Source organism: Seriola aureovittata, chromosome 7, assembly GCF_021018895.1.
Source record: "Seriola aureovittata isolate HTS-2021-v1 ecotype China chromosome 7, ASM2101889v1, whole genome shotgun sequence".
Lineage (NCBI taxonomy): Eukaryota > Metazoa > Chordata > Actinopteri > Carangiformes > Carangidae > Seriola > Seriola aureovittata.
The window spans coordinates 8629178-8773356 of NC_079370.1; the positions used below are offsets into that span (position 1 = coordinate 8629178).

The 144179-nt window shown below is 39.7% G+C and overlaps 1 protein-coding gene across 1 annotated transcript; it reads right to left on the bottom strand.

Annotated features, from left to right (window-relative positions):
* Positions 1 to 22995: 22995 nt before the first annotated feature.
* Positions 22996 to 117742, bottom strand: grik3 (glutamate ionotropic receptor kainate type subunit 3). Its single transcript, XM_056380477.1, has 16 exons — positions 116388 to 117742; positions 67199 to 67372; positions 66745 to 67002; positions 66435 to 66616; positions 63343 to 63396; positions 59852 to 60022; positions 57904 to 58047; positions 53977 to 54084; positions 51676 to 51789; positions 47582 to 47785; positions 41404 to 41627; positions 37125 to 37243; positions 30873 to 31090; positions 27714 to 27939; positions 27195 to 27445; positions 22996 to 26449 (listed from the first exon to the last, which is right to left on the bottom strand). Exons 1-16 carry the CDS (start codon positions 116500 to 116502, stop codon positions 26084 to 26086), a joined length of 2928 nt encoding a protein of 975 aa, XP_056236452.1. The 5' UTR covers positions 116503 to 117742; the 3' UTR covers positions 22996 to 26083.
* Positions 117743 to 144179: the final 26437 nt, after the last annotated feature.

The following is a 144179-nucleotide window of genomic DNA, read 5'->3' on the forward strand; positions in this document are numbered from 1 at the left end:
TGGCATCCTTGAATAGGTTTCCCTTAATGAGGCTGATAGAATGACCATTCATCCACAGGGGGCTCTTGATGTGCCACAGTTCAAATGTTAATCACCCAAGCTACTTTGGCAAATTGAGAGAGCTCCATTCACTGCTTGCTCTGTGAGTGTGTTCTCTCTAAAAGCCAGGCTTATGTGTCTTCTCTCATCTCTTGATGTGGGACTAGACACAGGGAGTCCCCACTGACCCTGTTTTACAGTCCTCAGCTTACCTCCCCCTCATTTTTTCTATGTTAACGGACAGAGTGGTGGCACCCTCATCCGCTGTGGTGCTGCTCTTGTGGATGGCGGTGTGGCCGGCTGACAAGGTCCCATCCGGACTCCCTCCATCATCATGTCAGCGTTCAGTGGGAGTTCAGTTTCCTGAACAAAAGGGTCTTGTTTACACTTACAACTCAGCTAACCCCCCTGGTCCGGGTGTTTACAACCCCCTTCGCTGAATCTGGACGGCCAAACAATCTATTCACAATGTTGACACTATGGAAAATGTATAAAAACAAAAAAATATTCAATAATGAAACTGATCAGATAAAACTTTACATTTAAAACAAACAAATGACTAAGACAAGAAAAGTTACAAAAACATTATTATGATGTATATATATATATTTATATATATATATATATATATAATACATATAATGATAATATTGGATTATCACAAAGCCGTAATCTTTGGTTTTTAAAGACTAAACTCTTCATAAGTGCCCATCTCTGTGTGGCCTTTTCTTTGTGTAACACTTTATGTAATAAACACTGGTCAGGGAAATTTCCACTATTCATCTGTAGGCCCAAAAGTCAGTAGTAACTAACTACAAGTGAAATACATTGTTAACTCATACACCAACTTACCAGGACAGAAGTCAAACCAATATCAGCCAACCTTATTCTGCTGTACTGCTTGCCTATCCACATACTTGCCTCCCTCCACCGAATCTCCTCAAAAGCACAAGCCTACTTGTTTAATCCATAGAGGTTACGTTCCTTTATAGATTGCCCTGTTTACCTTCAGCAAACAAAACTGGCCTTGGTCATATGTTAGCCCAGGAGGAGCCTCCCAGGTCATGGTTATGGATTTTGCCCCAGTGAGAGCAGAACAATCTATATTTATATTGCACTTCAACAGCATGGAGTCCAAATGATCCAACGCTGGCCAGCTCAGAGGTTCAGTGAAGTCTGGGTACTCCATCACCGAGTGCACAACCTGCTCATACAGATCCACACGATTACACTCTAGTAGTTTATGACTACAACTCATTGCCGGGCTGTGTTTAAACCCTCAGTGGTCCTAATGGCCGGCAGCAGTGCACCTCCCTTGAAACAGGTGATGAATTACAGCAAGTGTTACATTTCCGACTGGGGATCCGGTAGTAAATGGGCTCCTTTCTTGTCTGAGGCATTTTTGTGACACCAAATTTAGTCAGATATCAGGGGGACACTTGTTGTTGAGGATGATACAATATCTCCTGTATAAACACGCGTAGCTGGATTGATATTCTTCACAGAACACACCGGTGAATGCTTTCTGCTCTTGTCATGTTACTCTGTTATGACGAGGCCCCTTCGCAGCAGCTCCGTGAGGCAGGAGGGGGATCGCGGCATCTGTCTCTGACAGTGATGAAACAACCGTTTAACGCAAGGCGACAACCAACACGTGTAGAATCATCACTTTCTCAAGGTGTGGAAGTGGCACTGTCATATTCTTAATCATAATATTCATCCCAGCTCCGAGGCCAGATTAAACACCCCATTACACTGTCTCTCATTAAAGTGCAGGCAGACACCTTCATCGGTAGAACCCATTGTGCGGTGTGGTGGAATATTTCTACATGTAGTTCACTTCTATGCAGTATGACTCTAAATGTATTAAATAATTCTCTATCATTGACAGAAGTGTCTACCTTTCTCTTCAGTTTCCTGTTTTACAGCCAACGGTTTAGGCTTATGATATGTCTCACACTTTTTACCCTCAACGGTCGCCATCTTGGCTACGTAGCCGAAGGGGAGGGACAGTGTATTTTCAGACTTCCATACCTCATGAAACATGGGGGTACACACAAGAAAGTAAAGCGTTAATTTTCAATTCAAGTGAGCAAAGCGGTCCGTGGGTATTTTGGCAGGCGACAATCACGGTCACATGTTGACATTGACATGTCGGTGAGTGCGTGACGGCAATGTTAGATTTGGGACAACACTACCCTGTCAATACTGGGTACGCAGTGTGCTAGATGTGAGTCTGCTTTTTCGTTTGAAGACCAGTAGACAGTTTTACATGTGTGCAGTCGCTCTGTCCATTTTTGTCTTTGACATACACACTTTTGTTCATTATTCATTTTCTCATATAACCTGCCTAAAGCAGTACTTATGAATGTCTCAGAATTAAAATTAATGATATATATTTAAGATTTCTATAAGAGGGACTTTTAAAATGTTACAAGATAATAAGTGACTCAGTTTTAAGAGTTTTGTGCAGATAATAAAATGATGCGTCATGACAGAGCCATAGCAGAGCTCAAACATTAACCCATCCTCAACATGTATTTGTCAGTGTCTTGATACCTGACAGTTAGATATAAAAATAACTGAATGTCATTAACAAAAACAATTTCTAATGCTGTTCAATTCAAACGATAACCATTAGCTTCAAATTTGCCCCCGTCAGTTCATCTGATGTCTGACACTGCTGCCAGTGTAGCAGCTAGGTGACGACGTGTGGTGTTACGAAAGCAACAGCAACACAGCACCGACTTAACCTATTGCTACCCATGCAGCGTTAACCTGGGTGGGCATTATCCAGTTTAATTCATTTTGTATGTTGCGTTAATTCCTACTACTAGTTGACCGAAATATGCCACTGCTCTGCTCACGCCGAATGTAAACATGGAACCTCTGATTAGTTTTGCCCATTCACAACTTCAATAAAGTTGAACTACCGGAAACTTGAGCATGTCTAAAAGTAGTTGGCAGCAAACACTTACCATGAATATTTTCAGGATTCACTGATAGTTAGTAAGTTGCTGCTGAATATCTGGTTTTAAATGAACACCTGTTTTGACAGAAAGGTTACTGACATATTCGACTACACTGATTTGACTTAGAGATATTACTCTCCACAAAACTGAAGCCAGCGCTCTAAATGTAAACATGGTTAGACCTTGGGAAACAACTAAGATTTATTGCCTGACAGAATGTGTCTTCTTAACACAGCCTCAGATATACAAGTGTCAAAAGGCAGGACAGATAACAGGCTTTAATCACTGCTGTTTACACTACATCCCACCTCACTGGGAATGTTATACTGTTGACATAACAGAGGAGGTTATCAACTAAATAATAAGAGTTCCTTCAGTAGTTCGTGTGGGTGGAATTGCCATGAATATCCATGCTGCTCATGTTCAGGTTGAAACAAGCCGGAAGCGATAATGCTGCAGAGGAACAGTCAAGAGAATATGAAAAAAAAAACCTTTTGATTAATGGTTTGCATATTGGTTATAACAAAATACATGTCTTCCCAAGAAGAGTGAATGGAAAAAATCTGCATTGAAGCTACTATAGTAATACTCTCCCACGCAATCCTGATATCTCAAGCCTAAATATCAAAATGAATTGATGTCTAGCAATTTGTGTCAACACTTTCAGTTTAGAGAGTATACTTCAGCTGTTGACTCATATTAAGACAGTTATGTTAAAATATCGTAAATATTATTGTTAAATATAGAAACTGTGTGTAATAGTGTAATATATTTCTTACCCCAGGTATGAAAGGAAGAATTTTAATCCCAAACCAACCCTTCAGGCAGTAGTGGTTCCTTGGTAATTTATTACATCATATTTTTTAGACTGTTTTTTTTCCCCCCTCCAACACATTAATCTGTATGCGGTAGTCTGAGAACACAGTGTCTCTGATTGCAGCTACGGAGATAATTTCCTGCCACTGCAAATACGCTTGTATGTGTCCATCAACAACGCTGTTGCTGCTGCATCCAGGAAAACACATGTCCATTTAAAAAGAGGAAAAAAAAAAACGAACAAAAACTAGAGGTATGCTCTGTGCCGTTAATTCCTGTCCTTGAGTTCTTGTTTTAACAGATACATCCAGAACTAAGTTACTGGCAGTTCATGTCACAGCTTAAGCTTTCAGGAAATGTGTACATTTAATGTTTCAGTGTCAAATAACACAACTGGAAAGTTTGTTGGAATATACTAAATGACACTGTTAGCAGATAGGGCAGAAAGAAAAAAAACAAACAGATTATAGATTAAAAAAAATGAGGTTTTCTTGCTGACATTTAGACAGACAAGTTTTAGCACTGTCCTCCACATCCCGGATCATTTCAGGAAATGAGAACACAAGCAATATGAGGGCAATATCCAACAAACACTCAGGAACAGGATCGAAAGATTTTTATTCACCAAAAACGTCTTGACTGACTCAGTCAAACTTGTTTGCTTCTTTGCCTGCTACAACTGCTCACAGACTGTTGTTTTTAACAGATTTCCACTGAAGATACCCAGGTTTATTGAAATGGGGAGGATAAATTAAAACAAATTTTCATCTGGATTTTATGTTGGCACATATCCAAAAGTCTTCAGTTTCAAGATTTAAAGTAAACAAGGTCTGCTTTTAATAAAAACAGCTAAAATAGAAGTTGGATAACCAACTGGAGCCCTATGATCGGGTTCTGGTCCAACAATAGGTAGCTTAAGTATGACTTGTTAGGATGCTCAGAACTAATGATGACATGCCTACCTTTTAATGGCCATTTACAATCATGTGTAATCAGGGGAAACAGGCAAGCTGTGACCATGGTAACAACAACTCTCTGACAGGGTAACACAAACTCACTGTTTCAGCTGACATGAACTGTGTTAACCCGGGGTCAGATATAAAAAAACAGAATTATTGTTCGAGTAAATTCCTGACTACACAAAGAATATCTTCATGATTTATATGGCCATAATTTCAAATTAAATAATGTCATTGTTGTACTCCTATGTTTTATAGCTAAGTGGAACATGTTTTCTTTTGAGGGAGTCAGTTTCACTAAACAGTAGGTAAAGCATGAATGCTGGAGAAGTGGAGGGGAAAATAAAGCAGCTTTCCCAAAGTTTTTACCTTGCCCCTCGGGCGCTGAAACTTTTAAGGCAAATCTGCCAGTGGGAGGAGAGGGAGGCTATGCTCTTCATGCTAGAGCTCACCTGGGAGACTGACAAGACCTTGCTTTATGGGTCTGCAATTCCCTTCATGTACAACATTTGAGTTAATAGAAGTCTTCATCCCTGACCAACCTCATCAGGAGCTTACTGCCAAGGAAATTATGGGGCTAAAAATGGCCGCATGGCAGCAGCAGGGTAACTGGGAGGGAGGGGGAGGGCTGCTGAGGCAGGACAAGGGAATATCATTACAAGGTTAGATGAGATACGGATATCACAAAATAATAATCAGAGCTGAGTTCACGCACACAGAGTGTAGCAGGGGCGAGACTTGCAAGATTTGCACATTGTAGTGTAGTACAATGCACAAGTTGTAGCACCAGTGACATTACAACCCTCTCTCCTAGAAATGATATTTTTACACATTTGCCACAGCAAATAGGTTTGCTTTCTGTCAATATAATAAGGGGTGTATTTTACCATGTTACAAAATGTTGATACTGACTGTATCAGCAAAAGGTATTTGATTTATTTTCCTACAAAGTTTTCCTTCCTTGAAATACAATATCCACTCATAGCAACTAAAACAAGATCAGGTATGTTATGGTCATATTGTGGCACTCAAATGATTTAGTAAAGGCTGGGGAAAGATCCAAGGTCTTAGTTAAATAACAACTTGAAGCATGAAACACAATGTTTTTACTTTATCAACACTTACACTCTTAACCAAACCTTAAAGTGCTTTTGCTGCATAGATCTCACCGCCCTGTGAATTTGGCATGGTACATAAATGTAGCGCTTCCATCAGTAGAAGAATGTTGCCAGGTTACATAATTGAGAAATCAAAAAACATAAACATAATTTCCAGGAGATAGGGTTGGACATGAGCTATGTGTCAACCTTCATACCTGTGTTGATCAGTCACGTAAAATCTCTTGATTTAAGCTTCTGTGGGAGGTAGTTTGTACAGAGCACAACAAACCTCTGAGCAGATAAACTATGTAAGATATACAGTACAAAAGGGGAATGGATTGCAGTGATCTAAGAACCAAATAAAAGCTCCAGTCCTCTTTTTTTTGTGTGGTGACTGTGAAGTGACTGCCTAAATGAGCTTTTGGATTGATGCATTATGGGAAGGACAAGGGTAGTGCCAAAACCATGCTGTCAGTGCCACTTACGAGGGGAAAAGCTCCAGATTAACATATGGTGTATTCAATCTTGCTAAGCCTTGTGGGGGGTGGGCCCGGCAATGAGCGATACAGTGAGGAGTTCCATTAAGGGCCGGCTGCTTGTATTTGCACTTTATTATTGCAAATAGATGCTCTCCCCGTCTTTTCCATTGTTTCATGAGTGCTCAATTTCTTCACTGATGTCCCTTTGACAAAGCGCTGGTTGGGCTCGGCAATTTTGATCTTTGCTTATATTTGCTTCCAATTTTTTGTTGAGTGGAAAGTTTGTACAACAATTGATCAAGTTGTCTGTGGAGAGTGGTCGAGTACACTGCACTGCTAGACAAATATATATGTTTGTCTAACATATGGTAATGTTAAGTCCTGGAATCAATCACTCAGGATTGCAGAGTACTACTGTAACTAAAATCAGGAACTCCTTTCACTGGCCTGGACAGATTCATTCTTTTTGTCTCTCACTCGCTGTTTATTGGTTTTTCCAAACAGTTTTGAACCCAGGGACTTTTGCCAAGTGTTTTGATGTATGACACAGCCATTCACCCAGATTACAGACCACACACTCTGCCAAGTTAATGTCTCAACCCTTGCTAAAGATTGGTTAAAAGAGAAAGTAAACCTCCTCACAATCATTCTGACCTGCAAGGAGAGAAATCTGTCATAAGCACTGGACAAATTGGGGTCATGTGTTATATTTTCTGGCAGTTTATCCACCCCAGTAGATAGCTTAAAAAAAAAAAAAAAAAGTATTTTAATTCTCCTCATGTTGAAGCAGTTCCTCCGTAGAGCCAGCTGCAATGTGTCAGTGCCTTTATAAATGACACCTACCACGTTGTTGAGAAAATAAAAAGTGATAACCTTCAACTATTTCAACAGCTGTTGTTCTCCAGCAGACAGACCGTCACAGTAATATGCCAGGACACAGCCAAAAGGTGTTTTCTGGAGACCTTGTCAGGTGATCGTTTGATTGACAATGAAAACACGGTCTGCCTGTGTCACAGCTCTCCATGGGAGGAAGGAAAAAGAGTGAATATAATCAGAGTGAGAGGAAAACAAAACATCCTCTGTGCCCGATTTGTAAAATATTTGTAGTGACATCCAAAACACTCGGCACACATGTACAGTGAGGACGGTGCTGGCTGTAAGCGCTGTCATTTTTAGCTACTCAGGGAATCAGCTTGGCAGGCCTGACATGTTGCCATTCCTCAAGATGTATAACACGCGCTCCAGCCAAATGAAATGTTCCCTCGAAATTGAGGTCATTTCTATTCAAATATTTGTTTTCCTGGCGATCCAACAGGAGGGAAAAGACATTACAAGAATAGCTGCGATGACAATGGAAATATTCTGCCTAATCATAACATTGTCAGACAGCAACCAGTGAAGAGAAATCTTTTTTTGTTTATCAAATTCTGTACATGATTACATGGGAAAATGAAGTATAAACAGACGCATGCCAGAGTTTTATTTACATTTAATGGCATGCATATTAAACTAGACATCTGTGGACAGGCCAGACTTTATAGCTTTAATCCAAAACTACTGACAGATGAAGGCTTGCTTGTTCTCAGCCTATAGCTCAGAGTTTCTGTAGGAAATCTTTGCACATGAATGAAAAGCCCTGTGATTTGGAGGATTTGTAATGCAACATAATTTGGCTGAGCATCAGCCTTAATATTTTACTTGCTTAATCAAACTGCAAGAAAGGGTAATGCACACTACTAATTGGATTGTGTCATTTAATTCAATAATGAACAAGAGGGGAAAAATAAACAAATGAGCTATCCTACTCATTTATGCAATTAATTCCAAATCATATTGTTAGTGTCAGTACATGGAGAAGGGGTTATATTAAAAGCTTGCACTTAAAATGTCTGAGACTGCACAGTGCATAGTGTGAAGAAGCATAATTCTGTTTGAATACTTTCAGTTGCTCGTACAGCTTCTCAGAGAGGTGGTGCAGCTGTGCCGGGGTTTCCCCACTCTTATCCATCAACTGTAGGTTGTATCATTCTGCAGTTTGCATCCAGATCAAGCCAATCAAGTGTTTCTCTGGGGCAGACGAGATGATTAGCTAGAAACTGACTCAAAATATCAAACACTTCCTCAATATCAACATTTGATCAACTGAAGATCTGATATGGTGAAAGTTCGGCACAGTAGCTTTTAGCATTTATCGTCAGTGACACAACTGTAAAACAGAAGTTGTAGATGTAACGTTACAGTAGCACAGCTGAGTTTGAGTACCGTAAAAAAAAACATGGCTTGGGACGTCATTTGATGTAATTCTGATGAAATAAAATTCGATTTTATTATACTTTAAGTCAGGCGGCATAGTTCGTTAAGTCGGAAGTTTTCACAAGATCACACACATTATTTATCAGCGGTGACTTCACACTGTTATTGTGGATTTTTATTCAGATTAGGGAGCAACGTACCTCATCCTGATCCATCTTGGCAGTGGGACATATAGCTGTCAGGCGTCTGCTGCCTGAAACTGACAAGAAGGAAACGGGATGTGGGTAGCCGGAGGCGTCTTGCTTGGGGAGACTCTGGACATATGGTTGTTGTGATGCAGAGACTTGTTATTCTGTAGTAAAGGAGTCCCACAGGACCAGTTAAGTAGTAATGACAGTATGGAATGAATTGATGAGTCATATTTCCGCAGGTGCTGCATTGAAGTCCCACGCGTGATTTGTGTGGCCTTTTTTAAATTGATATCAAAGAGCATCATTCCTTTTATAAAAAAAAAAAAAAAAAAAAAGATATTTGTTGTTGTATTTCCGACATGGCGAGGGCTTGCAGCATTGGTTGGAGTTGTTATGGAGTTAGAGGCTAGTGCTTACCTTCCCAAGGCTAATAAGACTCTGATCACATTTAGTACATCCTGATTTGGCAGGTCAACAAGCGTGTAAAAACCAGTGTTCTCATTAGAGCACGGAACATTGATTAAGATTAAAATTAAAATGCGCAACGGCACAGTAAGGCCCAAGGACCATGCATAAGAACATCAGCAAGGTTTAATGCACCACAGCTCGCGTTTATGCCATGAAATTTTAAGTTTTGCTTTGCCAGTTCTTAACAAGTGGTATTTCAAGTTTTTGATGCTTAAATAGCGTCACAAAAATAGAACAGTTTCTACACTTGCACTGTACATCACATGACATATAATGGTGAACTGCGATCCATCATGCTAAAGCCATAAAACCATTTAGCCGAATCTTCATGTATTATTTCAAAAGTAGGAGATGATGGAGAGGATGGGTCTCTTTCTTCAGACTTATCCAGACCGGACATGTAGGGCCAGCTGAGTGCTGCGGAGAGGTGAGCAGCTTCTCGACTGTCTTGGGTCCACAGATTATGATCAGCCTGCATCAAGCAGCTCCCAACAGATATCAGCACATTATCTCAGGTTTAGTACAGCCCCTTAATCACACCAGGCACAGAAATCCATTAGTCTCTGTCACTTTCTCCCCATCTCAGGAAGCTAGATCCCAATCTGCCATTTGAATGTTATGGTCTCTCTCTTTCCATTTCCTCCCTCACTATTTTTTTTATTTTTTATTTCCATCTCCCAAGACCTTTCCAAACACAACCTTACCATTACCTTTTCTGCATTTGTTGCATACTATGCATTTCCATTTGTGTCTGGGCAGCTATCTCCCTGTATATCATCTCATGATTCACGATCAGCTTCACCCCCCCAAACATACATTTTCCCTTCATGCCCGAATCAACATGATGTGTGGCATACAAGACAATCTTACAGTTGGAAAATTGACACCCTTCCAAGTGTCATGGCTTACACATGTTCAGTTGTGCTCTATGTATATTCCCAGAAACTGACATGACCTTACAGTAAAATTTTATCAAGTGTGATTGACTTAATTTTCTTTTTGTCCTTTTATGGACAAAGGAGAAATAATGCATCAATTGTAAATATGGTTTCAATGAATATATGAATATACTGTTTACATATGTAAATACAGTGTACAAATGACACAAAAACATTTAAATATCGATCTTTTAAAAAAAAAAAAAAAAAAACATGTGGACACAACCAATATTTTTTGTTTATGCCTCTGTGCAGACTATTTTTGCTTATAGAAAAATCAATAGAGCTTGAGTTATCAAATCCAGCGTGTGTTGGAAGAGAGTGCCAAAGGGGAGAGCAAGCGGCAGCAAAATCGATCCTGAGATATTGCCTTATTTAACAGGTGCCATAAATAGCAGCATTATGATGTTAACTATTGCTGAAGTTACAGAGAGGACAAGGAGAGGTCAGACTGCATGTTACACTAGCTTTTACCTACTCAAATGTGTCCCATGTCTCATCCACGTATACAGTGTCCTCTCACTGCTGCAGCCAGGTGTATTCTTAAAATACTGCAGTGCCCCCTGCATTATACTGCTACCAAATGTACTTATCAGATTTCATCAGCAAAACAGGGATCCTGCTTCACTTTATGATAAGGTAATCAGTAATCCAAGCCTTGCTGAAAGAGCCTATGACTGTTAACACACGTGCACATATGAATGCACAGGCTAAATAAAGGAGACATTTATGACAAGATAGTGAAAATGAATCAATAAGGACAATTAAGGGAACACAAGCAGTTTACAGAAATCAGTCCATCAATAAGGCAATACATCATTTTGAAGAGGACTGGCAGGGCTAAGTAGATTCCATTAGGTAAATAAATGTATAATCACGATGATTAATTGACAGACGAGGTACATTAATACAAGAAAACCATTACAATAAAAGTGAGAGAATGGAGGTGAGAAGTGTCTAAATGCTCAAAAGAAATGGACATTGTTTAACGGCACAATAGCAGATATATGTGTTGCATGAATGTGCTTTAAGAGAAGACTGCATGCATTTATTTTAAAATCCAGTTTCATTCATTAACTCCACTTTGGTTTTATATTAGCATTGTGGCGAGGCTGCTGTCAGCAGCTGCTTTTCTTATAATTAGCCAGGTCCTCCATTTCTACTGCGTGGCCATGCTCCAGCAGCATCTGCTGAACCTGTACCGCCACCCTTAGTGTGAATGACTGCAAGAGAGCCTCAGATATAACCTCTTCTTAATCCTTCCGCCACCTCCCTACTTCCCCCTGCATATGAGACATTCTTGGCACAACTACAGAGAAAAAAGGGGCTTATCAGAAATTTTATTCATATTGCCCAACGTGAGAGCAAGGCCCACTCATCATTCGAGGATGAATCTTGTTCCTCGAGTCTGATCTTAAAAGTAACAGGATTAAAACGGGCAACTAAACCCATGTGTAGTAACGTCTGTAGTGTGCATTTCAAACTAATGCGAACTAGAGTTGGTTTGCATTCGCTGTATGGTAAATGCAAACTGAATCAATAATATTTACTACAGAGAGTAATTTCAGTGTTTCCCAGAGGATGGAGTTGTAGCAGCAGAGGTGAAGCACACTCACTTGAATATGTGACATTAATTGATTGATTGACAGCTTTAATATGTAGCATTAATCTCTCTGTGAGAAAATCTGTCAGTTGCGTGGAGATTGACAGCTTTTGCACGTCATAGTGGCCCTCTCGCATAGCAAAGCCCGCCTCCAGGAAGAAGAAAACAATTGGTGCATGTGGAGCACATACTATCTTTGTGTCATGATGGATCTTCCAAATGTTGTTCATTTCACAGATATGTGTTTCTTTGCATATTGCACTCAATTGAGTGCATTTTCTGTAACGTGAACTGTGCAATGCTCACATGAAGTAACGGGACTGTTTTCTTTTTGGGCGAATGATAATTCTGAATCTGTGATCAGCGTTGCTTGCTCCATTGTTGATGTCTACCTGGTGTTTGTTTCTCGTTTATATGCATTACTCACAGGTTAGTGAATCGACCTGGATATGAAGCGTCTGTAGTGCAAAATAATGCTCGTTTTAAAGGAGATAAGATGGATCATTCTCCTCCTCTCCTTTCCATTCCTCTCCTTACGCTCAAAAAAAATCAGCAGTGGTGGTCATTTTTCAGTAACGCCGCTTTTAGCTGCATATAGGGGGAACATTGAGGTTCATATCTCTATAATTTTACTGAAACAATTACTACTGTAAGCGCTCCAGTTAATTACTACAACTGCTCTCTGTTTTGTTACCCAAGATGAAACTCCTACAGTGCTATTCCTGTAAACTGATGATTCAGCCAGTAGTATATATTTGGTGTTTTCGTTGCCAGAGGTGCATGGAACACCTGTGGCACTGTTAGAAACTTGGTGGGAGTTATCAGTGGGTGTGATAGGAACTAACATTAGTCATGGCAAATCGAATATCTCCTCTCTTTTAGTTTAAAAGCACTGCACTCCCTGCCATGGTGCACTGACAGCTCTATAATGGATAGTAGATAGGAGCAGAGACCTGCTTGTGTATAGATGAAACTTCTTATCAAAGAAGTTGCAGAGTTGCAAGGTGCAAATACAGTATATGGTACCACACAACTAATCTGGGACACGTAAGACATAATGCCAGTGGCAGGTGTGGTCCACATTTGACTTGAAAATGCATCTCTGGAGAAAGTAAAGTACATCTCTAAGCACCTCAAAGAGCGCCATTACCATTAGGATTACACAGCTAAGTTCATTTTACACTGTTTATTTATCACACAGCTACTTTACATCCATTTGACCTTATAGGACTAGACAGTTTGATATTGCACAATTTCAAGTCTACTTTGACTGGGAGGAATGGGCAGAATTACATATACTTTTTACGAACAATTCATTGAACCCAGTTAACTAGAAAAATCAACCATGAGTGTCCTATCTGAGATGATAATGTACGCCTCCAAATGTTTACTTGTCAAAACCTTTTAAAGATTAAAATACAAACAGAAATGTCTCACAGGCCTTTCTCCCACTGCTTGTAAGTAAATATGTCCAGACCTCCAGACAAATCTAAAAATCCTACAGCCTCTAAGCACATGTACTCCTGGCAAGTGTATGAATTGCACTGGGTGTTGTCTGACTGTAAGTGCAACCTAGACATTCATAAAACTTGAACAGTATTCCCCAGAAAGGCTTCTCTAAGTAGGCTGGCAGATATTTTGTTACTGTCAAGCAGAGTTGCACCTGTTTTGAGTCTTAGTGTTGCTTCATCCAAGCAACAATGAACTGTGGGCTAAATCCATAACAGAGGAAGAGAGAAAGAGAGGGAGAGATTGCTGTTTTTCCTCTGACAGCTACAGAGGCATAAAGAGAGTCCTTAGGTTGCTGGTGCCATGCTGCAAATGTCACACAAATAGATGAGCTCATGGTGTCTCCAACAGAGAGACGGAGAGAGAAGATAGAAGGAGGGGTCAACCATGCAACGATGATGAAAACCAATACTGCAGAAAACCAATACAGGCTAAAGCTTGACACTGACATGTTTCAGGGTAGGAAATTGAAGACTGAAGAAGTCATTCATCCACATTTTGCTGCCAATATCAAAACCAAAACGTCACAATTGTCTTTCTAAGCTTGCAGCGAGACACCAGAAACCAAACTGCTCTTAGGCTGGTAGACTGATGAATAATGGCAAAGGTTGTGGACTGGCCCTCATTCGTTTCTCTTCTGGTCTAATGTTATTTCAGATTCCGTGAACCACATTTTCAAAATTCCACTTAGCACATTAATTTTTTTTCAACATAATGCACAATACCTGAGATCTCCTAAATGTATTTTCATCAGAATGGCAGAATCCAATGGCTGAGTTTGGGAATATGTGTGTGGCTCTGTTGTTGAAAACAATGAAGAGTCTTGTAATCTTTTGTGCTTTTATTTTTTGAAATTCAGATGCCTGTGGGTGGCACTACAGTTTGTTTACTTGTTTCTGATTGGCCCAAAGTAGATGCACCCTTTTGTAAAGGATGACATGTTTACCATGTCTTTGTTTTGTGTGGTTCATTCTAGCAAAAGTATCACAGTGGACTAAGTGACAGTCCCTGAGGGATTTACTCATAGCTTTCTCATTCACTGTCACTCCTTTCACATTTTAAATCTGCTTTCTTTCCACCCATTAATGGTTGATAGTCGAGCATGGCTGCATGTTCCATAGAATACCTCTCATTATTTTGGAGCTGTTTGTTCAGTTACAGCAGAGTCACTGGTGGCTCGAGCCAACAGATGAGGTCTCTCTCTCTGAGCAGCTGTTGCAGGTTATTGATGACCTCATTAGAATGCTGCCTGCGGCACGATGGCTGACTTTGAAGGACTTCCCATATGCAATGGCACAAACTGCCAACGAAGCCCGTGCCACTCGTTTCATGCCAAACGGCATTTCCTAACGGTCTTTTAGTCTGAGAAGTGAAAAGGAAAAAGAACTGGAATGCAGTGTGGGGGTCCCAAGTCCTCACTCAAAACTGGAGACTCTTTATTGCAGAGTTTGACTTGAGTGCTTGGACAAATTCCAGTAAGCAGCTTTCTAGGTCCGGCTCCTGACACACATTAATTCAGATCCCCTTCGATTAGCAAATCAGCAATACCCACAAAAATGACTGTTTCATCTAATTGTACCCAGAGTTATAGATAACACATTATATCTCCGAATTCAGTGGTGTGAATAGACTCATAAATTGAATTACTCAGTTATTCCATGTCGACAAAAAAAGGTAATACACTGTCCCATCTATGCTCGGTTACAGGTGCTGCCTCTTTATCTTTTATATCTGAGACACTAGCTTGCATTAACAAAGCCTCATTGAGCTATAATGCTCTGTAATTAAATATGACTTTACATTTGGCCTTACTCATAAACACAGGCAATAAGGAGCCGGAAAAATAAAGAACAGTAGGGGACATAAATTGTTATTTTCAGTGGCTTCACATGAACATCTTTGTAGCTTTGTTTGGATATTAAAACCAGTCTAGCACAACGGAAGTCGTCCGCCATAAATACTGAAAGTACAGCACAAGTTTTAATCACGCACTTTACAGCTACAGTGTGTGGCTTCGTTTTGAGCTGCATATTTATTGTGTAGCATAAGGCGATGTTAGTTAACTGTCTGAAACAAGGGAAACCCTGCCAAGATCCTATACAGAGGCCAGATCCGAAAAACTTAAAATCAACACTGAATGGATGTGCATCAGAATAGCATTTAAAAGACAGCCAATTAACAGTGAACAAATTGTTTCATTATCATGCAGATAATTTTATGACAACATACCATTAAAAAAGAATTTGATTTGTCTAAATAACTGGAGAAAGAGTTGTAATACAATGTGAGATATAAAACAAAAATAAAACAGATGCAAAATTAGCTGTAAAATTCACAGTAGATATTAGGTTTTAGTGGTTTCATTGTAGAGGTCCAGAACAGCTGTTCTTTAACCACCACATATTGGGTTAAACAAAGCACCCAGCCATCACTTGAAATCCCACGCAAGGTGCCAAGAGAGGTGTATGCCAAGTTCCCTCCAACTGTCACTTCCTTATTTTAATATTAATGAGCTGTTTACGGTACACAAATCCATGCCACCACCTCTCAAATTGTCACATAGTTTTGAACAGGAGTTTTTTTTTTTGGCTTGGCGATCGTCCGTTTTCCTTCAATGTTTCCATGGGATGAGCGACAGAGGGAGGAAGGTGACAAGGCGGTTTTGGACTCCATCTGCACACTGCTCAAATTGGCCTTCACAGCCCATAAAGTTTCCCTCAGCTAGTCAGACACCCTCTAGGACCTTCCCTGTGGACAAGCCTTATAATGTCCTCTTATAGAAGAGAGACATGAGAAAGAAGAGAGTCTGTCTGGCCTCCATCACAAGGGATTTATAATGTTTTACCAAGGAGGCAAAGAGAGCTTTTGCAAAAGACACACTTGAATGTAGCTTGTGGAATAATTACTTCCTCTCTGCACTAGTAAAGCAAAATTGGCCTCACCCTCTTGTAGTAAAAGAAAGTCTCCATAATAAAGTCATTATAATGAATATGCCAAGGTAGGATGGCTGCTGGGAGCCAATTTTTGAAATGTACTTTTAGCCCATAAGTGAAAAGCCTGTGCAGAGAAGCCAGAACAAACCCAGCCATCCGTAATGGTCAGGGATAATTCAAACCATGAATGGTAAATATTGCCTCTGTACTGTCTTGATGTTTTTTTCATAAGCACTCTATGCATGTTGTAAGCAAATTTTAGCGAGGTTTACATGAAAGAATATTGCTGCATGCATTGGCAACCTCCCAAGATGAAGGATGGAAATGAAGGGATGGAGTCTGATAGAGAATAGCAAATTATCTGCTGGTGAACTTCATGCCCCTCTGGAACTGAATGGAATCTGGTCCTGGGCCAACATCAAACAGCCTTGCTGTAGGCTGCAGGCAACCTTGGGATAAAACACTGACAGTTTCTCCTCAGGTAGAAACAAGCAAAGAGGTTTGGATTTCCTGTTTGATGATGAGAAAGACCTGCTTTACACAGCAGATCCAAACATAAAAAAACCAAAAAAAAAAACAATACAGTGTGGCAATTTTATTAGGTAATCGGAGCCAAGGCAATTTAGGTTAATCAAACTGTTAAGTTGTATATGTAAAACATATTTGTATTTAGCAGACTGCAGATTCACCAGAAGAGAGAGCTGACCAGCCATTGGTAGACTAGTTCACATGTTAATCTATGCCACTTACAGGAAAGGAATGCAATATCAGCAGCCACAGTTAATCCTACCGATGTAAATATTGAGATGGTACATCTCACAGGAAAAAAAAAAAGTAATAGCTGCTGCATTTCTGACTGGAATACCTCCTTCAAGCAACAAGTGTTACACAATTAGGTGAAGTTTAGTAGCAATTGCTTTGCATTGACAATGATTCAAAGCTGTTCCTGTTTCATCTAGAACAGACTGAATTATTCAATGCATGTACTCATCAAGAGGCAAGAGGCTTCCAAGGGAATCTCTGTCTTTGTTGACAGGATAATATCTAGCATTTTCTTAAGTACATTCATGATGCTACTGTTTCAACCAACTCATCTCAAAGGTACCCTGCTGGTCTGCGATCCATTGTTTGGGCTGATGGTTAGTCCTGTTGCAGCTGAAAACACAGCAATCTCTGGATGTGTGGGGGACCTATAATCTGGTTGAAAATCCCATCAAATCTGCACCCTTTAAAAAAATCCCAGTTACTTATTGGTGACATTTCAGCAAAACTGAAAATGAATGTTATGGGTTATGAAGGCTGTTGGAATCCCTGTCTGCTTTTTAACTTGGTGAGAAATGCTGTTGTTTTATAACTATTCTTTGTGTAATTGCTTTTATTAAATTTCATGCCTTCCACTACAAAAAAATGAAGCAATTATGTAATGCCTTTATTTACAATGCTACATAAATATCAATACTCTTAAGTGTAAATGTAGATTTTATGTCTTGCATTGTAACCATCTTCCATGTTTGCCTGGCATTAGCTGTGATTGGGATTTTTAATATAGTTTCTGCATACCACTTAAAATATCCATTTGCAAAAGCAAGTTAGAGATACACATATAAGCGACAATATTTAGGAAGAGTATGCCATTAAAATGATAAACTATTGATATGTAATGGTGGAATTAAAACATTCCACTATCAGTACAGCACCACCACCAACACCACTGCTACTACAACAATCAGAGGGAGTCATATTGTATATTGCATATATCAACATGGGGCATTGCTCCATCATACTGTACCATTATAGCTAAAACTACTTTTCTGTTTAACCTAGCAATGTTAAGGTTCATTGAGCTGTGTATTAATGAAATGCCCTCTGTGCATTGCTGTTGCACCATGATATTCCTAGTGTACTTGTTGCCCATCTTGTCAGCTTGACTGAGTCTTATAATTTTCTGACACCTCTTATGAACCCTTGCCCTCAGTGCTGCAGTTGACTGCATGTGTTTTGTCTGCTGCGTAATTCTTGCTGAGGCTTAAGATACTGGCAATAAACAATCGTTCCTTTTTCAAAGTCAACAGCATGTAGGTATTGCATTATGTGCAGCACGTGTGTGAGCTTTACAGTATGCGCAGTCTTCATTTACATGTGACTCACTCCCTAGAGGAGTGAGTGATTTACGTAAATGAACTGAAGGTGAACCTAATAGAGTGGCCACTGAGTGCACAACGTGATATTAAACTGCAAAAGCACAGTCCCTTCTTGACAAACACTACTCTGCATTAAATGTTCAAGAGTGTTATTTTATGTGCACTGGAGAAAATTGCCTTTCATCCAGTTTTATATTTATATTCATGAAAAGCCTCTATTCTAGTCATTATCAGGGTCAAAGACAGAGAACAGAAAGAGCAAGTCACTAAGGCATTTCATGGGCAATGTCTCTATCAGGCTATTTCACCTTAAGTCAAATGGATAATTCAACATGATGGTGGGAAGATAAAACTCTGATACTGGTGGTGTCAGTGATTTGCAATGAAAGAGATGGGGTCTGGAATAAACAATGGTTTTCTCTCATTCCTACATTCTGCCATATGGTGTCTCCCTGTACAAACACGATACATGTAATGCCAAGCTCATTATGGAACGGAGAATATGCATGAGTATTCCCACTGTGGTACCACTTCATTAGAGCAGTACGGTGTGCTGTAATTACACACTCATTAACTGTTCATCCTTTTTAATGTTATTGGGATGGACAGTGCTATCGACCCTCTATTAGTCTTGTAATCCAGCTCTGGCACATTGCCCACATATGAAAGTGAAAATGTATCAGTGTCAATATAGTTTCGACGTTTGACTTGGATCACTTATATACATGTGATGAGTCTCTGGTTTTCCCTTTTGGCATTTGGGCAAAGTTAATTTTGATTGTGTGTGAATGACACGAGTCCATGAGCTGTAATTTAAATATAAATGTTACCTTGCTGAGGAGTTGGACATGTGCAGCTTGTTGCCCGCAGCTCTTCATCACACAGCTCTATATGACTGCTCCCTGGTGAAAATGAACAATGATATGCTTTCGAAAAAGCAGAGAAAATGGCTGTTGTCTTACTTTGTAGATGCTTTTTAGTAGGGTCGGGCATATGACGATGTCTACAGTGAAAGATGACGATGAACGATGACAATGACAATGAGGGAGGTGTGTTCTTAACAGACTGCAGTTTAAATGAAATTCAATAAAGAATTATCCACAACATGATCACACACATTTAGCCATTTTCAGTACTTAAAAAAAAAAGCTCAGAAATGACGCTATACAGTCAAATCGTTTGTTCTGTCTTCAGCTATTCAAAAGTATCCATCTTTACAGATTTTATGACTTTGAGCCGGAATTTAAATCGAAATGAACCGAGTGGCCGCCCTGTTGCATCCTCTGATCTGAACACTACATGCTGATTCGCAGAACGAATTTATCGGATTGTGTTCAAGAACAGCACTCGCGTTTGATGTTTTCTGATGTAAATTGTGAACTCGCAATGCTTTGACAACCAACAATATCGGCTATTTTGTTTGGTGGGTCACTATCAGCCATTGGCGACGGACAATCGTCCAGTCCCTACATTTCAGGTGACAGTCTAACTAGCACTAAGTTCAATGACAAATACATTGTGTTTCCTGTGATTGCTTCACAATAAAAGCCACCCCATTTGCCTCATTTTTGCCAGTTATAGCTTTTAATTTGAAGCAGTAAGAAATGGTTGGTTTGCATTAGCTCTGATGCAGCATTAGAAGAGTAACTAATATTTGAATACAGTGCAGGATTGGCGGACTACACCACTAACATTCAAAATTACTATATATAGAGAGTTAATTACAGAATGTAAATGAATTGGCTGTTGCTGACAACGCAGACTACACACTGTATCAAAATGAGGGTTTTATTTCATAAGTTCACTTGGCATGCCCCAGTTTTTAATACCCTCTGTTCTTTTATTTGAAGGTGATATCTACCTTCATTCCTCCAGAACAATTTTTATTTAGCTGCATCTTTTACAGCTACATATCCTGCGCTTCCTGGAGGGAATTCAGTTTTCTGGGATGATGACATTGCCTATAATAAGGTTCAGTGCACACTGGCCCTCCTATCAAGCCAATCCTCTGGTGCAGCTTCAGCGAAGATGGGCCTCTCACCCAGTGGGTCCACAGAGATGGGCATGGCACAGGTCGGGCATTCATTCACCCCCAAATGGGTCGATGATGCACAGCCATCGGGCTCCAGCACATCACCCTGGAGTGTCAAGCAGAACATCACCCACCGACGGCCCTGTCAAGGTCATCAAAGAGAGCACTGGTCTGGATATGTGCCATCAGAGTGAGAAAATCCACCACGAGCGTGCATGAGCAACAGACCGAGGCAGCCTCCATAATGGCACAGACGCTTGAGGTCAGCTTTAGGTTGTACTTTGCCCATGCAGCACCTTATTTATAGTACATACGATACAGTACAGTGAAATATGTAAGAATAAATCTGAGGACATGAGAATGAATCTGTAACGCCACTGCAAAATCCTAATGTCATTCATTGCCTCAGCTATTCACAACATGAGGAACACTACATAAAACCACTCTGGATAAATAGTTTATGGTTCTACATTAGGCTGCCGCCCATTAACACTAAATCAAACATAGACTTTCAATCATAAAAAAAAGAAAAATTTCCCTTTTCTTAAAAGCCACTCTAACATAATTGACCACCACCACATACAACTGCCTTTGAATAGAATCATTCATAATTCTTTTCATTAAAATCCATTTAGCAACTGTAGTTTATTTTCAGAAAGCCTAATTTCTTAAAAGTCTATATTCAGTGACCTACTTCTAGAGATTGTTATCTATGTTTTTTCCCCGCCGGTCCATTTCAGAGTTTTCAGGCCGAACATATAGCTAATCTTTAAAAACGTGAACAAAGTAGCTGGTGGTGTTGTATCAGTCTTCCAAATTCTGTTTTATGTTCGCTGAGTTTTCGCATAGATCTCTTGAGTTCTCTCTTTCTACTATAGTTTCACTCATTATTTGTTCTTCATTTTATTTCTATCGCATCTAATTCCTGCATTGTCTTCCATTTCTCATGTCGTATTACCAACTGTTCCTCTTTCTTCACTTTGTCATTAGCCCATTGTTCTCCCATCACTCTCTGCATAGCTCTCAAATTGTTGTAGGTAGTACCGTCAAATCATTCCCTTGCTGTCTTTGGCTTTTTCCTATTCTCACCCCATTTTTTTTCATTTCTCCCTACTGCCCCTGTTCCCTTTCACCTCTCATGTCCTTTCACATCTTTCTCTCCTCATCTGGCTGGCTCCCATCCTTCCTCTGTCTGCCTCTCTCTCTCTTTTACATACTCCTGATGCGCTCCTGCTGGCCCCGGTCTGTCCGAAGGGATTAATTGATAGTGAGAGATAATAAATCTTCCCATTAGGCGCAAGGCCCCTGCCCATCGCTCATTATGCACCCGTTGCTCAACGCCATGGCCTGGGGTTTCCCTTGCTTTTTTAACACACGCGTCTGCCATCGCGACGGCAGCAAGGTTAATCTCTCCCTGTCGCAGTCGATTGGCTACCTCACGTCACGACGCGTACACGTTCATGCATGAACACTGTTTTGAAGCTTGTGTTTTTTCCGACCCACTCTCTAGATTTGCAGTGCTCTGTGTTTTACATGAGAGACCTGAGCAGCTTCACCATGCAGCAACTGTTGCACGTGAGCGCAGCCTATACTGCTTTGTATTTATGGATTTCAAAGAAAGAACCAGTATAAAAATTCTCACCCAGCAAAATGTACTTTTTCTCGTTTCTTTTTTTAGTAATGTGATGATGGATGAAAAAAAAGAAAAAAAAAATCCATTCCCTGGGTATGGTACTGAATCATTTGCTCTAACTTGAAACCCTTTTGAGAGATCTTCAAAGGTTCATCTTTTTGTGCTTTTCAACACACAGATCTCCTATGTGCATTATCCAGTTACTGACCTGTATCTTGCTGCCGATATAGGCAGCTACTTTCCGATCTATCTAATACATCTAATGGTGAACTGTATATCTTTCTCTGTTTTGCTTTGTTTCACCTGAATAATAACTGTGACAAAATACACTGTGGATATTAATCATTATTGTTATAGAAAGCTTTTTGCCAAGTCTTGGTTTATGTTGTTTACCATGTGTCCTTGTAGTTGATTGCAGTCACAAACGTTCACCTGGACGTACTGAACTGTAATACTAGAATCTTCAAACTGCGGGCATCCATGTTTAGGATCAGAAAGACTTGTTTGACCCAGAACAGTCTGTCTCTCTGTAAACTGGTGGGATATTTTCCTAGACACGAATAGGTGAAAAACTCTGCAAATTGTTTTGGGGAGAGATAGTAATTTGGAAATATAGAATATCCAGTGAATCTAATAATATTGCTGATTAAGAATTCTTTTAAGTTAACATGTACGATGCATTAGTTCTCGTATTTGACATCTGGTACAATAGCCGATAGACAATCTGTTAATAATCATGGCACATATTGATGTAGTAATGTTACTGGCCATTTGGAGATCAGCATAAAAGATGGGTTTTACGATTCAGCCAGTGCTAATAATTAACTTAATGTAAACTGTTTAAATGGTAATACTTAACCTCACTTCATTAACAGGTGTAGCATGGCGACACAACACCAATCAACCCATAGCTCAAGAGGAGATATGAATAGTTTGTATTTTTTATTTAAAACTTCATATAACCCATACAGCAAACTGTACAATTGAATTATTCACAGTGTGTTAAAAAGAAAATAATTCAGTAGCTTTTCTATAACATTTTGTTGAATTGAATCCCCATGTTTTACTGAGATGCCAGTTATTCTAATGTTCTATTAACACATACAGTTACTAGGAAAAGAAAATCTTTTTTTTTCCTTTTTTTTTTACAAAACCTTACAAAAACTATATTCATAGAAATTCTGCATGTCCACAAAGAAAACCCTGGTTGGCACCAACATATTTATCGTATTGTTTGAGAGGTTTTCTGCCAAATGATAGAAGCTGTGCAACTGAAAAGAAAGGTGTCCATAAAAGGCATACCGTCATGACTGCTGGAAAATCAAAACTCACACACTGCTAAATGAACACAGGTTATGTAGCTTACATTTTGCATTACTTTTCTCTCACATTTCATACAATTTTGTGTAAAATGACATTATTATTCACATTAATTTATAAAAAGATATATATATTCAGTAACCAAACTGACTGAATCAGCCAAATCAGAAACCCTGTTGTAATTCCAACTAATTTTGATTATGACGTTTTCAATTCTTTTCACATATTACAGAAGTGAAATACAAGCAAACTTGAGTCTTAGAATCACCTGCATGAAAAGCTACAGTACACATGAGGGTAACAGTAATACAGTATAACCACGTATCAGCTGCGGCCATACTTTAGACCAGGTCCTAATTGGATTTTCAAGAGGAGTAAAGGTCCAGTTACATAAGATAAAACCCTACTCTAAGGGAGTGTCCCCTAAATTCTCAGGGAAGTTTAACATTTCCATTTCATGTTCACCTTGTAGAAATATATTAGCCATCATAAAAGAGGATTTACATACATTTTTCCCATCTGGATGACAGTAATCCAATACACCATAATATAATGTGTTTTCATTAAATAAATAAACAGAGTTTTGGGGCTGTGGTACTTGGGTAAAGTGAGGAATTAGGTTAAAGTGACCTCTCTAATGAAATAAATATCATCTATAACATATTTGACTGTGAACAGAATTCATTTATAACAGTATAAATTTAGCAAAATACATTTTCTCCTGCTGATCTTATCTACATACTCTACTTTGCAGAAGGGAATCGATAAACGATTATACAGTGAATCTCTACCAAACCAATGCTAAGTTTTACAGATTGGAGTTTCCTTGAATCATAGATAGTTAAGATTTTTTTTTTTTTTTTTTTGTCTCGACATATCGACAACGTAAACCTCACAGAGGTTTGCTGTTTGTTCAGCTCCCAGGTGACAGCAGCTCACAGACTCCTCGAATCTTCATACAGCATGACACTTGTTGAAGATGTACACTTACTTGATAGGCATTAACAGGAACACACAAAATCATCATCTGTCTTCTGTCTATTCACCATCTACTCACCACATTCTTTCAGCACGTTCACAAACTACAAGTATGGAATTACTCTGTTCACATCAGGTAGTGAAAAAAGAAAAAAAGTCTGAGATAACTTTGAACATGTTTTCTTATTTAAAACCAACTCCTTGGCCAGTTTTCATAAAAACTCATAATGCAAAAACAACCGGTTTCCTGCCAAAAGCCTCTAGATCAAGTGAAAAATTAAGTAATTGTTGAAAAATGTGTTCAGAAGTACTCGGGACATTCAGTGGTGCTGTAGCCACACAAGCGCAAAGAGCAGCACGCAGTTTGATAAATATGTCACAATTAAATGCACTGAAAAATGCACTTTAGTTTTAAGGTCACAGTCTTACCTTTGTGCCTCCGTGCCTTTACTTGTTTTTTTTCTTTTATTGAGCCAATATATAAACACGAATACCCAATCTAATGCCATCCATTCCGTTGTATACCCTGCTACCATTTAATTGACGCAATGTTTGAAAAGTGAGATTAGACTTCATGTGATAATTCAACATTTCAGTAATTATGCTTTTTGAAATTACAGAGGACCAAATTAATGTTTTTAATGTAGGCACTGGATCAGGAAGTTCATCTGTTAGCCTTCTTTACTATATATTTTTAGCATTGTTTTTTTTTTTTTTTTTTTTACATTACAGTGTTGATAGTAATATTTTGAGGGGCGGTGTTTTGCAACACCAACAAACACAGTACTGTGACTGTGCAAACTACGATTATCCTGCTACATATTACCCTGCATGGTTGGTAAGATCCCTTTGTAGTCACATTTAAACAACTCCAATTTACTTTGCACTGAACATGAAATGACTGGCTCACCCTGGTCTGTATATCGTTCTGTTGAATGATCATGTCTTTGGCAATTTAAATGATTAGAACTATATCATATACAAAGTCATTTTTGAAATAAAATGTACTTCTAGTCAAATAAATCTAATCCCACAAACACTGTGATCCAATAGTCCATGGCAGAATCTCTTGTTTTTTAATATGGATGTCTCCCCGTTGCAACTTTGTTTTGCATCAATGATTATTTGCTTGTGTGCCACCGTATAGATAATTACACATCATAACTTCGTCAAACTTGAATTTACTGCTGAACAGTTGTGGCTCTCTAATGGTTTCCACCAGTAACAGAGTATTCTTACAGGTTATTGTAGATGCCCCTGTGAACCGTGCTTTCCAAAGATCCGCTCTCATATCCTGCAGCTCACGACTCAAAGGGAACCATTAAGCCTAGACAACATGTTTGAGGTAACATTATTTTCTGCTGTCAAAGGCCATTCAGGAGTTTGTGTAAATCAACAGGATAAAGGTAAGAACTTGGTATCATAATTTTCATGTGTGGCAAAACTGATTTCCAATGAAAACTGCTCTTTCTTGTCTTCTTGTATATCTGTCATTTATTGCCATTCTCATCAAAGCCTTTCGTCCTACTTCAGTCCAATAAAATTCTCAGTCTTTTCACTGATTGAGGATTCCTCGAATGGTGTGTATTTTCTTGTGTTTTTGTGTTGCGCACGTAAACATCAGACTTCAAACTGATTATTTGGGTGTACCGTTTTCCCAGAACCTCCCCCGAATATTTCTTTTCCCTCTTGTGGTTAGGATTACAGTGGTGAATGTTGTCATACCTGTGTGGCTGATGCTGCCATTTTGAGTTGCCCATGTTTTGTTAGTGTCCCTATGTCACTGTGGTTAATGGTGTATCTGGTGATCCCATCTATGCCATTGTCTCTAGTCTCTGGCACTGCCCCTGACACGTTGCTCATGAGGTTCTTGGCCTGGGGGGAACACATTGTCATGGGAAGACAGGAGTCATCCCAGTGCTGCAGCTCATGTTGTCCTTTCCTGGGAGTCGTCGGTCGTTGTAGGCGTGCATGTTGATCACTGCATCCGTCTTCACCATGACTGGAGGCTGAGGCTTGTGTTTCACCCGCCTCTCGCAGGTGAACGACAGTCTGATCTCGTCCACCATGGCACTGCACAAAGACCTCTGGGCGAAAAGGGAGGATGCGGGGAGGGGAGCAAGAAGGAGAAGAGGGGAAAGGGACGGGGGGTAAATGCCTTAGCTTTAAATTGTTCTGACAGCAGAGAGTGTCGACAGTCTAAAGAGAGCAAAATGCATTTAGAACATTACATTCACGTTGTGTTAATGCCAGTGTCTGTGTGTGCACGTGCGCTCCGTGGCTGTCAGCAATGTCAAATCGCAGCACCACCACATGTAGCCTGCACACAGTTCATTATTGCTGCTGTGTCAGAAAGAGTGAACAAGTATGGTGCATGAGCATGCATGCAACTACTCATTTAGCATGAGTCAAATTAGTGATTTACAGCAGTAAAGAGTGCATGCTATTCTGACATCTCCAATGACTAATAATGGATTAATTCTCTATGCTCCAATTTGCAATTATGCCTGTTAAAATAAGTAAATGTTGTAGTGTTATGGCCAAGTACTCCTAGGGATTAGCTAAAGGCATGCAAATCCTTTTATAACATGTTTGAACTAAAAGCCATGAATAGAGCACAGCTTTGGTTTAGAGGCTATGTGGTAAGTATCATAACAAAATGGGCACGGTTTGGAACTTCTTTGCTAAAATCAAGGGTGAAGTAAACTGAAATCCAAGCGGAGTGTAATTAAATTAATTTGAGATTAATTTTCCATCCATCCAAACCACAGATTAAAGATCGCATTAAGATAGTATTTGCATTCTGTATGTGATTTATGGGGACACATACCTGTTCGCGCTCTGCAGTCTTCCTAAGCTTGTAGATGAATTCAGCAATCGCCACAAAAACAGACAGCACTAGGCCAGATGCCAGCACAATGAATATACCACCCAGGTTCTGGATACCCATGGGGCCTGTCTCCCGACGCTCTTCATCCAAGCAGCTGCTCCCACTCCACCACTTCTCCTTCAACATGTGTAGGCGCCCATCCTCCAAGATGCTTAGGATTGCTATGGTGATTTTGTCCCTGTACGGGGAGCCTGGAAGCAACATAAGGCCTGTTTTACTTTGGAAGAAACACCAGCTGGGTTCTGTGATAATAAGGTTCATAAACACGTTGTGGCATTCAGTCTGACTAGTAGCTCAAAAAACATCTTGTCCTGCTGCGTCTAAAAAGCAATCCTTCACACTCATCCTTCAAAAGGCAACACATAACTTATAAAGAAGGCTTGATTTTTCTTTTTTCCTTTTTTTTTTTATTACTTCAGATGTTCTCAAATGTATTCGCAGGTCGTTTGCAGGTCTTACCGAGGGGAGTGCCGATGCCATAGCCTTTGCTGTCGATGAGCCCTCCCACCTGCGTCAGATTACAGTTCCTCCTAGTGATGTAATCGATAGTGGTGGACTCCATAATGAGGGCATAGTCTGACTTCAGCACCCTCTGAATCCCGTCTTCGATAGACTTCACCAGTGATGTGCTTGGCTTGCTGCTCATAAAGGCCCACATCTTCTCAAAAGTAGAAACCTTAGATTTCTGTAAGAGATGGAAAGAAAAAAATGCACCTTTGAACCTCATTTGAACAATCTCCTTTGCTGGATGTGAGGAAAAAAGTAGTTGAAATATATACAATGCTTTTACCATTGAGAAAGGGTTGGGCATAAACAAAATAACCTTCAAACTTTACAACCCAAAGTGCTGAACCTGGGAGTACTGCTAACCATCAAATCTCGCTCGTCACGCAGATGAATGGCTGAATAACTTTGCACCTATGGGGATTCTTTTTAAAGCCTGATTACAAATAGTCAAAGATGACAGATTTGCACCAATTGACAGCATTCACGAATGTGTTCAGAATCTATAGGCAGTGACCAAATAGATTTGTGTGATTACTCCTACAGATCTCCATCGTCACAGGATTAAAGGAGAGTAAATTGAAGCTTTGTGCACATCTATCCTCATAAGTGCTACTGAAGCTGCAATAATAGAATGCCTCTCCATTAGTCTTGCATCAGGCTATGTGGTATTTCATGCAATTTTATAGGGGTTCACATTTATGCCATGTCTAATCCTAGATAATTACTGTCTAAAGACTATAAGCCATTTCAAATTGTGAAAGATGCTATTATAAGAAGCCCTCTATTATATGTAACTCCAGTGGAAGCGCAGTGTTGGTTACCTTAAAACTGTGATATGATAGTCTGATATTAAAACTTAAAAGCACCAATTAGGATGTACTGCAAGTGTTGGCAAGATTCACATAGCACAATTCAAGAGCAGACATCACAAAGTGCTTCATGATAAAAGAATAATAATAAAAAAAAACAAAAAACAAACATAAACATAAGACCAAAACCGACCGAACAAATTAAACAAAAGCAAATTTAAACAAATGGGTCTACAACTAGCTACAACCTCAGAAGTAGCTGAAGTCAAAAAGTGACTTCACAGTGATGTGTGATTCCAAAAGAATAAAATAAAGAATGCTTCCCTATAGATCCCTTCTCTCTGCGAAGAGTGCAAAATGGCATGCAACCACATCCAGCAATTTCTTTCAACCTTCCAGCAGTAGGTGAAAACTTTGGAGGCAGTTGACTTGCTTACATGTGCCCTTCGGTGCTCTTGATATAATATGCAATTTAACAAAACAATAGCTCCTCATAAGAGCGCTCTCAGGTGACACGACAACCTCATGGCCAGCAGTGGCTACAAACCTCTGATTATGTTTCTAATGCAACGTGTTTGTTTCAACCGTTTCATTACGCCGCTGACATGCTGACTCGAACAGCAGGCCTATCTCGCCAGGCATCCCTAATACATTTGCTTGCTGGTGAAAATGCATGCATCTAGTAGAAGTTTGCATTATACTGTATGAGTCTTTTGGGCTCACAATGCATATTTAGAGTTGCATATGTCTGGAGACAACTACAATATAGTGGTCTTTGACTGAAAGAGCAACTTAATCCATTTATACTTCGTTTTGATCTTGGTCCTATTCTAAGTTATCTTCCTTTTCCCACTGTAGGTCGCCCGATTGAGCTGTTACCGGCCAGTATAAGCAATAAAATGAAAGTTACATACTGCATGTAACTACGGTTCTATGAATTCTAGGTGAATCTGTAGGCATTAAATTTCTGAAATTGGCTTCCATGTGTCAGGGGAGGGAGTGGTGGACCATTTAGTATGTCACCGTAACACAAGTTTAGGGCCAAATCCATCCAGCTACATACATCTGAAAAGCCTTTATCTACTCCCCGGTCTCCTCGGTATTTATCATGCTTCTCTGCCTCATTGAGTCGACATCATTAGGCCTTTTTGTAAGAGCAGGGGGGGCAGAGGGCACTTGAGCCTTGCAGCTCTGATGAGGTAATTAGACACCTGTGTCTCCTTCTATTTACGACGCGACAATCACAACTACAATTTATCGAAGTACACAGAACGATCTAAAATAACTTCCTTTTACATCGCTGATCAAAGGAACTGAAGGTTGATTTCTTTTCCATGGGTCAACGAGTTGAGTTGGATCCAGGCGCACTATTTATCATTACACCGCATTTAATATTCATGCAATGCAATTAGTAACTAAATCCTTTTTTTTTTCTTTTTTTTTTTTTTTTAATAAACACAATTCCAAGACACCGCTATTGTTTTAAATGCACATGATATCAGCAAAAATCCTGAGCCCAGTTACATAATCAAAGCTGGGGGATCTAGTTTATACACCATTCAGCAAACTCAACAATGAAGCATACAGTATTTATGAGCTCAACTATAAATTTTGTTGGCATAAAAACTAGGGCAGACAGATGCCCGGGAAGAATCCATTTTTTTCCCTATTGAAAGTCATAAACTTATGGACTATCTTCAATAAAAATGTGCAGTGTTTTCATTTTCCTACTCGGAGAAACTGTAACTCTGTTACATGTGTTATTCTGCACCAGCAGCAGCAGCAGCAGCAGCAGCATCTAAAGCAAAACCCAAAATAATAAAATAAAGTCAAAGACCCTGTAGGCAAGCGCTGAAACTTTGGAATAAAAAAATCATTATGGAGGAACACATCAAACAGTGTGGAGAAGTGGAGAAGCTGAAGAATTTGCTTTTGCTGTGGGAATTAAGATCTAACTGGAAATATATATATAAAATCTCTTTTGTGGAATGGTATTGATTTTTTTTTCTTTGGAAACATGGGCCTACTATATAGTTTCAGATTCAACACCTTCCACATTTCTGAACACAAATTTTACAGCATTATTATTTCTGTATGTATAATCCGCATGAGCCAGATACAGTATGACTATTTTCACATTGTGAAAAAAAAAAATTATCAATTTCACTAGCAATATTATGGTTGATACATTGTTTTATATCTGTGTAATATCTTCAGTAATTAGGTTATATTAAATATGAAACCTGAGAATAGATAAAAAGCTTGGCTGAATCATGACTGGTGACTATTGTTTGGACTGTACCTTGAAGAAGGACATGGTTGCGCCGTCTTTGACCACACCGTACTCAATCTTTGTCTGCTTGGCGATGTCATCAGCTGAGTCCACAGGCGAGTCCATTCTCTCCACAGTGAGAAAAGCTGCTAAATTGGCTGTGTAGGATGATATAATGATGAGCGTGAAGAACCACCAGATCCCACCGATGATCCTGGTCGACAGGGCTTTGGGCATCAGTTCTGAGCCTGTAGGCAACGCAAAGTGAGAGAGTATTAAGCAGATACAACTTACCTGCCAACACTGTTACTGAATTCAACAAATGCAGAAACATGATCACTTGCATTTTTGTTAATTAGCCTCCAAATGTTTCTGGCAGTGCCATTGGTGTTGATCAAGGTGCTTTCGGCGAGGAAACAGAAAATGAAGCCAGTTTGGCAGGTTAGCCAAACTCTAAGCTAAGAATTCAGAATGGGCAGATCAGACCTGCTAAACTGTGTTTTGCCCACGGTTCTAAATCAGGTGTGAAAGCCTTTCCCAGTTCATGTAAAGTTTTACAGTTTACATCAACAACTGTCACTGTGTAGTCCCTCGCACTCCACAAGTTTGTTGCGGATGACTATGATTTTTGACATAGTCAAATGACAACAGGATTTTTGCACTTTCGTTGTTGTTGTGGAGTTAAGTGTTACCGTCATGATTTGTTTAGGTTTAGGCTCAAAAACAACTTTGTTTGGTTAAGAAAATGATTGTGGTTGTCTCGTAATTGAAAATACAATATGCATCAAGAACCTTTCCTGAGTGAATAAAAAGTTGTTCAAGTCCAGTTTACGTATGTTGCATTTTAGGGCTGTGCAATTAATCAAATTTTATTTTTGATTACGATTGGCTTCCAAGAATTATGAAAACAATTGTGCCGCATTCTGTTTCACAACAAATTTCATTCCCCCTACAAAATCCATCTGACATTATCAGCCCCACTCGGTACTGAAGAAATTAGGAAAGTAGATTTAATGTTTGTTATTGCAATGTAAAGGTTCTCTTGCACAGTCAGAAACTCAGTTTCTGATTAAGAAATTCGTCAATGATGCGTTTTCGCTGTTCCCTGCGCAGAAGATCATCTCTTTCTGACCTGTGTGTGAGGGGCGGGACAGCGCTGTCACACATGCTGGAGCACCGTGCAACACACACACACACACACACATACACACACACACACACACACACACACACACACACACACACACACACACACACACACACACACACACACACTGAGACCCTGCTCTTAGTGTCTGGCGGAGAAAACATCACACATACGGACTTATAGCTCATCTGTCATTGGTCCAGGTGTGTTTTGTATGCTGAAGGCTGGAGCCCACACACAGAGTTAACTAAATGACCGTATATGAACATATGATGAAAAGTAATTGTTATCCAGTTGATTGTTCTGGATGTGTTCTTAAATTTAATCTCAAAGGGACGGAGCATCATCTGAACTGTCGTTTAGAAATTCAGTTTCAGGTCGGTGGAGGGTGGGTGTATCCCACGCTCAGTTAGCTTTAGCTTATATCGTGTATAACCAGAATAACTACATAGGCACAACACTTTTTGTTTTGAAATCGTTTATTTATTTATTTATGTTTTCTAAAGTCAATGAGTATATTGATCAAAATAATAAAGATATATATATTTTTTTTTTTATGTGTTAGGTTTACAGTTGCGTTCTCTTTACAGATCTGTGAAAATGAATTTCCCCTTGAACTAAACTAAGTAATCATGATTATGATTTTTGCCATAATCGAGCAGCCCTACTGCATTTGTCATTATCACTTTAACATGGAAGATACTGTAGCATTCCCATACTTTTTCAGCGTCCTCTCTCACAGCTGAGTTGTACTCTTCAATTAAGCAACTGCTCAGGACTGTAATTACACTTAACAGCTTTCTGTTGATAAAGGACTGTCGGCATTAAGTTAGCAATTTAGGTTTATCTATTGAGGATTAATAGCAGTTGATCCTCCTCCATTACTGAATCTTTTTTCTGAAATTAGTTTTACTGAACTGGTTGCCATACAAGTACACAGTTATAAAAACAGCATTACTGTAGGATGTGATATGTCAGATCAAATATAAGTGGGCAAAATCAACAAATTACATTGCAGCGTCTCTGTTAATGGAACTCATTACACTGACTCATAGACACTGCGATGTAATTTGTTGAATTTGCTCAGAGTTTTGAGTTCTGTTTTTGACATGTCACACGTAGCTGAAACAACTTTAATTCACACAGTTATCCTCCCATGTTTCTACCGTGTCATCCCACCAGATTTGCTAGATGTACACAATTGTGTATTTTGCAAACAAATCAACACAGCCTGTATAAATAAATGGAAAAAGAAAAATCAAGATAGAGTGCCAAGCCAGAGTGACAATGCATCAGCCTTGACTTTGAGTGGTCCTCTGCTGAGTAATACTATGTTTACAATGGCTCACTGACTGGTGTTAAAGTTACTTTATATCTCATCTCTGACAACCTTTAAAATACCCTTGTGCTTTTGCACTCTGTTACTTTAGTGAGAAGATTTATGAGGGCAATTCAGAAGAGTAACAAGCCCACAGAAGGGGGGCAGAGTGGTCAGCTCTTTAACCTCTTCTACCAAATTTGATTGTATTTGTCCTTTGTGGTTTGACATGGACTACATTGTTACAAACAAGGGAAGACAGTAGCATCCCTTAATTCACTATGACTCCAGAGAGGGAAGATCCAGATGCATTCTGTGGTTGCACTAAAAATGAAGTGAAGCAATGGGTAACTCAATTGAATTCCACACTATAAAGCGCTGTTGTCAGCAGGGAGCAGTATATGGTGCTGCATCAGAACACTAATAAATACAAAAAGCATATCAGTCATACGGTGCCAGGGAAATAAAACGGTGTCAATATGCCATACATTTCCTTGAAGAAGGTCTCGTGTCTTGTAAACCAAGGAAATATAAATATTCTTTCAGTGAAGATGATATTGATGCTGTTTCAGTAACCCAAACATCACATCTATCTCACAGACTGCTGCACTGCTCATTCACATGAATGCTGTAAATAATTCCGTATGATTATACATTCTATTTCAAAACAAGTGCAAATATCCTTGTGGGGTTTGTCTTGGCTAATAGAATTTGTTCATTTGTGACCACGTTCAGGAATTTGGAATGAAAAATAACAAAGCCCTATGGTGTGTTATGGTGTGTCACTGAACAAGAAGAAGAAAAAAAGACCTGCAAAAGGAGAAAGAGAAAAAACAGAAAGAGTCAGGCTAGTTTTTAAGCTAGCTTCAGCTCTATATTTAGCATTATCTGACAGATATTAGAGTGGTTAATTTAATTATCTTACTCTCAGAAAGAAAGTGGATGAATAAACACAATTCCTGAAAGATTAAGGGAATTAAGGGATTACATAGACACAACATCATACTTGTTGGAGAGGAAAAAAAGCTATGAGGTAGTTAATATTAGCTACATAAACTAATGCAGCATAGTAAACATTAGCTCAACACAGCTCTTTTCTTCTAACATTTTACAAGAATGAAACGGTAAGGAACATATGTCGGAAGATATGTCGGAAGATAGCTCATAGATAAAAGAAGATTCTTTCAGTTGAGGTCTGTGCTGTTGCATTTTAACTGCTTTTAGATTTATATTCTCATGTAGTCTTAGATCAAGGTGAATACGGAGTTTTGAGTCGTTCTATTCCCATTTGATGTTTGAACAGTTTTCTGTAATGTATAAATATTTTTAGTTGAGCAGCACTCGGGGAAGCCGTCTGTTAATTTCTTGAGTGTGAGTATAGTCATAACATCTGTGAATACTATAGCATGTGTAGTTAACGTAGTGGCGACACTGTCTGTAGCCGCTAATAACTCCATAGCACACCACATGTCTTAAGAGGAGATCATAAAGAAGTCACTGACATGGAAATTTTCCTCTGAATAAATGAACAGACTGTTTTGCATGTAATGATGCTTTTTCAATTGTTAGTCTGGGTAGAAGAAAAACTGTTCTCTGTGGATCCTGTAGTATATCGTGCTAAACATGATGCCCTGGTTTTCTGGAGTGTTTCTCCCCATTAGCAACGCCTCACCTTAACATGAGAGGACCGGGCTTTCCCGTGAGGACGATTACCTGCACTTAGCACCCTCTCTATGGAGTCATCGCAGAACAACGCTCCCCTTCAGAGCTGGGGGCTTTTACTAGTTATTAATTGCGTTTAAGAAGTGACACTTGTGAATGGAAATTTTCATTCCATTGCAAGTAAATCTTGATCTGAATCTCAACAAAGGGCAAAGTCACAACTCCAGTTTCTTAACCACAGACAAAATGCCACCACAAATGAGATATTATATGAAGACCCAAATACAGAATAAGATATTTTAGGCTTAAAATTATGGATAGAAAATGAGAGGAATAATATTATAGAGAATGAGAGGATTGGGAATAAATCAACTCATAAATCAAACATACTTGCAAAAATTATTTTATATGGGGAAACCAATTTATGGGAATGATCAGACATATGTTTGTTGTGAGCCTAAGCCTACTGAGACCCCCAGGAATGCATTTGAAGTACACAAAGTGTTTGCTTTTGCACCTCCTCATATTTTGTGTTCTTTGTGTTGTCTATGACACCTCCCTCCCACAGACAAGCTGGCAGATTTTTTTTGGATCCCCTCAAACACATCCATTTGCATTTTAAACATGTCAAGGAAATGGCTTCCGTCTCAGCTGCTGTCACTGTGCTTGGCAGACAAGCAAGGGATGTCTGTTTATGTGACACAGACAAAATATACCTCGCTGCAGATACCGCCGTGCAGCATGTGTTGCAAGGTACTGTTGGACAAATGGGTGACACAGAAAGCAAGAATCGGTTGTTCAATGTCCAATATCATAATTTTTTAAATTTAAAAATCATTCAGAAAGAGTTATGCTACATGAAAAAAATATGCATCATATGTTGATTTTTCATAACACAGATAAATCTGCAAAGGAAGACACATGAGCCTCATTAACTTGGATATCCCAGTGTGATTTTTTTATTTTTTTTTTATTTTTATTTTTTTTTTATTCAGGGAACTATGAATAAGAGCTGATTTGCAGCAGCTGCCTCACTGAACTACTGGAGATACAGCAGCTCCAGCACTGACAGACAACACAGAGCCACAGTACAAATCATAATAGAGAATTCTCCCCTGTTTAGTTTAATAATATAGGCTACTAACTAGCTCATTTCATTCTGATTCTCTCTCTCCTCTCCCTCCCTCCCGGCATGCTGCTGCTACACTCGTAGCCCTCTGCCTGCACTGGCAAATTGGCAGAGCTGCTATGCAGTTTCACAAGAGTGCTGCCGAGCTTCTGTGCTTAATGAATTGCTGAATGTGTTTGCTATCCTTACGGGCACAGATCCACTCCTGAGTCTCACTGAGCCTCCTTGATTTGTCTTGTTACATTGAGGTTAAACATTTTATTACTTGGGTCTTTTTCCTCCACAGTTGACTTCATTAGGTTATTTCTGGGCCTTCATTTGCTTACCTATCCCTTTAAGGGACACCTAGCAAGTGAAAACCTATTTGTATCCCTGTGGTTTTTCATTCAAAAGGTAGAATTAAATTTGCAGTGGGAAGTAATACAAGTAGGGTTCTTCTGCTGAAAGAAGAAAGTGCTGCTTTTATTCTGATGCGATTAATGTATGCATATATTTAATAAATCAAACATATCAAACCGCATGGAAGTGACATAATTGGAAGGCTACTTTTTGGGCTATTTTCAGTGAGACATATGGCTTCTCTATAGTGCAGTTCGTACAGCACTGAAAACATCACACCAGCCAGTTGTAGCATGGCTGACAGCTGGCATTTGTCAGACATGTACCCCGAGTTACCCTTTTCGTCCCAACACTCAGAAAGCTCTTGAGCAGGGCCAGCGACTGCGTTATGGGCAAATAAATGCAGCAGTGTTTTCCATCCTTACCTGCCAATCTCTGACAAGTGTCTGGCACCTACTCTTCCCTTTTTGAACAGCAGGCAGGTGACAACAGCCTTCCTTTGTCATGTAAGACTGAGCTCCGCAGTTGTTCTTGACAGGTAAATGTCTTATAAAACAGTCACAGAATGGAAATCATGGAGCTTGTCAGTTAAAGAGGCGGAAAGTGGAAGCTAGCAGTGCACAGGAAAAGAGGGTTGGCATGACGGTATTGTTTTTGACAAGGAAGGGGATGTGTGCGCCACCATACCTTGTTGCATTAAGGAACCGACTCCAAACCAGAAGCTGTTGAGGAGGGTGAAGTTGTTCTCCACCACATCTGATCCAGGGTTACAAGGATGGGCGTCGTACCATTCGTATGGACTGAACCTGGGAATGAAACGGGAAGTCTGAAAGCTGTTTTTAAACTTATGAGATCTGAGAAAATGCAAGAATGATCCTGTCTTTACCCCTTTCGGAGCGCCGTTCCTTCCTTAAGAAGAATCTCAAAAACTGAATCACATTAACTTGAGAGCTATTCTGAGAGTTACAGCTATTTTAGACTTTCACCTTTGGTTTAGAGTGACAAAACTATTGATGACTGCATTAGGACAACAGCTCTACAAAGCAGTACTTAAAGCAGCACTGATTGATTTTTTTTTTGGGGCCGCTTGCCACTGTAGAACAAGCTATAAACACAATCTTGACTTATTATTACCTTATACTGTCAAGTAGATATGGTGAACATGTTAGCAGACAGTTGCTTATTTACAGATACAGCAGACACAGAGCAACGTTATAGCAATAAACATTAAAGCTGCGGGAATTAAAACCAAAAACAATGAGCTGAGAACTGAGCCCATCCATAAATTTCCAGGTCTTTATAAGCAGAATTCTTTTGATGGTTTTATAAATGTAAAAAATATCTTCTATGAAATGTCAAATCAAAACATTTTTAAATCCAATGGAGCTCTTTTTAGGTCTTACCTTTAGAAATCCCCTCAACTATTTCTAATATACTTTGTAGTTAAAGGTGACCAACGATCCACAAAAATATTTTTCACAGGGTATAAAATGTCACGTTTGAGAATGTGAGGACTCCTCTTAAAGTCACATGAAACCTTAAAGCAAGCATTTTTCCATGTCTCTGCCATTTAGTTTGACACCTGCTGAAAATTCACTCACACCTTTATTATTGCACAAGTCATTTTCAGAGGCAGATGCTGAGATAAAACACGCTAAATGTCACTACTTTCCCTCTTTTAAAATTTATTCATATAACGTGAAAAATCTTTTTCTGGCTCTTTGTTCTGAGCGTTCTGCATAGTAGAATTATATCCCTTAGTCTCCAGATACTATCTCCTCGAAATGTGGCATATCTGTTACTTTGATGAGAGATTTAGTCGAAAGTGCTAATGACAGAAGAAAAACCCTTTTTCTTCCAAAAACAGATAACTAAAATGGTCCACAACGCTGGAACCCACTATCGTGAATCCCTGAGTACGTATTCTCAGTTCTGATGGGCTATAGTGAGAAAAATATAGAAAGATTTAATTGACTGAAATTTATATTGTTCAAGAGATAGATACACTTGAGTCTAATTACGGTATATGCTGGAGAAATATTTGGTAATGTAGTCTATTTTAATCAGACATTCAACAGGACTGGTGGTTAATCATGAATCAGCTTCATAATGGAGTCTTTTCCAGCCATCATTTTACTAATTCTCATCTTAGTTAAGCAATTAGACATTTGAACTAATGAACAGTAAGTGGGTGTTTTTGACTAATGTTGGTCTGTCTAAGTGCTGTTCCTTGTGCATTAAAATGTCAGATGCACCCACTAGTGTTTCCATCTCCTAAGATTCCCATCAGAGAGGCCTTGGGCAGCTGCTGTACAAATGTGCTCCCTGCCATTTCAATTAATCCCCCTCCCCCAGTCTCCTTTTTGTTTTACTTTAATATTAAATTGAAAGTCATTGTCAGATAACATGGTAGTGTGATAGTTAAGAGGCACGTATAGTATGATTACTTTACACACATTCAAACCGCACATGACCTGGACATAAACATGGCAGAAATGAATAAAGAGGAATGTCTTCTTTTCACTATTTTGAGTGCAGTCTCTACACAAAGGATGTTACAGTGCTGATTCAATACAGCTGGTTCTCTGCTAATTTCTAAAAAGGTTGTGCTGGCAAGCAGAGCCATACGATTCAGACTGTGTGCTGTACAACCCTATACAAAACTGTCAGCTAAACAACACTATTAACTGTCAGCCAAGAGTACAGCCTACACAGAGGAGGTGATCTGGAGACCGCTTGGCATTCAGACATTACATAAAGCAAAAGCGCCATGTTTGCATTTACAAGCATTATATTGAATTTGCACACTCCAGTCCAATCATGCAAAATGCACTTTGCACTAATGTTTCAGTGCTGCCAGTCATTAAATTAAATTTATTTTCAAACCCTAATAACACTGCAATTTTTCTAGTTTACAGAAAGACTCGGTCATGCAGTGAGCTACAAATAAATTTGACAACATATGCATTATAGAAACACAAACAGTTGCCACAAACTGATTCAGAGTATTTGAACATTTAACCCATATTCTCCTTTATTCTTTCAAAATTAAAAGTTATACAATCTTAATTTATCTGAACAGCACAGTTCTTTCAGTTTCAAATATTAAGGCTGGAAATATTGAGCGTTTTTTTTTTTTTATAATCAATGAACAAAAAGACAAAACTCAACAGAACTTTAATCCGCCTCTCAATCATTTTCAACTTCCCCCGGCCTGTCTGTGGCTTTGCAGTGCTAATCCCCTTGGTTCCTAGTGAAGATGGAAATCTTTCAAAACAGGTATCAGTTATTTAAAAAGGCTAAAGATTTTCCTACATCAACTGCACAGTGTAGCTTTAGGCAAATGTTATCAACAAGAATGCAGTTGTTGTTACTAAATGATAAACTGCAGTGCATTGTAATGTAAGAACATGTCACATATCAAGAGCAGTGTGGCTCATTCATGTGTTTTTGGACAACAATGGAGCTCAATGGCACAGATTGGTATTTTTCGTGGGATTTTTGACTGTGGGAATAGTCCAGACTATTATCAGTATTACCCTTTTAAACTCTCTACATCATTACAATAAAACATATTTATCAGCTCATTCAATACATGGGTGAAACCATAATTCTTACCCCTGACAAAACCTATGGAAAAAAAGACCTACTTGTTTTGTACCTACTGTCTATGGGCATGGACAGACATCTGAAATGATAAGTATATACAGTCAGAGACTTCCTTCATTATACACCTAGCGGAGTGTAAATGCCTATCCTGTTCTATTAATCTGTATTCAGAAGCTTATTGTTATCTTTCAATTTTATTAGATGTATTTCTCCAAATTTTGAATAATGAATTGAATGAGAGGCAAAATCCTCTTAGATCATACTTGGTTGTACGGCACAGGTGGCTACAACCAAATAAAAGGCAGCAGTGTTTTTCAAAGGCATATATAAGTATCATAGTACATTTTATTTGTCTACTGCTGTGTAATAATACAGTATGTGCCTTTGACCAAAAATAAATAAAAGGTGCCTTGCAACATAATCATAGACGTTTGAAAGAACAAGCCAAAGTATTTATTGCCTGATATTGTAGGCAATGCCTTGACATCTCTGTCCAGCATTTGAAATGACCTACTTGTGCTGAAGTAGCCCTCTCATTGTTCACTGCTGTTTGTTTTTGTGCTCACATGATGCAGATTTTGTGCTGCAGCTTTTCAGCTACCTAGGCTGGCCTCCAAAAAGACTGATGCAACAATTTAAGATGATTTTGTGCTTATGTGAAGCCACTCCAGAATTTGTTTGGTCTCACAACAACAAATGAGGATAGAGGAGTGCAGCTGTTTGCTCTCAAGCCCCCAGAACTCCTTTCAACGCCCGCTTTTCTAGAACTTCCTCAAGCACCACTTTGCATGAGAAGCAGCAGGAAATACTAATAATGATACTAACAGGATATTCATCACATTCATCACCAAAAGAAATTACAAGTGAGGTGCTTTTCATTCAATCAAACAGATAATCTCCATCTATAATAACTTCATGACTATAAATAGACTCATCTTTTGAAATTTCACATGAGGTGTGTATATTTTATTCTTTTTGTACTACTGAATATTCTGATTAGATAAGGTTTCCTCTTTTTGCCTCAGCAAGTTTTTCTTCTTTTTAAATGATCTTTTAAAGGTTCATCATGCTGCAGAGCCATTTCAAGACATTGCACAGGACACAAATTTAACTATGAAACTCAACTGGAGTTTTTTTTTTTTGTATTCCACCTCCCACTGCTGGGCTGTAGACGGCCCATGCAGACATAACTGCCTTGATCACTACCCAGCAGCTAACAAAGTACGAGAAACTGGCTGGGGTACTCAAATTTCAGTCTGCTGTGATAACAGAGTAAATTACTATGTCTATTGAAACACCCCATGGAGAAAAGTGTGAAGGACTGTTAGGACAATTTGAATGTAACTTGTGCACTTACCTGGCAATAACAAAAAGGACACAGCTAACACCTAAGTAGGCCAGGAGGATGTAGACCCAGATGTCGGGAGTCATTGGGTTCAGGAAGGAGAAGAAGCCGTTGTTGGTGGCATTAGGTTTGCGATACAGGATGCTGATGCCCATGCTCATGAAGGGCTTGGAGAAGTCAATGAACTTTTCACGCATGTAGGTAATGGTGAGAGGAGCCACTGCCAGGTCTGCTCTCTGTGGAGGAAAAACCAAAACATTCAGGGAATAGTCATTTTCTCTGATTTTTGTTTTCATATTTGCAATGACTGTTATAGCCAAGTTAACAGCGCAGGTGTTGAGGTGTAAATGTCTGTTGGTCAGTCAGTAACCACTTTGGTCCAGAGCTAAATATTTCAACAACATTAGAATGCATTGCCATTGAATGGCACATTGAATGGAATTTTTTTTTGATATAGGTTAAATATGTAATAAATGAGGAATTGTTGTGTTACAGAGAAGCCCTGACCTACAAATCATATTTTCCAGAAATAATGGAACGTGTTTTTCTGGTACATGACATCATCATTTTTATATTTTTTTTTCCAGTGAAAATGAAATGCAAAAATTACCATTCCAACAGAAATTGTGACTTATATCGCAATCGCAATATATATTTATATGCAATATACAATATAGCATATCTTTCTTTTTTCTTTTTTTGTCCTAGTACAAACATTCATGGTGCCCAAAACATGAATCCTGACACCATGATATTTATAGGTTTGAGTAAAATATCTCCACAACTATTAGATGGATTACCATAACTTTACTTGGATTAGCATTTAGCTCAAAACGATGCTGTGCTTAAGTACAGTCTCACAAGACTGTCATGTTATATTTTATTGATACTGTGAAATATGCAGTAGGAAGATATCTAATTATATATGTCTGTCACATTCCTTTTAAAATTGATAATAAAAATAGAGTATAAATAGTAAACGTGAAACGTGAATCTGTCTCTTCAATGATGCCTTTTGGAATAAGGTTATACATCGTTCCAATGTATCACATGCAGCTCCATCTATAAAGCCATTTTCTAGTGTCACTAGAATGACATAACGACACCATATAGCATTATACAATGGATATGGCCAAGCATGACAGATAAGTTTCAGTCACCTATTATATGCGTATGACTGCATATTCAGAATGTTTCCATTTATATCGGCAGCCCGCACAACTCCCCTGCACCATGTCTGGACAGGAGGTTAATGAAACCAGCTGCTTGGTTCACGCTCGGATTCCTCCTTCTTCCAAGAAACAAGACAGCTCACAAAGGGAGGCTTTCTTTTACTTCCTACATACTGAGTGCAGGGAGAGGAACAGGACTTCAGCCTGCATTTTTACCAAATTATATGAGACTGCATGTTTGTTTGGGTATTTCATGCAAAACCGTGAGACCTAACCTTACAGCAGTAGAATCCAGAAACACATACAATCATAATGAGATAAAAAGCAGTCATGTCCTCCGCTCCTCTTACGAACGGATGTATTCTGTCATTTTGTTTGTTTTAACATCTTAAAACATCTTTTTTTCTTTACTTACTTTCCAGGCCCTAAGGCTGTTCTTAACACGAGTTTACCTTTCCCTGTGGCTTAGACAGCTCTTCCCACAGATTTACATGATAAGTTCCACACAGCAGTAAACAAAGGTCAGAAAAAAAACATTTGCACTTTACTTGTGCCACTGTGGATTATGTGCTCCTGCGGTCAGCACCGTGGTCGCTAAATGCACGGTGGCCTCTGGAGAGATGGAAAGATGGGAAAACCGGTGCGTCCTGCTGTGCATCTGCTGTCTCTCTTAAACTATTCAAATTTGTACATCACATACTGCTCCCTCTGTTCTCTGCTGCCAACTGCAGCTTTGAACCAACCTGCCACTCAGCCGGAAGATCAACCAGCATGCGATTCCAGACATCCCCACGGTGGGCTAATATACATGCTGCATGTCCTTGTTCTGCTTTCGCCCAGACACACAAAGTGGGCACAAGCAAGATAACCTGATAGTGCCCTGCTGCGTGCCACATGGCTTGGCGTTATCTGGGTTTGCAGATGGTGGGCTTAGTGGTGTTCTCCCTCGCTCCGGACCTCCTCACCTGACGACAGCCTGGAGGGTTCATGAAGTTGCAACTAACATGATCCACACATTTTCAACCCACTGACTGTACACTGAACAAACTTAACAGTGTCAGTATTTTCAGCTGTTCTTATAGTTATTTTAATAAAAACATTAAAGCCAGTGGAGGATATCATTATTATTGTTATTATTATCATTATCATACTGCTGAAAAACAAGACTTTCTGGACTCAACAAACATTTACACACCCTGCTTTTACATTCTTTATGCATCTAAGTGGATGCGGTCACCAGTCTGATACTAGAATTATACAGCACTTACATATTGCGCCGTTGTGTTGCTCATTTTTCTTTTAGAACAGATAGAGGTGCTTCTGTGAAATGTGTTGTAATTGCAGAAACACACTTTGCTGAACTACGCAATGGTTACTTCAGATAACAGACAGCAATTTTTTGCTATTGGGATGCTGAGGGAATGTTAAAAGGTCTGATTGGGTAGTTGTACATGCATTTACAAATGCCAGGGTGGAAAAATGAATGCACAGCATGACATTTATGTTCAGACAACACACAATAGTATATATATGCCTGAACCATCTCATGTCAAAATATAGAAAGGGCTGATGATGAAGCATACCCAATGTAATCAAGGGATTGTTGCTTTGCATAAGCAGCAGGCTGCAGAGAGAGTGGTTGCAGGGAACTGATTTATTCAAGGGTGCTTTGGCAGGTGGGACAAACATGTTTGCTGTTGTGACTGTTGAACTTGTGCTCCTCCAGCTCTGGGTCAGCCGCTCTCACCACCAGCTCATTGTGCTTCTGTGATAACAATCTGAATCACACTTGTCCATCCACTTGCAGTCACATGCTGCCTTCAATTACCAAAATATCCTCAGATAAAAATAAAAACACAATGTGTGTTTTACCTAGGCTTGGGCAATATCCAAAAATCAATACAGTCCAGCCCACATATTATGAAATTATGTTGTTGTATTTCATTTTTCTGTAGTTTTTTAAAATAAAATATAATTATATTATTGTATTTAATGCTTCAGGTATATATGCCACTACACAGCTGTTCAAAGTTTTATTATTCTTATACCAAGGCAGAGTGTACAGTAAACAAAGCACTGAAACTACGGTCGCACTCGGCGGCAGGGCAGACTTGAAAATTACAAAAGAATATATGATGAAAACTATCACATATGGCAGGAAATATCATGATATTCGATATTACTGAATATTGGCCCAAGCCCAGTTTTACATCACTACAAATAAAGTGCTGTACTGTGGCTTCTCATCCTGACCTAAATCTATTCGACTATCTATCTGTGTAGACAAGAAGGATGTGGGCTGGCTATAACTTATCTGTCGAAGCAAAGATTAATTGCCATGACAGAAACAAATGATGTGCTAAACTCGCTATTAACATTTGCATCACAGCATGATTAAAGTGATCATTTATTGTGACTAAATCAAGTTTAACAAGGCCTGTTGCATCATTTAGCACCTTCCAAACAATGCCCTTTGGCACCACAGTGAGCTTTGACTACACAGAGCAAAATAGAGGGCTGTATGTTACACAATGCTAAATCGTTGCACTTGGCAACGTTGCAGTTTGTCATTCAGACGCCTCAGTTACATGGGGAGTAAATCGCATAATAGTATCCCATTCATACCAAAACATAAAAAGGCACACACACACACACACACACACACACACATACATACTGAGCTTTTCTCTATATCTGTCACATCTCCCTCTTTGTGTGACAAAGCTTGATGAATTACAGAAGTGAATGAAGGTTTACGACGGGTTTTAATAAGCCCAAGCCTTGTTCTCTTAAAAAGATGTCAGTCAAACAGTTTTGTGTAATTCTGTAAGGCAACTATGATTTATGAGGGCAGACTATGTGAGCTAAGAATGCATGAGTCTTGTGTTTCAGCACCATTTTATCAGCTTAAACCAACTGTTTTCCCTGTTTCTCCAGTACCTCAGACCTTATCTAACATCATGACCCTTCTTTAAGTAAACGCACTGATCCCTGGTAAACTGTTATACATCTTATTTATCTGTATTACAGAGAGGGAGCAATGGCTTTTTAAGAGGTTAATAGAAAGTAGTCATGAATACAAATTGAACAGATAACAACATGGAATATGTATATAAGAAAATAGCGACTAACTGAAGAGTACAGTTCCTGCTAAAGTTGAGAAGAAATACAACTGCAGTAGTTTTGTGGTTTACTCTCATGGAATCTGTAGCCTCACTGGCCTCTCATATCATTCCAGGGTCAGATCTCCTCAGCTCGCCTTAAAGTTTATGTTTCAGGTCTGCTGAATCATGATCAGCTTATCCATACCGACAAGGGTAAGGAGAGCACCAGACCACAAAATAGAACCGACTAAAAATCCACAAAGACGACGTCGTGCATCCTTGGTCATGCGATAAGGAGCAGTAAAAGCAATAACTAGCAGTCTAGATTCTAATCTTCTCTTCTGCTGCTATTTACAAAGGCAATAGACCTAAAAAGGATAAAATATATTGGTATGTTATAAAACAGAAAAATCAATGGAATCAGTTAACTGTATTTGTCTGCTTCTTTATAATTTCTCAATTTCTAAAGCTATAAACCAAAAGCAAATAGAGCTACACATTGATGTGTAAACACTGTTCTCAACAGCTTACGCTCATATCAAATCTGGGTCCAGAGGTCTCAATCACCAAATGCTACATCTTCACATAACACATGTGAACCTTATGTCACACAATTTTTATTATTTTTTTCTATTTGGCTTTAAGCTAATGAACAGACTCTCTGCAGCCACCTGCACCGTCTCCCTTTAAATCAAGGACCAGACTAACACAAAGAGTGTATGTGCTGTTTAATGATTGAGTCATGCATCTCCATTTCGTGCCAGCATTCTCTGCCTTTAGTAATCCATTTGTTCCCCTCAAGGTTATTGTTATCAACGTGGATCTAGCAAAAAGCTTGGATGGAGAAATAAAGTGCTGCAGTGGGAGCCCACCTTTCCCAACCCTTTCAGCACCAAGCCATTGACTCCTGCCATACGATTCCCTGCACTAAATGCCACTTAAGCTATTACAAGTTTTCAGCTGAGTACAGCGCTGACCTGATGGGGCTGAGGACAAAGAGAGAGCACTGACAGGGGCACTTATGAAATGCCAGCAGAGAATTGCCACCATCACTTCGAGGTAGGGCTGTTTCATGGCCGATGAATCTTTGAATTTGATACAGACAGCTGCGGTTCCCCACTATGCCTCTGCGAGATGATTGGCGGTGTGTTCCTCTGCATCCTGACAATATATTCAGTGTTTGCATGCTCATCCCGGATCTGTGGTTCATCCATCTGTAGGAAGTGGTTTGTCGGACTGAATGGCATCAACACAATTGTAACATTTAGGCAACCTTGGCATAATTGTGCCATAAATGTGAGTGACAGCTTTGCAGGCTGCTCCTGACTTGTACTCAATCATAACTATATCACTGTCCACATGAAGGACATAGCCAGCTATTCACTTCAGTGGCATTGCTTTTGTAGGTTCATGTGATGATGTAAAACATGGAGCTGCATAATTGTAGTGATGTGGTGTATAATAAAGGAATATTTTGAGGTTTTGGGAGATGCGTTTATTTGCTTGTTGAGAGAATCCTGAGAAGATTGACACCACTCTCATGCCTGTATGGTAAATATGTAGCCTGAGGCAGTTAGCTGCTACTTAGCTTAGCATTAAGACTAAACAAGGGGAAACAATTAGCCTTGCTCAGTCCAAAGGTAACAAAATCCACCTACCCACATCTCTAAAAGTCAAGTGTAAAAACAAAATTTGATTTTTTTTTAGTTATTTACCAGACTATACCTGGCCTGTAACTTTTTCTCTAGTTGCCTGGCAACTGCTAGGCTAAGCTAGCAGGTTGCTTGTTCCAGCCACAGTGACTGGCATCAATCTAACTCTCTGAAAAAAAAGCAGATTAGCACATTTCCTCTAATGTCGAACTATTCCTATAAGGAAAAAAATGTAAAGGAGACAATATGAGGTCCAACTTACATGTTCTATAAGTTCCCTGATCATGCCGTTCCACTGGCCCTTGTCATCCTGAGAGCCGTATTTCCCATCCGGCACCAGACGGATCTCATAGGTGAAGCCCAGGATGTTGGAGAGCTCTTTTAACAAGTCGATGCAAAATCCTTCGAAACGGTCGTTCCCAACCAGCGCCTTGTCAGACTTCTTAAGCATGACATATGGCTCCTCCTGCACAGATCCAAAAGATCAAATGAAAAGCAATGGTGAGGTCAGCTTTTTCAATTTGTTTCAGCACATGCACCTAATTGAAGCAAAGTGATCTGAGCTGATGAGCCGCTGTTGCGTTTAACTGGCAGTGACAGCAGATTCTGGTTCAGTGTGCGGCTACAGGGAGTGTTAAAATATGAAAGAATGCTGAGGTTTTTCTTACACTGATGTATAAGCAACAGGAGACCTGAGCTACTTTAAGACTCTAATGTAAGTAAATGTCTTTTAAATTGCAAAGCTGCAACCGGCGTTTTCTATAGTGATGGTAATGCACACAGAAGGAATGTTTATACTATCAATGTGCTTGCAGTGTTGAGCTAACTAAACCTGCCACACTCCCCCACACTGCTGTGTGTTGACCTATATAGCTGGTGCACAGGTCGGTTCATTTTATGGTCAGGTGGCTGACACTCTTTACTGGCCTGTAATATCCTGTCTGGCTTGCTCATAATTTGAGCTGTATAAAAGCTTGATTAGGAACAGAATTCAGCAGTGAAATGGAACATGCCCACAACGTTGCCTTCATCAATTGTCACCAACCTCCAAGGGAGAGCAACTGAGCTGATGCCTGCAGTGACAATGACTAACACCGAATAGCTCATAAATGATTTCCTTTATTTAGTGCCTGTTACCATTTCCCTGCCAGATAGACTTGCATATCCCGCTGTGCACTTCAAAACATGTTGGTCCATTTATGCAATGGCTATAATACAATTTATTGCCTCAAATAGCCAGATGTATAATTTACAAACTGAGCTCAGAAGCAGAGTAATTGATTCTCTAGTGAAGGTGACCCTGTGCTTTTTTTTTTCTTCTTCTTCTTCTTTTTCCTTTTTTTTTTTTTTTTTTAAACAGTACAGTCAAAGAGGAGAAAATAGGCAGTCACTGCACTCTTTATTCCCTGAGGAAATTGTTCTTCTTAGGGGGAAGTGGAGGTGGTGAGGATGGAGGAGGGAGCAACAGAAATACAGCATCACGTGCTGGTGGCATGGGGACACAGTTGTTGTGCTTGTTTTTGTTGAGGCTAGTTGCATGTAAACAGTACTGTAAACCAAACCTAACATGAAGCAGGGCATAATTTATGCCATAAATTTTAGAAAAATAAAAATGCCTATGAAAAAAAAACATACAGGAAATGATAAACATCTTTAATTGTTTGCCATTAAAATATGAAACCATTTGGACATTACAATTAGGATGGTCTCTTAAATAAATAATAAGTTATGAATACTTGATGACAATGCATTTAGAGAGTAACTGCTTAGCCACAAACTTTGCTCAAGTTGTCCAATTAACTTGATCAAAAAGTTTGCATGTTAAGGGAAAAAGTCATTACCATCTGTTTCTAGCCCTCCAATTCTTGTTATTCCCCAAGGTTTGAAGTCAAATCAAAGTGTTTATACCAGTTCTACCCTCACAGTCGCAGCATGGGCGTGCATAACAGAAAGAGGAGGGAGGTCGGCCTGTGCAGAGACATTACAGGCAATGGAGTGCAAACAATTAATGTAAGCGGGAAAACACATTAAGTGCCTTAATCTCTTCGACAAAGTTATCACTATAAAGCTGTCAGACGTCTTGTTCATGCATCACTGGAATCAGTTTGATGCAATGTCATTACGCTAAGAGGAGAGATTGATATTAAAGCTGAAACACACTCTTCAGCAAGTAGGCAGCTTTATGATCTTAAACTAATGATTCCCAGTGAAATAGCAAATCCAGGAGCATGTCAGAAATATTCAAATGTCTTTTGAAATTTTGGAAAACTTAAAATTAACTTGAAACACTTAAACTGCTCGGTGAGGAACACGTCTTAACACAGCTCTAATTTCAACATTAAATCAGAAAACTCTGCCACTTCCTTGTACAGTAGTTCAACAATACATCACTTAAATCCTTCTTCCATTTCTCCTCTTTGAGACAGAATTAACATGGATCTGCACCTGATAGGCATTAATTATGTCCTGCCTTGACCTCACTTGTCATAATTACAGCCCTGTGATCCAACATAGGCATAATGATAGTGTTTATGGTTGTAGCCTGTATATCTGTCCTGAAAAGGTGCATCGAGGGGGACATCTGTGTCAGCACCTCCCTGATAGCTCCACAAAGAGCCCAACATCCAGTGACGGTTTTAAGTACATACAACTGGGGATGTACAAATGAATGGGATGTGAAGCTGGGGGAGGGGTCACCCAGTTCGTCCTGAACATCTGAACATGTAATTAATTCCATTCTCAGCAATAGTTCATTGTATCTCACTACCTAGTTCTTTTTTACATTTTTTTATTTTGGTCTTTTAACTGAACATTATGATGTAGCCAACTTTTAAAATCTCACATGGGTCACTGATAATTAAACATTCACTAACTTAGACGCTGCTGCTAAGCCTGTCAAGCTTTCTATTCCTGCACATATGCAGTTGTAATGATAGCAATGGGAGGTTTAACACTTGAAATTCTTGGTTGGTTTTTAAAACAAAGGGAGGCCATTTCAAGCTGAAAAGAAACCTGGAGCTGTTGCTAGGTAGCTAATTAATCTAACATGAGTTATTTAAACTGCTGTCCCCATCTCTGACTTTTTAATGTGTCCGGCTGACTCATTTTAAATCAGGAATTAGGGCTGAGAGATGTGCAAAAAAAATAGCATATTTTGGCACATATTGCGAATGGGATGAGTCATGATTTTAGTGGGAATTTTTGCATTTTATTTTCACTGGAAAAAAAAAAAAAAAATTCTAAATTATGATGATGTGATTTTTGCTGGGGTCTGTACCAAAGAAGCATGTTCCCTTACATGTGCAGACTATGATTTGTAGGCCGGGGCATCTCTAAAACACCACAATGTTCCCTCTATAATGGCATGTTAAGACACATTTTACCTTATATCAAAACATTGTAGCTCCCTTTGGTTATTGCACTTATCCATATTGTGATTATGCTAATATTCCGATTAATTGTTCAGGCCAATCAGGATCCCTGTAAAAGGCTGGTTAAATATTGAATTGATTTTTCCATACTGTATGTGACACCATGCTGAAAGAATTGGGCTAAAGTGGCATGTCCCATGCACAAACTGCCCAGTGTGTAAAGAGTGTAGGATTGCAACGAAAAGCTATTTTTGGTTATACATTGTGGATATGCTTGGGTTTAAACTTCTTCAAATCGAGGCTCCTTGGCCCCAGAAGTAATGCTGGGTTAGCATACAGAAGAAATTAGATTCCAAGGTTTGAGAGGAGGCAAAGATGACTGGTTAGGGTAAGGTTAGCTTCAGGTTAAGGTAAGGGCAAATGCATCTTAACAGGGACAACAGACTTCGAATATTATGACGACCTTAAATATAAGGAAGCTTGCTAACCAAGCATGCTAACATTTGCAGCTTGTATTGGAGCAGAAAAACACACTGTTCGATCCATTCTTCCGATTGTGTTTTTGGTTTTGGAAAACCTCAAAATATTTTTTCTATATCACTTTTACTACAACCCTATGCATATACCTTCAACGTGCGGGGAATCAAATGTTTGACAGGTTTTCTGTGCCTAGTTACAGCTGCTAAGCTGTCATTGCATAAGGGCTGTATGGTGGAGGGTTTTGCAAACAGTCAATTAGGGTACAAGATCTGATGCGTAATCTATGATTTGTGTGCTGTGTTTAGATCTAGCAAATATATTACGTGTCAGTCACAAAGAAAACTGAACACATCTCTTTTTAATGTTGCAGTAAATTTTGAGTAAAACATGGCTGATGCTAGAAAGAAATAAACATAAGACCTTATTCTAAAGCTGGAATTTCAGGGTCTTATTAACAGGGCAACTTTTAGGACATCTTTTACTCCAGGCTACACAGGTGACCTACCAGGATGGTGGTGATGACGAGGGAGCGGTTGGCCAGGGAATCGGTGATGTTCATCCCTTTTCGCTTCGGCACTTCTGTGATGTTAAGACCTCCCGACGCACTCCACTTCCCCACCTGTGGAAGATGAAAAGTGTGTAGCTAAGTGTTCTGTGTCTGTTGGTTGGCTGTTGTGACCCCAGCAGACTCCCCTGCCAACCAGTCTACCAGATTAGTGCCAGGCTGAACACACCTCCGGCGGCATCAGATGAGTCACCTTTATATCAGCAGAACAAGGCGTTTTGGAAAGCACAGCGTAGTTAGGTGTATGTCTCGAGAGACATCAAGCACGATGGGCAAATCAAAGAAACTGGACTCATTTGATGAACTATATATTAAAACAAGACTTAGTAATACTGTAGATTGCCAGTAGGTTATAAGATACTCACAAATACAGAAACAATACCAACAATTATGAAAATAGACACGAGAAATTTGTAAAATAAAGATAACAGATTATGTTAGACTATTAATATTACATTAAAGTATAGAAATAGAAATATGCTGTCTGATGTGGTGCTGTATTGGTGTTGTCTCAGATGTGTGTAAATGTGTATTAAAAAGAAATAAGGCTAAACAATGACGCTAAAACAAACAGACGCTATTATAAAATAACAAATATTGCAAGAAGGTTGCAGTTAATTTGAAGGATGGCACCAGCGTAGGGTTGCCGGTTGGATTACATTGTGAAAGTAATTTCGCTCTGCAGTCTCAGTAAGATAGGCTAAGAGATTTGTACAAATAAAAGGAGTTATGCATGCAAGAGGCCCTCAGGCAACAAAGCTCTGCATATTGTAGGGACACACTCTGGAACATATCATTAGCACAAATAGTCCTGTGGCCGTCTGTAACAATCTCTGTTTGCAAGCAAGCCCCTGTACGAAGCCCTCCTTCCATCTTTCCTGCTCTCTCTATTACTACAGACACAGCTTTTAATATTCACGAGGGCTTTGTGCTTGAGGTGGATCCATCTAAAGACGTACAACGCCCAACAAAAAAAAAAAGAAAAAGGATGAAAAACGTCTGTTAAAGTCCTCCCTGCCTGATCCAGAGAGAGGCGTATGCTCTAATTTGAAAAGCACATTAGTTACAGCTTGTCACACAACCAAAAAGAACTCCAGGAGAGAGATTTAAAAATATCTGTGAATGCACTCTGCTTTGCAAAATTCTTTCTAATTGTACCCAATTACAATTAGCTCAATTCATTAAACATGATTAGCAAAAGACTTGATTCAAAAGTTACTTACTCATGGAACCACACAGAGAGCATTACATTTATTTCACCCTCCTGAGCATGCCGACGCTGAGTGAAAGTGGCACTCTCAGAACCTGTTCATAATTCCAGCAAAAGCTCAAACTTGGGCTAATATTCAATTACAGTGGATTAGTTGAGAAAAGTCCACATCTTAACAGGCTCATACAGTTAAAGCCGATTCCATGGATATACAAAAAAAAAAAAAAAAAAGGATCTGCAGGATCAATGCGAGCATGCTCGAACGCAGGATTTGTCAGAGACACAATGAGATGATGCTAATATGCCATCAAATATTTTTTTGCAAGATGACTGTGCTTCAGCTTAATTGACCACGCGCAGGAAAAGATGCCAGTAAAAGGCAGAAGAAGAATCATTTCAAAGCAGCAGTGTTACAAGCTCCATTCTGGAACAGAAGGGTTACATGCTGAAAAGCCCCAGCTATTATATGGTCTTGAGCCTTTAGGGAGTACTTGAGGAAGTCATAATGGGACTTATCCCTATTTGATGTATTCATAATGTATGAAAGCCCTCTAGTAGAGAAAAGCTGTTATAGTCCAGAGGGTACTTTGCCTTCCAGTATAATAAAATAAGTTCTACATTACCAACCATTTAGTTCATTTTTTCCCTTTTTTTGTAAAACATGTTTATACAGCTCATTACCACCAAACAGCATTTTGGGCATCACCTCAAATTATCATTAAGAGAGGCTGCAATTAACACCCTAATGTGTACCCTAATCCAATTTGCTTTATGATCCACTAACTTATGCTTATGTTGAAACAGCCAATTTGCTTCCTTGTTAGGAGGTAAATGATACTGTCAAATTTACATTATCTCTTGCACACCAAGAGGAAAATCTGAAACATATTTCTGAAATCAATAATCCATTAACTTCTTTTCATGCTATAATCATCTCAGAAGTTCTACTTTTTCATGTACTGCATGCAGTGATACGCATTGCTGTTGCGTTTTTTTTATTTTTTAATTCCGTCTCAGCAAACAAAATTTACCTTTTCAAGTCCATCCTCCTTTAGACTGATGATGTCCAGGTCGAAGTCTGTACGTAGACCGGTTGTCTTGTTGAATGACAGTCTCCCCGTCAATCCATCCCAGTGGGACTGAAAGATAATATATCTACATATTTATACCCATATTCATAAAACAAATCGCACATTATCAACCTTATTGTCGTGATGCAGAATCCTGCACCTAAAAATCTAAACACCTGTACAACCTAATCTAATCAGTACAATTATCCTGCAATACATACTAGCCTATCTTTTTGAAGAGTATAATTCACAATTGTTGTAGCATATTGCATTATATTGTGAACCTTTTTGTCACAGCAGTTGCTCTGTTTGTATATGTTTGGAACAAAATATTTGGTGCAAATTACAATATATGAATAATGAGGAAATAATCGCAGAGAAATGTACGAGTGATGTCACCAAAACACACCACAACACCCTCTATCTTTCACGGACAGAAAATTCACACCCACACATGCACGAGTGCCCACGGACCAAAAGTACAAACGTAAACTGTACGAGCTGCATTTTCTTTTTTTTTTCTTTTTTTTTTTTAATTACATTTTACATCTCAACGCCTCCAAAGCGTTTTCCCTCCAGACTATAGAGTTAATTAACAACCATCTCCTTTTGCTTGATTCCCCATGAGGGGGAAAAACACATAACTGCCCCCTATTACTATTCCCTGATACCCGACACCTCAACAGATGTGTGCATAAGCAAACATGACAGTCCTCTCACACTTCCTCTAAAAGAAGTCACCCTCTATCAACTATTTCTTCTTTTGTCGTTGTTAGTGTCTGTTTTATTTCAGTCTTGGCATGTGCACTGCATGCCCAGTCATCTATGGGGAATCCTCTTTTATAGAATACTATGCTAAGATTTATTTTATTTTAGTCAAATCTATGTGTTTTATCTATATCTATGCGAAAACAGATTTTTCATTTTCCATTGGTGTCCCTTTCATTCAGTCGCATTCTGTGATGTCGACACTTGATTTTTTAATGGGTCTTGGAACAACAGACTAATCAATCACTGTGTGTCAAGCAGCAGCAGTTTTCTGACATTTAAAATCCAACCCTACGGGCAATAGCTCACTCCGTCGTCCCTGTACCTTGTCAGAACTTGCTGCAAGAAGATCGAAGCTTCAATGAGAAATTTGTGGCACTCTCCTTTTCCACCTCATACCTCATTTCGTCTAGTCTTAACACCACTGAGATGGGTGACGTGTTCAAACAGCTTTAATTCAAAGAGTGACATAAATGCCTCAGCCACATCACATGCAAAGGGCCAATTTGACCTTCAGAATATGTCTGACTCTTGTCTTGTAGCAAGCATAAATCAGGCCTGAGTAAGTGTCTTTGTAACCAAACGCTACAGTTTGAATAAAAACAACCCTGTAATAATACTTGAGTTGCTTTTGTCATGATCACTGCAAGTCGCTAACATAACTCCTAATGGCACATATTCTTAGATTGGCCAACAATGCTCATTGTTTCAAATGACCACACACATGGACATTGTTTGCTGTGCATTGTAATGGCGTAAGCCTAAGCGTATTTGTGTTCGCGCATTTGGCAGAGAAGCAGATATTGTTCCTGCAACTTGAACACGAACAATAGTATTTCATGGATCTTGTGCCAGTCGGGGATGTGGAGCTGAGTAACAATATAATATGGGGCATCAGATTTCAGAGCACACTTTGCACAGTGAATTCTGGGGGTTGTGGGAATGGTTAGAAAACAGTTGTATCACGAGTGCAAGGACAAAAATGACATTTTCTTCCAAGTCGTTCATTGTTGATTTGTCATTATAAATGCATGGTTACATATTGCAACTCCGATTCCATTTACACAGAGTACTCTAACATTCAAGGGGTATATACTGTCGGCTGGACTCCTTGTTTTTACTGAACCACAAACTGAAAATCGGATCCAGAATACCTCATCCCTAAAGACGCTGCCCCCCACCACACCCTTCAGTTCAGCACTGATCCTCTTCCTTATTTACTAAGTCGTCAGAAACAGCAGTATTGCTCAATGCTATATCATATAGACAGGGTTACAATGGTAATTCTTCTACTATGCACAAACTCCTCCATATATCACTGGCCACTATAGGGTAAGAGGAAATATATGATAACTACACTCCATTATGTGATGCTGACAAAAGTCAGGTCAGCGCGTCGCACCGGATTGCCCAAGTGAGACTTCTTTAACAGAAGGTCAGACGACACACACTTAATAAAACTGCAGAAGATTGTGGGCAAACTCAACACCTCGTTGGTCTTAGTGCACTGCTCTGAAAACACAAGCGCCGGCACTTTAATCCTCACATGTCTTGATCACATGAGCAGGGGGAATGAGGGAAACCTGAAACAAGTTGGAAACATCCATCCCACTCCACCTTCATTTGCATGCCGACACAAAAATGGTAGATCACTTTCTGTTCACTAAATTGACCTGAGGATTTGGGCGATGGCAATTTCAAACACTGTCTTTGAATATCGTTGAAGAGAAAGTCTAGTGCCATTATGAAAGGTTAAGCTTTGCTCTCTCAAGGACATTGCCTGCTGGTGAAGAAACAACCCGGAGGAGCCAAGTCGAACCTCCTGCTTAATCACGCTTTCTTTCAAAAGTGATGCATTAGGGGATAAAAAGGTTATTCTTTTTCTCCTTGTGAGCCCTGATTCTGCCCCCTGCCTACCACCGAACTAGGCTGCAAGCAAGGACAGCAGTTATCCCAGACTTAACTCCCTGTATCCTGGTACCCAACACTGGAAGGGGAGTGCCAGCTAATATTGTACCATAAGTTTAGGGTCGCCTTGCATTCTCTAAAGTTAAGTGGATGGTCCACAAACACCTGCCCACTCTTCCCTTTCTCTACACCTGGATTGAAGGCAAAGGTCAGTGGACCAATAGTATGTGGGAGAGACTGCGTAACCACTGCTCCGTTCCCTCTCCAATTGGAGGCAAAGTGCCAGCCAGGTGATGACAGAGTATCCACCCTTCAATTAGGTAGCGTTGCGTTGGCGCTGGAGCCTATCCGAGCTGACATTCGGCGAGAGGTGTGCTACACCCGGGACAGGCCACCAGTCAATCACAAGGCTTGACACATAGAGACGGACAACCATTCACGGTCACATCCACATTTGTGACATTTGATGCTGGCCAGCCTAGGCATGATGGCAGCCTGCTCTGACTCTGGCCCTGGGGCCTGAGCAGTTTTACCACACAGACACATGGCGGTATCTTGATGGAGAGGGATGCTGTCATGCTGTGGATGGGATGGGTACCATGCTGTCCCTCTCTATCCTTTTATATGCACAACCCCCTGTTTCTATCATTCCCACTGCTCTTTGGGTATATGCAAATTTATTGGGCAGTTCCCACAGATGAGGTATCCTGGTTAGAGGGCAAAGCCTCTGTGATTATAAGAAGGGAAAAAAAACAAATGGAATTCCTGCCAATTCTAAACCACACCCAAGACAAATACTAATGATTTAGTTGTTTGAACAAATCAAGATACAAAAAGTATCATCTCTGCACAACCTTCATCTGCCATTTTGCACAGACTTGTTTGTGTATTCTGAGGCACTGTCAGACTCTCATGTTAGATGAAATAAGAAACGATTACACAAGTTGTGCTTTCAAAGGGTTACAGTACATGCTTTCTGGAAAATAGGTTATGAATACAGGGAATTTATAAGGCTGACAACAACACTGCTTTGATGTGTCTATCAAGGCTTGGTTTTCTTTGTATGTGGATATTATTGATTTGCTGGGTAAATATCTAAGTCCCAAATGACTACACTGTCCTCACTCCACTCCCATTGTCATGCTCACCACTCAATCAGTAAAATAAATAACACTTAAATCAAATAGCAACAGGCCACAGGTGTCCCATCACCTCTTTGATGAAACTCATGAAGCGCCCTCCAAATCTCCAGGGTTTATGGCGGTGGCACTGCAGCGAGTTTACCGTCATCTGCGGAGCGTGCTGGTATGAGACGGATACAATGTGGACTGCATCATAGGTCAGAGCTGCATCTGTCTGGAATAAGGGGTGAACATTATTTCAGCTGATGGCTGTGGAAATACGTAAACAGTTGGGTCTTCATCAATCTAATGTTCACACTGATATGGGAAGATCCAAAGATCCAAAATGAAAAGAAAAAAAATTCTTTCTAATAGCATCCCTTTGACACTCATAACTTTATTATTTATTGTAATTTCCTCAGCTTTTGGAGGAATTTTTTGTGCCAACATTACATTTTAAAAATCAATTATATAATGTATTTAGTAACTATTAATCCTTTATTCTAGTACATGAAGGTTTCACACTCTTTCAAGGCCAATTGTTAAATCTTTCAGGTAATTAAATTTAAGAGTTTACATACACAATTAAACAGTTTTAATTTTGTAAGTCATCATCTTCTGTGCTTCTCACTGATCATTCAAAATGTAGCCCTGCTCATGTCCAGTTTACTTTAATGACCTTTGGACATGAGTCATTTGGACTCGTGTGAGTTTCTGTTTTGGGTAGATTTCAGTGATGGCACAAATACACAAATGTGAACAAGGAAAAGTCAAAACAGAATTACTTTTAACACATTTGCTTCATTATTAATTTACATTAGATGATGAATGGGATTACACATTTGTAAAATCAAATCATTGGCAACTGCACATGATTTGGATTTGCTCATTAGTGGATATATGATATATGAAAAAGATTAAACCTGCTAGATAAATTTGGTCAACATTTAGTAACATATAAACGACCTACATCTTCTATCAGCAGTTAATGTATGCCAGTGTGAGACCAATGGGATCAGTTTCTGGCACACTGGAGTAAGCCAAATTTGCTTTCATTTTCATGGAAACATACTGAGACAATGGTGCATTATCCACAATAAACTACCCATTTGAAAAAAGAATGGCTGTAAAGGGATGCCCCTGGTCAGAAACAATGTTTAGACGGACCGGCACGTTCAAAGGATAATTGGTGTGAAAGGGCTTAATGAATGTTCTCCACACCACTACATCACCCCTGTCTGTACTGGTGAAAGCATAAACGATCACTCCATGGACTGGACTGGACATGTCCTGTTCTTGCCAATATCTGACCCTGCCTTCAGCATGCCAGAACAGAACCACGATTTCTGACCAGGTGGCAGTTTCTTCCTGTTCTGTTGTTCAGGTTCAGAGATCTTGGCTCACTGCAGCTGTAGATAATTGCTGTGAAAATTGCACTCCATGGGTTCGAAGCTATAGAAAAGTTGTCCTCTCTGAGGCCCCTTCTATTCTTGAGTGCCTTAATGAGTTGTAATTTAAAAACCCTGCATACCTCTGTGTAAGCTTGGCTGATTTTTGTCTATTAACCTCTCAAATCAGAAAGACATTTTTTTCCCGAGAAGAGCCACTGGATAAATTGCAGATATTGACATAAATTGAGTGGCAGATTGGATGTTTATAAGATGCTGGAACCACTCAGTGTGGTACCAATGGTCATACCTTTTTTAAAATCACTTAAAATATGCACCTTTCCCATTTAACATTAAATCGAACTGTAGCAAAATCACTCAAATCTGTTTACATGCATAATAAAGTATTTATCTTTTATTCATACATGAGCTGCAGCCTCAAAGAGAGAGCTGTTTGGGTAAATCAGACGATGTACCTAATATAGTGGTTGCCATATACACTGATAATTTCTGAGGCAAGGTAGTTTGTTAAAACCATTTCTTTCCACGGGCAAAAGCCACAGATAAGACTGATGGACAGATGCAGGGTCTTTGTGTTAACATTTTGACAGCTGATTGTAACTGGAACAACACAGAAGAAATAAAACATACCGTCATGATGCCCTCCAGCAGGCCAGAATCCGGTTTAGGCGGTATCTGCCTTTCCATCGACCATTTCTCCACGATGGTTGCAACCTGGGGATTATCCACGTTGAGGATACGAAAGCCGGTCATGTTGACACCGCAGAAGCGATATGGCTCCAGGTCAATGGCCATCAAGTCCTTTTTTTTTGAGACACAGCAGTAATGAGGGATGGATTGTTATTTAGTCTGCCAGCACTGAGGATCTTTGTTTTAAGTATTTATCCTGAATGCTTTCTCCTCACATAAAAAGAGAATGACGCAGCAGCTGATTAAAGAGATGCTATATTAAGACCAAATGGAGTGAAAGGAAGGAGAAATACAGTTTTCAATGTCAAATCAGGAGATTTAACTGTGGTGTCTGAAGCGGTGTGTGTGTAATAAATTAAATCTAAAAAGGCTCTGGTGGTGGAGTCACTTTTCTGCTGGCAAATCCTTTTAGCATTGACAAATTGTTATTGTTTTTGTACCTACATAATAATGAATTATACTGAACAAACTACAAGCTTGTGTTATATATTTTGTCTTTCTTAATCATGTTCAATCATACAAAATCTCTATAGGTTCAAATTTCTTATTTGGGAAGTTTCTAATTATTGTTTGTAGCTAAGAAACATTTAAGAACAAGGGGGAAAAAAACACCCATTCTGTTGGATCATATTAATAATTCAACACTTGCGTTCCCTTGGCGACTTCTAAGCAAAAAGCAATTCAATTTGAGCCGCTGTAATTTCTGGGGCAGCCATTGTAGCTGAAGTGTGAAGTCACATGTTGACACATGTCGTGTCGGAATGGGCCAGGGGGCTTGGAAAAGACATTTGGATGAACATAGATATTTCATTAGCACCCTGTGGGGTTAGTGCTGGGGGAACGAGAGCGTGTAAGACACTTACTAAAGAACGGTCGCCGCCAGTCACTGAAATATTTCTTTTTTTTCTTTCCCACTAGAATGTGGTACAGTACTCTCTTTTATGAACAGATCAAAGTCAATCACTATTGTTCTATATGACATTCAGAAACACTCAGAAAAGTAGATCAGGTTACAGGTTTCTTAGCTTTGAAGCTAAGAATACAAACTAACTGGGGCAGAATTGTTTGTAAAATACAATTCATCTTTTATGACATCCTCATCTCATTTCAGGGCATTTTTTGGAATGTCAGGAAAGCAAGTTGTTCCAATTATAAGTTCACTTTTTTGCAGCAGTGCCTTGTACACACATCTGTAACACAAAAGCAATGTAATCCTACAACAGCATTACACAGAAATCTTTACCCGGAGAACACGCCGTATATCTCCAAGTACCTACAGAAGCGCTCTGGAGGTGGCAGACATAACAAAGTTCTCAGCATTAGGTTCTCAGAGATAGCTATGTCAAGACAGGAGCTATGACAGACTCATTTCAAAGGACAAGGAAGTTATTACCCTATACCACTCTGTTGTTGCCTTTTCATGCTCTAATAAGTCGACGTTTCCCTCACCTCAGAAGATAAAACACAGACATCAGTGGATTCCATCGAGAGGAAATTGTATTGCCATATAAACCATGCAAGTATTCATCATTTTGGATCAAATCAAGCCGCCAGGTATAATCTTCCTAATGGTCTGTCTATCAATATGTCAGTGTATTGCAGCTTTAGAGAGATACCACACTCTGATTCTATAAAGATATCTTGCCTTCATGAGAAAAATATTGTTGTTGCAGAAAATCGAATCAAATTGAAGTTTAAAAGTAAATCTTCAAGTAAATATTTCTCTGTTCCATCTGTGTGGAAACTGTTACACTTAACAAATAAACTAGTGCACCAGCAATAAAGAAAAGGAGTCTTGGATTTCCCTATTAAAGCAATAGACATGTCACACAAACATGACGCATGGCAGAACAATGTCATTGCCACGCTGTCAAGCGTGAAAGATGGCACACATCATGCCTGGACCCCTATGTCATATCACATTATCACAACAGACCGGCCGAGTCCAGAGAGACGGCGCGTGTGTGTGTGTGTGCACGCACACACACGAGGGAGGCAGAAACAGAGACAATAACTGAGAGTGAAAGGAACAGCACAGAACATGCTGGTATTCATTCCCATTCAGTCTGTTTTTGTCACCAGATAGTCGGCGTCACAGTGAAGAGCAGCACCGCCTCCCTGCTGGGTCTGCTTGCATTAGTCCCACAAGATCATTTTAGCAGAGTGAGAACTTAAAATGCTCAAGATGGGAATGAAACTGTCACATACCCAGGTTATGCTACACACACACAAAACACACCCAGGACATGTTAATATGTCTGACGCTGGGAAATTGTTTAATCTTAAAGCATGGCAAATGTGTGTGAGTACGTTTGTTCCTACTGAAGACATGCATTCAACTGTCAGTTCATTAGGAACCCCCATAATAATACAACAGTTCTGCCTTCATGAAGGTTATAATTTTCAGTTTTTGGTGATTTAGGTAGGTTATGTAACCTGCTATCACTGTACAATTCAATACCAGCACAAACTACATCTTCCAAAATGAACATAATGTCTAATGAACTATTGTCCAGCAGTGGATTAATCCATGTTAGCTGCTCTAGTGAGCTTTTCCTGTAACAATACAGTGTATGTGGGATCAACTCAAAATAAACTGGCGTGTCCTCGTTATTTCATAATGAAGGCACATGTCACCCAGCTCAAAGGTGTGGCTCATATTTGTGTTTTTAATAGTTTTTACTGCAGTGTTTTTGACAATTAATGGCTATTGTCTACACAGAATCTACTTGTTAGTAAGATAAATTTATAGCTGTTTTTTGTCTTTTCATAGGATTTGCCAACTATAGTAAAAATATATATACAGTATATACTTTATAATTTAATAGACTGACATAGATGAAAAGTACCTAGTGTTTCTCAATTCATTATTGATGTCATTACTGAGAATACAGGCCTGCTGTACTCATGTTTTTATCTATGTAAACAAACCTTTCATAGAGTCTGAAATCAATACCTTCAATTTAGCTGTAGATATAGTCTGTTGATTAAAAGCCCTGTCAATGAACTGAGGAATAATATCAGGTTAAAATTCAGTTTTAATGTTGCTGCATTTTGTTTACATTGTGATAATGCTCACTTAAAAAATGTATGGCATTTTATTATATATCCCGTAAAAGCTCACAAAGGACCACTTTTAATCTTTTGTAAACTTGGAAGTCTCATTCAGTTTTGAATCTCAAGCTGTTTTTTTTTTTTTTTTTCTTTGTTATGCTGCCACCTCAAAGACTTTTGTTGACTTTACTATAAAGCAGAGTGTTTACTACAGCACACTGAAGACTCCATTATGCCTCCAGCTTGTCAAACAAAATTGATATAATGGACTGGATCCAAAGCCCATTGGCAATTAGCCACTATTCATCAAAAACTCAAGCGGTGGGGAGATGAGAACAAATGAGACTCTATTTGCATTAACAAGCACGGTACATTACCAGAGTGGTGAAGATATAGTGGTAATACTCTGTCATCATCCCCATGGTCTGGGCCTGGAAGGATACGGAGACAGGGCATAGGGATAGGGAGGTGTGAATGAATGGTCATTTTGTCACGTCAGGGTATTATATCATCAACAGCACATTCAGAACCAACAATACTAAAGAGATACACAAAATGACTTTGATCAGCAAAGAAAAAAATATCCAGGTTTTAATGAGCATATTGATTAACATGCGCTTCATTTTGTGGGCAAGTCTCTGCTATCGCTTGCCGTGATTTCTCCGCCATATGTGGTCCAGAAAATTTACAGAATAGCAACAGTACTTGATGCTTTTCTATGCATTTAAATGGTTTGCAATGGCTCGGGGGCATGTGACGTTATCCCAGCAGAGAGGAGAGCCTTCAATCAAAAGAGCTCGGTTATCTTTGTCTCATATCCGAACAATCCATCACTGCCACTTGTTTCACTCAATCTACATTCAAAGGCACCACATTCCCATGGCGGCTGTACTTCCCATTTAATTGTACCATCTGTTGTGGGGGGAAAAAAAAAACAAAAAAAACAAAAAGCCAAGGTTATGTAAATAAGATGCAATCCTTATGTGGAAGCAAATTCACTTCTCCATCTTCCGAATAGACAAGAAGCCAAACACATGACATTGAAACTTTATGTCATGTTTGTATTGTCGAAAGGAGATTTCATTAATTAAAATGATTCTTCCACTGCTGCAGGATGAATTTACAGAGTGATGCAATGCAATTCTGTCAACGCTTCTATTCTTCATCAAACTCTTATTTTAGTTAATTTCCCTATGTCCCTGTTCTCACCAGCAGCAGGGTCACATTTTAAAATTAAGACTGAAAACATATCATGGGCAAAAGGAGAATGATTTTTTTGTAAAGAAACCATGGACATGCTTTCTGTAGTCTCCCATCCAGTCGGAGAGGGAATAAAACCTGACAGAGGTACGTTCAGTGCAGCTGAGCTTGTCAGAACAAAGACAGGACCCTACACATATCGTTGAGCATCATGTCATGACAAATGAAATATCCCAAGAGCCTAATACAATACTTCAGATGTGATGTTTGAACCCTTTTAAAATACAGTTGGCAGATTCTCCCTCATACGCATGCACCTGCACCAGGCAAAAGACATTGCATGTGAAATCAGTGCATCTGGTTGCCTCTTATTATCTTGGGTATGAGCAACCGTTTTGTAAAGCTGTCGTTGAGCAATATGCAACACACTGTAGCTCAGTAGCCGATCAGTGTTGTCGCTGCTGCGTATCGTTTGCTGGTTTTCTGAAATAAGAGTTGATTTGATAGCGACGCTAGTATAGTATCACAGTGAGATTTAAAGCAGTGAAGGAGAATTATTTTCTGGAAAATTGTGTTAGCCATTTAAAACACCACCGATTTGGCAATACTTGACTCTGGAAAGTTCCACCAGTAAAAGAATTCAACATGAATAGTATTTAAAGCTTTAATTTCATTTTATTTATCATTATTTTTCTTTTTTTATGATTGACAGTCAAATTAGACAATAAAGGTCCTATGGCATTCAGGTATTTGCCCATGTTTACGGTTTAACCTGAGCCATGCTATACAACAATGACAGCAATCATATCGCATCCATACAGTAGTATGGTTTAGTATAGGTTAGTTGTATACAGCTGTTAAATAATGTTTTGTTTAATGCAGTGGCTACAGATTGGTATAAGACAAAAACTCATGAAAACCGACCACGATACAATGATTTGTCTCTGCTACCAGTTGGTACAGGTGCAGCACCACACGCAAAATAAATAAAGACAAATAAAATAATCGTTAAGCCTAATCTTTATCAAATGACGATGATAAACAGATAATATTGTCCTGTCTTATTTAAAGCTGCAGTTTTGTAAATTAAATCTGCACAAAGATTTATATAAGCACAATGTGTGCCACAACAACACAGCCTTTCAATTAATACCTTTTATTATCTCATTACACTACAGTATTGAGCAACACGAGCTGTCTCATGAGCAAATTGAAATAGAAGAGCTTTGGTTTGTACCACAGTGGCCTGACAGTTTGTTCATGGAAAGAAACTGTCTGGAGCATTTTTGCCTCAAAACCTTTTCTCGCCTCTTCTCTCAAGTGGACACTGATTTCTTGGAGTGACATGTGCAGACTGGCCATGAGCGGATAAATGTCAACTTAGATCTCAATAACTTGGGAGGAGTGAGTTATTTAAATAACTTGGGAGGAGATGATTTGTTTGGTAAACATGTTAATTGAAGCTGACAGCAAGTAAATGGAGGGGATGTCAGCCTGTTACTGACATCTATAGAGCATCAGATCACCTACACAGTCTCCACTCGGCTCAGCGTCATGCTGACAGCTATTTGTTGACTGATGTTTGTTTATATCAAAACAGTGCTGATAATGAAACATGTTGGATCTTATTCCTGTTTGTGGGATGGATATTAATTAAATCAAATTGGGCAACAATTCATCCGTAAAAAGTCTTTGTATAGAAGTAAAAACCGATTAAGCAAATAGGGAGAACACGATAGAGGAAAGCAATTGGTGAAGGCCTATGATTAATTGTAAGAGTTATTATTAATATATATATATATTAATGTAGTTTGACAGTCCATTGCAACAGATGTGAAAATGAGCAGCTGGATATCACTAGTGATCGCAGCTCACTGTCATATCATTGCTTGCCTCTTTGCTTATGGTTATTATTCACTCAAAATTGCAAAATTTACACCGGCCAATTTTGGGTTTGATATCTACATGTTTAAAACACTCACACAAACAGGCAGGTGGCACAAGTGGACGTCCTCCACACTCCCTGACAACACGATTTCACTGCTACTTAATCACTACTGGCGCACCTTCTGCCGTTGCCATCCTCCCACTTAGACACTGCCAACATCTTTATAAGTCAAAGCCTCTACGTTTTCATTCACAACAGAATAAGAATCAACTGGTGCCAGAGAGACAGCTGTGTGGAAGAGGACCCCACGTGCTTTCATTTGTCCACACCAAGTTCTGACAATAAGAGGGTCGATGAAACCGTGAAGGCCTTCGCGCTGACCTGTTTGAGAATCTGCGCAGCCATGTGGTGACTGCAGTCGAAGATGATGCGGAACTCCCGACTCCTCTTCATTTCTTTGAGAAGGGGTCTCGTGTCCTGCGTGTCAAGAGGAAGTTGGCGGATCTTTAGTCTGATGTTGTACCTAGACGGGGCCATTATCAGCTCCTGTAGTCTTATGAGGCCTGAAGAAAAGAGACGGCACAAATGAATTGATTGACCACACAGGAAAATGCAGTGACAATGAGGTAGACAGTTTGTTTTTAGTGAAACTTTGCACGTGTGGATTGTTTTAGCATTGTAGTGTCCTCACCTGTGCTATCGTCATATACAACAGTGGCTGTCTTCCATTTGAGAAACTGCACCAGGTCCAGGATAGCATAGCTTAGCGATGAGTAATCCGGGTATAAATTTGCGTAAAAGGTGTCCCTGTTGTCCATCGGGTGATGTTTCCACCGCACCTGGATGTGCGGCACTTCCAGTGCATTGCAGATGGACTGCACAGCGTTCGATGACGAGCTGTGTGAGGGCCCAAATATTGCAACCACACCTAAAGACAGCTGGTCACAAGCTAGAGAGGAACGATTGAGAAGAAAGCAAGTTATGTTCTGTCACATTATATTAAATAAGAATTCACAAGAACTTAAATATAGGGCTTCGTCTGCGAGCCAAAGCAATCGTGCAGATGTTTTTCTGACCGACCAGATTCTTGTCTTCCTCCACAATGTGATCACAATCCTTGAACGAACACCAAACAAGTCACTCACCTTTTCTCGATGCTTCAAAGCTGTCGTAGATATTGATCCTCTGTATGTCATATGTTAATGTTGTGTTTGGCAACAAAGTCCTGTTTCTGTTAATGTTATTGACAGCAAATTTAAAGGCAAGCTCCTCCGCGCTTACGAGTGAAACAGGTCCATCTGTTTGCTCAAAAATCCCACCTGGAAAAGAAAAGAGAAGGACACGTAAAGCCCATGACAGTCGGTCTCAAACATAATCACAAGTAAATGGAGAAACACAGACACAATTCCAGGTGGGACTAAATGGAGAGAAATATTGAGAGGCATTTGCACTAGATGTGAGGGGGAGCAATGCACATTATGTACAAGGTATTAAATTTGCTCAGCAAACATGGAGCAACCCTCTCCATTTTCAGGGAATGTGGAAAAACAAACTATCAGCTTTGAAGTCTAAAGCTATAATGGATTTAAGTGTGTGTGTGTGTGTGTGTCTCTGCGTGTGTGTCTGCGTGCATGCGTGACAATAACTGAGAGTGAAAGGAACAGCATCTGTGTGTCTGTCTGTTCCATCAGGCCAGCTTAACAGGTTATGCTCTTGTCTCTCCATTAAGATGTGCTTTTATATCAACAGAATACCACGTTGGTGAAGCAGATATCTGGACCTGGGCACTTTGCTTTTACATGAAATTCAAAGGAAAGGATTTTTGTTTCTTAGATGGAGTAGACTACTGCTGAAAACATGTCTATGTTCACATCAAAGTAGAGAATCTACTTGAGATGGCGGCATGTATCAGCCATCAGTCCTGCACTACATCCCGCAGTGTACGAAAACACACTTATTTTTCAGTAGTTTGCCAGAAGAATTTTTTTTTTTCATGATGTGCTGGACCCACAGGACAAATATGATAAAGTTTTAACAGTCAAAAACTATTTTATCTGAGTTTAGGTCATGTAAATGACTGATTTTATACATATAGAGCAGTTAATTTTTCATGAAGAGAACTGCTAAATCTGAACAGCTATATAAGCTGGAGCTCTAAAGGGGGGCTTTCAAAAGCCTGAGAAGACTACCCTGATGATGTCATAGTGATGTCATCAGGGTTATCTCAGCCTGGCTTTCGACTCTAAAATTTTCTAAGAGAAAGCCTGACTTAGAAATAGAAGGCATAGAGTTTGAAAGATGTAGGTATTTATCATTCAAGATGCAAAACAAATAAGAATATGCTATTTGTTGCATTATGGTAAATGTAGGATCCATATTTTTGGAGCTTATTCCATACTAGGGGAAAAAAAGTCAAGATATCTCTGCCTTTGTTGCTTTGAATTAGATTTTTTTTTCTTTCTAACTCCTGGAATCCCTCGCACCAAATTCATAGTGTGATACTGAATTGTTGGAGAGGCTCATTAAATGTGATTAAATGTGAAAAAAAAAACCTCACACTGAACTATTTAAAATGTGATTTGTGTTAATGATGTAGATTGCAGAGTACTAGGTTCAAGCAGTCAAACAATGTACAAAATAAAAATGTATATTTTTGTTTCATTCTAACATAATATCTGAAAGTCAAAGCGTTTTCTTTCGGAAATATTTCACTGTCATGTCCTCAGCTTCTCACATTAAAATAGTTTCGCAATTTGTGTGTAATTGGTAAAGTAACAAACATTACAAGCACTGTCAAGTGTAAGACTACAAAGTTCCTCTGTGGCTCGGCTGCAGCCTTTAAGAAGACAGTTTAGACAGCCTCTTAAAAAGACGCCTGTAGGAACATCAACTTATGGCTCCTCCACCTCCACTCTCATCATTTTATCCATTTCAATAACAAAGCAAAACATCTCTGCCATCTTCTGTCACTTCCAAAAAAACTCTGTTCACTGTCATCAAAAGTTACAAATGTCTTTACTGAAGTGTAACTTTTATGGCCATCATTTGAGCTGCAGAGACATCCTTTTAAAACCTGCTTTTTCTGCGCCGAGATCACACTAAATCACCGTAGTAGAAGTAAGTATAAAGTGACTTTTGCTGCTTGTAAATGCATGTTAAAACTGATTTTGAGTCAGATCTCTCATTTAGACATTGATAAACATTTCAAATCTCTATCCAATCTCTAAACAGACTCCGCTTTACGGTCATTATTGGTTTGTTTTTCAGAGCGTTTGAAAGTGACCTATCATTTAAAGCCATTATTTATATATCCTATAATGTATTTTCAAATTTTTCTGTATTAAAACTTTTTGCCTGGTTGGTTTGATTAAGTACATTTGTTGGTCAAGTTCCAGCCTCCCTGTCTTTACACTGAACACGTTTTCATAAATCACCTGCTCTTCAGACTGCAGCGAACAGTTGTTTTCATCATCTATATATCTGTTGATCAGTTTTGCATTGTCCAAGGTGATGTCATCCGCTTAGTCTTAAGATATCCAATTTACAACGACATAACTAAGAGGAAAAAAAGCAGCAGAAAAGCTGGAACCATGACGATATTTGGCATTTATTGTCTGATAGTTGACAATTCATTGATCAGAATTGTTGCTGATGTTTTGTTGATCGACTAATTGATTAATTGACTAATGGTTAGATGGTTAGTTGCTTTATTTTGTTGTAGGATATGAGCTTTAAGTACATTTCCCTGGAATATTGATATTTGTTACCTTCATTGGGAGGATTAAAGTACTTATTTCTCGAAATTCGAAATGTCGAATTAGGTGTGTTTTGCCACCTAATACATTATCCACAGTTACTGGATTCCTGCATTTATCTACCACTGTTAAAAGGTACAGAAAAAATCAATTACAAAAGCTTTAATTCAATGTGGCCTCATGGGATTAAAGAACACAAAGCAATTTGTTTTATTTTATTTCATTTTAGTGTTTTGGTGTGTTATTTGTGCATTGGAGTCTGCACTCCCATTGCCTAGCCCACAAACAGTCTGCCAGCCTGGTATTATTTCACTAATCCTCGAGAATACCTGGTTGCAGAGAGCTGAGTTTGGAAATAGCATCTGCGACCCACTGACGTCCCTAAGCAGCCCCCCCGTGTGTGGATCGCAGAATCATATACCTCTGTTGCTGTGGGCAGAGTGGAAAGTCTGGAAGCAAAGCTCATCTTACTATTTATGACTCAAAGCCTTCCCGGATTGCGAGGGGACGTGATGCATAAACCGCCCGGTGGAATGCGTCACATTAAAATAAATGAATCCTTCCATTTCATGGGGAAATCTCATTAGAGTACATTAAGTAATTGCTGGTGTATATAGTAATTTGACTGTTAAGAGGATAAAATGTGCATTGCTCAGAAGCACTTTAACAAATTTAATAAACATGGGGAAACCTGCTCCTTGGAAGGAAAATCCTGCAGATAATTTCCTTTGCCCTTTTTAGAATTCTGCCATTAGCACCAAAACAAGGCTTAATGTACAAGAGCTCCCACAACTCCATCAAATAAGGGATAAACAGTTATTTGTAACATTGTGCAGAATTTACTCTAATGATCTAGACAACAGAATGTTAAGGAACATGTTCCCATTTAAACAACTCCACTCAATGGCCGCTATTCCGCGCGTGCAGATTGAGATGCATGAATTTCAGACTTGATCTTGTGAATCTCTGTCAAAAGGCTTCAGATTAGCATGTCTATGGAGACAAATACACAGAGGCCTTTAATTAGTCTCCGAGGTCCTAACACAATATAAAAATCAGCCACTAATTGCAGCTGTTTCCATAATTTGTCCTTTGAGGACCACAGACTGATGTATGTGAGGAGAGGACTTCTCTTAAACTGCAAAGAATACATTAAACTAGACCCTCCAAGCTTAGAGACATGGTAACAGAAAGAGGAGTGACGACTAGCACTGATACTGTATAGAGTAAAAATCTTTATTGTGCAGAATTCTGCACTTTACTGCAAATAAAACTGTCCGACTACCCTTAGTTACTCCACTTGTTAGTCAGTGTCACTTCATCCAAATTATAAATCTCTACTGGTTTTACCCCTTCAGTGATGTTAACTAAAACAACAAGCTTGAGGCAGACTTGTGTAACTGACAAAACTTGCCCAGCACTGTTATAATGTTTTTGTTTTTAACATATGTATTAAGCTTCCAAGATTTGCAAATCTAGTTGAACAAAGCAACCTGGCCACCACCAGATAATAGCTCATCGAATACAGTGTACAGGATATATCACCGATGTTGGAACAAAAGCAAACCTCCAGAAAGATTTAAAAACAGTTCAGCTAACAAATGTGACCATAGTGCTGATTACAAGTGCACAAAATTTTATTATTTCAGCTATTTAATTATACATCAATAAAATATTTGGCCTGCATGCAAATGAAAGCCACTGGTAATCTGTGGTGTGAATGAAAATCAAGCGGAATTTAATTCTTAAACAGAAGCTGTGGGTGCGGAGGGGTCTGCAGGGCCTAGAGGAACGAACAGATACATGCTGTGCCAAGTCAAGTTTCACAATTTCAGCTGAACATGCCCTTGCAAAAAAAAAAAAAAAAAAAAAAAAGAATTCATGTCGTAGCATGAAAGCCCCACATGTTCTGTCCCCGCAAACGACATGGGCAAACGCACGAGCATAAACCCACTCTCTGCTGTTATGTAGTGGCAGACTGCCTGCGAGCCAGCTTAGTCGGTTGGGGTGGAATCATCTGGATACCGCAGAAAATACATATTTTTAACATCTACTGCATTTACAGACTCGAGACTTCAAAGTCTGTGATCTGAGTGACAGGATGACAACCTGCCAAAACAAAGCAACATTAAAATAGAATGATGCCAGGGGTTGTTTTTGCTATTTTCGTCTTTTAGTTCAATGACTTTTACCACTTTATGTTGAAGATATACATTGTTCAGGTTCCGATACATTTGATGTTTCCGTTCTTCTACTTTATGACGAGTTAAGAAACACATCGCATTTTTCTTTCATTGTCTGGATTAATTCATCATCTGAACTGAATACAGGAAGTGACAAAACCTGACCTAAAAGCTGTTGTATGGTAAGAAGTCATTCAAGGACCAATCTGATATGTTGTTTCTTCCGTCTATGATTGTCATCCAGTTGTTTGGGCTTACATCCAAGAGAAGGAGGAGAAGTAATGCAATGTAAACATGGACGTTTATGAGAATGTGTTTATCCCTATCCTAACAGTAATCACGCAAAAGCCAAACTCAAAGATTAGCATCCATTCTTTCAAGGAATCAGAGAATTTAGACTTTCAGCTGAGGAAATATCACTTCCTAGTTCAAACATCTGACTCTCTGTTTTGTTTTCTTTCTCTTTTTATTATTTCCAACTATATGTGTTCAAAATAAATGCAGTGCCAATAATTTAAAAGCAAAGCAAGGTCATTTTTTTTTTTTTTTTTTTTTTTTCTACTGAGGTACAAACTGTGATACCCTAGCCCTTGTGCAACATGGAATTTGTGTGGAGGAGAGGCAAGATCACTGACCTTTTTTGTTATTTTCTGCCAAGCAAGAAATCTGACCTTACATGCACTTCCAAACAGCTTCACAACAACACTGAACATGATTACATTACCTCACTTGTCCTTTTAAACCTGAGGAACCCAAATATTTAGTGGGGTTTTAGCAAGATCACTGATTCACTGATTCAATTGGGGCCCGTTTTAGTTCAAATTAACAACTTGTTTATAAATACAACAATAATCCCTATGTATAGACAGATAGGTACGTAACTATTTTATTTTTATTGCCCTCCATTGTATTATACCTTGAGCTTGTTAAATCAAACTCCTTGCTGCCAGGCAAACCAGTACCGAATCCTTAACAATGAAACTAGCTCATTATGCTCTCGGATACATGTGTGCTCGCCCACTGCATTTCTGAGTGTTGCTCTTTTGTACTTTCTTTTCACTGGTGGGATTCCCAATCTCCCTGTGAAAAGCTTCCTGTCTCCCTGGACGTGCAACAGCACTCAGTTTCACAATGATGGCAGCAAACAATGACCAGCACAAAGCACACACGCAAACCACCATGAACATTCGGAAATGCAGCCAATTTCGGGAAGAATATGTTCCTTCATAATTATGGGTAACAACACAACACTTCGAGACTGCAGCAGTTTTACAGTACTGAGACCAGCGGTTAAGTTAGCCAATGGTGCATTTTCTATCACGTAAAGCAGACCAGGAATCTGCTACATTTAATCAATGATAAGCATCATGGCAGGAAATTAAGGGTGCTGGTTAATTAATGGTGTCTGGCAGCATGTTGGCTCATTAGGTAGCAAAGTCACCTCACAGCAAGAAGGTTCTAGGTTTGATCTTTAGCCGTGGTCCCTCTCCCCATGTTCACTTGGGTTTCACCCCACTGCTCTGGTTTCTTCCCCGCAGTCCGAACACATGCAGGTCAGGTGAATCTAAGACTCTAAATTGCCTGTAGGTGTTAGTGCGAATGTGTTTCTCTATGTGTTAACCCTGCTGTGGATCAGTCAACCTGTTCGTGATGTTCCCATGTATTTCTCCTAATGCTCCAATCCCTCTGTAAACACTTATCAGGAATAATTAATTACTCTGGTAATCTAAATCTTGATATAGTAGGCAAATCAACATGAAGGAGGCATTGAGAAATAAGACTCTTATAACATATACGATAAACAAATAAAACTCCAACCAATATAGAATCATGTTGCTACTACTCAGGTCATGTAGTGTAATATATTGTGCTGACATGCTAATGTCTGTGCACGTTACCTGAAAAATGCCACAAGTGATTATTGCCTGTCTGATAAATTAATTTTAATAATGCCAGATAAAACAATGAAAACATATCATACTAACAGATAAACATACAATACGTTGTTTTTTTTTTTTGCAAATTTAAATGCCTAAAAGATCTCACTTATAACTACTTATAATAATGTTTTCAGCATTATTCTTACCAGGGCAATAATTATGTTCACAGACATATGATTAAACAGACATTAGCACCACACGCAGTGTATTCTTGTAAAGTGATGAGGCTGGACAAAATTATTTTACAAAGCATACTTATTGTGTTTTGGTAATGTGGATGATTACATTACATACAGCACATAAGCTACAGAATGGTATAGCTTAAAGGATTAAATGGGCCATGTTACACAATGGGTGGCATCTGCTGCTGTAAGTTTCTGTCTACACTGATAATACGTGTAAATTAACATAACTAGAAGAATAAGGCCTCGAGTTAAGTTTAATGCAGCTAATGCCCACTCTTCATTCTTCAATATAGTTACATTATACTAAACTTACATTAATGCCCATTTAATCTCTTTTAAACACAATTATGTTTAAACATAATAAGGGAACATGTTTTATTACATAGGAATTTGTTTTGTAGCATAGAAATTAAGCGTTACTAGTGACACATTCAAGTGTCACTATGTAGTGGGAACATGGTACCAGTTCTAACAATACTGGTCTGATCAAACCAAAATAGGAATATTAGCCTATCAAATTAGCACTGATAAATAACCCATCATACTAACAACTTGAACCATGATGGCAGTAAGGAGACGGCTTATGGTTTAAGGTTCTTATTCATAACCTTGACATGGAATCGATCACCAACAGCAGTTTCAGCGTCTACGACCACTCTTAACTTCTTTTTTCAGAGCCACAAACTTAAAATTACATCACTTATGTGATTTATTCTACATCTGATCCTGTTCTGTCCCGTTCATAGTATTGTGAAGATTTGAGTACAAACACGTTTAACAGTTGTCTCAACTTAAGCTTTGCTTGTTAAAAGTTGACACCACAGCTTGATAATGGCAAAAACATACAAATATTATTACAACCACTTTACTATAACTGCCAAACCTCAATTATGAATGACTCAGCAGTCTGTTTTAGCCTAATATATGGCAAATATATGCAATTGCATCAAGTGGGCTTTAGTCCTCCCCCAGTGTGTAAAAGTGGCATCTGGTATAGATTTGAGAGAGTTGACGTGACTCATCTGTGAAAAACTAAACTTACAAATGCAAATGCAGCCAACTGTTACACAATAGAAATAAAGCTGTCTAACAACAGATTATTAACAGCATTACTCGTGTTTAGGCCACTGCACTGTAACAGATATCACCATCATTATCTATTTGAAATATCAAGCAATAAACATCAGGTGAAATATTTCCCACGTAGATTTATGGCTGTGGGGAATATAACGCTCTATATATTTACTCAGAGTGCACATTTGCAGCAGGTTCACACACACACACGCACGCAATTCCTTCTTGCAGAATACTATAGATAAAGCTTGCCTCAGTGACTTGTCTCACACACAGTCTCTGCTAAACTGACTTAGAGCATCCATTCGTCATTCAGACTGATTCATTTATTCTTCATTCATGTCTTAATGATGTATTTACCTTACTATTGTAACCACCAGTAACATGGTAAAAACAAACTGTCTCCTTATATGCTCACTCTCTCAGCAGTCCATCGTGTACAATGACTGTATGTTATTATATTCTTTCTTCTTATGTAAGTATGTTAGAAAATGTGTGTTTTCTTTTTATTTCTAGAACTGATTGCTCTCTTCTAACTGCTTACCAGTGACAAGAGAGCTGGTATTGTTTTCACCTCGTGTGTGTGTGTGTGTGTGTGTGTGTGTGTGTGTGTGTGTGTGTGTGCCATGGCTAAATGTGGTCCTGGAGACCTCTGCTGTAGCGGGAACTACCACAGAGGTGTTTGTGAGCACTTGGCAGGTGTTTACGTCTGTGGACAGATATTGTCGCCACCGTAGTGTCACACCCATTCAAGATACAGTCACAAAACTTTACAGGTGTGTAGTTGAGATCTAAATGAAGGCAGAGTACGGAGATGGGTGTGGTCCAACCCATGAGCACTGAGTATAATAATGTAATAACTACTCATGTGTCTGAACGTCAACATGTTTACTGGTGTGATCCACACGTCTCTAGTTTCTCTCTATTAAAGAATCCAAAGCTAAACGATTCTTATTGTTAAAAAATCTCATATTGGTAATTGATAGCAGCCGGAGTGTCCAGTTGTGTGACAGTGAATAACAAATGAAATGCACATCAAGGATGGAAATATCACCCAAAACAATTATTCTTCAATTCAAAAAGCTTTTCATCAAAATGTGACATCAGCAGTCAGTGACAATGTTTTAAGTGTCACAGTATTTAGACAAATGTGTCGTAATGTGCACAGTTTTCATACAGCATAATATATTATCATATAAATTGAATTTGGGCTTCTAATGTTTGAGTGCATAATGAGAAAGGCTGTTTTAATTATGTTATTTTTCCCAACCCACTGTCCACATTGAATCTCCATTGCGCTCCATCACAGCTGAGAGGCATTCTTATTTATTTGATACGATTAGTAGCACTCATGCAGCCCTATAATGTTGTGATATCTCCTCTGTCAGAGGACTGTCAGGTAACAACACATTTGTAAAATCTAATTTTATGCTCAAGTGGTTCTGCGTCTGCAATTTATCGCAGCTATCGCTCACCCTCTTCCCCCCTGCTCGCTCTTGCTCGCTTTCCCTTTCTCCCACTCCCTCTCCAGTCTCCACCCTCTCTTCCCAGCTTAGTGAGGTGTTTTGATCTCATTATCATTCCCAAACATTCACACCGGATAATCTGTCAGGGCGGGAGCCTGTGCTGTGCACCGTACAGGGCACCCTGGTCATGATTAGAGGTGTCGGGGTGTGTTTTCAATGAAAATACCCTTTTTTGTTTCCTAAATTAGAAGTAATGGGTGTATCTTTCTCCCTGTAAGCTATAAAAACTTGGCTGTGTCAATTAGATCCTTTAGTCAAGAGAAACGGCCTCATTCTGTATGAGGACAATTGTTGGACAGCCCAGTGAGGACACCGAATTGATTAGCCAAACGGAGCAGTGGGACTCAGATGCCCTTTTACAAGCCACAAATCCCTCCTCCAGAAACACCGCACAATGCACAGTGAACCTGCATTAGACAATCCCGTTCCACAATGCACGATACAAGCAGCCACCTCCCCTGTCTGTGGCCTATTGTTATCGCGGAGGTAAAACCCACCCCATGCCAAATCCTCACCTCACCGCCAGTTCAATCAGAGGCTGTGCCAGGAAAAACGGGGGAGCGAGACAATGGTAACTAACGCCAGGCGAGCGGGGGCTCTGAGCTGTGCCAAGCTACCTGTGTCCATCACCATCCCTACCCCATCTATCTCCTCGCCCGCTGCCACCTTCCTTTGTCCGCGTATGGTGGCAGAAAATATGCAGACCTGCAGCCTTGGCACTTTGTCGCAGGGGGACACGAAGGTGGCCAGCAGCAGGAAAAAAGCTCCGCACTGTGCATAGACAACAGCTTAGGAAGGTGCACTTGTGTGTATTTCGTTTAGGAAGCGGACGTAAATAGAAAATAACTACAGGATACAGTTAAATATTGTATCCTTGGCAACATTTGTCAATAAGCAATCTGACCATGACCCCAAACAAGCTTACTCCACCAGCCGGCTATGGCTGCCCCCTTTCTCTGGTTTAAAAATGCAGTACACACTCTGCTGTGTCTGTTTTTATTTTTGTCAAAGGGAAGCACAATGCTAACCATAGTCTGGTTATTATATATTTCTGGGCCTTTTTACAGCATAAATATATATGTACTCAATTACTTTCTTAAATTAAAATCTTATTACGCTAATTAACTGATTAAAATGATGTCTTTAACCTCACTGCAACATGATTTTGATACTGTCTCACACACACCAGCTGTGAAGCCTCATAGCCGTTGGCCATGTATACCCTCTCCCGCTGTCTTTGACGTACCGATAATGTCAGGTGTATTCATGCAAGTGTGAAAACTCCTGAAAGACTTGAACAGCTTGTCACACTTCACTTTTTTAATAGCAATTCAACACTGAATGTGAAACTTTCAAGTACCCCTGCACTTCTTTTTACACCTGAACTGATGTCACATTGTGTGTTTTCCCATCAGCTATGAAAGTAAAAATGCCAGTCGTGTACAGCAACAGTGATCAAACGATATAACGGCATGAAATAAAAGCGACAGATTATATTTGATAACACTAATTGCAGTAGGAAACAAGCATAAGTAAGCTATTTCTGCAAGTAACTCGGTTTCAATACAAACAAATGACTGGAGGCTTCCCACTATAGTCCTAAAAAAAAGTGTTATATGATGCTTTCAGCCCCTAACCTGCATACATTCAAGTCTTAACAAAGTGCAGTCACGTAGACAGTGTGCAGCCAAGGACAGCTGAGTGTGGTTTGTTTAAGATGTGTATGAAAATACAGGTTGTCACCCATAAATATACAGCTCTGTCCTGTTTTCCCCCAGTCTGAGCACTTTAGAGTAGGGATCTTGCAAGTGTTCAGGCAAGTGGCCTTTGTCTGCCAGGCAAGCAAAACAGAGTGGCTTCTCTGAGCATCTCAGCTGCTGCTATTGCGGCAGAGTAAGGCCGTGTTCATACACACAACAGCACTGTGTGGGAAAACACAGCACCTTCCTTTTGTTTCAGTGAAACCACTGTGTTAGCGCGAACTGTTGCCCAGCGAACAGTTGTCCTCTTTTTCCACAGCACAGTGTGACGACACGTAGCAAAGCGCAAGCCGTGTGCTGTGTTTCGGTATGAGATAATCCCTCAAAGTAACGATGGGTCGTATCTCGTCGCCTTCACTAGTACTTGCGGAACCACAACCCCCACCCCCTCCTCACCCATTTTTTCGTCTCTCAATGCAGGGGTGTTTGTAACATTCAGTAACGCGTCACACTCTGTCCCAACCGAAACATTCTTACTTTTTATTGCCACAATGCTTATAAAGCCTTCAGCAAGTTCAATGTCTTCTTTTCTCTTAGTAGGCTGTTCCAGTCCGGTGATACAAGAAAAGCCGGTGGTGAAAGTCAGTGCTTATACATATTGGGACAAAATAAATAAATACACAAATAAAATATGTGAAGGACAACTTTTATGTCTGTCAACTTTCATTTTATTGCGAATCAATATAAAGTGATGAGTGTCAGTGAAGCGGAGTGTTAATAGCCCTCCACCTCAAGGCCTCACCGTAGAGTTTTATGGTGATATTCTTTGTGTCCAGTCACTTCGGGGAGCTTGAGGGCTTCGTTTTCATCAGTAGTACTTTAGAGGAACCTTTTAATTTCACTATCAGAAACCTGCTGCCTACCAATTGACTCAACCTGAGGGTTAAAAGCGCCACAGTTGAATGTATGGTCTCTTAAAAAATGGAAGGCTGGACAAATACTCTGGGTCACAAAATCACGCAGTGTAATTGACATCGATTGTGCAACGAAAGGTGCAATTTATATCAAGGCCTGTGTTTATTGCTTCAAGCTGCTTCAAAGTCCATATTAAAATGGAGAGGCATTGTTTAATTTAGGCCACCTTATTACTGTGCAGTTTTGACAAGCACTTAGTTGCTTTAATGCTAAACATAATTAGAACAAGAGTTTGAGTCCAGCTACGTATAAAACTCTTTGACAGAGCTATTACTGTCTCCCACTCATAGAAATTAGTGTCTTTTGCCAGAGGCATAAGTATCTTTTTTATGATCTCTTGCATTACTTTTGTTAAAGGCAGTAAATATCTCAAACAGGCTTTATTGCATTTTTAATTTCAAGACAGAAAAAAAGAAAACATGCAGCTTGATTGTAACTCGATAAATGACAAAGATATTTGTAATAAACTTGATTAATATCAAACTTAATGTCAAACTTATCAAGCTCAAATACACGTTATAGAGAGGAGTAAGACCCTCGAGCTGAGAGGTTGAAAGAGGTCTGAAGACAAGAGTTACCCTGTTTTTCAAAGTCATTGCAGTATGAGGCTAAATATAAATCTGCTCCACTTATTATTGGACGGACCACACATGCAAAGTTAATGTAGACAAATGAGGGGGAGGTGCAGGTCAGACCATTCGGGACACCTCTGGCTAGTTTCTGGGACAGGCAGCGCTCAATTGGAAATTAACTTCACGGTGTCTGCGAGAACGTTCACATCCTCTGGAACAAGACCAATCTCCACACATCTGAATTGAAGCCCCGGGCGCTCATTTCTATCCACGTTCTCCAACTTTGCCGACGGTATGAGGAGGGAGATTATTCCTCGCGAGGTGTGTGTGTGTGTATAGAGGGCCACGTACTCGTGAGGATTAGCAGAGAGCACAGAGCAATGAATGTGAAGGACTAGTCGACTGAGGGACATTAACTGATACCTTCGAAACGAAAATGGACATTTATAGAATCTAAATTGAAGTTACTACAGGTAGACTTTTCTCATTTTAACATATTTATGTAAAATTCATGATATTAAAAGCCAATACTGAAAATAATGAAAAAAAAAACTGACTTAATACTTCAAAGCACATTCCCTCATGACTATGTAAATCAACATGTTTGTCTGCATTTGATTTGACTGACAGCCTACATGAAACCTCTCTTGTAAACACTCCATGGCTGGTCATGTGGTTTCATGGAACAGTAAAGGCAAAGTAGGTCTGTATTTGAATCAGACAGATTTTTCTTTTTATGATCTCCATTTCAAAACCTTCTTGTTGAATAAACGTATCAATCTGCACCTCCCAGACACGTCAGTAAAACAAAACAAAAATGATATGACAAGAGACATTGTGTGAGAAAACTGTTGCATGCACATTGTGCCCTGAATGAGAGCGATTTATTCTCAGTGTGGAGAACAGAATGCGCAGAGCTTATATTTTAGTTCTTTTTCAAACATGGCTTGACTATTGTAGGTTTATAATAAAAGCTGCCTGTTTTATCACATAGCACAAGCATTATTCCTAAGCACTTTGCACCGTCTTTTCAAAGCCGATTAGAGCACGGAGAAGGAGGCCAGCTCATCCTTGCAAAGGCAGGATATTTACATTTCAGTGCCATGTGCAGTGAATTTTAATTTGGCTGCTACGATTTAACACGCCAGCTTTCTAGCAGTTTCACACATGAGCGCTTAATGGCTTCGTTAACATCCTGGGGGACTTTCCTCATTACCTGATCTGGTCAACTCTGACAGGTGCAACGAGTCTCATCACTGATCTTTGTTCATAGTGCCAAGTTCCCTCGCACCACCGGTTGCGGTGAAATCGAAATCAAAGAAACACGTGTGAGTCACAAAGCCAAAGCACAAAAAGGAACGTCAGTCAGTGGCATAAGGGAATAATTCTAATGAGATCAGTGCCCTTGACAAAAATATACGGCCCAAAGTTAAATGTCGAAATTATTCCTGCATTGCCTTTCTGAGTATCTTTGGACACAGACCAAGAACACCATTAGGCCATTTTAAACAAACCCATTAAGTATGTGTTTCATTACACACACACGCTGATAAAGTCCTGAGGCAATACTGTAGAAAATGCTTAAGATTTTTTATTTGTTTTCTCTATTAAATTCACCAAAAATATCAGATTATTATTTGTCCTTGAAACTGAGATTCTGCTCTATTTTGTTTATAGTCTTCTAGCATCCCATGGATTTATCTCCACTTCATACACCCTCTTGCAGTACATAATTCATATCATTTTAATACGGCATCACTTATCAAATTTTTGTCCTGAAGCTCAATGAAGTTGCCTATTATTTAGGAAAATTCATTTTCCCTAAACAGTAATTCAAGAGCCTTACTTGCAAGGTTTTTTTTTGTGACACACATCATCCTTGTATGTGACATTATTAGAGGATCTCCACAAGAGCAAATTTCAAAGTCACGCTGTCTTATCAAATCTTTTGTGTTGGACAATCTGTAAAGTGTACCCGTTTTTTCTATTCGGGTCCATCCTCATCAAACAAACCTTTGCAAATCACACCGACAATACATGATGTGAACAATTCTGATTTGAACATGACTTGAAGGAGCCGGAGAAACATCCTAACAACAGCACCGTCTTACTGCCAACATCCTCCAACCACTGCAACAACTTGTTTTCTCACATCACTTCCTCCACCCTCGCCCTCTGAGCGATGGTCACACACGCTGCACAGCATAAATTGTCTTCACTGTTTGCTTTGATCCCTGACATGGACATGGCATCCCGCTAAAGCAGATCTGTGTGGAGTACTGACAATCAGCCGACCCTTTGTTGTTGAAAGAACACATAACATGCGTGCACCTTGTGGATTGCCTATAGAACAGGCTGTGCATCATGTCTGATCATTCAGCTGAAAAACACAGTGGAAATACTCACTTGTCTGAAGTAGGATAATGATTTCCGCTCAGACTTCAGACAACTTTTAAACTGGAAACCGTAGCACAGGCTGTATGTGGAATACATTCACTGTGAGAATATGGTTACCATGAAATGAATTATGATTATGTTATTGTTCATGGACCATTTGCATATTCGTTGAAAAATTTAAATTGCTGTCACTCCAACTGAGCAAGGTCAGGTAAAGCAATCAGTTATAGGTGAGTATTAAATAAGAGGCACCATGTCAGCTGTAAACATCCTCTCATACATTTTGGAAAACAAGTATGGCAACTTTTAATAAACCTGCCTCCATATTATGATTGTTATTTTGCAATAAAGCCTGCGATTATTAAGTTGTAGACCTTATTTAAATGCTCACTAAGGGTTGTCCGTCACTGCTAATGACAATGTTGCTCCTGTTTTCCGTGTGTGAACTACAGATTTTCACTCTATTCATTGGAGGTTTTGTTGCTATTCAGTTTTAATTACATCGGTTATTGCCAGTTATTTTTCTTATTGATTGTGTGGTCTATAAAATGCCTTGTTTTGTCTGACCAACAGTCCAGGACCAAAGATATTCAGTTGACAGTATCATAAAATACAGTGGAAAAGCTGGGACTTAGCTGGTATATTTTGCATTTGTCCTGAAGTTAATTAACTTCTATTCAGCTCTAATTCTATTCTATTCAGCCTAAATGCATTCTGTTGATATTTGTAAATACAATTTAACATTTTAATGTAATTGATTCTTAGATATACATTATTACCAGCAACAATTAACCAATATTGGCTGGTTAATGTCACTAATGTGTTACATAAGTTTGACTTGGTGTGACACTGTGTAGTGAAAGTGCAGTGCTATTAAATGATCAGGCAGTTATTATATAATCAGCAGCTCTACTCTTTTTTGCCCATAGAATTGGCTTCAAAGTATCACAAAGGCCACACAAGGTATTATAAAAACTTCAACCCACCCACTGCTGAGTAATGTATGCCGCCTGAGCCGATGGCATTTTCCTCTGCCAAATGAAAAAGGCAAGAAATCTCAAATGAAGTGAAAAAGGACCGAGGCAAATCCATACCTCATACTAGCCTCACCTTCTTGTGCAGTCAAGTCTCAGTGCTTTTATCTGGCAGGCCTAATGCTATTGATGGGCTGTTGAAAAAGAACAGAAAATCCCGTTGCTACAACAGCATTTTGGCTGCTTAGCATTTGTGGGAATACACAGTTGGAGCATTATGGGAGCAGATTATTTATTTTGAATGAGAGGCAATTCGATACCTTGGGTCCGATGGGAGAAGCTAAAATGTGTTCCTGGTGCAAAACCAGCAGCCGAGCAGAGACTTGAGAAATCATTCGGGGGAGAAGAGCAACCAAGGTGCTGAATTGAATAATAACAAATAACGACAAAGCCAACAAACTCCGAAACCTCAGCGCTGACAAGTTCATTACCCACTGAAACCACCTGGCTAACAGCTTTCCTTATGAGGCTTTTACTAAATAAAAGGTTTCAAAAATAACTGCACACGCTGCGATTTCTGTCTGGCCACCACAATGCTGGTGGCTTAGTGTCAAATCGAGGTCATGCTTTAATACCATATTTCCCAATCTCACATTCTACTTTTCTATAGCTGCTGTAACATATCAAACCAAGTGTGTTTTTGTTCCATTATTCAACTGCGGAGGCTGCAGCTTGTCCAGTTCATACAAAATGCATTTTGATGAATATGAATGAGAGCTAAACCAAGACATTTTTAATGATTAGACAGATTAGGTAGAATAAGAAATACCAATGCTCCCAAGTAGCACGATGAGGTTACAGAACACACACAAATGTACGAGACACATGCATGTGCACAGATTCCATAGGAAATTCCACAGTACACCTTTATTGTTCATCCCTGTCTCCTATGAGTTAATAATATACTGATATGCAACAGTAAATACATTTTGTAAGAAACATAATGTGGCCTAAATGAATTTTCTTCTTGATTAATGTTAGTCATAAAATGTTGATACTGAAAACACCACTGGCAACATATATCATTTGTTTTTCCAACAAAAAGATCCACTTTTACAATACATCATACATTTGTGGAAATTAAAAAGGTACATCAACTACTCTGTGGTAACACATTGTGTAAATGAACCATTTCCTTCCCCATAATAAGGTTCACAATGCAGATTTTTGTCATGTTTTAAATTGTACACTGTTTACATCCATGTTTACTAGCTTGCCGTCTTCTTCTTCACTGCCTTTGTGGTCGGACGCTCGCTCAGGGTACCTTTTATTCAAAGTTCTTTTGTTGCCAGAACCTACAGTATAACCACCTGCGGGACTCAAGAGTTCAAACCCTGGTCTATGGTGTCAGTCTTGGCTTTGTGCAGCTGCAATAGGTTTATCACTTTTTATACTAAAATAACGTTGTTAGGGAACATAATCCGGGCACAATTACATTTCTCCTCAAAAGATTTCTGCCACAGTAGTCATATATAAACAGAACGTCTAGCAGAAAGGATGGCACTGTGGGAGGTCGGTGAATGCTGCTGTATTGTTGGGTATCTATCGCGGACACCCTTGAAACTCCCTGCAACCCTGCCCCGTGGCGTCCAACAGAGAGGGACTGAAAACTGCCATTGTTTCCCTCTGCCAATCTAACACAGTATAAGAAAAGCCATATAACTACTAAATCCGCCTGGCCAATCTCAAGGGTGCTTGTGGGATCAAGAGACCAAAGCAAGCATAACGCCCAGCCTTAAGCGAGCCGGCGGTGTGGCGAGAGAGGGAGAGTAACACACAGAGAAACAACCGTGATACACTCGCTTCCTTAAGGACTTTCACGCAGCGCTAGTTTAGTAACACTCACTCCAACAGCCGCACTCGGAACGTGAAAGCAGAGATTCTGTAACGCGAGTGAGTGGATGGAGTCAAGGACGTTTTTTGTCATTCAAAGCAGAGACGGCCTGCAGCGCTGAGATGTTTGAAGAAACTTAAATATGAACTGCTCTACCTTGTCCATAATATCCTGTTCCAGTTTTCTTAGGGCAGACTGTAGAAAATCAAGTTGTACAGCTGCATAGCTGTTGTGCATCACTGAGACCAGATCCCAAGCGCCAAGGGAGCCTCACTGTCGACTCTTAAAGGACACTGCGCTAAATCGTTTTGCGTGTCTGGAGGTATCGGGAGGGAATGCTTCATAAGTCATTACATGTGATGCGTAATGTTTCAGTCACTGTCATAATCCCTTAACAGCCTTAATTAAGGCGCTGAGTGACTGTGCAATCATAATTCGGTCTACCGACGTCGCCCATTTGTTTATATAACCTGGATTCAAATGGGGACAGTCAGTCGAAATCAAGTCATCACTTGGTAATGCCCTTGCGAATGCGAAGCGCTCCACCAATGACTCATGAAATATGTTGCTCCGATCACAGGTTACATCCACATCATCAATCCTCAAGATTAATTTGGCTTGGGAGATGAGTTATTCAATAATTCATTGTGTAATATTTGCCTGCAAATTAATCCTTATTCAATGTGACAAGGAGAATTAAATGATTGCTTACCAGGTAATTTGGACATAATTACTTTTATTTCAAGCTATGGTCTACTGTGCAAAATCTACAGGCTTTATCTTGTTTCTGCCAGGTGCTGTTGTTAAGACAAAGAACCAGCCTGTATGCAGTTCCCAGAAGATGAAAATAGCTAAGTTTAGACTGGAGCATATGGAAATGATGCATGTGCTTCAGATGTTGTTCATCTCCCTGGAAGAGATTTCCGATTGGTATGTTACACAGGGTATTAAATTATCACGTTTATGCCATATGTCCCGATAGAATCTAATGTTACCATGTTTTTTTCTGTGAGGTTGTTTGACTTTAATCGAGTGTACACAGTGAGAACACTTTTACCTTCAAACTTTATGAGATACAAAGCAATCAAGTTTGCTCAACAACCACCTCTCTCTCCCGGAGACCCACATTTAGCCTTAATATCTGCTGTGAATTTATTGTATGAAATCTGACACTAACAGCAGATTTTATGAGCCTTTGAGATCGTTCATGCAAAAAATAAAAAATAAATAAAAATAAATGAAGACAGAAAAATGCCCAGGTTAGCATTTACTTCACACTTTCAGAGTATGGATATTCATTACATTTTCAGTATTATTGTACAAATCAAAGAGCAATTTATTTTGAGACATAACCTCACTGAAGACGAATGAACACATTACCAACGTATGTGTATTTCAAAATAAAAATAAATAAATATCACGTTCTCAGGTCTAAAATTAAAGTGCTATTTTACACTGAAGTAGTAGTTCAAACTGAAGGTCATCTTGATTAAGAGTAAAGTTGCACAGGAATTAATTCCTGTGCGCCTGTTAACTCCAGAGTGAACTCTAATTATGCAAGTCTAAAGAATGGAGGCAGTAGCGCTTCTATGAAGTGACCCAAAAGGCAGTTTTTCATTCACTGCTTGAGAGAGTTATTACACCAGGTCGTTACAATTACTGTTGAACAACAAACCCGTACTCTGACATTTTAAAAGTGCAACTTTAAATCTACAAAGTGCACCACCGGAAAAGGGAGAACTGATGGATTTATTACCTTAAATGAAACAGAATTGAGTGAGGACCGACCACAATCCACGCATCTGAATGCCACAGTTTTACAAAGAGCCCACTGACTAAAAAAAAAAAAAAAAAAATATCAGATGATATGAAAAACACTCAGTGTGATACAGCCCACTGTGCACAGGAACAAGTATATCCTCTTTACTCACACCTGCTGTCTACCTGTCAAAAGCCTCCACTGTACCGCTGGCTCCCCTCCTTCACTGCCGCCCCCACTCCCCCCTACTCTAGACAGGCCTATTCACAATTGCAGGCCCCCCCTATTGCGGTCTGTCAGATGCCAGCCTCAGACATAGTGCACCACTGCGCTGGAGTCTCCGGAGCTAACTGTCACTTATATTTCCCCCATGCTTCTCGTGAGGAGAGGGAGGGAAAGGCACAGAAACATGTGAGATATGGCCGAAGCTGTCAGCCACTGCTGGAAATCATTACGGCATATACATGTTGGAAGGCATGTAACATTAGTATTGCCAGTGATGCTGCTACATTCTGCTAAAGGGGAATTTGAAGCCAAAGGCAAGGGCTCTCTGTGTGTAAGCATTAGTATTCCTTATATCGTATTCTTATACCATGTACATGAAGGGGAAAGGACGATAATTCTGTAGTACTGTAATATTTTATACTGTAAGTTTGATTCAATTGGTTAAATAATATTAATATTAAAGCTGCACTTATCAATATTAATAAGAATTGTATCATCTTTCAGCTCATTGTTTTGGTTTTAAAGCCCACAACTCCTCTGTTAGTTCAGCCTCATTGCTCGAATCAACTCCATTTTCAACCACAGAAGCTGTTTTCAGCTCTGGCAAATACACTGCACAGTATCTAGCCAACACCAAACCCCACACAGAGAAAGTCCTAATCAACATAGAGATATTACATCCATAACAAGGCCAGAAACATGAGTCCTAATGAATACTAATTTTGCTCCATATCAAATGTTTGCAAACAAATTTACAACTTCATATGGCGAATGCGTCAGTTTTGTGTGGATGAAAAATCAGTTAATGCAGGTTTAAACTTCCATCAATAAATGCATTTATTGATGGAAGCCAGGCTCATAGGGTCCTGCAGTGACATAATGGAACATCTTGTGGTTTGTGGCCCAGTAGCTTTTTACTTAAGGTGCCCTTAAGTAAAAAACTAATTTGGACAAATGTCTTTGTTGTCGGGGAGTTAATACGCAGACCTGCTTACACCACGCGCAAGTCAAAAAGGATCATGGGATCAATTTAGACTCAGAAACAAATTTTAAATACAAATCAGACGCGTAGTCATGGTTGAGCTGGATTAGATTGACTTTGATTGGATTTTTAATTGTATTTTATTGTCTTATTTTCCTGAGCTGCATGTATTTGTATAAACAGCCATCCAAGGTCTGGCATTACAAACGTACTGTGGGTGCTGTGGTATATGGCAACTAACAATTGTTTCCATTGTTTTTTAAATTTTTTTATTAATCTATTATTATTATAATTATTATTATCTATAAAATACCCATCACAAGATTCCCAAGTTGAGTGCTGTGTACGACAAAGAGTCCAAAACCAATAGAAAATTAAATCTACAAAAACATAGCAAAGAGAAATAGTGCAAATCCCCACATTGACCCTGACCCTTTTCAAACCTAAGCCTCTGTTGATCACATACATTGTTAGTATTGTACTACTGTAAACATATGAACACATATATTGTTTTTACTAAACACTGTTGTTCAAATGAATGACTCTGAGCAAAACTGATTTATAACCAGCGAAAATGTGTTTACTTCTTCTTTTACACACAGTGAAGTGTTTGTTAGCTCTGCCAACGAGGTTATGTTTTCACCCATGTCTGTGTGTTTGTTTGTTTGTCAGCTGCACTACACAACAAGTACTGAACCAATTTGCACCAAACTTGGTGGAAGGATGGGGACATGGGTCAGGAGAAAAACACATTAAATTTGGTGCAGAGCCAGAAATATTTTTATCACTTTCCTCACCATTGTGAGATAGGGCATTTTCTGACATTTTTATTCATACATTTCTCACGAAATAATGTATGAATCTTGATAGAACAAATCAGACTACTTCCTTTTTCCTTTTATTTTTCTATTATAAGAGCTAGACAGACATGTGCTTTGGTGGAGGTATGCACCTCACTGAGTCCCATTCCTGTTCTAATGTAATTCATGACATTGGAACACAGTTAATTGCCATTTGATTGTTTCATGTGACATTTTAAATGCATATACCATATTGTCATATACAGTTATATAACAAATGCTTCAGTATTGTGATTTTCATTTCAACTGTATCACCCAGCCTCAATATATCCTATACTATACTGTGTGTGTGTGTGTGTATATATATATATATATATATATATATATATATACTAGTATACATTCACAGCATCAAATTCTCTCCTCGTCCTCGATCCCTCTTGTACTTTCTCCCCTCATGCCCACCACTTGAGGTGATGCTTTTGTTGTACATGATATTGGGCAAGTACAGCCCAGCTGAGTTAATCTGTTTTCTGCATCAGTGACTTGCAACAAGTCCACTCTCTTTTTCATTAAGTGACTGAGGGATCCTGGAGGCTGAGCAGAGCAGAGAGCAGAGCTGCTGTCAAAACGCCCTGCCCAACCATCAACACACATTAGCAGGCGCCCATTTTGAGAAATAACAGGGTTTGCTTACTTTTGTGCCTATAAACAGACACACACGCACACTATCACAAACATCATACACACTCTGCCCTGTATTCCTGCAACAAGTGAACGTGGTAAGTTTTCCACAGCAGAGGAATCCAGTTTGAAATGTTTCCAAAACAATGTGCAGTTTAAAAAAAAAAAAAAAAGTATCAGATGGATTATCCTGAGGCAAAAGTATTCAGCAATCTTTTTGTGGTCTTTTTTTTTTTTTTTTTAACTGTTTCTCAGCTAGAAAACTATTGTTTACAGCTTCTTTTCTTCCATAAGCTAAAGGAAAGAACAGGAGGGATCAGCCTCCCCGGCCATGAGGTGCTATCATCTCTTCTCTCCATCTGTCTGCCCACTCTTCCGGGGGCTAATTATCCTAATCCCTTGAATCCAGAATGTAGGCTGGTGGCACGCGCCTCAGTCCCAGGACGCTAGCGTTTTGCCTCCCAGTTAAAATGTGGAAATTAATTACTGCCTGCCCTGCTGCCAGTGGGAAGAGGAAGAGGAGAGGCAACCGCAGGAAGGCCTGTCCCTGGCAGGTGTGGGAGGGTGCTAGGGACTTCTCTTGAGAGCTCGATCTAGGGGCCATGACGCCAGCTTAGTTTGTTGAACACTGCGTGGTACCTCAGGAGCCCCGTTGGCCATTTGAAGTCTCTGTAGGCCACTATACTGTCGACTATACCAGTCTACATATAGTAAAGAACCGAGTGTTGCTAGAGCTGAACTAAAATGAAAATTATTTTCTACTTAGAAATCAGTTTATACATATATCTGATGTATTTTCATTTGGTCAAACTTGGAGTTATAAAGACGACAGCTAAGTTTAAATACTATTGGTAGTGGTCATTTTATCAAAGAGGAAGTTGACCAGCTGTTCCTCAGTCCTGTTTGTGATTTCAGCACTCTGTACATTATTTTATGAGCCTGTACTTTACTCTTTGCCACTATAAGAATCACAAGGTTATGTGCTGAGGTTGCAGGATCACTTGTTGCTATGAGTTTTTGACCATCTGGTTATTTGCCGATACCGACACTGGGCCCGATAAAAAGAGACGCAGCTCACGCTAAATTAATCCCCTGCTTTCAATAATGTGAAACAAACAGCAGTGAGTGTGCTGGAGCTGCCGATGACTCAGCAGGTGTGAAATACAAATTTAATTAGCGAACAGTTACGTCTATTGGCTTGCTAGCTCCCACTTGCCAAACTTAACAGCACAATGGGTATTTTGCTGAGAAAAAAAACCCTGTGCACTGTGCAGGTTGAGTGTTGTCACGGGAAATGTACACCGCGAGGCTCCAAGCTTAGCGGCCGTTTCCATAAATATGTCCAAAAAAATGTTTTATCCTCTGTTGAAAACTGAATAAATGGTCTTAATAAGTGAGGAAGTTCCTGTTCAACTTTAAGAGTATTGTCATTGATAATCGTCAGACTTCAGAGAATAGATATAGTACAGCATTTGTTGCATCATCAATCAGTGCATTTAAGACATTACCCAAGTTTAAGTGGGTGTGACTGTATCATCAAGCATGGAATAGCATGATGTACAGTGCTGTTTAATCTTTTGTGAGAAGAATGATGAGTGGGGAAGTAGCAATGATGCAAAATGAACTGAACTGTACAGCAAAGTCTTATTTATTTACCATTTATGTGAATGGCAGGTGAGAAAAACTTAATTTTACAGTTCAGGAGAAACGTCATCCTTTGTGAAGCGTGCAGGGCCATTTTCAAAATATTTTCATTATGAGGAAAACATAATAAATGATGTACGGCATATGTTTTCACCATTTCCTTAACACAGTTGAGTGAATGAAAAAATAACCTGAAAGATATGTGAAAGCTTGCACTCTATTCCAAAACACCCACATGGCCAAATGACACAGACATACTCAGTCACGCTTCTGCTTTGCCAAGGGAAACAGGGTGAAAAATACCGCTATTAAAATGATATTCATAGTTGAGAAATTGCAGTTTTTGGCATCCACAAAATCACACTTTCTATTTTGCTTAGGGGGGGTGGGGGTGGCTTGGTCTCATTAACACAAGTACTGGTCTTGAAAATGAACTGCCTGAAATGATGCCAGTATGTCAGTAATCAAGGTTTCTTATGAATTTACAACCGATACCCTTAAGACCAACAGAGGGAGCTACATGCAGTAGTTCTGCTGACATTTGATCTGCCATTGTGGCCTCGTTGTGCCGCACATGGCAAAGCCTCACTCACACCTGTGGAAACATCAGATGAAAAAGTAATGAAAAGGAGCTTTTGTTTTTTTTTTTCTTTCTCACACGGACATTTCGATCACAGACACCACCTTCACAGGCCGGCATGTTGTTGCTCCAGATCCCCAAATATCCAATGTGACCCAGATTTCACCTCATGAGTCCTGTGTAGTTTCAATGAGTACTTCTCCTCCTCTGTATTTAGACAAAAGTGTTCATCCTGAGCATTTCTGTTCTGGCCAATCGTGTAACACACTCAAGTGGAAACAGCTTGTAGTATCAACCTTGAGAGATGAGAAAATGTCTTGTTTGTACTCTGTTAAAAATTCCTTAGAAGAAGAGACCATCATCCGCACTAGACTCCAACCAATAACACAGCCGGGCAGATAAATTGGCCAGTATCGACTTATTACAGATATATCTTATGAGCACATACTGTATGTTGATCAATAAATAACTTGAAATCAGAATACAGATATGTTAATCTATGTAAATTAGAAACAGTGACACCACCATAGTTTGTCAGCCAGACAGCACTTACATATGTACATATCCTGGTCACAAGTCCTTAAAAATCAAATGTATGATATTGTTAACAAAAAAAAAAAACCAAAAAGATGCTGAATAAATCTGTTATAGGTCTGGAACTATTCAGTATTGTTATAAATCATAAGATATGTCGAAGTCAGAGACTGGATTCTCCAAAATTGCAGCTATATTTTGTCTAAATTTGGAGGGCATAACCAATACTGTATATCTTTTGTGGTCGTCAGTATTTGATAATTCATTATGAGTCAGTCACAAAGTCAGGAAATATCACGACCACATTATATTTACGATGTTTTCACCTCCGGAAGTCACTGGTAGATCCACAACCTGAACTAGACCATTGAAAAGCCACTGCACGGCATCAGCCAGGCATCATAGGAAAAAAAAAAAAAGAAATCATATTGATATATTTACCATTAACATGCATGCTATTTGCCAGCTGTCCACTATGTGTAAAAGATAAACTTCCACTAATGACTTGAGCAGGGACACCTGAATGCACCATTGTGTTTTGGTTCGGTACTGGTGTCTGTAAAGATGGACCATATTATTTGGGGAGGTTATGCAGGCTTAGCTTAGCAATCAGGTCCTCAGAGGATCACACCTTTTGTATTCATAAACCCACATCCTTTAAAGCCAGAACTCGTGGTAATATCCCTTTGCATAACTGTCAAAATAAAGCTGTAAGAACTTTTCATTACTGACTTTGGTGGTAGATAAACCGAGAGTGGAGTGCAAAGTCAAATTACGTTTTTTGCATTTCAGGTGTCAATAGCTTCCAATACCCCTAAGCACAAATAAATATTTCAGTATTACCACTTTGCTCCACACAGACATCTGGGAGGGATAATACCATATGTGACAGCATAGCTTATGTTTGAATGAACCCACTGATGCACAGATGGTTTCATTGTTTTCAAGGACCCTCTCCCAGCCTCTCCATGTTTTCTGCAGCCTTGTGTGTGAGATTGTCAGGAAGTACATTTTATTTGACGCAATACGTGCCTGACCTGTGAGGCAGGTAGGTAATGGGGGTCATCAGTGAGCAGGTTGCTACGGAGATAATCAAATACCTGGAGGTGGTGAGCGAGTGTGCAGTGTCAGTGGTATCATGCTCTTTCCTGCCCAGACAATGTTCTCTTCCTAAAGCCAAGATAGAGCAGGCTTAATCCACGCTGTGCCTACACTGCTCCTTTGCTGATGTGCTTACGACTTGAACATATCATCTATCATATCATATCAAAGGCAGGTTTCTCATTGAAACAAATGCGTTCATGTATGTTTCATTATATGTCATTATTATTTAAAAAAAAAAGAAGGTATTTCATAAAAAGGTATTTTTTAGAGTTAATCCAACCCCAGATACACTATTAATAGAATATATATTGAACTAGGTAGATAGTGGCATGCATTGCTGTCTACCACAGTGTCTTTTTGATACCACTAGAAGTCCTCAGTTTTTTAAGATGACATGGGACTTTTATGGCTAACATGTTAGGAAACAATCATATCAGCACACATAGACTACAGCATTTTTTAGTCATGATTCTGGTTATTTTTCTGGCTCTTTAGCTAGCTCGATATTCTGCTCTTTTCAGCAGCTAGTTGCTTTAGTTTTGTCAACATGGTTAAGAAAATGGCTGCTTTCTGCTGCTGAAAACAATGAGCTAAAGGAAGCAAACCTGAGCTCTGCCCTGTGAGTGACCGCTGTCCCGTTAAGATGGAATATGTAGTTTTGAAGGCTTTTTTCAAACAAAAAATATGTTGCACAGCAGAAATCTACATCCCCTATAAAAAAAAAATATATATAGTCAAGTTATGATATAAAATTGGTAACTTCAGCACAGTCTTTGTCTTACACAGTCTTTAATACAGATGTTCTAGAAGAATACACTTACTTTTCTTGTAGTATCTATTCTTGTTTTGTAGATGGGTATATTTGAACCTTTTATTAGTAGATCCTGAAACAGCTAATTGAGCAGAGGCTGGGACTATCTCCAATTCTCCATATAATGCAGGGATAAGCAACCGTGTGACAGGGAATGGCCAAGTGTTTTCTGCTTTCCATTTCAAGCTAACACCACACAGGGTGATATCACTGATTAGCATGCCTCCTAGCTGACAGAAGGAACTAATTAGTGTAATCACCTGCTGTACCACGGCACACGGTTTTCCATCGCCGCTTTAAAGCGAGGCAACTTTGTTTCTCCCTGAAACAGTGCTAGCTAAGTCAATTGCAGCATCTAATGACCTTGATAGTGTGATGAGTGGGCCTGTGTGCATTCATGGCTTTTAACGTACTGCTGGAATCTTAACACTGCACTTGACTTCCAGAGATGTGATCCCACCTTCACATATCCTCATTAGGAACCCTTTTCTGATCATTAGCGCCTTAAGTGCCTTTAATTGATAGTCATCTCTCACAGATGACTTTATTTGCTGACTAGCCCCTGCCCTAGTTAGCCTTACAATTCCCCTCTTTCCCACCTTTCACCGCTGACTATATTGGACAGTGATGCATTGAAACGTCACTTATCATTCCTTGGAAATTGAAGCATCTCCCACTCTATACTGCATGATAGCAGATAGCTGCAGGACCTAGCAGGTCATTTGTTTATACTATTCAAAGATCACTTTCCCATAATGCAGTGTACGATGCCTCTGATGGAGCGTATCAATTTGAAGGTGAGTCAAATTAAATGATATTTTTGGGGTTCGGTCCCATCAACGGGGTGCTGCAGAGTGAGTGACAGATGAATGACTGATGCGGTCACAGCCCTCATCACTTTTTCTCTCTTTCTCCTTTTTAACCACTCCCTGACCACAGCCATCTATCTTTCTCTTTCTCCGCCGTCATGTACATCATCTGCTGCTGTGGTTTCCATCCATCTCCCTGTGAGTCTCTGCCCAGCTGTCCTGCAATCTGCATCAGTGACGCAAGTCCTTTGTGCTGCTTCACAAATTTATGACAGTCTTACAATTTAATTTCCACACTTCACACTCGTGTATCTTATACTATAGGATAATATATTTAAACACTCAGAGGCAAATTTCCCCAGGATGTATACTGAACTCTCCATTACCAACTCCCTGCGTAAATTTTAAAATAAAATTTGCTTTGATTGATGCAATGGACCTCTCATGTGCAGCAATTAACTTTTGCTGACAAGTGACATTTAATGAAAAAAGAAAAAAAACAAGGACACCTGTGACATGTCCTCAGTAGAGGCAAGGAACAGATGCAGCGAAAAAAAAAAAAATTCATTAAATCAGAGATTTTGCTCCAGCACATTTTTTCATGACCTAACATTATTGCCAAAGCCTTAAACTGATTTTCTTCATATTGAATACTAATATGGTGTTTAGTGTATTTTAAATGAGAGCCCTAGTAATACATTTGCTCCTAATGCATACAGGAGACTTAATTAACATTTGCCATTGTCTTCATTTTAGCTGCTACTCTGAGGAATCAGAACTTACTTTGAGGGACGTTTCTGAATATCAGTGACTTAGTGAATTGTCCTTTTTTTGATACAATAGATGCGAAAGTAATAATTAATCATTATCCTTAGTAAATCCTGACAAAATATTCAAAATCTGGTAGAGAGATGTCTGCGCTAGTGTTTTCTCTGTTCACAAATGAATGAACAGAAATCTAGAGCCAGCTCCTCTTTTTCTACAGCAGCAGGAATTTGGCAGCCAGTGTCTGACCTCGAGGCACGCTAACAGGCTAACGATACGCTAATGTGTCCCATTACGCCCGATTTGCCAGGAGGGGATTCTTTTTGTTGAGCATCATGCTGCTGGTGGATTTCAGATGGGCACTGTATAATGATGCGCGCCTTTCTTCCTGCCTCATAAAAGATACAAGGAGTAGTCCTGCTGAGAGTCATTAGGAGGGCCATTTACACTGTGCTTTTCTTATTCACACCACTTTTTTCGTGGTCTTTGAAGAGAGGCACAAGGCTATGCAGACATCATGAAAATGAAACGCGACCCGCCACTCGGGGCTGAAAGTAGTTCTCGTGCAAGACTACTAAACAGCTGTTCAGCTCTCGCAATATTTACCAAAATCAGCTTTCGAGGTTAATGCTCCCAAAATAACCAAATCAATAAATAAATAATTAAAGTACTTAAGAGACAAATAAATTCTAATCGTGTACCAGGGCTGAGGGGGAGAAAAATTGCAGTTTTGGCTTGCACTTCCAGAGCATGAAACACAAATTAGCATGGTGTGATGCAAGCGAGTGGAGGAAATCACATACCATTTTCTGCCTCCTCTCTCTGGCCTTCCTATTACCATTCCATCGACAAATTGAATCCAAGGCTGATTTGAATTGCACCACTGTATAACCTCTTATTTATTCATTGCTTTTTTCTCCCCTACATACTATTAAATCTAATAATTTTTTTTTTTTTTTCAGTACAGCAGCCGCCACAAAGTGTGAACACCGGAGTGATTCTGAGCTTCTCAGTGCATGCTTTCCAATGAAAAGACAAAGTGTTATGAAAATCTACCACATGGGTATTAACCTCATCATTTTCATCTCAGACCCGACTTTGGCTTCATTTTCCATCATACTTATCAGTTTTGACCAAAATCCTGACAACTGTTTTACTACCTGCTTCTTGGCCTCAGTGGGCCTGTGGCTCTGCCGAACAGTGCTACTGTACAGAACAATGACGGTCATAATCAAAATATACTATCATTAACAAAATATATAGTGATATAATACACTTTCTTCAAAATCAATCATTCCTCCATTGAAAGATAAACAGACACCTTTGTCTGATCCAGTGAATTAAATACCAAAATTTAAGTATTTAAGAAAGAAAGCACACTGATGCAAAAACCATACAGTAATGTCATAAAGCAGCTCCTGCTCATTCATCTGACAGATTTATATTCTCTTTATATTGTCTATTGATAGATATCATCTATCAATAGACGTAATAAATAATTCCCAAAAGCAGCCATAACACGCTGTTAGCACACAGCAATTCAAGTGATCAAGCAAAAGAAAGATAAGTAAGTTCTGCAACAAGGACCAAAGTCGCATCAAAGTGGCGTGAGAAAGTAACAACTGCACGGTTTCCCACAGTGTTTTATAATGGAGATGAGGCCACCTTGGCTAAAACAAACACTATTTCCAGTGACAATATCAAAGTTTTGAAATAAAATGTCAAGCTGCAGGAGAAAAGAAGAGAAAGAGCAGCTATTTGATCAACGATTGATCATTTATTTCTTATCTTTATATCGTCAGCCGGGGTTGCAACAAACAATTACAGTGGAAATCGCTTACATGGGTGATATGGATGTTTAATTAATTTGCTTATACTAATGAAGCAGCCCACTTACAGTGTTCATTTTGGCTCTTAGCATTTATGTGGACATATGGAAAAAGAATTTGCTGTAGCCTATTACTGGAGCCAGTCATATGCTGAGGCTTCTAACTAGCTTGTGTGAAGTTTTTGGACTGCCACAGTGTGTAATGACCGTCCCTACCTGGTCTCCCAACACAAGTTCACTGTGTGTGTGTGTGTGTGTGTGTGTGTGTGTGTGTGTGTGTGTGTGTGTGTGTGTGTGTGTGTGTCTGTGTGTCTGTGTGTCTGTGTGTGTGTGTGTGTGTGTGTGTGTGTGTGTGTATGCGTCTGTGCATACGTCTGTGCTGCGCACCATGTGACATCTTCACCACCATGGCTCAGTGAGTTATTCTGCCCTCCTGTTCCTGCTCTGCTCGCGTTTTGGGACTTTTACAGTGCGTAATTATCGTTGCCGCTCTCTCACAGCAGCAGGCGTGTTACGTGAGAGGATTGTAATGACCATTCAGACTAGGCTTGGAGCAGAAGAGGCCCACATCCATGTTTATATTATTTTATCTTCAAATGAGTAAATAGCGAAGCCGTCCGTGGCATTACTTTATAGAAAGAAAAAGGAACGAAAGTGGTTATAAAATGTTTTTTTTTTTTTTTTAATTATTGATTATTATCTAGTAATTATTATTGATCTCTAAACTGTCAGAGGATAGTGAAAAAGTTCCAGGTGGTGTCTTCAGGTGCCCTAAAACTTAGTCAGTTAAACTAACTCAGTCAGTTACTCAGTTTAAAAGGGTAAACACAGAAAAGCAGCAAATGAAATGGTAACATTTTTTGCTTAAAAAGTGAAAAATTATAATAATAATAATAATAATTATAATGCAGTATCAAAATAGTTTCTGATTTAACTCAGTCAACAAACTGATAAATCGACTAATCCTTTCAGCTCCGCTATCATCTGAAGCCTTCAAATATTCACGTACCTATCTGTGCATTAAAAACAGTGTGTAATCAGTGCTTTGGGGCTAGATGAGGAAACAGCATCATGGGTGAAAAAAAACTGGACTGACTTCTGCTTTAAAAAACTAAGCAGACAGGAGACGCTGGTAATTAAAATTTAAAAACTTATTTGAAGATTCCTTTTGATTGTGTTGAGCCAGAGTGTTGGTAAGCAGTCCTGTGCAGTCCCCCTCTGACGGGTAATTACCCCATTACAGTGATACATCTAAAATCTGTCCACTGTTTACTCTGTGCTTGCCCTCTTACATTACGCTGTCTGCTATGCTTGACAAGAAAATTATGAAAGAGGCTGGGCGGGGCAGCGCTGAGGTGTTTGTGTTTGTGTTTCCGTGTGTGTGTGTGTGTGTGTGTGTGTGTGTGTGTGTGTGTGTGTGGTGATGGTATTAAATGGGGCTGTGATATTTGCCACTACAGAACCAATCAAGTTCTTATAATGGATGACTTGTCTCATATTCATCCTCTCCTGATCTGATAGAATATAGCCTGGAAAACACAAATGTCTTATCTGAGCGTGTGTGTGTGTGTGTGTGTGTGTGTGTGTGTGTGTGTGTGTGTGTGTGTGTGTGTGTGTGTGTGTGTGTGTGTGTTCATAAGAAGGCGAGAGAGAAAGATGAATGGAGCACAGAGAGAGAGCGAAAGAGAGAGAGAGAGAGATGGGTAATGGTCATGGTGATACTGTGTGTAAAGTGTGTTTAAAGTGTCATTTTTTGGACAAGTTTCACTTCACATCAACACACTCTATGATCAGTGCTGATCATGAACTTAGTAAGAAATTTACAGACACCCTTTTTCAATTAAACACTGTCAAAGAGCATGACAACCATGAGGTGATGTGAGAGGGGATGTAATGCCTACCCCTTTGTTAATTAAGGAGAAAGTAGAGTGAAGAGCAGAATCACTCCGCTTCTTATATTTGAACAAACTTTCCACTGATTACACTCAGAGATACATTGACATGACTCTGGCAGAAATTTAATTGAAGGTCATTTCTAACAATTGTATGTCAGCTGGAGACATTCAGGAAGAAACTGCGAGCGTAATTACACTTTGATAATAAATATATTCAAGTGATAATGTTTACAATCTGCTGGATGAGAGCGGAATGACAAAACACCAGGAGGGGTTTGAACTCGGGGGGTGGGGGGGCTGCAGGGGTTAGAAAGTAGGACTCGGCTTCAGGAAAAAAAAGGTAGCATCACGACACGTTGATAACCAGTATCCACTGCGCTGACTTCACCTTTTCTTGACCTGAAGTGAAGCTACTGGACAGGTTAACCACAATGTCCACATGCCAACAGCAACTCCTAACGATTCCCACCTTCCTTGTTGCTCCAGAGAGTTTATGAAATTAAAATGTTCGGTTCGATACTGACCTTTTCCAGCTTTAAGGCCATAATGCACACAATCACCGTCGGGCACTGCTTTGCTGTTCAACATTCACGTGGCTTAACGCCCAGAGATGAGGTCAGCCATGGGAGTTTACAACCAGGAGGTCACTGATGTAGCCTGATGGAGTTTTTATCTTACACGCATAAACCACTCTAAAGGTGTCCTTGAGCAAGGCGCTGAACTAAGACATGCTTTCTAGAGAGATTTTGTGACAAGCATCTCACTCTCTTTATGTTTGAAATAACATGGCAAACATTCTTAAAAGCACACCTGTGCTCAAAAACAAGTTTAAGTGCAAAGTCGTTGAGACAGCCGATCGACTCCCATGTGTTTGACCACTAGTGGTGCCAGTGACACAATACACATTCCTGCCGGCCTCAGGGGGCAAGGATTCAAACATGAAGTGCATTTAAGCCATAAAACATGAAGAAGACAAACATGTAAGAAAAAAAAACCCTATAACTTGAGGCTGGTATATAAATGTTAACTATCATTTTTAGAAAATATTACCTCAGCTGGGAATCTACAATCATTTGAACTCTGAAAATAATGATTATTTTCATTATCGATTAACCTGCCCAATATTTTCTCAATTTCTCTTGTAATCGTTTTGTCAATGAAATGTCAGAAAAGGGTGAAAATAAATGTGACATCAAATGTCTCATTTTGTCTAAGAGCCCAAAAGCCAAAGATTGAGTTCACTATCACATATGATAAAGAGAATCCTCACATTCAAGTGGCTGGGATTCGTAAATTTCTGGCACCTTTGCCCAAAAAAATGACTGAACTTATTCAAATAGTTACCAATTAAATTATTTATTATTTCTGTCAGTTGACTGATTGATTAAGTAACTAATCATCGCAGCTCTACACCGAACGTGATCATAAATGAATGTCTATGAGATGAAAGGGGGGCCTATTCGTTGTCTCTTTCTTTAGATAGAATTTCGAATATTAACAGTAAAGACCAAATGCAAAACTGGTAGCCGATGTAAACATGGATGCAGATGATGCTGGATGCAAAATTTTGCTTTGCAGTAAACATAAATATAACATTGTTTTTTTTTTTTATTTGACAAGAAAACGGTACAGGCTACCTTTAGGTTGGACTGCAGCATACATCTCAGAAACTAAGACTCTATTGGCATTGTATTGCTAAGGATCTAGGAAGTCGTTTCAGCCTCTCCTACACTGCCCTACTTCTGTGATATCAGTGAGCATAAGCATGTTTGTTTTCTATCATTACTTGGCCTTTGATTGTCAGCCACATCTGGATGTTCCAGTTAAGCGATGTGAGCACACAGCCCTGTCAGACTCTCTGCCACAATGCTGATTTCTCTGAGAGAAAATACAGAATAACATGTCTTCCCAGGCACAAGCATGCTCACAGGCGCCCAGCTACCCAGCTTGTCAACAAAATGACATGCCTTACTTTGAACTGAGGTGAGTGTAACTGGCTCCAGCAATGACACATTAACCGGGAAGGTGTGCAGCTTTTCAAGGCATTACATATTATTCAGCCCATACAGGAGGAATACTCTAAGGGTGGACAATGGACTCAGGAGTCATGTTTTGGCCTATTCCATCAGTAGGTGCAAATCCTCCCATATATATATATATTTTTTTTTTTTTTGTCACAGTGAAAATACTGTGTATTTAAAGATACATGCATTCATGTTTCAAGCGCAATGGCTGACAATCATTTAGATTTTAGAAATTATGACTCAATTTAGGCAAAAACATCAAACATCCGCCATGTTACCAAATGACACCTATTACTCATGTTTATCAGTTCCGGTTTATATTGATTCCTGATTGCTCTGGAATTGTATTTGAGCCGTAAAAGACACCAAAAACATATTGAAAGCAGAAAACCCCATTTATTTTTGACAAAGACCATTTGGCACAAATAACTGTGATATTTTGAGATCCACATGTCATATCTCGACCGAATGCCTCCTGATACCGTAAGCAATCAGGCAACAGTTTGGAGGAGGCAGTCTCAGTGTTTTTGCATCTGCTCTGCACAGAGCTGTAATGAGGTCTGATGCAGTTAAGCGTATGTTAATGCAAACACAATACTTCTTGTCAGTGTTAGTGACTGCTTGCTCTTCGGCGCATATAAAATACCTCTGTATAGGAGGAATGGTATTAGCAGCGGCACCCACAGTGAGATGATTTGTTGAGGTGCAGGCAACAGGCGCTTACATAAACATAAAACCTCTGCAATGTTACCAAGAGAAACAACAGATCTTAAGGTCAGTTACACCAGCATTTATAACCAAAATATTAATTATTATTATGGATTCTTTTAAATAGAATCCACTGATTGCTGCAAATCATCTTGACATTGCTGACCTTTTAAGGGGATGGAGAGAACCCAACAGTCTAAAACAGTGGAAGCTATCATATTAGGATTGACACAGCATCAGATTTCATAATACTCCTCTCTGATGAATGACAAGCCACTCCAATAGATCTGTCCTCTTCATGTCCTTTGCCATGATTGACACGAGCCACAACCAACAACAGTAGCTACTGCACGGCCTGTAAGTAGTCACCATGTCACCAGCACCATCTACTGCCATACTCATACTCTAAAAGCACGATTGTTAATTAATCTCCAGTTTTAAAAAAAAAAAATAAATAAATAAATAAAATGGAAACCAATTCTCAATACCCAAACTTAGATTTGCTCACCAACACAAATCAGAGGGGATGCTGACTATGTGATAAGAACGCAGCTCTTCCATCGCAGCACATGATAAAAAGTGAGACTCTCTGTCTCTGTGTGAGCTGAGTCATTCTGACTTGCTAATAATCCAAAACAGATGCCATATAAGCGATACTGAGTTTGTGCAGCAAGAGTGAAAAAAAAAAAAAAAAAGGTTTCATTTGTCAGAAGATTTTGATCAGAATCATCAGGAGCCCAGAGTCCACAAAGGTGTGCTCTGATGCTTCCCCTGCCAATTAAATGTCACACGCAATGTTTAGATGTCTCTCACAAAGAGGCAGGTATGAAAAAAATCAAACAAAAAGCTGTTAAATTGATCCCTGCGCATCATCGCCGTGACCTGGATCATTTGACTAATACACGGGAAATAGAAAAATATTCACGTTTCCACAGTCAGTTTGTGTGAAAATGCAACTTGCCGTATCTTCATTATTTTTCTGCTGCACACTCAGATACTCAGACAGATACAAACACAGACACCGAAGGAGAGGTGGTATAAACCAACATGTCATTTCTACCCTGGTTACAGCACTCAGGGACACTTTAGGGACCCTTGGCAGACCCAGTATTTTCCCAGAGGCCTCCCCTTTGACACACTGTGAACACCTTGACTAATTTCTTAACAGAACAGATGTCTAATATTATGACAAGCCATTCATCTGCTAGAGCCCTCTACTTCTTACCTAAATGCTTGTGCTGAATATGCTTGTGCAAGAGTTGACACTTGAGTCCTTTTTCATCACGAGCTGTGACACTATAATCTTTATCCAAACAAAAGCAAGGAAGAAGTTGTGTTTTATGCACAAACTCTTGTAAACATTGAGCAGGTGAAATCACTAACTGTAATGGTTGAGTAAAGCCAATGTACCAATGTAGATAGACGATTACACAAAGCCAGAGGAGCAGGAAAGGAAGAAGTAAGACACTGGCTATTTCCTTCTTTTTGGTTCTTGCTCTTATTTCCCTTGGCATGAGGGAAATAAGAGTAAAAACTAAAAGAAGGAAAATGCACCAACAAACACTGGTGAGTGATTTTATCCAAAGCTTGACAACAGGAAAAAGACTATTTGGTGAGTAAAAAGTCTGGACATGAATAAGCCTGTGGCTGCAGTCACCACTTCTTTGGTAGAAAATAAGATAAAAGCTGGCATGCAGTTAAATGCAATTGCACACATCACAGACAGCTGGCAAGTCATTCTACAAAACACAGAGGTCGTCTTTTACATTTGAAGTCTTACTCTGTAGGTGCTTTGTGTGTGTGTGTGTGTGTGTGTGTGTGTGTGTGTGTGTGTGTGTGTGTGTGTGTGTGTGTGTGTGTGTGTGTGTGTGTGTGTGTGTGTGTGTGTGTGTGTGTGTGTGTGTGTGTGTGTGTGTGTGTGTGTGTGTGTGTGTGTGCGTGCGCGTGCGCGCGCTCGCTCCTAGGAGCCAAAACGGCAGAGACACATTGTTTCATGTGCCTTGGCTGAGCAGAAAGCAGCTGCTGGGCTGAGAGACTGAAGGTCATCTCAGCTATGTTGTGAGTGGAAAAGCCTTACAGTTATGTATGGACTTTACCTTCTGGGCATCTCACCACAGGCACAAAGAGGGATGAATGGAAAGCATAAGCAGTACCTCGCATCTTATACATGTAATGAGCCAAGACACAGATGACTAGTCCTGGCTCTTGCATCAGAAGACACTAAAAACATGGTATAACATATGAAAAAGGCCGATAAGCAGCAGTAACAAGTAACAAAAAACCTGGACTTCCTAACTGCCACACCTCATCCTTAGCACAGCTGCCCCCCGAGGTTGTTTATAGCCTCTTTCTGTTTTCCCTGCACAAGAGTGTGTGTGTGTGTGTGTGTGTGTGTGTGTGTGTGTGTGTGTGTGTGTGTGTGTGTGTGTGTGTGTGTGTAAGGAACAGAAAATCGTTTGTTGGTGGCACAGTAATAAGCCGGATCACTTACACTGATGCGAAGGCCTACCTCGAAAAAGGCGGGCGACTCGCCACTGTGGTGCATCCGCCTCTTCCTGAATGTCAGCAAAGCCGAGTAGACGGTTGAGCTCGACTGATTATTCCATCATGTCTACACTGCCTTTTATATTTCATCTTTTCATATTCTGATTACTCACACTAGTCTTTTTAGCACAGCCTGAAATGTGTGTGTGTTTCTGACAAATAAACCTTGACTAGCTTCCAACTAATGTCAGCCAGTGTCTGACAGTCATGGGCACAAGTTTCAACTTTTAAGAAATTCAAGTGTCACCGGAGGCTGATGCCAGGACATTAAAATAATTAATACACTCCATGATTTGATGAGTTCCACACCTTGGGCAGGTCACCCACATAAAGCTATATGAATCAATAACCCGAGCCAGAGCCCTCAGAGTCCTCCGTTCTGACTGCTTTAACTTTCAATCATGGATACCAACCCCATGATTATAAATGCCACAATGGCAATTCTTTTCCAATTGCCTTACTAAAAAAGACATTACACCGTGCCCATTTGCAGCTGCTGGTGCTGGCAGACAGAGACGGAGGCAGAAGAAGCACTCTTTGACATAAACGCGTTTCTGCAGCTGTCATTTCACTTCAACCTTGCATCCGTACAATTCAATATGCATTATTATAGCACGACGTTCCTTTGACTAGCACCTATGATCAACCTTTTTCGTTTTCCATTCATTGTAGATTGTTGCTAAGAGATCATTTGGGGTCTCAGAGAGATGGCACATTTTCAGGATAGTTACTGTAGATGCCATGCATTGAATGTCTCAGAACGTATTATCATGTTGTCACCTGTAAATAACTGGAAGCTCCTGGATGGATGAAATTTTTTCAATACATCCCTTTCATGTGGAAACATTTCGAGTGTGCATTTTTTGAAAAGCAACTGCAAAAGTCAAGCGTAACATGGCACTTTCTCTGACACGAAGATGAGATGGCAGCACACCGGACACTAAAGCAGAATGGGGGGACAATTATGAAGCAATGTGCAATCAAGGGGGTCCCTGGCAGGCTGAGCGGGGGCTGATGAGCGAGTGTGTCACTGCGGCGCTCCAGGGCTCCACAGCTAATCAACCACCAAGGAAGGGCTTGAGGGGCACGATCACTCAAGCCCTCCATCACCACACGGGGAGGAAAGGCAATCACTAGCCCATTTCCATGTGCTGTTATTCCCACCACCCCCCTACCTTTGAGTCTGAAATCAAGGTGCACGGGTGACCAGGGAAGCACCGGATGGAGGGAAAGGTGCTTAGTGGAAGCAATCAAATGAAGTGTTAAAAAAGAGAGATGGTAGAAAAGAGAAAGAAAGAAAAAAACTTTTGCCTCTGCAAGTGGTTTGTTCAAGATATTTAATATCTTTAAATCATCATGAATGGATTGAAAACACGAGGGGAACAGACGGAATGAGGCTCAATTGCTTTCAAACCAGCGGCTCATGAGGTCCTGGTGATTGGGCTTGCAAATTGAAATGTAAGTCTTGTAATGCGGTGCGTTGAGGAGACAGAAGGGGTACAGGTCAAGGAAGGTGAGAGGAGTTCTCATTTTACCCTGGTGAGGGATTAACACAATGAGTGTATGATAGCAGGGTCACATCCTGGAATAGGAAGCAAATGAAACCTAAACAAACGCTTATCTTTTACCCTCTTGAAAGAACACTACTTCAAATAAATTGTCATTTCTATTCTCAAGGAAAGGAAAATGGGGAATAGAAGGAGACAAGTAAAGGGGTAAAAGGGGGCTGCTTTCCTATCACCATGATGCGTATAATGTGAGACAAAAATGAATTAATAAACGAACAAAAGTTTGACAGGCCAGCAGCTTGATCGTGCTCAGACTTGACGCACATGCACCACAGCACGTAATTGGAGGTAATATCTCCTCCTGTCCCCTGTTTTAAGTTTGACAGTGGCTGGAGAGGCTCCCTGCACTAATAGGCTCCACTCAGAAAAGCCCACACACACACACACACCACACACACTCCAGGCCGATTCTGTCATCTCAAACTGTCCTCTGATGCTTAGGCAGAATATTGACAAAGAACGTGAGGTCTGTGATCTGCCTGGGTTGCAGCCAGCCATCATTACAGACTGGAAATCCAGCTCACAAGTCCTGCTGATTGTCCCCTGGCCTGCTAAAGACCCTGATGGAGAAGGAAAAGAAAAAAAAAATCCTCCCTTTTTAAAGTCATCTGTCCTTCTTGTGTGGTTACATCTCTGATTTTCTACCATGCTGGGTGCGAGGGACATATGCACATCTGATGACGGAGAATGTTGAAGTCTTACGACATAATACTCTCTATCGAGACATTTCAAGTCTTTGTGTTGGCTACTGTATCAAACTGATTCTCTACATTCATTTTAAATCAGGGATGCAAAGTAAGCAATTAGCTTTATCATTGATTAACAAGTTGATTTCTTTTGGGCTGAAACATCACTGATTAATTTGGCAATTATGTTTGATCTGTACAGTAAAATGCCAAAATAGTAAAAAATGACCATCTCAATTGTTTCAAATTCATTTTTCTATCTATGAGCTAACTGATTAATCAGCTAATTATTTCAGCTCTAGACGTTTTTCATTTAAAAAATTATTTCATGCATAAAATGTTAAAATGGTAGTTGTCATATGGATAGTTACCAGTACCCAAAGAGATATTCAATTCAGGACAACAATTAACTGTTTAGTATTCTCACTGAATGTCTACAACAAAAAAAAAAAGGAAAAGAAAAACATTCTGTTGACTGACTGATCGATTAATTAATTGATCATTTCAGCCCAATGGTAAATTGCTTCATTACGAGATTGCTGGTTTGTGTTTTGTGGCCGGTGTTCTCCATATACAGTATGGTCCTAACCACATTTGAAGTAATTACCCCTCTGGCAGACAGACGATCCATACGTGAACAGAGCAGAGGGAGGCTGAGCAGGACATTAAGTGAGCATTAATTCTGCAATGCCAGTGTGATGTCAATTATTTTAAATGCAGTCAATGTTCTGATGGTTATAAATTTCTGCAGGTACCAGTCACGTTAACAAAAGCTCCTTGGTGTAAATGCCCTGAGGCAAGTCTCGAGGAAGAGAGAGAACAGCATTTTAGGTGTTGAATTAGATTGGAGTTAGCATGCTGTATAAATGTAATCAAGAAATGTAACAGCCTTGTGACAGTTATGCATGTCTTTATTTACCTCTGTTGCTGACAATTTGTGACATTTCCAATAGACCCTTCAGGCCATTTAGAAGATTGAATATCTAACTTTTCATAATAGATAACTCCAGACTTGTAATTACAGCAAAGAGCTCTTTTTCTCCTTGTTTTCCATCACTGACGCCTTTTTGACATAGAGGCCAGTTGTGGCCTAAAATTCCATCTATTTTGCAGTTATTTTGCAAATACCCACATCACCAGTTTACTAATACAGATGTTAAATATTCTACCTGTCAGAATCATTGGGAATGGATGTGTTTTTAAAGACCCACGATGATATCTAATGTTAATCTTTTATGGCGTTTTTGACTAGAATGGCAGGTGGCAAGGACGTGCACGGCTCTTCAATTGATCCTTTTCATCAAACCAGATAATACTTGCTGATTGCAGACTATTTTGGCGCAGGCGAATTTCATGTTATTATGTTCACTCTTGGGGAAAAGCAATAAGGAGCATTCATTCCGAAATTAGCCAGCTTTCACAAAATTAATTCTCTTTTTTTTTTCTCTGGACAAATGAACACGACTCTGAGGCTGATGTGTTAAGAAAAGAGGAAGCTGCATATTTTTTTTCCTCTTTTGTTTTTTTTCATCTGAAGTTTTCACCTGTGGATATTTCTTAATAATGTAGGAATAAAAAATAAAACCTTTCTAAGGAGTCACACAAACCCAAAGTGTTTAGTCACAGTATATAAACCCACTTTACACAGAAATGGTCTAATTTATGGTTAAAGACATTACTGCTCACATTACAGTCTTGTGAGCTATTATAATTTTCCAAATTGTAAGAAAATAATGACTTTGTCAAACCAATTTAACTAAGTTTAAACTGAAGGCGGGCAGTGGCAATCTAAGAAATAACAGCAACCCACAGGACTGATCACTACAAGAAGGAAAAAACCACTTGAGGCTGGAAGTGAAGAAACAGAAACACTTGAGACTTGAAAACACAATTTAGGAACAAAACAATCAGAAGCCAAATTTTTTCATTAACTCCGTGACAGGGAATTGATTTGTGAAAAAACAAAACCCTGCTGCTTAGATGATAGGCTAATCACATGCTATAATCTCCCCCAATCACATCCTAGTTTGCCGACTACATGAGCTTCGGTTACTATGACAGCCATGTCTGCTTCTCAAACCCCTTCTGAGATTGTGGAAAACCTGCAGGACAGTTAGTTACTACCTTTTTTGGCTTTACATTAAAGGCCTTAATTCATACAAGCATCACTAACAGCTTTATGAAAATGTGCTGCCAGCCTCAAACCACCCACAATCTCTCCTCCTCTTCCCTTCCCTGTCAACGATAATGTCTGTCTTGTTCCATATCTGAAGCCGGTTGCATGCAGACAAGCTGTCTTCAGATGAGTCACGGGGGAACATTTTGCGGTTAACCACACTGCTCTCCGGGGGCAACCTGGGCAGTAGATCGGCAGCCGGTAAAACATTCACTGAGACAGGGGAGACCGTCCCAGATTGTCTCGCCTGCACACAGTGCGAGTGCTGAGTGGAATCTTCTGGGTATTGGCTGTGTTAACTAAATTGACATTGGCTTCCAACCTCCTGGCTATCCATCAGTGAAGGAATGAGCACAGGGGCTAGAGAGGTAACCCCCGAGTCTTAGGCAGTAGTCCTCGCAGGGATGAAAAGCAAAGGGGATGTGTGAGGCAGGCAGACTGTGGAGGAGAGGATCTCTGTTTCCCCCCTCCCCCTGATATTTTTGGTGATAACCATTCATTTGTAGTGGTTTTGGCCTGAAGAGGTTTGTCTTATCTGTTCCTTCTCTTTCTCTCTGGGGGGAAAATAGAGGGTGAGTCTTCTCTAGCCTACTCTCTCACAGTTGATTAGTAACTCCTGCTCTACCCCTACGCTCCAGGGATTCTATGCCAGCTCTCCTTATACATCCCCTTGTCATGCACACACTCGCACTTCCTCTCTTTCTCTCTGCACTCCTAAACACACACTCGGGCACACACATCTCCCTACAGTCATGGAACGGCAATTTGAGGGGAATCACACAACCGAGACCTGACATTTGCCATGCACCTATAACAAAGGGAGCTTGATTAAAAGGGCAGAATGAAACCGTGTCACCCTCCATTCATTGTCCTTAGTCCAAGTTAAATAGGATTTAAACCTGTGCATTGCAGCTGATATCTCCACTGTCCTGATTGCTTTAAAGCAGTGAGAATAAAAAGGTCTTGTTATTGTAATGCATGTGCGTAACTGTATGTAACCGAGGTGTCAGAGGTGACCACGTTTACACAGAGCGTCTGGGAATAGATAAGAACGACAGTAACGCGGGGAGGGGAAAGCAAAGCTAATACTGCTCCGGTGAATACCATGGTGTTTGAAAGGCACAGGAATAAAGCTTAGTTTTATCAGGCTTGGGACAACACACAAAAGGCGGCAGCATTGCAACGTGGCGGGTTTTAAAATTGGGATCAAAAGGTTCAAGCTAATTAACAAGCTAAATAAGAGTCCCCTTGCTTCATCTATGTAACTGCCCCCCCCCCCCTTCCTCCTCCTCCCTCTGTCTCTTTTGCTGCATTACTTTATTCGCCTATGCTGCGTGTGTGCGGTTTGCCAACATACACAGGAAAAGTGAAGACAAATTGCTCCCCATGCTGAAACGTAAAAAAAATAATCACTAAATTACCTCCAACAAGATGTTTCTAATTAACTGTGTTATATTGCTAGCATGACCCTGAGAGTGAAATGCCCCGTGATCAAGCTTTCTTCTCAAACTGTTTTGATGTTATTCGACTTTTCCAGCAGAGCCCCGAGGAGGGCTGAGATGGGAGAGTCAAATGGAAAGGACAAGGGCACATAATAAAGACAAATGGCTAGAGCATGAAATTTGATTCATTGCATTGGTACAGAAACATTCGTAGGGAAATAGCCAACACTGACATGCCATGAATTTCAAAACACTGTCAAATCTGTCACCTCCTTTTTATTTGGGTGGGAATAGAAATCTTAATATCTCAAACTGATCTGCATGTCTTAATAGCACTAAGGGTTTTTTTTTCTTTGTGATTCTAGTGAAGTGACCCTTTAAAACTCTTTTTTCATCCTCAAATAATTGTGAAATATCTCTGAATAACATCCTACATACATGTAAAAGCAAAATGATTGCCTCGCTTTTTGAATGAAAAAGATTAAATTTATAGCCGTGAGAAACTAGGCACCTTATTCATTTATTTATTTCAATAGGCATCGGAGGCATATGCTTGCAGCAGACCTTTCACTGCAGAGCACCCACTTTGTTGTACGATATGAAAACACCATCTGGTGTGTGAGCAGCGGCTAGGCTAAGCTAACTGGGGCTAGATAGGGCCCTGCTGTGTCACAGGATTATCTTACTGGTTGGTAGATCCGCTCTATTAGCCCCTAGTGGCTTGGATTATTGGATGATCATTATTATGTGTGACTGAACAAGGAGCTAAGTACCTGCACTTCCCTGATGCAGTTAAGTCTTGTTAGTGTTAGTGATCAGACACATTACGAGCCCATTTCAGCGCATTACGCATTTATTACACCTATTCTGAGACATAAACACGCTGTTTATTTAATACACGTTGACTTGGACTCACAGAGTACATTTAACACAAGTTGACTGGCGTTACTGACTAAAAACAAGGAAAATATGTCACGTCTGGAGCCCATATTTGTTTGTGGAGGTAGAATGTTCCTTTCTAATATGTCTAAAGAGGATCACAGATGAGTACAGAAGACGGCACGTTCAGAGACGGGCCCTCTGCTCAACAAAACGAACATCTGCCGTTTTTCATCAGCGAGATTGAAGCTAATGACGAGCTGTGAGTGTGCTGACAGAGAGAATGGAATTGGATTGTGTACAAGAGGCCCACTGAGACCAGACATATGTTTTGGAAAATGTTGTGGATGAAGTGCATGGGTTTATATAGTGTGTGTCCGTGTGTGTGTGTGTGTGTGTCTGTGTGTGTGTGGAGATGCCCGAGAGTGAGTGAGGCAAACCATAGGCCTCGGCTATTTCTTTTTTGCAGCGCGTTTATCCGCCCATGTTTATACAAGTGGATGAAGAGGAGTGTGTTAGCGCTGGTAAAACAACCACTGTATTCCTCTCCCTTCAATCTCTGCTTTCGCGAACAGATAATGGAATTACACATCAAAGAAGCTTCTCCCTGTATCCGATTCTTCTGTGACCTCTACCAGCCTTTGTTCATATTCACCACGACAACTCCTCGGGACCAAGCCTCCACCAGCAGGCTTCTCCCTACTTCCTCTCCCCCGCCTAGGGAGAGATTAAATTTAGATGAAAATGAAATATTCATTTCCACTCAGCAACTGATGGCCATCTTAATTTGATAGAAATTTTGATGCAACATCTCCTTATTGTTTTTCATCACCAAACCCTCTTCTCTTAATGTCCTCGTCTTCCCCCTCTTTGCCAACCATACTGTCCTCCTGTGTGTAATCCTCAATACAAGCGCCCCTTTGGGTTTGACTTTGTTAAAACTAGAATTCCAGAGTACCATTACAGCTTTCCGCGGTCTCCCCTGAAATATGTCTGAGTCATTTTAGATGAGACATTTGCACAAACGGCGAGGAGGATCTCCGGGAGCATGCGAGCGAAGAGTGCACTCTCTATAGCTCGCTAGAGGAGTTAATCACATGAAAACTTCTCGGTCCTTCCTCTCTCTCTCTCTCTCTCTCTCTCTCTCTCTCTCTCTCTCTCTGTGCTGCTCGTGCGGGGATAAAGACAAGCCTCTGAAGTGGCTGTGTTTGGAGACTTCAACCAAAAGTGGTGACCACAAACCCGATTTATCCTACTGAAGCTTCTGAGTGGTCACAGTGCATACAGCTTCAAGTGCTGCACATTTGTCAGCTTACATTTAAGTGTTCGGGCTGTTTCACACACAATAATTAAGTCTGGAGTCGTGGCTGCCCAAAGCATTTTAGGGAAGCTAAATGAAAAATGCATGTGGCCAGGTGTTGTAGGGACAGAGTGAGGAGCTAAGGAAATGAAATCAACATGAAATCATGAGGGAGATTGATTAACTGGCACTGATTAAGTGCTTTAAGTATTAGGTAGATAAAGTAATTGATTATTCAATAAATCCCTGTCAGGCAGTGAATAACCTCGCTGAGAGAAAACAGAGACAACAAATGATGAATTAGTTTCATCAATCCACAGATGAAAGAGACAACGTATAATAATAAGTCATTACTGTGTGCTTTAACAACAGATATATTATACAAATGTGCACTATGAATATATTTTCATTTCGTCAAATTAGGCAATTCCTATCTGATGGAGAAGGTAGGAAAATTAATGAACTGCACTGACAGGACAATGCTCACTGGAGACACAGAACCAAGCCCAAAAAGCAACTGAAATCCTCAGCGTACTGCCTTAAAATGCATCTTATTTCCATGTTGGCAAACATACAGATTATGTGCAGACACACGCTATCTTCAGAGAGAACAATCACATCCACATCCTTGAGCACATATGTCTTTATTGCAACAAAATTGCATTATGAACTGAAATGGTTCATAGATAGGATTAGAGGCTGAAAACATGTGAGGAAGACAAAAAAAAAAAAGAAAAAAGGAAAGGCAAACAGAGGGAGAGTCAAGAGCAAAGAGACGCTCAGTGTGAGAGAGGACAAATACAGGAGTAATCTTTTATTCCCTCCAACAAATAGAAGCTGCAGAATGAGACGGAGCGACCATCTGGCCTCAACTTAGAGCGATGCGCTGTAAAAGCACTAAAATCAATGGCAACAACTCTACCTTGGATGCCCACCATTACCCAGATGGCGCACAGGCCACCTAACCAAGAGCAGACACAGCGAAGACAGAGAGCGCCGCGCTCAAATGCCACCACCCACCTCAATGATTTTCACTGGTTTGTTTATGTTGGTAACCAGTGCTGGGGAGCAACGTTGGCCGCCGTGCACAGACTATAAGAGAGCCCTCTGTTGGTTTTAGCAGGGTGGCTGTGACACAGAGCACAGACACACACTTGCACACTAAGTACCAAAAAAAAAAAAAGAGGGGGGGGTCAACTACACATTCAAAAAAGCGCTCATCCCTAAACAAATCAACAGACTGTGAATATTAACTACAGTATGTCCGCAATAACAATACCACTCACACACATGTGCACACCTTAAGTCTTATCCACCATTAAAACAGATGAAATTGAAATTTTGTAAATGCAGTTATACAGAATAGTATTTTACATTTTATGTTTTGGGTCTTTTTTTTGTTTTTTTTCGCACAAGCCTGGTTTTTATATGGACAAAATAAAATGGCCGTTACACATAAACACCTGGCTTCAAAAAGATCATATGAAGACACCAGCCTTTTGAATTTTGTTTTTCTTTTGGCATCGAGGCAAATTCAGCAGCCGTCTCTTGCATGTCTCTCAACTCAGCCTGTCAAAATACAATCTCAGGAACACACACACACACACACACACACACACACACACAAAAACAACCTGCTCCTGAAACACAGGCAATGATAGATTCTATAAAAAGCAATAGTGCTACTGTAGCACATTTCAAGGTAAATTTGTCTCAGCACTTTGACATTTTTAAAAACAAAGCCTGTCAAGTCTATTTCAGGTCTTCATCTGAGCTGCTGCCACAGTTTCAAAAAAAAAAAAAAAAAGGAAAAAAAATGTTCCTTTGACCGAACGATTTCAGTTCAGATCAGTAGAAAGGGAGCTTTAAGGATTTATGCAGTTTTCTAAGACATCACCAAAGTCCATACACAGCAATGTCAGAGAAGTCATGGCTCCTCAGAGTGCAGCAGTCAATCACAGGGACATGCTGGGCCTGCCTGACAGCTGCATATGATCCTCAGCAGTAAATATTACTCTATGGTCTCAGACTTTATGCTGTGTGTTTCAGTTGGAGGTTTTTTCTTTCATCATTTATGTAAAACTTAGAAAAATGCCTCATTCAAGGTTATACAGCTGTAACATTTAGATGTGCGTCTCCTACTCCTGTTAAAGTCTAATAGCTTTCATTTGAATAAAAGTAGCTTTTCATTGACCACCCACTGAGCTCCACAGGATTTATGAATTGCAAAATCACGAGTGGGATGTTGCTGATGTGTTACCCCAGAGACAACTGGTTTATGAGACGCCATTCACCTCAGCACAAAAATATGGAATATGCAATTTTGTAACATTCATCCACTTTCGCCCATCATTTATACCTAGAAGACAAAAAGCCCCCCCACACACACACACACACACACTCCCCTCCCTGCCATTAAGACGCTCTCACTCCCTGCCTGTACTCCGGATGTTGAAGTGGCATGTTAATGTGGGCCAATGCCATTTTGAGTAATTGTCCTGCATGGCACTCAGCCAAATGTCAAAAACGATTTGCCTCGTGACAAAAAACTGTATTGATCTTTATTCTGTTCCTGTCTCTTTTTAATGCAAAAAAAAAAAAAAAAATCTTTCATCGCGTCGCCAGCCTCTGTGACAATTCTTACATTGTTTTCCTCAGTGTGTGATTGGAGAAAGACAAACGCCAGCACGAGCCTGGCTGCTGTTTCTTTGTGTCCCACAGTAGGCTATGCGATCAGGGGGTGCGCGCACAGGACTGAACTCAGAATTAGACTGTGTTCTTTGCAGTGATGAGATGAGATTAAATGAGGTAAGATTTAAACCGTCCAGATCCCCCCTGAATAAATAGTTTGAAACTTTCTGGTGGCGTATTTCTTTACTGGAAACTGTAGCTTTTCATTTACCAGACTGTCCTTAAAAACTTACTTCCAGAAGGCATGGCAGCGAGCCTGAATTTAGCTGGTGACTCAACATGCTGGCTGCAGAAAATGGAACAGACAAAGCAGAGTGCATAGAGGTCACACTAACCCACAATATTTCAGTTGCGTGGTCTCTGAGTGGTGAAGGCATCCTCAGTTTTTGAGGCAATCGTCTGCTATAACGCACTGCTCTCCTGTTGCTTTCTTGGTTGCCCCCTCCCTCCCTCCCCCCCTCCAGTCTAAGTCAAATGAAAATTCACACACTACAAGAAAAGAGGGGAATGGTAAATGAAAGAGACTGCTCATTTACTCCAAAAACTAACCGCTGCCGCCGAAGAGCCGCACTGAGATCAGCTGAATAGGGAGCAAATTTGAAGGTTACCATACAAACGTGTGTGTATGTGTGTGTGTGCGTGTATCATATATATATATATATATATATATATATATACGTGTGTGTGTTTGTGTCTATAATTGCAAATGCGAAGAACTTACCTATTCGAATAACATGAGGCATCCCGTAAGAGTAGTGAATCCAAAAGAGACATGCAATCAGCGATGTCCAGTATTCCCAAATCGCACTCCGGGGAGACAGCCAAGTGTTTCGCATGGTTGTAAAGTCGCGGGATCCACTTTTTAAAATTCCAAAGACGGCTCAGAATTGCTCATCAAAACTGAATTCGACGGAGCATATATGGATTTTGGTGTCTGCGACAAATTTGCGGTCATTGTACTTGGTGCAACATTCTCCCAGGGTTTTTTTTTTTTTTCTTTTTCTGGTACTCACAAGTCTGAGAGCGGCTCGGTCTGGATGAAGCCCTCCAGTCCCTCACAGATGGATCAGCGATACACCTGCGAACGCAGGCTGCTACAATTAGCCTGCAGGAGTCTCTGTATCCCCTCCTACCGCCGATGCTATCTGTCTATTGGCAAGTACCACGGCAACAGCCGAGACAGACTCCCGCACCGCTGTGGAAGAGGAGAACTGCGCCTGCGGAACTTTGGGTCGCCTCGAATGATTCTGTCGCCCCGAAACACAGAAAAGCGTTACACGACGAGCGCCGAGGAATTTGAACGCTCTGCAGACATTCAAAAAATGCTTGTTGCAGTTTAATCACTCCAGTCCCTCGTTCCAGTGATGAGAACAGTTCGTGTAACACAGAGAGACTTTGTGCAGGTGCAAAAGGCGCTCTCTCTCTCCAGTTGCGCACGGCGATGGCACGAGGCTGGTTATTGAGGAACGTCCAAACGTGTTCAAAAAGACTCTTTGTTACACAGCGTTCATTTAAAAAAAACCCTCTAGTTTGTGCTGGACAGGAAGGTAGTGCAGAGCGCCTTGCATCTGCGTGTGTCTGACGACCCTCCTTCCACGGTGCCACTAGAGGCACGCGTCGTTACGCATAGTTGTCAACTATGTCCAAGAAGTATTTTACGGAGGTGAGAGGGTTCCGAGTGATGACCCGGGTCTCTACTTTCCCAGTTGTCGTATCCACTTGCATCACGTTATCCATACATTTCTTCACATTTATGAATCATGTGTTTTTTTTTTTTTTGGAATGGTGGAGATGCAGATTTTTTTTCTTATTTACTGCACAGGGGTGGAAATAATATTTTTCCCCCTTTGATTAAAGCATAAGGAAAAAAAAAAGGAAATCCCCGGCTGCCTATACAGCACTGTGAATGGGATGGATTCTTTGCATGAGGGAAATAAGTGTCAGCTGAGGATTGGTTCATTGACAAAGCAGGCTTCTTATCGCTGTTATTTGAGACATGCTGTCAGTGTCAATGAGTACATTAAACCCCCGTAACTGCTCGGTGCCTATCTGGCTCTCCATTTTTCATCCCTTACAAAGCCGTCAAATACAAGCTGCAGGTTACACACACAGTCACACAGGCACAGGAGTGCTGCTCATGTCTCTCTCACCACTGCAATGGAGGAGGCAGGGCTGAAGGTGTATATGGCATTGCCTGTATGCTTTGTATGGATTTCAGTGCATTATGCACTTTGCTTGAAACTGAAACTTCTAGCAGCATCAAAAGGTTGAAATGAAGTTTGGAAAGATGAAAGCTGTAGCCTCTAGGATTAATTTGTAACTCTCTTTAAAAAATACTTTCAGGTTAATTAATCCTGTTTCAAATCTAGAAGCATTTCAACATGCAGACAGACAGATAGACAGATAGAGAGATAGATACACAGATAGAAAGATAGAGAGATATGTACTTCCTGGAAAAACATAAACACTTTTGACATCAGAATGAAAAAAGTAGATATTATAGATCTTAAATTCTAATAACCTCATACTACAAATTGCATTTTCTTTTTACATTAATGATATGCAGTTATTAAGCATATTCTGAAAAATGCACTGCTACATTTTTTTGTGCTTAATAGAAACGCCGCTGATGAGATAGTGCTGCGGCTCATTGGTTTTATTTTTCTGTTTGGAAATGGGGGAGAGGAGTAAACTGTGCATCAGGGGGCATGCAAGCAAGAACAAGCCAGACTGACTGCCACTGCATATTCATGTCTCCCAGAGCAGATTTATCGCCTGTTGGCACAATGTAAGGACTATCAACGTGAGTTATGTGGCCCGGCTCTCGCATTATCGAGATTCATTGACTTGCTGCTCTTTCAAATACAAAATGTACACAGCTCTAGCAAACAAGACATTCCGGGTCTGTGGGTGCCCTCTATAGAGAGATGGTGGTCTGTGCTCTCAATCACCTGGGCTGATAACCGGAGGGAGTCGGGCCCTGGAGCAGGAGGGCTCCCCGCTGTCACACACAGAGGAAATCTGAAGCATAAGATGAACTATCTCAATTAATTTTCGAATAGCGGTTGAAGCAAACTGGATTTGAGTTGTTTTGTCAGTGTTGTCCCCCTGCCACTCCCTGTCATTGTAAGGAGATATGAAGACAAGAAGACAAGACATTATGTTATAATGTCTCCTGCCATTATAAGAAATAGTAGAAATGTGCTTTGTCAGAGTTGGCACAAAGGGAACGGAGCCAGGAGGATTATTAGAACAGACCAGAGCAGTGCTGGTGTGCCCTGTGTAGTACACAAGGCTTGTAATCAGTGGTTGGATAAGTATTCAGAGCTTTACTCAGGTAAATGTACAAATACAACAATTTAAAAATACTCCAACACAAGTAAAGTCACTCAGAATACTACTAACATAAAGATAGAGAAGTATAATCAGCAAAATGTACCTAAAGTATCAACAGTAAAAGTAACTGTGCAGAAAATTGTTATTTGATTGTATAATATGTTATTTGATTGTTATTACTGATGCAATAATGTGTAAGCAGCTGGTTGAGGTGGAGCAAGTTCATATAAAGTTTAGTCCAGTGGTTCACAACCTATGTGTCAGGCCCCGCCAAAGGGTCACAAGAGTCATGAGCTGATTAATGGGAGGGTTAAGAAGAAAAAACAATGTTCTGTGACACAAATTTGACTTTATATTTATAATATTTTCTTTTTTTGTGAAAAATGTGACTTCTTTGGGATCAAACAGCTATTTAAATGAAACCATCTGAGAAGTTTAGAGGAGAGAGGTCTCTTAACTCAGACTTCTGAAATATCTCCCCACGTACAGAATCACAAGCCACAAAGATTAGGAACACATGATTTCAATATATAATGTAAAGATCCATAGTAATTCTTTAGGCTTTTCTATGTTTTCATGTAAAATCTTAATATGAAAAGTATTAACTCCATCTGAAAGGTCTGAACTGTAGTGGAATAGAAGTAAAAAGTGTCATCAAATGACAATTCTCAAGCAGTACAATACCTAAAGAGAAAATGTACTTGTGTTGCTTTCCACCACTGTTTTAAATGAAGAGACAAGTTTTTATGTAAAACAAAAATACAGCCTGCATGCACGCTGATGCTCCGGCTGATGTCAACTGATGTCTTTCAGCAGCAGCACCAGAATATTCATTAGTTCTCAGATTAGAAAACAATTGCAGTGCTCAGTCTCCTTAACCTGAATAATGCAGGCTGCGCACATTTCCTTCTGTATGTTTGAGTAGACTTCCCATTGAGATCCAAAATGGTAGTATTATTTTGCAAAGGGTTGTACTTTTTTTTTTTTTTTTTTTTTTTTATATGATATTTGAAGTGGCTGTGCAAGGCCCCATGAAGCAAAAAAGAAATACAGGAGTGTAAAAGCGATGTCCTTATAGGCTTATAACATCGGCAGCACTGAAGGACACTGGGGAGTGTTACAACAACATAAAATCGCTGGTGAAATAACTCAGTCCAGTCTCGGCTTTGAGTAAATTAAAAAGTCATTTACGTTGCCACTTTTTAAGCAGGTCACACATCCATACACAACAGCACAGTCAGCCCTAGTTTTTTTGTTTTGTTTTGTTTTTTTCTCTCTCTGTGAAATGATTGCTGTCGCCTTTACAACGGGCCAGCGATCAATGCCTCGTCTGGCAAGTTGGTCATAACTAATGGCTCCAGAAACATCAAGTCTCCATTGTAAAGCTTGAGACATTGAGGAGAGGTGTACTTAGTTGACTGGATTGATCAGTACATTTTCTTTTTTTTTTTCTTTTTTTTTCTTTGAAGATTGTGAGAGAGGAGACAGAGGACAATCAATTTCCACACAGCGCCTTTCACCGCTTGCTTATACACCTATGATTGGCTGGAGGAGATGCACAACCCAAGATTGTTCATAATTATTTGGACAAATTGCTGCACTTCGATTGAGCCTCAAAAATGAATCATGTGAAACATTTTCACCATTGATTCTGCTTTTCTCTTCAAGAAAAACACAAAGAAGTTTGTCACCAGACTGAATATAATGCTGAAGATCGAACATCTCCCCTCAACAATGAGTCAATAGGAACTCATCTCTAGGTCTAATGTGCTTATAAATTAGATGCCTTTTCTTGGGTCTTTGTGATGGGATTCTTTTTTCTTTTTTATGGTGAAGCTTTAGCTTTGTTAAAAGAAAAGATGATTGTTTCATCAAAAGGCCACAGAGTCAACTGTTCAAACTGAGGGAGTTGTATTGATCTCCTAGAAGAAAAGATAGTGACAAATCAAAAATAGGTTTGAAGGCATAGAAGCTTGATGTTTGGGAATAAATATTTCATATCTGGGTTTTCATTGTGAGCGGAATAAAGTGCACCTGAGATGTCAATTACGTATTTCTTTCTTTTTTACGACGGCCCTGTGTCTTCACAGAATTAAAACATTTCAAAAAGCTTTGTTCACAGTACCTGTCGCTGTCAGCCGCAGCACAGAATAGCCTTAAGAGACCAGCTGCACTGTCTCGTAACTGCTGCTTGTACATATTGCTGCCATGAGCAGGGTTTGTGGCAACTCCATTACATGAGGTCTACAATGCCCATGCAGCTTTTGTGGGCAGACATAGATAATTAAATGTCGATTTACCCTCTTCGGCTGTGCTGGGGCAACGTAGCTGCTTTGCTGACAGATTGAACACTTGCTTCAGCCGCTCGCTCTTATGATTCAAGGCAAGGTGCCATGTGCAGACAAGGTTATGAGGAATTGGCCCAATTCTGGCGCTGATTGCGACGTTTACTGGGGCTCTAGACCGCTCTGGCTCGGAGTTAGAGACTGCTCAAGATGTATGTGCTGCTGCTGACGTATGTGGCGGTGGTGTGTTGCGGAGAGGGGAGACAATCACAACCCTGATCAGTCATCCGGACAGTCTGTGAGATGGGAAATGACTGCTAGCGGGGTTCAGCCACTGGTTATAGATGAGAAAGGCACAGAGTAATAATAGATTCCTGACCAACCTGATTTATCAATTGAATTATTAGTGTTATCATCCTTATCACCCCCGTCATCTGTCTTCCAATAACTACCAAATGCCATCTTTGAAATTGTGAAACAGTTTGAAAGCGCGTGTAAAAAAATAAATCCCAGAGGCCACAGTTTCACGACCTTTAAATCAACACATTTATATTTGGAGTTCGAGTAAATAAATGCTTCTATAAATACCATGATTAAGGCCATGGTGACAAAGATACTTATATCAGGCAAAAAGAAATACCCACTATAACAAAATCCAAAGTCATTAATTTCTCAAGTGACTAGTGCTTGATGTTCAAGGACACCTTTGAGGTCAAGGAGGCAAACTGGGGAATTAAAATCACACTTGAACACTTCTATTGGAGAACCTATAGAGTGCAATCAAGGAGTGATTCATTTTCTCACAAAACTCTCTGTGATTATACTTGACACTGTGTGTGCACCGTATGCATCACAAGTCCTGACCTACACTCAGGCTGTCATCACAATGCAGTCAGGATTAGGATGTTGTTGTTGTCCCATGCTGAGGTCATTTGAGTAATGTCAAGCATTAGGTATGTTATGGATAAGCATTGAATAGGTTTCTGAGAATGATCGTATATATATATATATATATATATATATATATATATGTATCATTTTTGTTTTGTTTTTGTTTTTATGTCTGAGCTATCTGGGCTTCAATTAACTACTGTCGTGTTCAACTGTTGCTGTACACAATGTCTATCTCTGCTGTCAAACTGCCAAAAGTGCCAAAAAAACATAGAGTACGAGTATGACAAAACTTTATTTCAATCCATTAACTCAAATAAACAATACAAGGCCAGAAATTAAACATTCTCAGATTATATTTTCAATAATACAGAGAGATCCATCTTTAATGCCTACAATCTATTCCAATTCAATACAACAGCTCTTCCATAAATTCAACCTTCACACAGCTAATAATGATCAGATTTTGATGGCATAGTCGGAAATGTGTTAATTCAGTTATATGGTTGTTACTGAAGTCATAGTTTGTTGTTGTTTCAAAGTCTACTGTTTACATACATGAGGAGGGCAGAATATTAGAAACACCTCTGAATATAATGTAATCCCGTACAACACTACTGCTAAATATGACCACGAACTCGCCAACTTATATGATTTCATTAACGCCTCTATGACAGCGTCAACACAAACTGAACATTATCACACCAGACAGAAAGACAGAATTGGGAACAGAATATTGGGATTGTTTATATGCCTTTGTCAGCGGATCATTCTTCAAGTGTTTGCATCATACCAAAGACAAGAGAAGCTGAAACCTCAGGTGAATATACAAAATAGAAACACAGCCACTGAACCACGAACCCATATGCTCAGGAATGTCCTTGATTATAAAATAGAAGGGAAACACAATCAACATTTTGTGATAGTGGAGGCAGATCATTTGAAAACAAAATGGACATATTTTAGACTGGAACTAGCAAATATTTTCATTATGTGTCCACTTGTTGAATATTTTCTCCATTAATCAATCAGTGGATTTGTATGAAATGACATCTTCACACGTCTTGTTTTGTCTTACCAACGGTCCAAAATCCAAAGATATGATTGTCATCACAGTTCAACCCACGGAAGTTTTTTCATCAATATTCATAATTAATTATAAAAAATTATAAATAATAAAATTTTATTTTATGTCAATTAACTAATCAATTAATTGTCTGATCATTTCAGCTCTACGGATATCTTTCCTATAACGTAGGACCATACTGAACAAGAGGGCGGTATTACTGTAACGCACCTCCAGATAAAAATGTAATCAAACCTTCACGGTGTTATTGTGTATTATCCTCAATAAAACTGTGTGTACAGTGATGCTGATCCCTTCAGCCTAACCATCATCACAGGTTTTCTTCCTGAGAGGTGGGCTTTTCTCTGTGTCTGAGCTTAACAGAAAGCATCAGGTACGGAAGTTGGCTCTAATAAGAATCTATGTAAAATGGCTAATTATGGGTTTTTAGTTTTGAACTATGAAAAAAGGCCAACAGTGAAGCCCCCTTAAAGTGTGTTTACTGTCTCCAGAGTGTGCGTTCAGTGCTACAAAGTGAGGCAGAGTGAGAGGCCAGTATCATGACATGCTTTGCAAATACTCCAGCAGCCAATACCCACGAGGCTTTGTTGCGGAGGTTATCTTCACTCTCCTCTCAGTTCACTCGAGTAGCCTATCTATCAGTGACGGAAAGGGAGCAGTGGTGACAGCCACAGTACGATTAGACACTATGTCGGCTAATATTGCGCAGGCAGTTGAACAGGGCCAGCCTTTGTTGTTGTTTACACAGCGTTTGGCCATCATTAGACTTGGCAAGGCTGGCTGCCTACTCCTTTTATAATAATTAAAATGAATATACAGTAAAGACTGCTCATGTGGCTCCCAGCCAGAATTTTGAAGTAAGACTCAATTAACCTCAACGACCCTGTCTAACACAAACAATGAGAAATTAATTATATGCAGCATCCAACCCAGACAAGCTTAGTGGCTTCAAAACTACATTATAAATGGTTTAGAATGCATTTCCACCTTGTTTTCATTTGTGTCTGCCAAATCAATGGCCCATTAAAAAATGTGCAGCAACATAAAATGGGTATCATGAAAGCGCAGGTGTTTACAGGGCAAGCGAGCTCTGAGAATCAGTGGTTTTTGCATATGATTATCCACACGTGGCTAATTCATTGATTCAGCTTCCATGTTAGACGGACATGAGCTTGACGAATAATTTGAGACAAGGATCAACGTGTAACATCTGTGTGTCTCTGTGAGGCGAGAGGGACCTGGAGGTTTTTCCCGCATTTGATATCAACTTTATTGTTCTTTTTGGGTAAACAAGACTTGAAGACAGCTTGAAGACTCCGTGCAAACCTGTGGGTTTTTGTGTGTGTGTGTGTGTGTGTGTGTGTGTGTGTGTGTGTGTGTGTGTGTGTATGTGTGTGTAAAGAAGTCCCGCACTGACACAAGCATACACACACTCAGACAACCTGTGAAAGAAAATGTGTCACTAATTTGAAGCGTGTTTGCATTTGCGCACAATACAGTGATCCGCAGACTTTCATGTTATCACATTGGCAGTTATGAGTAATTGCACCCTGCAGCGGTCCCTACCCCTGGACGACTTTTAATTATGTTACAAAGTGCACATGCTCTCCTGCATTAATGTCTCCACTGGAGTCCCCAACTATTACATTCACTCCAGTGTTGTGCGAGGACTAGCTTGCCTAAATCATGAAAACATGTTTATTAACCTTAGGAGATAAACGCACACCATGGTATTTTGTTGATGTGAGTCAGGGATTATCCTTTGTGTTATGTATGATAAGGAATTTAAAAATAATGTGTAGCAAATCAGTGGAGTGCTTACAGAAGCTGAAAGGCAGCAGGGGAGCTGAAACCTTTTCTCTTTTTTTTTTCCTTTTTTTCCCCTTTTTTTTTTGAAGAAAGAGAAGCAGAGATAGAGCGCTGACAACACAAATGAACGAACCCACTGTAACATATTCCTCGGGCACCATGGATCATTTATGTCTTGGATGGCCTATGCCTGAAACATCTCTCCCGGTGGAGATGGATGTGTGTGTGTGTGTGCTGTCCATCATCGTAGGAGCAGATGAGTGTGAAGTGAAGCACGTACCAACCAGCGGCATGTCACTCACAGTTTCATGTTGGGCAAGTCCCTCTTGTCACACTTGAGTCAAGGAACATGTTGAGGCACGGTTGCTTCACAACCAGTTTTGTCCAACACATCGAGATCTACAACTTTTAAAATTTCAATCTTTATTTTTATTTAATTTTTATTTTTTTACTACTGCACATAAACAAGCAGAAAGCAACATTTTTGAAACAGTCTCGTCTGCATTTATCCCCATTTGAATCAGTTTTTTTTTTTATGCAACTTGCATCATAAAACATGTAGACACCAGAGTCTGTTCAATTAAAAATGGAGGAAAAAGGAGCTCAATTATTTAGGTAGTTCGTCAGTTACGTACCAGCGTGGATCATGTAAAGAACTAGCTCAACAATGTGCAGTGTTACACCAACAACTCTCCTATTCGTACAGTTTCTTCCCTACAGAGTTTCTTAATATCTTGAGTGACATGAGACCAATTTTCCAGAGCGGATTAAAGAGACCTTTGGGATACATCTGATGAGATAACATAATGATGAAACCATGAAGGTGTAGTGAGTTTGAGGTTTTGATGTGTGTGTGTGTGTGTGTGTGTGTGTGTGTGTGTGTGTGTGTGTGTGTGTGTGTGTGTGTGTGTGTGTGTGTGTGTGTGTGTGTGTGTGTGTGTGTGTGTGTGTGTGTGTGTGTGTGTGTGTGTGTGTGTGTGTGTGTGTGTGTGTGTGTGTAAAACCATTTAGACATATTATTAGATATTTATTTAATGCATGCTCTTGTTTACATGTAAAACACCCATTTAATGCTTGACTAATTATGACTGCGTACATAAAGCACATTGGAAAAATCACCACCACACTCGCTGAAGTAATCGTTGACTGGGTTAAGGAAAAGAAACTGTAATGAGAGACAGGGGTCGTTTGGAAATGTGCTCTTTCAATCAATGTACACTGCACCGTGCTGGCTTAATCAAAGATCTTGTATGTGGATAATCACTACAAGTGAACCTTGCCTGGTTGACATTTGCATATATTGAGTTACAGGAGTCAGTCTCGCTCAGGCGCTATCCGGTGGATCACCGCGTGTGATGTTATCCACATGAAGCGGAAAACATCAAAAACGCTCTCTTCAAATCATTTTTCACACAACAGCGTGGTTATAGTTTGATGCTGATTCTGTTTAATGGATGGCTGGAACACAATTCTGAATCTGTTGTAGAGTTATGGTAAATCTGTTGAAGTGGATGTGGAAAATGTTGCTGTTTTATATAGTTAGTTTGGAAGTGAACTCATAGGTGCACGTATGATGGGATGATTATGATGCAGTTATTAATTCACTAATCGTTGTGCATTCATTAATGTTTCATGTCCTGTAGGTCTGCTTGCCTTCAGTCTAAGTCAGCGGTTACTAACCTGCGGTTCAGGACCCCCATTAGGAGTTGAGGGTTCACAAGATAACTGACAGGAGAATCTTTCCTCTATCTTTGTCTGAGTGTGTGGAGAGAGGAATGAATCTTAACTTGCTGATACTGAGAGCAGGAGACAATTAATATCCATCCAAACACACTGGTGACCTACTGGTGGTGCAAATGAACCAGTTTGTTGTTTTCCAGTCACAATTAAACGCTCTGATGAAGCACAAAAATAAAAAAAAGACTTAAGCATGTTTCTGGATGTACGGATGTACGGATGTTTTTGACTCTGATAAGAAGAAACATGTATGACAGTTAAAGCAGTTCGATTCATTTCAAAGGAGGTTCTGACTGAGAGTTAAAAGTGAATTTCCAGTGGACGTTCTTACTTGGATCATTTTGATAAATAAGCAAAATAAGCTGTGTACGGAAGAAAGACCTGGGGGGTGCCAGGGGAAGTTTTGACTTGCGTTGAAGGTAATATGCTCTGTACAGAGGAAAGACTTTATGAGTTAAATCAGCAGATTTCACATGGAAGTTTTGACTTAAGTTTCTTTGATCATAGTCAATAATAATAACAAAAAACTTAATTTGTATAGTATGTATATTGTCATACAAGAAATGCAGCTCAAAGTGCTTTACAATGAAGAAATTACATGTGTTGAGTGATTCATGTGAAAATAGATGAAGATGAACATGAAAACAGGAATAGAATGTCATAATTAATGTAGCAGAAAATGGAAAATAAAACCTGTGGAAAAATAGTAAAATAAAATAAAGTAAAATAATATAAATCAAAATAAACAATAATAATAAAATAAAAATGAAGTTAAAAACTATAATACATAGAATGCATAAAATTAAGTAAAATACATAGCCTTATTTTAAGGAGTGCAATAGTGCACGTGAGGCAAAGTGCAAAAAAGATTTTTCAGGCCTGTATCAGTAAAGTCAAAGCTAAAGGCTGAAAACAAGAGATGGATTTTTAGCCACCTTTTAAAAATATGTAGTGAGCTGGCATTCCTGATATGTTCCATAGCTTTGATGCTCAGTTGTTATTGATGGGAACCTCCAATAAACCAGCAGCAGTAGCAGATCTTGAAGAGAGATGGTCAACAATGGTGTTAGCAATGTAGCTTTGTCTTACATCATTAAGGGCTGAGTCCTTAGTTTCATCAAACTTTAGTCTGAGGTAGCTGATTATTTTAGTCAGAGCAGTTTCAGCGCTGTGGTTTATTCTAAAGCCTGATTGAAATTCCTCCAGGATATTTGATAAATAAAGAAAATACGCTTTACATTAGACAGACTGTGGAGAGTTATATTATCAGGAGTAGAAAACAAGAAAAAATCTGCTGAGATTTTTCTCGAATAATACTAGGATCTCTATAAACTTTAGCGTAAGGACTGAGGCATAAAGAGGATCTTCCACTACTGCTCCCACTGCTGCAAAACTGCTCCTCAGTCAGTATCTCAGCTTTTTTCTTTCTTTTTTTAAACTGTGCTCAGTTGTCACAGAAATCTGAAGTCTCATGGGAATTAATTAACCTATATTGTTCATGGTGACATCCCTTGAAGGCCCTGTGGGAAATAGTGCAACTGAGTGCTCCTCCTTTACTTGCATAGTCAATAAGAGGGAGTGACCTGACAAGAACGTAAATTTCATTTAAGTTGTTGCACACGCGTAGTATAATGAAGCGCAGTGCTGCTCATTTCTTTTGCCTCTCTGTTCCTGGTAACAGTATGCAATATCCTTTGAAATGACAGTAAGAAAGCGACCGGCTTATTGCTACTGACAACCGAGAAGAGTATATCAGTCTGTTGTTAGTGTTGATTCAGATTTGTCACTCTTTCAAACATACATTTTACAGTCTTTCAATTTCTGTGCCATCTTGTGTTTTGACAATCCGACTGTCAGGGTGGAAGCGCCTCAGATTCAAGTAAGCAGCCTGCATTTTGTTAAATAAACCACCAAGCTCTGGCTCCACTAGGGAGCAGCCTTAAAGATTGGGGCTTCAACTCAAAGACCAAACATTTAAGTGTTTCACCACTGGGAGGTTGCAAAGGTCTAATTAGCCACTGTGTCTGCTCTGTCAGCGATGGCAGGGCCCTTCCTTCCACTGCCAAGTAAACTCCAGTATGCTGTAGCTCCATATTACGGTGTCAAGCACAACTGCGCCTGTTTCCTGTGTGCTGCTTGGTTCTCCCCATGGGAACGCTTCTGAGGAGAAGATACAGCAATTATCCATGGACTGCAAAGGGAAAGGTGAAAGGATTTGTATTTACCAGCCAGTGAGTGGTTAATAACAATACAATATGCTGGAATTATGTGGATTAGAGGCCAGGGATTTGTGTACAGTCAATGAAATTTCAATCAACACCTCAGTGCTACCTCAGTAAATTGAAAGACCTGGGGTGAGGGAGGGGAGTTGTATGCTGTGGGAAAGGACAAGCGAGTTGGCAACGAGTTTTTTTTTAAATTTTTTTTATTTACTCATGCGCTCAATTATAGGTACAGTCTCAAAGGTTTCAGCAGCTCTTAAATAATGAATAATGAACGTTAAAAACAACTACAGGAACATATAAAAGACACGAACGACAAAATAAGAATGCTTGAAGAATGTGGCATGTATAACAACTCAGTTATCATGCTCATCAACACCAGCTTGAGAGTCAATGGAAAAAACATGATTTTTGTAAGTCATACGAAACAAGACTAAAAATAATAAAAGTGCGTGATGTTTCTTCAATACTTTTCTTATAATATTCCAAGAAGACGTAAACGTTGAATTCGGGTTTAGCTTATATTTGATGTGTAGAATAGATTAATTCTTTAATTTTCTTTGGTAATTAGGTACTGTAAGTTTAAGAGAGTGCACCCGGCACATTTACTCCAGTTAAGCTGTGGAACGGTGGAATCTATTAGCTGTGGATTGTTTTGTTTTGTTTATTTTATTTTAGCAAAGAAAATTTAGCGGATTTGATTTGCTTCTGACACGTGTGGAATAAAAGTTTTTTTTGTGTTTATTCCAACTTTACAACGGAAGCGGATTATTGTGTGGATCAATCGGACACATGTAAACTTTGATTCACATTTTTGCAGTTACAAAAAGAGTCATGAGAATCTTGGTACAACTACAAACTGAAACATTTTTCATTAGTATATTTGTAAAATCAAAAAGATTCTGCCAGCAACATGTTTAGCAAGAGTCAAGGCAATCTGACATTTTGATTATGACAAAGTTGATGAGTTGTTTTGAAGATGATCCACTTGTTTACTCTTGATATTTTGGGGTAATTTACCCTTTAGATTTGCATATTTCTTTACTACAAGTGGACTTTTTTTTTTTGGTCAGATGTGGCACAAGAAGAAAAATGACGAGGTCACCAAAACAGTAAGATTCATCTTCTGGACCATGAATATTCACTGCAAATTTCATTTCAAACAAGCCAAACCTAAGCCTAAACCTTGCCATGACAGACAGAGACATGGTGACCAACAAGCTGCCATTGCCTTTTCTAGCTCTACTGCTAGCAGGTCATAAATATTAAATTCCAGAAGCACTGCATCATATAATTTAGACACATATTCACTTTGCATTCTAGTTACAACCCTGAGAGGACCATTTAATTGCCACCCTATTATCATGTGCCTATTTGACGGGCTGTGCTGACACGTCAATGAGTCCAGAAATTGTCTGCAGTAAACAGTAATCAAACACAGGTGCAGTGGTAGTAATTAACAGCAGATTACCTGACGGAGCTGCACGAGAAAATATATTCTCTTATTATGTGTAAATACATTTCTATTTGCCTTCCTGTCACCAGTGACGTATGAAGTTGTGTGGCCATTTTGCAGGACGCAATGATTACATTTAAGAGCGCAATCACACAAAAACTTATTTTATTGCTGTGGGAAGAGACAACACTAAACATTTGAGTCTTCAAGCTGTGTGATTTGTCTTTAATTTGGCTGGGAGGGCAGTGGTTTACCCAAATTGCATCAACCACTCTGCATAGAGCAATAAAAGGGCATTTAAGAAAGCACTTATCATGGGGAATTTAAACTTATCATGTATTGTATCAAAATCATCCATAGCCATCTATTTTTGGCGCTTATCCCAGCCAGGCCTGTGGTAATAACAGAGCAGTGAAGCCAAAATGACCTTTCCTCAGTAACTTTCCTCTGTTTTTAAGAGGTGAGGGGTGCAGGGTGGTGGGTACCAAATAGATGCAAAAACTACAACTACAAAACTACATTTTACTAATTTAAGTCATTTCTTTCACCAACCCTATTACCAGAACATTCAGTGCCAACATTTAACGCAAATATATTTAAGATGACATCATATAATATCCTCACATGGCAGCTATGGTATAAATAAAGATGGACAACTAAAACGCTTGATTGAAGTCGGGAAAAGATTATGGTTATACAACCACAACTACATAAACGACACACTGATGAGGAATATTGCAATTGGACATTAAGTATATGTTGCTCATTCATCCATTATGACCATTACTTCTAGGGATGATTTTGTGGTTCAAACACATCACTAACAGACTTCATTCAGTCAACAATGCCAGTGGTTCACTAAGTTCAACTTCAGGGTTCAATGTTTGTTTGTTCAGGCACTAGAAAGTAACAACTGCTTTGTATGAAAATATAGTCTCCCCAGCAAGTTCTGATTCTGCTCAAGCCCTTTCAAGAGGGGGTCAACCACAAAGATTTTTTACCAGGTGCCTTAGCTACATGGCGGTTTGACTCCAAGATGTTTTCAGATCACTGAACTCTGTACTCTGTCATGGGGAAAGAGCCTAGCCACCCACAGAGAAACCTAATTTCAGTTTCTTATACCCATGATCTTTTCCTCATGGTCACTACCCAAAGCTTGCGTCCATAGATGAGGTTCGATTCGAAGACTAGAGCTTTGTTGTCTAGTACAGCTTGGTATTTGCCACCATAGTCAAATGCGGAGGCTGTATTACTGCAGTGCTTCAAACTACAGTGGGATATGATGAAAAAGTAATTGTCTGAAAAATAAGTTTTTTACACCACTTATAACTTGAATGATTTTTACAAAGGTTGACTCAGAATAGCACCACAATTGTGACAGCGCTATGGTCCAACTGCGCATGTAATTGAAACAATCGATCGCAATTTCATAAACACAAATGTGCATAAAGCACAGGACCGGTAAAGTGAGCTTCTGTTGGTTGAGTGATCAGAGCTGCATGCCTATCAATCTCGCCGTCTCCCCCCTAGGCCTGTTTATTGTTTTCCCATTGAATGCTGGATAGGGAGACATTACACAGGTCTTCTATCATCTCAAGGAAAGGCAGTTTCTAAGCTCTGCCTTAGGACCAGTTAACTCACTTCAACAGAACAAAAGGTCTTGTAATACAGGCTGAGAAAAATTTCCACAATCAGTTGAAACCTCCAAACACAAAAAATGGTACAAGTGTTAGAAAGTTATTCTTAGTAGTTTGATGAATCTCAATGTAGACTGTATGAGACTACCTAAGAAATAGGCCCGTGAAAAGAATGTGAGGAATGTTACTTGAACTATTTCAGTTTCAGTATTTGCACACATCATCATGGAAAAATGTTGCTCAGGTTCAGCTCTCCCTTCTGCACCAGCAAAATGCACGAGTTGTGTTAATTGACATCTTTTTTCATCGTTTTCCAAATAAAAATACAAGAGTAGAAGTGCAACAAATGGATTAAACTGCGCTCAAGCTGCAAATGTTAGCATGCCCTGCCAACTAGCGTGCAGAAATGTAGCTTTATTTCCAAAGGCAAGAGTCATGGCCTTAACTTTGATAACTATTACAGTGTGTGGCGTTACAGTTAAATTTGAAAAATACCTGTTCAGGACTGGAATCCTTTTTTTTTAAGATGTCCTCCGGTGCTTCCACTAACGCTAACCATCCTGATAATCTCTGCACTTTCACCGGTCAAGCTAACGCAAGCAGCAGTTTTGGGCGGGGTGCAAAGTCTGATCCATAATGTCTCAGTTAGGAAGTTGTGGTGGACCTGCTTCCAGCCAGTTTCCATAGTTTTTTTTTTGTTTTTTTTTATTTTGGAAAACCATGTTAAACAAAATATTGATCATAGAAGAGTTTGTTTTTTTAACCCAATAAACAATGCTGCCCCTAGATAGCAGTGTGGATCATCAGCTGGTAAGGATGCTGTTTTGTGTCTGGGACACTTGGCTCTAGGATTAAATGAGGTAGGCTGTTGTATGTAGCCATCAAGTGCATATTTAAGACTCATTTGAAAAAATCAACTGCAAACACTGAAAAATCAGAGGGAGATTTTAACCAATGTACATAGTTTGAGCTTTAGCATTAGCTTACACTTGCTTGCTGCGGCTTATAAATCCAGCTTGCGGCAGTTGTGATGCAGCCAGTAAAATCTGTGATTTTCAGCTAGGAATGAGAAGGCAGCCTTTGGTTCTTCTGCATGAAATGGAAGATTATTGAAGAGAAATGTGATTTGTAAATACGCCCCTATAATCAATGTAAATTGGATATCTGTCATGTAAGATCAGAAAGCTTGATGCAACATCTGTTTTATCTATGTATGTATTTATCTATATATCTAGCATTTTCTTACACTCTTTCTGATCTTTCTCATCATTTATCTCTCTCTGGCTTGCTATATCAGTCTGTTTCTCTCTCTTTCTCGCTCTGCCTCTCCTGGTGTTAAATTAGATGGGAATAGGTAATGAGAACATTTCATGCCAGAAGCATTAGTAACGATGATAATTAATGTCCATTGTCTTTTGGATCAGCTAAATATTAGGCATCAGGCAAAATTATCTCCCTGTATCAAATCACATTAATCAACATTTGGGGCCACCTGCTAATCACGCTAATGCGCTCCCTATCCTGAAAATTGGAAAAAGGGGCTGCATGAATGCATAAGGAACTCCTGAAATCAAATGTAGTGGTGAGCATTCAGATTTCACAAGAACGAGAAAAGCTGATTTCTGAGAGGATTTGTCAAACAAACAAGAACAGTCTTTTTCTATTCATCAAGTCTGTTTTTCTTGAAAATAGGAAAATCCATCTAAAATCCATTTGGTGTAACACTGCTCAAAACACTGCTATAAGTGATATACCTTCTATTACTGGACCAATTTTGTGGTTTGGTTGTGGATAACTGGTAAACTGTGAACCATGTGATGTCACACTATGACATTTTCAGTGCAACTACATTGGAATTTGATTTTTTTTTTTTTTCTCAGCTATCTAAAACATAAATGTAAACATCAAATTTTCTTGGTAGACCCTGAGATTCAGAGAGCAAGGGCCTCTTTCTAGATGTTGCCTTCATGCTCAGCAGTCATAAAGTAAAAAATCCATTACAAATGACAGGCAGGTTTTTGAGTAATAGGAGTATCTCACCTTTTTTGTGACCTGAAAAATTCTCACTTTATTACTTTTACTATTTTTGCTATCACTGTTTTCAACCACATGGATTGAATTAGAGTTCAGCTGTCTTCTTTGGCTATGCAGAAAATCATTCAGGGATACTGTACAAAATAAATGTTAGTGAAGGCAGGTTCAGAGAGAGTGGAGGATAAGAAAAAGGTAAATTCCAAGACCTATCACAATATGATAAATTAGACTGCATCTGAGAGTAGGATTTATAAGCTTAGGTAGCTGATGTGTTGATCATGAGAAGGAGCTGAGGATTTTTTCTTCCACAGTGTTTGGACTGAGGCCATCTCTCTCCTCCCAGCTTTCCACTTGGAGGTTATGCCAGCTAGCATATGCATGAGGAAAACCACGCCTGCCTCGATCCTGCACAATGTGGTGTGACCGAAACAGCTCAGGTTGCAGCCAAATAGTTGCTCTGCTCCAGGTAGCTGATTTAAAAAGCCAAATGTCAGCCAGAGAACACTCTGCAGATATCAATGGCTAGATTTACAGTACTTCTATTCTATTTGTGTTCCAGCATGTTATCAAAGAGATGAAGGAGAAATTGATATCTGATGCATTGTAGATAACAATGTTTTGCCAGAGTGGAGAGATCCTCCCTGTCTCTAAAACAAGTGTATGTTCAGTTTATGGGTTATTTAGGACTGTATATCACATTATCTGAAGCAGTGTGGCTAAGGACAGTGTTTGCAGTAGTTATTGGTGACGTGGGAGTAATCATAGAGGATTCGGAGGAGCAGCAGTCTTATTTTGGACTCATTGATTTTTTTCAACTGCCACTGGCAATGTTAGACAAGTGAGGCAGGAATTCCAACTCCCCAACTGTTTTTTGCGGAGAGTAATAGAGCTCCTCCAGCAGCCACAATAGTACGCTCATTCAAAATCTGATCCCTGGGAATACTTTTAGATATTTTGGGGAACTTCAGCCCTCAGTTGCCTTCGTTGCCCACTGGCACTGTTTTGTTGCCAGTTCAATTTACATGTCATGCATCTGGTACACATTCTGACAAGTATAAAAATTGCACGGCTCCGTCAAACCCCAGGCTTTGCAGTGGAAAAGCTTCGCGAGGAGCTCCTCTAATTTCTCCTCCTGATCCAGTCCCTCCCTGTTGTGGATTGCTGCACACATACAGTGGTGCATTACAACCAGCATCCACTCATCCACCCCGCTGCCTCTCTTCTCCTAAATCTGATTTCTGGAAAAAATCAAAGCAAATGCCCCTGTAAGATTCTACCGCTGCACCATCATCCCTTGATTCCCCCTTTTATGGCGTGGAAAACTGGCAGTCTTCATAGTACTGCTCACTGGGATTTTGCCATTTCTATAGAACGAACAGCAATAGGATTTACATATATTGTGATGCTGTGTGTACTGTGAAATGTAGTTTGCTGTCGCCTGTTTGTTAGAGTAAGTTAAGGTAAGACATAAATAAATTGTTTTTGCCATACTAGCTGCGTAGTTCTAGGGATGGTGATGTCAGTTAATTGTTTGGTTTGTTCACAGCACCATAGCAACTACTGGAGGTTATTTTTTTGCACCAAAGTCTTAATTGCTTTGCTGTTTGTCTGACCTTACATCTAGTGCCATTTAGTGAAATGTGTTGGCAACTACTGAATAAATTGTCATGAAATTTTTTTGTAGACATTCAAGTCAGTAACTTTTCATCTTGTCCCATCATCAGGTCAAAATTTAAATTTGTCCAGTAGTTTGGATCAGTCAAGTACAGTCACAGGTGTGCTTTGTTTTTAGTGTTACTTAGCTAATATTAACATGTTAGCTGACTAAATTAAGATGGTTTATATGGTCATATGTGAAATATCAGCACGGTAGCATCAGGATGTTAGCATGCTGGCAGTAGCATTTAGCTCAATGCACATCCAACATGGCCGTAGGCTCTAAATTCCTGTTTGCAACACTTCTTAGGTGAAACATCAATGGTGACTACTACTCTCAAGGATCTGCACCTTGCTTATAAAGATAGCAACAGTAAATTAGCCAGGATCAGTAATTCAGCTCTGATGTCAGATTGTCAAACATGCTGCAAAATGCATCATGGCGGTGCTTCGATGTAAGTTGAATTCATGTTTCTGCCTGTGCTGAACATGGTCAGAGGTTTTTTTCTACTCTGCTCAGCCTCATCTCCCTCACTGGCCGGGAAGAATGCTTCTGCCAAAGGACATGAACTGTGGTGCAACAGTCACTTCTGTATCAGGAATCATCTTGTGATTACTGTAATGCTAATCAGCCAGTTATCACCTTGAGAGCCTGTCAAGCCCTTGACGGAGTGTTGTTGGGGGACACCGTTCTCATCAATGTGACCACACAGCTGACAGAAGTCTCATCCTGTTACGGGGCCTTATTTGAACTCCCTCCAGCAGGAATATGCTGACTGAGATATCCATCCGCGAGCCATTGTTCCTCCCCTAATCTCTTCAAACAGAACATTTTCAATTGGAGCTTTTCACAGAAGCTATACTGTGAGTAGAGGACCTCCAGGTCCGATCTCAAATTTCTCAAAGAAATGGCATTTTCAGATGTATGTACATTAGGGCTTCAACTAATGATGATTAGATGGACTTTTTTCTACTAATTGATCCCAAGGTGAAAACTTCAAGCAGCCTTTTTTGTCCTAGCAATGGTCAAATACCTCAAAAACCTCAATTTATAATCATATGAAACAGAGCAAAGTAGCCAGTCCTCCTATTTGAAAAGCTGAAACTGACGACTATTTAACATTTGTGCTTGTTAAATTACTTTAAATGATTACTTAAACTTTTTTAAGTTTTTTTTTCTGTTGATCAACTAATGTAGAAACCCCAGCAATCCCTTTGGCTTCTGCTTAAACATAACTTAGAACTGAGTTCCCAAAAGCCCTTTGTTTTCTTTAACCTTTATTTAACTAGGCAACCCATTAAGAACAGATTCTTATTTACAATGGCGGCCCGGTAGACTTCACATCCAACATAGTCAAAATAAGAGCTGCTTTCAGTGTTGCACTGCCAAATGGAACATGAGGTATTTTGATGAACAGACTGATAAATCAGGCATGAGTGACTCATTTGTCCCAGAAGACTATACAGCATTATGGTAACTGCTCATTTGGTAATGTCATCTCAGTTGTATTGGTGTGCATTCTGTTGTTATTCTTTGCAAACATGTTATCTCTTTATTCCAGAGCTGCCACTATTTCATGGAAATAAACAGTTGCCCTACAGCCTATTAAAATAGTCACAAGCAAAACACACTGAGTCATTGTCAAGGTGTATTTACTGTCATTTGTGGGAGATATGAAAATAAAATTTAGTATCTAAAGTTTTAAATACTTTTAGTCAGTGTGGGTGACAGTGTTGGTTTCCCTGAATATTAATGAGAGAAAAGCATCCCTTGAGAGTATCTTGACCGAGTGACTGGAGAGCATGCACTGCCCAACTACCCTATGTTCAGCTGTGGTGTTGTTCATTAAAATCCCCTGAGAAGCTTTTTGAAATTTTGGAAAATACTGGTGATAGCGTAAGGGATTTGGCCCATCTTTCCCTCATATATTGAGACATAATTTGCAAATGCGAAAATGCGTTCAGTGGACCTCCCGAGCTTTGGTTAATTAGGGGTTTATATACTCTATTTTTCATGGGTGCTCAGAGGCAAAGTTAAAAAAGCGCTCAGAAGTCAAACTGCAAATATGGCACATGGAGCAAGTCATGAAGGTTTATTCTGTGTCAACTGCAGCCCGTGGTGCTGTCTGTTCCTGAGCTCTTTTTAAAAAGACTCCTCCTTACCTCCTTGTAAGGCCAATTTTTCCACTATTAAGCTGACAGATTTACTCTTGTGATTTAATTCAATCAATTGAAAGGGGCAATGAGATATATTCCAGCCATGGGACAAAGGTCTGGATCATTCGTCTGCATTCAGTCCGACCAAAACAATTATACAAATGACCTTTGAACACATTACCTTATTTACTTCATTAGGTTAAGTGGTTCCTTTGAGCTACAAGGCCAAATAATCTCCACTTGCCTCTGACTTGGCTACTACAATGAGCTTTATTTAAATAAAAGGCAGCGAATAAAAAGGTCAAAAGTCATCCAACAGCATATATCAGTCAGTCTACTGCACATCCGCCCCGATTGCCTTACTTTTACGCACTCACATTGAAATCTTACCTAGATTTTTAGAAAAAGCTTTTAGTCACCTTTTTATTGTGAAGCTGTACAGATGAAAGAAGGGAGTGCAGCATTTTGTGGGGGAAAGTGGCTAGTAGGGAATATAGACTGTCACTGCTGGGAGAGCAAGAGGGAACGAAATGAGAGAAAACAGGTACATCTCCCCCAGGTCTATAATCCTGAGATTACTGTTTGCTCTGGGACCTGTCTGACTGTACTCCAGGCCGCCTGTGCTTCACTTCTAATCTCCTCGGCCCCAGCTGTCCAAGAATTGATTTGAGGATTCTCTGAATCAATTACTCTCCTGTCCAAGGTCTCATTGCCTGAGAGATACTCACACATGCACATGCGCACATGAAAAGAAAAATGCTGAGAAAAATGCACATACACACAAAGCCTATTCATCCCTCTGTAGTAAACAATCATTCACAGAGGTTAATTGCGCAACCTCTGACGCACCAGTCTTGAACTAGCCCTTGTCTCTCTTTGTGGTACTTCATCCAGTTGGGTAGCTGGCCGTTAACTGGTATCAATTGAGCTTTGATCTTTTAGTTAGTCAACCTCTTCCACTAATATGATTGCCTCTTTCCACCTTCATTTTTCATTGAGAGAATACTCTACAATTTTCTGGTTTTCTGTTAGTAGAATGCCACAGTTTTGTGCAGTTCTGTAAACATCTATACTGCAAGGAGTGGATAAAGTGAACACTAAAACACTGAGCAAATAGTGTGTTTTCAAAATACTACCTACTGTAAAGTTATTTGCACATACAATTCCCTATAATCAGTAAGGTTTCCAAACCACACACTTGCATTCCTAAATGTATAAATAATGCATGTGAGCAGGGAATAGGGAGGTTTCTGTGTAACAGAGAAGAAGCTGGAGCATGAATGTTGACCAAGTGCCTTCAATTGGGCTTATTATTTATTCATCTATTTTTTATTGAGTCATGGAAAGCCACAGAGAGGCCCACAAATATATTATTGTTAAAGCAGGGGAGAAGAAATTGACTCCTTTGGTGCAGGGGAACTTTTAAGATGAACTCGCCTACCCTCTCAGCAGTAATTATTATCTCTCCATACAGCCATGCAGGACGGAGGGGCAGGAATCCAGGGAAGCTGGCGCTGGTGTTCTTTTCATTCGCTAGTCCAACAGTGTTTGTAGTAGCTTAGAAATGCAGTTTGCAGCTGCAAAATAATTGCAGTTTATTGCCAATTAAACTAATGAGTTCTAAAATAGCCTCAAGTGTGTTGTCTGACAAAGCTGCATATAACTGCAGAGTGAGGAAAGCCAGTAATGTAAAAAAATTAGCAGGAAGAATGGGGGATAAACAAAGTTTAAAGAAATTGAAGGTCAGCCTAGAAGAACCCCCTCAAACACACACACTGTCCCCCTCACGCCAGTCTGGACTGAAGTACCTCACCCTAGAAAAAGATGTGCTGCTCTTTGATAGATGTCATCCCTAGGCTTGGCCTCAAGCTTCTCCCTTAGCTGCACATCGTTAATAATGCAGCATGCTTTTGCTCAGACCTGCCTGACAGATGTGCATAGATTGAGCCTGAGGTTCCCCACCGCTTGTCAACAGTCTGCTGTTATTTTTAGGGGCAGGTTGTACTATGGTTGTACGCTATGTTTTATGTAGAGGTGACTCAGACAAACCAACAGAGCTAACAAATTTGTCACCTCCCCTACTGCAGTGGGGAGTCTTGACAGTTATTGTCTACCACTTTGATCCAGACTGAAATATCTCCACAACGATCAGACATATTCCTGTGAAACTTTACAGACATTCATGGTCGCGAGAGGATGAATTGCAATAACTTTGGTGATCCCTGACTTTATTTTTTTCTGATGCGACCTTGAGGTATGAAGGATTGCATTCATCTTTCACTTCAGGATGAATTGTAAAGCCTTTGGTCTTTTGACCCTTTACTTTTTCATCCAGCTTTGTAATGAGGTCCACATTTTAATGTGTCCAATTCTCTTATGATCAATTACCTGCAAACTTAACGACATTCCCTAGCAGTTTGTGTTTTTGCTAATTAGCAAATGTTAGCATGCTAATGCACCAAAACTAAGATGGTGCACTTACTAAACAGTATACGTATGCTAGTATGCTTATCATTAGAATGTTAGCATCATCATTGTGATCATGCCGATGGTTTAGCTCAAAGTACTGCTCTCCCTGTAGCATGCCTGTAGGCTCTTTGCTCTTTTTCCTTCAGTGAGTCAGACTGCTCAGGTTTGTCCACTTTTCAGCACTCTTGAGTTTTGGGTTTCAGTCTCCCGCCTGCTCATGTGCCTTTTCACAGAGATGCTTCAGAATCTGCATGTGGGTCATTTATATGTAGTTCCAGCAATCTGCATTTGTCAGACAACAACTAGATTGCACACACCAGCAAGAATGTTACGGCCGGTCAGCCTCTCTACCTGTACCAGCGTGAATGCTATCTAAGAAATAAATAATCTCTTTATTGTATAACACAGTACATTCCGTATTATATATTGTATTTATGGAGGACATACAGTATCGTATTATTTCATATTATTAAAATATATCTGAGAGCTGTTAGAATGGTAGAATGGGATAAGAGCTTGGGTATATATTAAATATTTTTGTATACTCCAAGCTTTAAATGTGTGTTTATTATTTGTTCATCGTAGTCTGTATTGAAAAAAAAAAAGACAAATGGGAACATTGTAGTATACAAACACCATCTAGACATATTGGAAACACCTTCGGCTGAACTCCCTTAAACTGTATGCATGCTTTCACCATCTTTCTTACTCTCTGTTTGTCTCTTAACTGAACGTATAGCTCACTGCCAGTGGCTAAAATAATTACCAAAACATATGTGTAGCTATACTTTATCAGCACTTCTAAACAGTGCTCCTATTTAAAATCGAGAGTCTCATAGCGCAGCAGTTCTGCAATTCTTGTCAAATTGCACTGTGGAGTTATACATTATTTATCAATGGCCAGTCAATAGTCAGTTCTTTTCTCTGCAGGGATCTTAATTTCACTCCTTAACTGCAGCGCAATGTGTGATGGAGCACAAGCGTCTCAGTATGTGCGATTTATTGTTTTAAATATAATTTCTAGTGATTTTAGATGATGATTTTTTTTTTTTTTTCCTGGATATCGAGCCGGACAAGTCCATCGCCGCACTAGAAGCTTCCAGGAGTTGTTGTGGGGAATGATCAGCTATGCTAACCTACACATAAGTGAGTCATCGAGGAACAGTATGATGAGCCGAGTCAGTGATTCATAATGCTAATAGAAAACGAGCGTGACTGTTGACATCAGAATTCAGTGCGCTGTTCCGAGCCGAAGATCAGTTCACATTAACCCTCCGCGGTCAGTTGTGGCTCTTACTGTGACTGTCACAGAGACAGTTAAAGCTGCTTTGTTGAAGCTTGTTAGATGTCAGTCCAGCTGCAGGGACGTCACATGAACTGAGCTTTGCTGCTTAAGATAAATGGCTTTGACCTGACATTGACTGTTGTACTTGGAGGTTGCAGCATGTGAGTGAATAATAAACAAATATAAAAGCTTTCCAAACTACCTGAACCTCAGTGTATAGCCTTGAGGAGCTGTGAACTTAATAGTGTTCAAAATAAGAAGCAGCGGGATGCAAACTTGTGACCCGACATCTGGCTGCTGCATTTATATCTGACCACATGGAACGGGGAAATTAACATCTCAAAGCAAACAGAAAGAGCAAATTCCAGAACACGAGAGCCCCTTCTCCTGTATTAACATTTTTGTAACGCTAGAAAAAGATGTTATCATCTTTGCCGCCTTACAGATGTGAGAGCCAAGAGGGCACGACGGCGTGGTTTCCTGCGCTGGCACCCCTGTGTCTGGCATCACTGCCGGGCCGCGGTGGCACTGAGGTTATTAAAAACACAGCCTCTCCATCTGTCGGAGCACGGTGTGTTTCTGGCCTTTTGTCGCTTTGAAGATGCAGGCTGTCAGGCTTTCCACCCTATGAAGTGATTGGAGATAAAACCAAAATCCGTTATCAGCATGTCTGTCAACTATCGACAATCCCATCTGTCTTCCCTGATAAGACCCGTCTCGCATCATGGCCTCAGATTTCTCACAAGGCATGGATGATTCTGACTGATGCTTCGAAAAAAGGGAAATGTGATAAAATTAGAACCAGCCTCATTAAAGATTAAATGTGGTAAATGTTGAGCCTAATAGAATTTCTTCTCACATAGCATTGTGAGGGCAGAAAACACGTGCAGCTACAGTTGAAGCCGTGAGTTCAGTACACAGTTCAAGTTCTGAGAGGCCATAGATGTTTTTGTGTAAAATCGCTGCTGCCTCAGACCTTTAAAACTGTCAACGCTGGAAAAAAAGGCAGCTGTTACTGCAAAGCAAAGCAGCTCCTCGCTACATGTTCATAGTGGTTTAATATGTCTCAGCCATTAATTCAACATCACTTATCAGTTTCCAATAAGCACACAGCGATCTAGACAGGAAATCAGTTTGTGGCCTCTCGCTGAGCGCAACAAGGAAACAAAGCATTGCTGTTGCACATCACCGTGAGTGTTGAAGTATCTGTGTCTGTACACCAGTATAAATTCTGAATTATTAATATATGGAGGCAAATGAGCGTTGCCATTTCAGACAGCAGATAATCAAATGAGAAAGTGTGGAAATAAAACTTGGATTAATAATGAATGAATTTGTCCCAGATTCTTCTGCTTGCAAACCCGTCTGCAACCAAAATTAAATATCTTGTGTCGGGGAAAAAAAAAAAAAAAAAAAAAAAAAATTAAGTTTTAATTTCATCATCATCTGTGTTACAAGTAGTTTAGAATTCTTACAGTGTTCATTCTCATGTTGACATCAATAATGGAAAAAAAAAAGTTCAATCTCAAACTTATATGCATTTTAGAGTGCAATATCTGAGTTTTTAAGTCGTCCTCTCTGTACTAGAAAAAATATCACTGAGAAGTTTTTTATTATTTATTTTGTAGTGTGTTTTTTTTCTCAGTAAGTCTCAATATTTCTGAGATATATGGACACTATCATACTTTTCCATTTCACTAGAAACATGCAAAACCATCAAATGGTAATGTTTTATACAGAGCTGCATATTGGGCTGAGAGTTTAGAGAAATGTCATGCTGTAACTCTTCAATGTGTCCCTGGGGATGAATTGTCCATAAATAAAGTATCATGAAGTGTGATAAAGCTTCTTTTCAGTGTCACCTTCATGCAACCAAGGCCAAAGTGTTCAGCTGAACATAAAATAAAAATGTTCTGTTTGCCAATCCGTGTTCCAGTTGGTCTTACTGCTGCTTTCTTTAAAATTCTATTCAGGTTTGGCATTGGAAAAAATCTTGTGGTCTTATTGCGGTTGACCGCATTAACCTAAAGCTGTATTGAGTCAGATTCAAAATGCAACAGTTGTGTCTTTGCCTGAGGCTGCGTGTGGCCCTCAGCATATTCACATCTGTCAACACCAGTGTAAAGCACATTGGTTGAAAAATCTAATCATATTCATGACGGATGAATTGTTTCTTAAAGTAATATTGCTTTACCAATTATTCAACGGGTGAAGTAAATCAGTTTCATTACTCACACATTCTGTATATGTGCAGAAACAGAATAGGTGACACTGTTATTTAGCACACAGCCATTTTGCACGTTCGTATTGACCATTAGCAGCTAGCTTAACGTTAGGCCCAGTGGCTACAGGCAGCATTCTGGCTAACTAGCGTCAGAGCTTCCCATTCATTTCTCTTCTCTGTATTTTTCTCTGATTTCTCCCTCTCGTCGGGCACAGATACCATAGACAT

What these genes read in the sequence shown, in the direction of transcription:
- grik3 (XM_056380477.1), bottom strand. Translation starts at nt 116,502, where the DNA reads ATGCGAAACACTTGGCTGTCTCCCCGGAGTGCGATTTGGGAATACTGG. An exon ending in TGCTGGAGGGCATCATGACG is followed by an intron (nt 58,048 to 59,851) that starts GTATGTTTTATT and finishes CCCTTATTCCAG; the next exon opens with ACAGATGCAGCTCTGACCTA. An exon ending in TCAGGGAACTTATAGAACAT is followed by an intron (nt 41,628 to 47,581) that starts GTAAGTTGGACC and finishes TTTCCTCCACAG; the next exon opens with AGAGCAGACCTGGCAGTGGC.